At 46.4% G+C, this 144179-nt stretch overlaps 3 protein-coding genes across 4 annotated transcripts; 2 read left to right on the forward strand and 1 right to left on the reverse strand.

The window, feature by feature from the left end:
• Positions 1 to 13156: 13156 nt before the first annotated feature.
• PAQR8 (progestin and adipoQ receptor family member 8) lies at positions 13157 to 81781 on the forward strand. Of its 2 annotated transcripts, none has more exons than XM_044302957.1 (2): positions 13157 to 13264; positions 75592 to 81781. In XM_044302957.1, the coding sequence occupies exon 2, from the start codon at positions 75639 to 75641 to the stop codon at positions 76701 to 76703; it is 1065 nt and encodes a 354-aa protein (XP_044158892.1). In that variant the 5' UTR covers positions 13157 to 13264; positions 75592 to 75638; the 3' UTR covers positions 76704 to 81781. The 2 variants fall into 2 exon arrangements, with proteins under 2 accessions (XP_044158892.1, XP_044158893.1); XM_044302958.1 differs by lacking the exon at positions 13157 to 13264 and adding an exon at positions 71537 to 71576.
• An 11531-nt stretch (positions 81782 to 93312) lies between these two features.
• EFHC1 (EF-hand domain containing 1) lies at positions 93313 to 106348 on the forward strand. Its single transcript, XM_044302944.1, has 10 exons — positions 93313 to 93431; positions 97885 to 98106; positions 98243 to 98530; positions 98743 to 98892; positions 100676 to 100868; positions 100955 to 101175; positions 102409 to 102549; positions 102659 to 102872; positions 103509 to 103650; positions 106203 to 106348. Exons 1-10 carry the CDS (start codon positions 93369 to 93371, stop codon positions 106261 to 106263), a joined length of 1695 nt encoding a protein of 564 aa, XP_044158879.1. The 5' UTR covers positions 93313 to 93368; the 3' UTR covers positions 106264 to 106348.
• A 7417-nt stretch (positions 106349 to 113765) lies between these two features.
• TRAM2 (translocation associated membrane protein 2) lies at positions 113766 to 139675 on the reverse strand. The gene is made up of 11 exons (XM_044302955.1): positions 139418 to 139675; positions 125060 to 125123; positions 123748 to 123857; positions 122820 to 122936; positions 121592 to 121650; positions 120524 to 120608; positions 117674 to 117744; positions 117202 to 117306; positions 116941 to 117084; positions 116615 to 116784; positions 113766 to 115627 (listed from the first exon to the last, which is right to left on the reverse strand). Exons 1-11 carry the CDS (start codon positions 139532 to 139534, stop codon positions 115554 to 115556), a joined length of 1116 nt encoding a protein of 371 aa, XP_044158890.1. The 5' UTR covers positions 139535 to 139675; the 3' UTR covers positions 113766 to 115553.
• Positions 139676 to 144179: the final 4504 nt, after the last annotated feature.

A 144179-nucleotide genomic window follows, 5' to 3' on the forward strand; every position in this document is an offset into this window, starting at 1 on the left:
GTGGGCAGCGGGAAGTGGCGGGGCTTTGCGAGGCCTGTTGGATTTGTTATAACTTTCCCCAGAAAGTGGCAGAAGTTATAGCTGGCATAGACTTCCGTTTCTGGAGCACGGCCGGGCAGAGATGTGCCTAATTTCACGCCAGTGCAGGGAGAGCAAGATTGGCGTATGAGTAAATGCCCCTCAATTACTTCAAAGGGTCCAGGGTCCGCATTATGTGGCCAAGTATAGGACATGTTTTGCAGAATGGACATACGGACACGGAAAGTACATGGATCATCCATATGTAGATCTCAATTATGATCATCTTCCAGTTCAGAATGCACTTGGATTGGGATGAAATGTAGAGAATGACAAGTTCTTCTTTGAAGTATCTATTGAAGAGAAAGTTGCAACTAGATGCACCATTCTTTCCGCAGTGGCTTCTATATACGATCCATTGGGATTCTTGGCCATCCTCAGAGCAAAATAAATACTACAAGAATTATGCAGACAGAAGCTAGGATGGGAAGAGCCCATACCTGAAAATTTGAGGCCATTGTGGGAGAGTTGGATTAAGAGACTTGCAAAACTTGAGAGAAGTTCAGATACCCAGATGTTTTGTACCTCATGATTTCGGAAAGTACAAGAGAATAGAACTTAATAATTTTTCAGATGCCAGTAGTTATGGTTAGGGTCAGTGCTCCTACATCAGAGTGATAGGAGAAAAAAAGATACACTGTGCCCTGGTTATGAGGAAGGCCAGGTTTGCACCTACCAGTATTCAGACAAGAATGGATTGTTTTGGCCCATTCATCACCAAACAGAACCGCAAGGAGTACAAAAGATATGGACTAATATTTACATGTCTGAGCTCCAGAGCAATTCACCTAGAAATGTTAGAGAATATGTCAACTGACGCATTCATCAACGCCTTGAGATGTTTCATAACCATTAGAGGTACTGTCAGAGAGCTTAGATCTGACCAAGGATCTAATTTTGTCAGAGCGAAGAATGAATTGAAGAAAGCTCTAAAAGATAAAGATAAAGAAAAAGTAACCGAGTATTTGTTAGAGAAACAGTGTGATTTTCATATGAATGCTCCACATGCAAGCCATACAGGAGGAGTTTGGGAAAGACAAATCAGAACTGTAAGAAATGTGTTAAGTTCAGTGTTAAAAAAGAACACCGGAAGAATAGATGATGCTTCACTTAAGACCCTATTCTATGAAGTAATGTCTATTGTTAATAGTCGTCCACTTACAGCTGATAACATCAATGATCCAACAAGTTTGGACCCTTTAACTCCCAACCATCTACTTTACCTTAAAGGGACACTGACAGGCCCAATAAGCATATTTAGCTATATATATGACTGCACAGGTCTTCTAAAGTGTATTAAAATCATATAAGTATGCCCCCTGTCCACCTTATAAATAAAGTAAAGTGATGTTTTATAACCTGGTAGAATCGTCTTCTTTCTGCCCAAGGGGCGGCGTTTCAGCTTCTCTTGCGCCCAGCCAGCCGCCCCCAACCGCCGATTTGAAGCGCCGCCCAGCTCATCAATATTCACTTCGCTGGGCAGCTTCTGCTGTCCCCGCTCTGAAGCGCTGCTCTGAAAAGTGCCCGGCGCAGGAGCAGAACGCAGAGGCTGAAGTAGCCTCTAAGAAGCAGAGGAGGAGACGCAGGCGCGATGTGATCCCGGCCAGCGAGGGTGCCGGGCGCATGCGCTGAAGATGAAATGGAGTCCGATACCCATAGCTTTGTACTGGGCATGCGCCAGATCTTGTAAACTCGGGGACAGCAGAAGCCGCCTAGCGAAGTGAATATTGATGAGTTGGGCGGCGCTTCAAAACGGCGGTTGGGGGCGGCTGGCTGGGCGCAAGTGGAGCTGAAACGCTGCCCCTTGGGCAGAAAGAAGACAATTCTACCAGGTTATAAAACATCAGTTTACTGTATTTATAAGGTGGACACTTGATAAGACCTGTACAGTCATCTATATACCTAAATATGCTTATTGGGCCTGTCAGTGTCCCTTTAAGTCTGATTACATACAGTCACCACCTGGCAAGTTTACCAAAGAGGATTTATATGCCAAAAGGAGATGGCGAAGAGTTCAATATCTATCAGAACAGTTTTGGAATACATGGAGAAAAGAGTACTTAGCCAATCTTATGCTAAGAAGTAAATGGCAAACACCCAAAAGAAATGTCCAAGTTGGTGACATAGTGTTAGTGAAGATTTACCTAGAAGTCAATGGAAATGGGACAAAGTTCTAGAAGTTCAAAAGGATGAAGACAAACTAGTAAGAAGAGTGTTGCTACAAATAATTAAAACTTGACAAAAAAGGAAAACGTCTCACTACTCCACTCAAGTTGGAACGTCCTATACAGAAGTTAGTTGTTCTACTTGAGAGTGATAAAAGACACTTGGAAGTTGAGTACCTGATGGAAAATTCCTCAAATTCATGTTCAAGTCCTATGACTAAGAACATAGAATTATAGGTAATTTTGGTGGGAGTGTAGCTGGCCAGCTAAGACCTGTCCTAGGTTGCTAATATAGCTTGTGTGTTTATACAGCTAGACCTGCCAATAACCTTAATACAGGTCTTATGTTTGTGTGTTAAAGACAAAAGCAGAGTTATTTACTGTGACTTCATGTTTAGATGTCATAAAACTGTTATATATATATACAGGGCTTTTTTTCTGGCGGAACGCACCGGAACGGCATTCCGCCACCTTTTGACATCGCAGCCTGCCATGCTCCAGCATCGCAGGCTGCGATATATCAGCGGGGAGGGACTGGGAGGAGGAGCTGGGGGCCGGTGCGTTCACTGTGCTCCGGCCCCGCCTCTCCAGTACAGTTATAAAATGTGTAATTAAATTAATAATGATTCATGCTGCCCCCTCTGTAGTATAACATTGAATATATTGTACTCACAGGGCTACTGTTATCGTAATGCAGGCCGGCCGGGCAGACGAGCGGCAGCGTCACTGACTGACGTCACGTGCCTGCGCCGCCTACTTTATGAATGAAGCAGGCGGCGCAGGCACGTGATGTCAGTCAGTGACGCTGCCGCTCGTCTGCCCGGCCGGCCTGCATTACGATAACAGTAGCCCTGTGAGTACAATATATTCAATGTTATACTACAGAGGGGGCAGCATGAATCATTATTAATTGAATTACAATGGGGGGGGTCTGTGGATGACACTGTTATGGGGTGGGGGTCTGTGGATGGCACTGTTATGGGGTGGGGGGTCTGTGGATGACACTGTTATGGGGTGGGGGGGGTCTGTGGCTGACACTGTTATGGGGTGGGGGGGTCTGTGGATGGCACTGTTATGGGGTGGGGGGGTCTGTGGATGGCACTGTTATGGGGTGGGGGGGTCTGTGGATGGCACTGTTATTAGGTGGGGGGGTCTGTGGATGGCACTGTTATGGGGTGGGGGGGGTCTGTGGATGGCACTGTTATGGGGTGGGGGGTCTGTGGATGGCACTGTTATGGGGTGGGGGGGTCTGTGGATGGCACTGTTATGGGGTGGGGGGGGTCTGTGGATGGCACTGTTATGGGGTGGGGGGTCTGTGGATGGCACTGTTATAGGATGGGGGGGGTCTGTGGATGGCACTGTTATGGGGTGGGGGGGGTCTGTGGATGGCACTGTTATGGGGTGGGGGGGTCTGTGGATGGCATTGTTATAGGATGGGGGGTCTGTAGATGGCACTGTTATAGGATGGGGGATCTGTGGATGCCATCCACAGATCCCCTATAACAGTGCCATCCACAGATCCTCCACCCCATAACAGTGCCATCCCCAGATCCCCCATTAACAGTGCCATCCCCAGATCCCCCATTAACAGTGCCATCCCCATCTGGGGGGTTTCTTTGCTGGGCTGGACTTTTATAGCCCCCCCAAATTTTACTTGCATCCCTGTTCTCTAAAGGGGCGGTTTTATGGGGCGGTCCTAGGGGTGGGTAGGGGGGCGGTCCTAGGGGTGGGTAGGGGCATGGCCAGCGGAGGGGGGTGAGTTCCACCACCTTTTCTCTGAGAAAAAAAGCCCTTGACAAAGGCTCCATGGAGAGGGCTGAAATGCTGCATCGCGTTTAAGTGTGAATAAACGTCACTGAACTTTCACAAGACCGGAGTGCTGCCATTTTTTTGATATTTTTATATATATATATATATAGTGTTCACAGAAGCAGAAAAGATAATATGCCTTTAAGATTCATTATATGGAACAGCAGAAACAACAGAAAGCATAGAGTTAAACTGTTGTTGCTGGGCAGGAGTCTAGACCCATCACAGCCAGCCTAACGCACAGCAGGAGTCTTGTCCAATCACAGCCAGTCTCACACACAGCCTGTGTGGGAAATTCCCCTAGCAGGAGCTGCTAGAATCATTACACCAGAGGAGAGAAGCTGGAACAGACATTCACTCCACTAAGAGCTGTGTTTTATGAAAGCAGAGAGGCCAAAATAGGTATTTAAAACAGTTATATAATGTTCCTAGTGTTAATATAGAGAGTAGAACTGTATACTGAACCAGTTATATGTGTGTTTACTTACAGTTCCACCAATTGCAAACTACAAAGTTCACAATCCAAACAAATTGCATACAAATGCGAACTGCTCATACCAGATCATAAGACATTGTATAGAGCAAACTGCAAACCAAGTAGAAGCAAGTGAACTATTGGTTAGACCTCAGATATACCTCTCAGAGAGATCATAAAGTGCTTAAATAACTTAAAGTGAGAGTACAGATACTGAAGAGAGAACTATATCCAACATTTTATGTTGAATAACAAGATTGAACAGTTGAACCACCATCTTATGCATACCGCCATTTTATGATACTTTATTCAACACGTGTTTTGTACATGGACTATCTGCTGCGGAGGGGGCAGTGGTATATGAAGAAAAGTTGAAATTAATAAAGAGGTTATTTCAAGCATTTGGTGTGCTCTTTGAACCTATCGCTTCTATAGAACGGCGCTAGAGGAATTACAGATTAATAGACAGTCTGGTTAGACTAAAAGTCAGAGATATTACAATTCTTCTAATGCCACAGCACAAAAGGCACTTGATAGTGCTGTGCCTGCCACAGAGCAGACGGAGCAGAAACGTGCTCTTTTGCGTTTCCAGAATACATAAAAAAAATGGCTTCCCCTATTTCTCAACTTTTATTTCGAAGAAACATTTGCATAGTAACTCTATGGAGAGTGATAAATAAAGAGGAAGCCCCGGGGTGGGACGTAAACCACACTGTCCAAAGGAAACCTGGACTTAAAGGATAAAAAATAGCCTTCATTTAATAACATCTGTATTTCCAAAAGGGTTGTCCCAAGATTAGGAAATGTGATAAGTATCTGAAAGCTGAAGGTTCCCAACGATCATATGAATGGGTGGTCCATTCTCCCCTGTTTGCACAGAAAGTGTGTCACTCCATTCAAAACCTATGGGACTGTAGAATATGGCCAAGCAATGCACTTGGCTACCTCCATCAATCCCATAGCTATTGAATGCAGCGGCGCATGGGACCTCCTCTAAGTGATAGGTTTTGATCTTCGGAAAACCTCTTTAAACATACAACTATAATTAAAAGAAGGGCCCCTCATTTGTATGGAGTAGCAGTAGCGCATGAACGTTAACGCTCCATTCAGTAGCTATGTGACTGATGGAGAAAGTCAACTACATTGTTCCGCTATACTTTGAAAGGCGCGGGAGCGCATTGAAACAAGGGAAAAAAGGAACCCCCTCTCTTGTGATTGGTGGGGGTTCCAGTGGTGGGACCCCCAGTGATCAGACACTAATCACCTATCCTGTGGATAGACCAGGACATTCTCATACTAGCACTATAAAATAGGATTGGTTCTCTGTTACGGACAATGGTTGTGGAACCACTGTGCCAACTAACCGGTTTGATTTTAGGGCTAGTCCTGAGGGCATTATCCTGGCAGTCCCGTGGTTTTAACCCTTTACCCCTATACAGGGACCTGGTCTTTGCTGCAGGGGAGTCTCTGGGCCACTACCTCACAGAGGTCAGAGACTCGAAGGCAAAGCACACAGACAGAACCAGGTTGAGGTCAGGCAGGCCGAATCCATGTGGATCCAAGACAAAACATAGACAGAACCAGACTGAAATCAGGCAGACAGAGTACATGCAAAGTCCACAGAACAGACTCAGGGTAATGGCAGACAGAACTAGGTCAGAATTCAGACAACAGGCAGAAGAAGGAGCACAGGTAAGTAAACAGACCAGTCTATCCAAAAGCAATGCTTAGCCTTTTAAACAGGCCTCAAAGCAGACTTGGCTAATAGCTAAATCAGCATCTCATCTGCAAGTAGCTCTTTCCAGGTAACTACCATTTATTAGAGCAGAGAAACTTGGCTTAGCCAGCCGAAGGGCCTTTGTCGGGTTCTGGGGGTACTCTTTCTATTATGGAGCAAGCCTAGTATGTGTGAGGAATTTTGTAGGCCAGGCAACACTGCCCCGGGTTTCTGGAAAAACATATATTGAAATTAGAATATCTTACTTCTGCTGGCATCAGAGAGGCTTAGCTTTCCTTTATTTCTTTGGAACATAAGCTAATTTGCATGCAGTGGTTTTTGTCCAGCATATTTATCTCCACCAGACCCCAATATATTCAAAGGGGCAGGTGGGCATTGCTAGATCCAGAAAGCTCTGGCAGACTGTTCTCTGTCGGAACTATACCATGAGTGTGAAAGAGAGGGGAAAAAAAGCTAATTTTCTCCAGATGCCAGTAGAGGATGCCAACTAGTTTGCATCTATTTTTTTTCCAGGAAACCCAGAGTAGTATTACTTGGCCTACAATACTCCCCATTCATACTAGGTTCTCTCCATAATGAGAATGAGTACCTCCCCAAGATCCTGACAAAGGCCTCTCAGCTAGTTAAACCAAATGTCTCTGCTCTGATAAAGAGTAATCATTGGGAAAGAGCTATTTGAAGATGAGATGCTGACTTAGCTATTAGCCAAGTTATACTTTAAAGTCTGTTTAAAAAGCGAACCAGTGACACAGTTGTTCCTCTCTTATTTCAAGACATTTGCTTATCTCTAATTGTCACCTTATACAGGTAAGGAGTTGCTTATTGTGTGCATTGCATCTGGTTGTGATGTGTTACAGTTGTAAATTTACTTATTGTGTTACACTGTATGGAAGTGGTGTAATACAAATGTGGACTTTTCATTTTATAATTTTGTATCCGACAGCGATGAGTTACAGTATAAAACTTGTATATACAGCTCCACTGTGTCTAGCAGTGTTATTTAGCAGTGCTGTGATGCTGTGGGGAGGTTGTATATTATGTTACACTGTATCTGGTAGTGTTATTACAGTTCAGTAGTATTACAGTATATTGTATTATACTGTATCTGGTTGTGATGTATTACAGTCGCAGATTTATGTATTGTGTTACACTGTATATGGTTGTGGTGTGATATACTATAGTAGTTGGGTACAGTGGATGTAGCAGTGTTATGATGTAGTGAGAAAATTGTGGATTGTGTTAAACTGTATCTGGCAGTGATGAGATGCAATTACGGTGTTATACATTATGTTACATTGTATCTAGCAATGTTATGTTACAGTATGGTAGTTGTATATTGTGTTACACTGTGGTGATGTGATACACAGTGTTCGGCTGGATGTAGCAGTGTAGTAATGCAGTGAGGAGGTTGTGGATAGTGTTGCACTGGATCTGCTGGTGATGTGATACACTATAGTAGTTGTGTACAGTGTTCGGCTGGATGTAGCAGTGTAGTGATGCGGTGAGGAAGTTGTGGATAGTGTTGCACTAGATCTGCTGGTGATGTGATACACTATAGTAGTTGTGTACAGTGCTCGGCTGGATGTAGCAGTGTAGTGATGCGGTGAGGAGGTTGTGGATAGTGTTGCACTAGATCTGCTGGTGATGTGATACACTATAGTAGTTGTGTACAGTGCTCGGCTGGATGTAGCAGTGTAGTGATGCGGTGAGGAGGTTGTGGATAGTGTTGCACTAGATCTGCTGGTGATGTGATACACTATAGTAGTTGTGTACAGTGCTCGGCTGGATGTAGCAGTGTAGTGATGCGGTGAGGAGGTTGTGGATAGTGTTGTACTGGATATGCTGGTGATGTGATACACTATAGTAGTTGTGTACAGTGCTCGGCTGGATGTAGCAGTGTAGTGATGCGGTGAGGAGGTTGTGGATAGTGTTGCACTGGATCTGCTGGTGATGTGATACACTATAGTAGTTGTGTACAGTGTTCGGCTGGATGTAGCAGTGTTGTGATGCGGTGAGGAGGTTGTGGATAGTGTTGCACTAGATCTGCTGGTGATGTGATACACTATAGTAGTTGTGTACAGTGCTCGGCTGGATGTAGCAGTGTAGTGATGCGGTGAGGAGGTTGTGGATAGTGTTGCACTAGATCTGCTGGTGATGTGATACACTATAGTAGTTGTGTACAGTGCTCGGCTGGATGTAGCAGTGTAGTGATGCGGTGAGGAGGTTGTGGATAGTGTTGCACTGGATCTGCTGGTGATGTGATACACTATAGTAGTTGTGTACAGTGCTCGGCTGGATGTAGCAGTGTAGTGATGCGGTGAGGAAGTTGTGGATAGTGTTGCACTAGATCTGCTGGTGATGTGATACACTATAGTAGTTGTGTACAGTGCTCGGCTGGATGTAGCAGTGTAGTGATGCGGTGAGGAAGTTGTGGATAGTGTTGCACTAGATCTGCTGGTGATGTGATACACTATAGTAGTTGTGTACAGTGCTCGGCTGGATGTAGCAGTGTAGTGATGCGGTGAGGAAGTTGTGGATAGTGTTGCACTAGATCTGCTGGTGATGTGATACACTATAGTAGTTGTGTACAGTGCTCGGCTGGATGTAGCAGTGTAGTGATGCAGTGAGGAAGTTGTGGATAGTGTTGCACTAGATCTGCTGGTGATGTGATACACTATAGTAGTTGTGTACAGTGCTCGGCTGGATGTAGCAGTGTAGTGATGCGGTGAGGAGGTTGTGGATAGTGTCGCACTAGATCTGCTGGTGATGTGATACACTATAGTAGTTGTGTACAGTGCTCGGCTGGATGTAGCAGTGTAGTGATGCGGTGAGGAAGTTGTGGATAGTGTTGCACTAGATCTGCTGGTGATGTGATACACTATAGTAGTTGTGTACAGTGCTCGGCTGGATGTAGCAGTGTAGTGATGCGGTGAGGAAGTTGTGGATAGTGTTGCACTAGATCTGCTGGTGATGTGATACACTATAGTAGTTGTGTACAGTGCTCGGCTGGATGTAGCAGTGTAGTGATGCGGTGAGGAAGTTGTGGATAGTGTTGCACTAGATCTGCTGGTGATGTGATACACTATAGTAGTTGTGTACAGTGCTCGGCTGGATGTAGCAGTGTAGTGATGCGGTGAGGAAGGTTGTGGATAGTGTTGCACTAGATCTGCTGGTGATGTGATACACTATAGTAGTTGTGTACAGTGCTCGGCTGGATGTAGCAGTGTAGTGATGCGGTGAGGAAGTTGTGGATAGTGTTGCACTAGATCTGCTGGTGATGTGATACACTATAGTAGTTGTGTACAGTGCTCGGCTGGATGTAGCAGTGTAGTGATGCGGTGAGGAAGTTGTGGATAGTGTTGCACTAGATCTGCTGGTGATGTGATACACTATAGTAGTTGTGTACAGTGCTCGGCTGGATGTAGCAGTGTAGTGATGCGGTGAGGAAGTTGTGGATAGTGTTGCACTGGATCTGCTGGTGATGTGATACACTATAGTAGTTGTGTACAGTGCTCGGCTGGATGTAGCAGTGTAGTGATGCGGTGAGGAAGTTGTGGATAGTGTTGCACTGGATCTGCTGGTGATGTGATACACTATAGTAGTTGTGTACAGTGCTCGGCTGGATGTAGCAGTGTAGTGATGCGGTGAGGAAGTTGTGGATAGTGTTGCACTAGATCTGCTGGTGATGTGATACACTATAGTAGTTGTGTACAGTGCTCGGCTGGATGTAGCAGTGTAGTGATGCGGTGAGGAAGTTGTGGATAGTGTTGCACTAGATCTGCTGGTGATGTGATACACTATAGTAGTTGTGTACAGTGCTCGGCTGGATGTAGCAGTGTAGTGATGCGGTGAGGAAGTTGTGGATAGTGTTGCACTAGATCTGCTGGTGATGTGATACACTATAGTAGTTGTGTACAGTGCTCGGCTGGATGTAGCAGTGTAGTGATGCGGTGAGGAAGTTGTGGATAGTGTTGCACTAGATCTGCTGGTGATGTGATACACTATAGTAGTTGTGTACAGTGCTCGGCTGGATGTAGCAGTGTAGTGATGCGGTGAGGAAGTTGTGGATAGTGTTGCACTAGATCTGCTGGTGATGTGATACACTATAGTAGTTGTGTACAGTGCTCGGCTGGATGTAGCAGTGTAGTGATGCGGTGAGGAAGTTGTGGATAGTGTTGCACTAGATCTGCTGGTGATGTGATACACTATAGTAGTTGTGTACAGTGCTCGGCTGGATGTAGCAGTGTAGTGATGCGGTGAGGAAGTTGTGGATAGTGTTGCACTAGATCTGCTGGTGATGTGATACACTATAGTAGTTGTGTACAGTGCTCGGCTGGATGTAGCAGTGTAGTGATGCGGTGAGGAAGTTGTGGATAGTGTTGCACTAGATCTGCTGGTGATGTGATACACTATAGTAGTTGTGTACAGTGCTCGGCTGGATGTAGCAGTGTAGTGATGCGGTGAGGAAGTTGTGGATAGTGTTGCACTAGATCTGCTGGTGATGTGATACACTATAGTAGTTGTGTACAGTGCTCGGCTGGATGTAGCAGTGTAGTGATGCGGTGAGGAAGTTGTGGATAGTGTTGCACTAGATCTGCTGGTGATGTGATACACTATAGTAGTTGTGTACAGTGCTCGGCTGGATGTAGCAGTGTAGTGATGCGGTGAGGAAGTTGTGGATAGTGTTGCACTAGATCTGCTGGTGATGTGATACACTATAGTAGTTGTGTACAGTGCTCGGCTGGATGTAGCAGTGTAGTGATGCGGTGAGGAAGTTGTGGATAGTGTTGCACTGGATATGCTGGTGATGTGATACACTATAGTAGTTGTGTACAGTGCTCGGCTGGATGTAGCAGTGTAGTGATGCGGTGAGGAAGTTGTGTATAGTGTTGCACTAGATCTGCTGGTGATGTGATACACTATAGTAGTTGTGTACAGTGCTCGGCTGGATGTAGCAGTGTAGTGATGCGGTGGGGAAGTTGTGGATAGTGTTGCACTGGATCTGCTGGTGATGTGATACACTATAGTAGTTGTGTACAGTGCTCGGCTGGATGTAGCAGTGTAGTGATGCGGTGAGGAAGTTGTGGATAGTGTTGTACTGGATCTGCTGGTGATGTGATACACTAAAGTAGTTGTGTACAGTGCTCGGCTGGATGTAGCAGTGTTGTAATGCAGTGAGGAAGTTGTAATAGTGTTGCACTGGATATGCTGGTGATGTGATACACTATAGTAGTTGTGTACAGTGCTCGGCTGAATGTAGCAGTGTAGTGATGCAGTGAGGAAGTTGTGGATAGTGTTGCACTGGATATGCTGGTGATGTGATACACTATAGTAGTTGTGTACAGTGCTCGGCTGGATGTAGCAGTGTAGTGATGCGGTGAGGAGGTTGTGGATAGTGTTGTGCTGGATCTGCTGGTGATGTGATACACTATAGTAGTTGTGTACAGTGCTCGGCTGGATGTAGCAGTGTAGTGATGCAGTGAGGAGGTTGTGGATAGTGTTGCACTGGATATGCTGGTGATGTGATACACTATAGTAGTTGTGTACAGTGCTCGGCTGGATGTAGCAGTGTAGTGATGCGGTGAGGAGGTTGTGGATAGTGTTGCACTGGATATGCTGGTGATGTGATACACTATAGTAGTTGTGTACAGTGCTCGGCTGGATGTAGCAGTGTAGTGATGCGGTGAGGAAGTTGTGGATAGTGTTGCACTAGATCTGCTGGTGATGTGATACACTATAGTAGTTGTGTACAGTGCTCAGCTGGATGTAGCAGTGTAGTGATGCAGTGAGGAAGTTGTGGATAGTGTTGCACTGGATCTGCTGGTGATGTGATACACTATAGTAGTTGTGTACAGTGCTCGGCTGGATGTAGCAGTGTAGTGATGCAGTGAGGAAGTTGTGGATAGTGTTGCACTGGATCTGCTGGTGATGTGATACACTATAGTAGTTGTGTACAGTGCTTCGGCTGGATGTAGCAGTGTAGTGATGCGGTGAGGAAGTTGTGGATAGTGTTGCACTAGATCTGCTGGTGATGTGATACACTATAGTAGTTGTGTACAGTGCTCGGCTGGATGTAGCAGTGTAGTGATGCGGTGAGGAGGTTGTGGATAGTGTCGCACTGGATCTGCTGGTGATGTGATACACTATAGTAGTTGTGTACAGTGCTCGGCTGGATGTAGCAGTGTTGTGATGCAGTGAGGAAGTTGTGGATAGTGTTGCACTAGATCTGCTGGTGATGTGATACACTATAGTAGTTGTGTACAGTGCTCGGCTGGATGTAGCAGTGTAGTGATGCGGTGAGGAAGTTGTGGATAGTGTTGCACTAGATCTGCTGGTGATGTGATACACTATAGTAGTTGTGTACAGTGCTCGGCTGGATGTAGCAGTGTAGTGATGCGGTGAGGAAGTTGTGGATAGTGTTGCACTAGATCTGCTGGTGATGTGATACACTATAGTAGTCGTGTACAGTGCTCGGCTGGATGTAGCAGTGTAGTGATGCGGTGAGGAAGTTGTGGATAGTGTCGCACTAGATCTGCTGGTGATGTGATACACTATAGTAGTTGTGTACAGTGCTCGGCTGGATGTAGCAGTGTAGTGATGCGGTGAGGAAGTTGTGGATAGTGTTGCACTGGATCTGCTGGTGATGTGATACACTATAGTAGTTGTGTACAGTGCTCGGCTGGATGTAGCAGTGTAGTGATGCGGTGAGGAAGTTGTGGATAGTGTTGCACTAGATCTGCTGGTGATGTGATACACTATAGTAGTTGTGTACAGTGCTCGGCTGGATGTAGCAGTGTTGTGATGCGGAGAGGAAGTTGTGGATAGTGTTGCACTAGATCTGCTGGTGATGTGATCCTCCTCCCGCCTCCTCTTCTGTCTCACTTCTCATAAACACACCCTGTTTGTGATCTGCTTCTGGCTGAACATTCAGCCTCGCCGCTTTATCCAGTCTGACGGCCCCAGGAGGCTCAGCCCGAACTCTGGCGGTACTGCGGGAAGGTATTGTACCCCTGTCCACACTCTCTCGGTGTCACCCCGGCTGCTTATTGTTATTGTCTTCCATTTCCTTGATACTCGCGTTACATCAGACCAAGACAGCATCTCTGCTCCAAGACACTTGTTGTGCTCATGTCACTCACTCCTGCATCGTATGCAGTGCCTGGTCACTGCTGCTGCAGAACATCTTGGTTTAGTCATTAATTTGATGATCAGCTGATGTAGTTAAGGCAGGAAATTGTATAGCTCAAGATGTTCTGGGGCAGCAGTGGTCCAGCTCTTGTAATGGGAGGTTTAATCATGCTTTTACATCGATTTCTATATTGTTTTGAGAATTCCATCCAAAAAGGAAAGTTTAGTTTTCTAAGAAATCTGTATAGCTGTCCTCTACCCAGAAACAGGGTGTGATTGGGGAGACGGGGGTCCACTTTGGTGGTTTTCATGTCGCCTGCCCATTCATTAAGAGGGTGGGAAATAAGTTGTCAAAGTCCTCGCTACTGTGTTTCCTGCACAGTCTGGTCAGATTTCTAGGCAGTCAGGAAACCTAAAGATTATCTTGTCTGCATTTAATTTCGTGGGAGCTATTGTTTCCTGTTATCATCCACTTCAGTGCAGGAATGAGTCCAGAAAACTCCCTGCCCCCACCATCACTGCTTTATCTCAGATGGCTGCGATGCCGGGACCCTCCACAGAAATGTATATAGTGTACAGAGGTGTGAGAGATAACACCGTATGTGGTGTACTGCCCTCCCTGTGAGATATAAGTGCTCCAGGGTTAACCTGTTGCAGGCCTGTCTTGCCTTACCTCTGGGATTCCACTCCTTGCATTATTTTCCTATAGATGGAGAGGGAATGATGTTAGACTAGAATATGGGCATTAGTCCATGAAGGGGTAGTCCCTGAGTATTAAAAACTCCATTGTATAACCCTGACCTGAAGCATTTTATATCCTTATGAGAAATGTCAATAAACCTTCACCTTTGGGGAATATATACTGTATACATACACACCACACTTGTGATGCACTGACAATTCTGCTGCTCAGTCACTGTGTACATACATTACATTACTTATCCTGTACTGATCCTGGGTTACATCCTGCATTATACTCCAGAGCTGCACTCACTATTCTGCTGGTGCAGTCACTGTGTACATACATTACATTACTTATCCTGTACTGATCCTGAGTTACATCCTGTATTATACTCCAGAGCTGCACTCACTATTCTGCTGGTGCAGTCACTGTGTACATGCATTACATTACTTATCCTGTACTGATCCTGAGTTACATCCTGTATTATACTCCAGAGCTGCACTCACTATTCTGCTGGTGCAGTCACTGTGTACAGCATTACATTACTTATCCTGTACTGATCCTGAGTTACATCCTGTATTATACTCCAGAGCTGCACTCACTATTCTGCTGGTGGCAGTCACTGTGTACATACATTACTTATCCTGTACTGAGCCTGAGTTACATCCTGTATTATACTCCAGAGCTGCACTCACTATTCTGCTGGTGCAGTCACTGTGTACATACATTACATTACTTATCCTGTACTGATCCTGAGTTACATCCTGTATTATACTCCAGAGCTGCACTCACTATTCTGCTGGTGCAGTCACTGTGTACATACATTACATTACTTATCCTGTACTGATCCTGAGTTACATCCTGTATTATACTCCAGAGCTGCACTCACTATTCTGCTGGTGGAGTCACTGTGTACATACATTACATTACTTATCCTGTACTGATCCTGAGTTACATCCTGTATTATACTCCAGAGCTGCACTCACTATTCTGCTGGTGCAGTCACTGTGTACATGCATTACATTACTTATCCTGTACTGATCCTGAGTTACATCCTGTATTATACTCCAGAGCTGCACTCACTATTCTGCTGGTGCAGTCACTGTGTACATACATTACTTATCCTGTACTGATCCTGAGTTACATCCTGTATTATACTCCAGAGCTGCACTCACTATTCTGCTGGTGCAGTCACTGTGTACATACATTACTTATCCTGTACTGATCCTGAGTTACATCCTGTATTATACTCCAGAGCTGCACTCACTATTCTGCTGGTGCAGTCACTGTGTACATACATTACTTATCCTGTACTGATCCTGAGTTACATCCTGTATTATACTCCAGAGCTGCACTCACTATTCTGCTGGTGCAGTCACTGTGTACATACATTACTTATCCTGTACTGATCCTGAGTTACATCCTGTATTATACTCCAGAGCTGCACTCACTATTCTGCTGGTGGCAGTCACTGTGTACATACATTACTTATCCTGTACTGATCCTGAGTTACATCCTGTATTATACTCCAGAGCTGTACTCACTATTCTGCTGGTGCAGTCACTGTGTACATACATTACATTACTTATTCTGTACTGATCCTGAGTTACATCCTGTATTATACTCCAGAGCTGCACTCACTATTCTGCTGGTGCAGTCACTGTGTACATACATTACTTATCCTGCACTGATCCTGAGTTACATCCTGTATTATACTCCAGAGCTGCACTCACTATTCTGCTGGTGCAGTCACTGTGTACATGCATTACATTACTATCCTGTACTGATCCTGAGTTACATCCTGTATTATACTCCAGAGCTGCACTCACTATTCTGCTGGTGCAGTCACTGTGTACATGCATTACATTACTATCCTGTACTGATCCTGAGTTACATCCTGTATTATACTCCAGAGCTGCACTCACTATTCTGCTGGTGCAGTCACTGTGTACATGCATTACATTACTTATCCTGTACTGATCCTGAGTTATATCCTGTATTATAAGTCCAGAGCTGCACTCACTATTCTGCTGGTGGTGGAGTCACTGTGTAAATACATTACTTATCCTGTACTGAGCCTGAGTTACATCCTGTATTATACTCCAGAGCTGTACTCACTATTCTGCTGGTGCAGTCACTGTGTACATACATTACTTATTCTGTACTGATCCTGAGTTACATCCTGTATTATACTCCAGAGCTGCACTCACTATTCTGCTGGTGCAGTCACTGTGTACATACATTACTTATCCTGCTACTGATCCTGAGTTACATCCTGTATTATACTCCAGAGCTGCACTCACTATTCTGCTGGTGCAGTCACTGTGTACATGCATTACATTACTATCCTGTACTGATCCTGAGTTACATCCTGTATTATACTCCAGAGCTGCACTCACTATTCTGCTGGTGCAGTCACTGTGTACATGCATTACATTACTTATCCTGTACTGATCCTGAGTTACATCCTGTATTATACTCCAGAGCTGCACTCACTATTCTGCTGGTGCAGTCACTGTGTACATGCATTACATTACTTATACTGTACTGATCCTGAGTTACATCCTGTATTATACTCCGGAGCTGCACTCACTATTCTGCTGGTGCAGTCACTGTGTATATACATTACATTACTTATCCTGTACTGATCCTGAGTTACATCCTGTATTATACTCCAGAGCTGCACTCACTATTCTGCTGGTGCAGTCACTATGTACATGCATTACATTACTTATCCTGTACTGATCCTGAGTTACATCCTGTATGATACTCCAGAGCTGCACTCACTATTCTGCTGGTGGTGGAGTCACTGTGTAAATACATTACTTATCCTGTACTGAGCCTGAGTTACATCCTGTATTATACTCCAGAGCTGTACTCACTATTCTGCTGGTGCAGTCACTGTGTACATACATTACATTACTTATCCTGTACTGATCCTGAGTTACATCCTGTATTATACTCCAGAGCTGCACTCACTATTCTGCTGGTGCAGTCACTGTGTACATACATTACATTACTTATCCTGTACTGATCCTGAGTTACATCCTGTATTATACTCCAGAGCTGCACTCACTATTCTGCTGGTGCAGTCACTGTGTACATACATTACTTATCCTGTACTGATCCTGAGTTACATCCTGTATTATACTCCAGAGCTGCACTCACTGTTCTGCTGGTGCAGTCACTGTGTACATACATTACATTACTTATCCTGTACTGATCCTGAGTTACATCCTGTATTATACTCCAGAGCTGCACTCACTATTCTGCTGGTGCAGTCACTGTGTACATACATTACTTATCCTGTACTGATCCTGAGTTACATCCTGTATTATACTCCAGAGCTGCACTCACTGTTCTGCTGGTGCAGTCACTGTGTACATACATTACATTACTTATCCTGTACTGATCCTGAGTTACATCCTGTATTATACTCCAGAGCTGCACTCACTATTCTGCTGGTGAAGTCACTGTGTACATACATTACATTACTTATCCTGTACTGATCCTGAGTTACATCCTGTATTATACTGCAGAGCTGCACTCACTATTCTGCTGGTGCAGTCACTGTGTACATACATTACATTACTTATCCTGTACTGATCCTGAGTTACATCCTGTATTATACTCCAGAGCTGCACTCACTATTCTGCTGGTGCAGTCACTGTGTACATACATTACTTATCCTGAGTTACCATTTTTTAAAGGAATAGCAGGAAGTCTTTGATACCAGACACTAGAAGTACAGTACATGGGGGTGTGGACCGGGGGGTATGTTCAGTGTTTGATGGAGGTGACATGACTGAGAACCCACGTCTGTCACCTAATATGTTTTAGAAAATTTCTGTTAGACTAATATTATATATACGGTACACTACATTCTGTATTTTCAAATTTAAAATTACTTTTAATATTTTTTAGAGGCTCCACCCCCATCCATCCTCCTAAAACATACAATTTAACAGCTTTCTGTAGATATCTACAGCTGATGGGTCTATTATGTGAATATTGAGCAAAGCTCCACCCCATAGACTAAGAGATAGGCACACCCCTTGGACTCATTCAGAGATAGACACGCCTCCTTGACTCATTCAGAGATAAACATACTCCATAGACTCATTCAGAGATAGACACACCCCTTAGACTCATTCAGAGATAGACACACCTCCTTGACTCATTCAGAGATAGACACATCCCTTAGACTGATTCAGAGATAGACACACCCCTTAGACTCATTCAGAGATAGACACACCCCTTAGACTCATTCAGAGATAGACACACCCCTTAGACTCATTCAGAGATAGACACACCCCTTAGACTCATTCAGAGATAGACACACCCCTTAGACTCATTCAGAGATTGACCCACCCCTTCGGCTCATTCAGAGATACCCATCTTAGACGTTATTTAAAGGGGTATCCAAACCATTGACATTTATGGCAAAGTATTTACAGGATGCATCAAAAAATTTGATTATTGTTGGCCTCACCTGTGCAGTCCCCATCCTAAGTATGGGGAGGACGCCTTAAGTGGCTGAAAAGGATAGGAGAAGGAAAGATCAGCCATGGCTTAGCCCATAAGAGTCAATAGTCCCACCTATTAGACATAAATGATGCATCCTATGGATATGACAGAAATTCCAGTGCTGGGAATGCCCCTTTAAAGGGTTTATAAAATCTATTTTCATATATCCTGCTAGGGAATTTGAAGTTCAGGATTCAGGATCTTCATCCCTTGGCCAAACTGGTTGCTCTGGAGGACCTGTCCTGTCCTACAGTACATAGACAACCCATTGATATGAATGGACGTGGTGTAATTCTTATTTTTCCCTCTGGAGGTGCTGCAGAGAAATTGAACACTTACTGCAAGGTTCACCTACAAATTACAGCTGTCTGCTGGAGAACACCTTGTGATCTGCTAAATGTCACAGGTCCCTTCTAACACATAAGGACTGTCCAAAGCAGAGAACTCTGCTTATATGTAGTGGTGAATTTGAGGTTTATTTAGTACCCAGTCAGTCTGGGCACACTTGCCCGCAGATTTTATGAAAGACTATCTTGCAAAGTTGACTGCAAAAGAGGTAGAATTCATGATAATTTGTGCCAAATGTCCTCATTCCCAGGAGGAACAGGGGCAGGACATCGAATGTAGAGTACCCCTTTAAACCAATATAAATATTATGTGAGAAATTTGAAAGATATATACAGTGAAATTACCGTTTCGGTCACATACAAAATTTCCCTGATCCATCTATTGGTCTTGTTGGACAATGAAAGGTTCAGGGTACCACTGGGAAAAGATCTTGCACTGCAGCAGGATGAGCGTGTCCCATCAGTCGGCGGCCTCATCAGGAAAGTTAAACGTTAACAAGGAACACATTTGTTGATGGCTCTGGGTAGAAAGCAATTCTAGGAACTGTTATTGAGCATAATCAGCTGCAGAACAAGTAATGTAGGAAACAGCAATTAAAGGAGCAGTAAACAAAAACATCCTAAAATGCTAGGCTTGGAAGTGACCAGCAAGACAAAATTAGATACATGGAAACATTTTGAATCTTTGCAGCCTATCAAAAGTTTTTAGCTTTCCTGCAGAGCAGAAAAATCCTTGCTTTTGGCAGCCTATAGGGGGCGGAAAGGCGCCTGCAGAAGTTCCCACATAGCAGGGGTACTCAACTAGTCTACTTATCTGAGTCTGTGTTCAGATGAAGGTCCTAGATGACCACCAACAGTAAACATGTCTTCTGTGCATAGAAAAACCAGACCAGATCCCAAAATGAATTTAGACCCCAGAAAGATCAGCTAAACTTATTCAGAGTTCAGACCACAGACCAGACCCTCAAAATTCATTCAGACCCCAGAACAGACATATACAATTAATGAGACCTCAGACCAGACTGCTAAAATTTATCAGACCTCAGACCAGAACCTTAAATTAATTCAGACCCCAACACGCACCCCTAAGATTAATTAAGACCCCCTAAACAAACCAGGTCCAAGTCAGCCCCTAAAATGAATTCATACCCCAGACCAGCCCCCAAAAATGAATTCAGACCCTAAACCAGTATCTAGGTTAAATCAGACTCCAGACCAGCCCGCAAAAATTTATTCAGACCGTAGACCATTACGTAAGGCAATTCAGACCCCAGACCTGTCATGGTCTTACCTTCTTACTGTTCTCCTTCGTTTGACATGTGCTGGCGGCCATCTTGGTTTCTGGGTTTCTTGTAGCCTCCCACCCTGCGGCTTCTCCTTCCCACTGGGAGGAGCTGGATGCCTAGCTCATATATATAGGAGGTCTGTGGCTTCAGTTCCTTGCTTGGTCCTCCTGTGTTCACATGCTTCTAAGACTGCTGCTGCTTCTGGTTCCTGATCCTGGCCTCGTCTGACTACCCCGTTGGTTCCTGATCCTGGCTTCGTCTGACTACCCTGCTGGTTCCTGATCCAGGCTTCGTCTGACTACCCTTCTAGTTCCTGACCCCTGTCTACGCAAGACCCTGCTTCGGTTTAGCCATCCGTTTGGACTTTTGCTTACAGCTTGATTTTCAATAAAGCCTTCTTATTTCCACTTATCTCTTGTTGTACGTCTGGTTCATGGTTCCATGACATTAGGACCAAGCCATGAATTTTGACGGTACAGGGCCATCCTCGCTACCTACGCTGGTTGCCAGACTTGATCAGCAGGATCACCTGTTGGGTCGGTTCGCTGTGGCGTTGCAAACCCTGCTTGAACGCACGGCTCATTTCGCTTCCGTTGCCGATGGGTCGGTTGTCGCTCCTGGGCCCGCTCCTACTGCCGCTCCGGTTGTTGCGCCAGAGTCTACCCCGACACCTGTTGCTGCGCCTGCGGTGTCTCGGGGTATGACCGGTTCTGCCCCCCTTCCACAGCGCTTTGGGGGAGAGCCAACTCAGTGCCGAGGTTTCCTTAACCAGGTGGGCATTTATTTCGAGTTGCTGCCACATGCCTTTCCTACTGAGAGATCAAAGGTGGGCTTCTTGATCTCGCTGCTCTCGGACAAGGCCTTGGCCTGGGCCAGCCCTTTATGGGAGAACAACAATCCGGTGGTTGCCGAGTTTTCCGGTTTTGTTGCTTCTCTTCGGAAGGTATTCGATGTGCCGGCTCGTGCTGCCTCTGCTGCGAAGCTCCTTATGTCCATCAGACAGGGTTCACGATCCGTAGCTGAATACGCCATTGAGTTTCGTACCCTGGCAGCAGAGGTGGGCTGGAATAATGAGGCTCTGGTCGCTGCTTTCTCTCATGGTCTCTCGGATGCCTTGAAGGATGAGGTTGCAGCTAAGGACCTACCAGTGGAGCTCGAGTCTCTTATTTCTTTCCTGATTTTGATTGACACCAGACTCAGGGAGAGGACCTTCCTTTAAGGAGAGCCTGCGGAGGTCTTCTAACAGATTGGCGCCTACGTTTGCTGTCCCACCCGTGCCTCCCTCTCCTCCCACGCCTCCTGGGGATGACTTGTCTGGGGGTGAACCCATGCAGCTGGGGTTTGCTCGCCTGTCCGAGGGGGAGAGGGTACTCCGGAGACGCGAGGGCCGATGCATGTACTGTGGTCTCGGTGGGCATTTTCGGTTGGCATGTCCGAACCGTCCGGGAAACGCTCGCACCTGAGATCCTGTCGGGGGCAGATCTTGGGTGGAGTCTCCTCGTCCCCGGTTTCCCGTGTTGACAAACCACTGATCACTGTTGTCCTCTCCTGGGTCGGGGGCTCGGTGACGACCCAGGCGTTGGTGGACTCTGGTGCTGGTGGTTTGTTCATTGATAGTGTGTTCGCTGCCGCCAATTCCATTCCTCTGCAGCCTCGAGGTTCCCCACTGGCTCTTGAGGCGATAGACGGCAGACCCCTTCTGCCGCCACACGTGACTCATGAGACCCTTCCAGTGGGGATAGCCATTGGTGCCGTTCACAGAGAGTCGGTCTGTCTCCAGGTGATTTCGTCTCCACACTACTCGGTGGTCTTGGGGTACCCCTGGCTCCAGAAGCATAATCCGACTTTCGATTGGAGATCGGCCGAGATCCTCTCGTGGTCACCGCAGTGTGGGGCTAGTTGCATCCATGGGCCTGTCAAGTTGCTGTGTACTTCCTCGGACTCTCTGTTGCCTCCTGAATACGAAGAGTACCGGGATGTATTCGATAAGGTGCGCGCGGTTGCCCTACCTCCGCACCGCCCATACGATTGTGCCATAGAGTTACAATCTGGTGCCGTTCCTCCTCGTGGCAAAGTCTATCCACTGTCGGTAGCGGAGAATGAGGCCATGGAGGAGTACGTGAGGGAGGCGCTTTCACGCGGACACATTCGCAAATCCTCGTCCCCGGCAGGGGCTGGATTTTTCTTTGTGAAAAAGAAGGGCGGTGAGTTGAGGCCTTGCATCGATTACAGGGGTCTCAATCGCATCACGATCAAGAACGCTTACCCGATACCCTTGATTTCCGAGCTGTTCGATCGCCTCAAAGGGGCCACGGTCTTTACCAAACTCGACCTGAGGGCGGCATATAACCTGGTAAGGATCAAGGCGGGCGATGAGTGGAAGACCGCGTTTAACACCAGGACCGGTCATTATGAATCCTTGGTTATGCCCTTTGGGTTGTGCAATGCGCCCGCAGTCTTCCAGGAATTCATCAACGATGTTTTCCGTGACCTGTTGCAGCAGTGTGTGGTGGTCTATTTGGATGACATCTTGGTATATTCTGAATCCATGGAGGCCCACATTATGGATGTCAGACGAGTGTTGCAACGGTTACGAGAGAACAGGCTGTTCGGTAAGCTTGAGAAATGCGAATTTCACCGATCCCAGGTAACCTTCTTAGGTTACATCATTTCCGCTGAGGGGTTCTCCATGGATCCTGAGAAGGTTTCGGCTGTCTTACAGTGGCCCCAGCCCAGTGGTCTCCGTGCCCTGCAGCGCTTTTTGGGCTTCGCCAATTATTATCGGAAGTTCATCAGGGACTTTTCTATGCTAGCCAAGCCTCTCACGGATCTGACCAGGAAGGGCAGTAATTTCCAGGTCTGGCCGCTCGAGGCCATCCGAGCTTTTGAGGCTCTAAAGTCCGCCTTTGTGTCGGCTCCGATTCTGTCGCATCCCAACCCTGGGTTGCCCTTTGTCCTCGAGGTGGACGCGTCTGAGACGGGAGTAGGCGCCCTTCTGTCTCAGCGTAGAACACCAGAGGGTCCTCTGCTTCCTTGTGGGTTTTACTCCCGGAAACTGTCTTCCGCGGAGTGCAACTATCAGATTGGTGACAGGGAGTTATTGGCCATCGTGCAGGCCCTTAAAGAATGGAGGCACTTGCTCGAGGGTTCGGTGGTTCCGGTTCTCATCCTGACGGACCACAAGAATCTGACCTACCTTTCTGAGGCCAAGAGATTGACACCACGTCAGGCCAGATGGGCTCTGTTCTTGTCACGTTTTAATTACGTGGTCTCCTACCTACCCGGTTCCAAGAACATCAGAGCGGATGCCTTATCACGGCAGTACTCCGAGCTGTCCGGGGAGGAGTCGATTCCGACTTCGGTCATACCTCCGAATCAGATCCTGGCCGCCATTCGCACCAGCCTGACCTCTCCCCTGGGTGAGCAGATTTTGGCGGCTCAATCTGGTGCTCCCTCTGGGAGACCCAACGGCAGGTGTTTTGTGCCTGAGGAGTTGCGCACTCGGTTGTTGCGAACCTACCATAACTCCAAGGCCGCGGGGCATCCTGGTAAGAATCAGCTGTCCTGGGCTGTTTCACGTCTGTTCTGGTGGCCTTCTCTACGTTCCGACATCGCCGCATATGTAGCGGCATGCTCCGTTTGTGCCCAGAGTAAGTCCCCTCGGCACCTTCCGTTGGGCCTTTTGCAACCCATAGCCACCGGGGAGCGCCCATGGTCACACCTGGGGATGGATTTCATTGTGGACCTCCCTGCATCCCGAGGCCATACGGTCATTCTCATGATTGTGGATCGGTTTTCCAAAATGTGCCACTGTGTTCCTCTCAAGAAGTTACCCTCTGCACAAGAGTTGGCCACGATTTTCGCCAGGGAGGTCTTCCGGTTGCACGGTTTGCCCAAGGAGATTGTGTCGGATCGGGGGAGTCAGTTTGTGTCCAGGTTCTGGCGCGCCTTTTGCTCCCAGTTGGGGATTCATCTCTCTTTCTCCTCGGCCTACCACCCTCAGTCCAATGGGGCCGCAGAACGATCCAATCAGGCCTTGGAGCAATTCCTTCGTTGCTATGTCTCCGATCACCAAGACAATTGGGTTGACCTCCTGCCTTGGGCTGAGTTTGCCAGGAACACGGCGGTGAACTCTTCCTCTGGGACGTCTCCCTTCATGGCCAATTATGGGTTCCAACCTGCCGTGTTACCGGAGGTATTCTCTCCCCAGGATATTCCGGCTGTGGAGGATCACCTTTCCGTCCTACGTGCTTCTTGGGTACAGATCCAGAGGTCCCTTGAGGTCTCTGCGCAGCGCCAGAGACTCCAGGCTGATCGCAGACGAGCGCCCGCTCCTTCCTACCAGGTCGGAGACCGTGTATGGTTGTCCACCCGCAACCTCAACCTTCGAGTGCCCACTCCCAAGCTGGCGCCTCGCTTTGTTGGTCCCTTCCGAGTGCTTCGCAGGGTAAACCCGGTAGCCTATGCCCTTGCGCTTCCTCCTGGCATGCGGATCTCCAACGTGTTTCATGTCTCCCTGTTGAAGCCATTGGTGTGTAATCGTTTCACTTCCTCGGTTCCTCGGCCCCGTCCGGTCCAAGTGGGCAATCGTGAGGAATATGAGGTGAGCAATATCCTGGACTCACGCCTGGTCCGCGGTCGGTTGCAGTTTTTGGTCCATTGGCGTGGTTATGGTCCAGAGGAGCGTTCCTGGGTTCCCTCCGCAGATGTCCATGCTCCTGCTTTGCTCCGAGCCTTCCACGCACGCTTCCCTCAGAAACCGTTCCTTACTCCGCGGAGGAGGGGCCCTTGAGGGGGAGGTACTGTCATGGTCTTACCTTCTTACTGTTCTCCTTCGTTTGACATGTGCTGGCGGCCATCTTGGTTTCTGGGTTTCTTGTAGCCTCCCACCCTGCGGCTTCTCCTTCCCACTGGGAGGAGCTGGATGCCTAGCTCATATATATAGGAGGTCTGTGGCTTCAGTTCCTTGCTTGGTCCTCCTGTGTTCACATGCTTCTAAGACTGCTGCTGCTTCTGGTTCCTGATCCTGGCCTCGTCTGACTACCCCGTTGGTTCCTGATCCTGGCTTCGTCTGACTACCCTGCTGGTTCCTGATCCAGGCTTCGTCTGACTACCCTTCTAGTTCCTGACCCCTGTCTACGCAAGACCCTGCTTCGGTTTAGCCATCCGTTTGGACTTTTGCTTACAGCTTGATTTTCAATAAAGCCTTCTATTTCCACTTATCTCTTGTTGTACGTCTGGTTCATGGTTCCATGACAAGACCAGACCCTAAAATGAATTAAGACAACAGATCAGGCAAAAATATATAAAGACATATGCTTGCTGGTACTTGGTCCACTTCCAGGCTTAGGTCTGCTGGTTCCAAGAAGCTGGTGTCCCTGGTTCAGATTTGGAGGAACGTAGCAACAGAAAGACAAGTTTCTACATGCAGCTGATTGGTCATATACTGTATAACTCAGCAGCTGATTGGTTCTTTATATGATGCTGGGACTTCATGCTCTGAATGAGGTAGAGAGAGCTGCATTATTCAGTTGTTGTATACAGAGGACACAGTGGTAAAATAAAGAGTAATCTGTGACTGCACTGGTCACCCACCCTAAGGGTAGGTTCACATCAGCATTCAGAAATCCATCAGGCTATTCCAACAGAGGAGCAGCCTGCCCGTGTTCACTGTATCCGACGTAGCCAGATAATTCCATGAACCGATACATCCCCATTGACTATAATGGGATCCCAATGCTTTTTGACTTTTGGCTGGTAAAAAAGTCATGCGTGTAGGATTCTGTCTGGCCAAAAACAGGCCGCATTGGTGACGGAAATCATCCGATCTCGTTATTGTTAATCGGGATCCGGAGGTTCACGGCATTATCCACCTATGCCGGATATGTTTTCTGAACACAGGTGTGAACCTAGCCTAAGGCTGGGTTCAGACCTGAGCGTTTTACAGCGCGTTCCTACGCGCTGTAAAACGCTCAACAGGCAAGAACCAATGATTCCCTATGGGAATGGTTCTCACCTGAGCGTTTTACAGCGCGTACGATCGCGCTGTAAAACGCCCGACGCCCCAAGAAGTACATGAGCTTCTTTTGGGCGTCTTGTCGCGCGTTCCCGTACATAGACTTCCGGGAACGCGCGACAATGGGCGTTCGCTTGTCTCTGTATGCGCGATTGCTTACGCCGGTACAATCGCGCATACAGAGCGCGACATCCCGAACGCTCAGGTCTGAACCCAGGGTAAGACATATAATGGCAGGCTATGCTTCTGGTATGAGGCCCTTGTAGAGAGGGATCCCAGCCTGGATTGGCCACATCCTATTTACTATTGGGTGGCAAATGTCTGTTTAGGACTCCCCTCCCCAGAGGAACTGCATTTTTAGCAAACATGGAGATGGGAGGTTGGCCCAAGGATCACAGAAAGAGTATGGAGGGAGCAACAGACACCACCATAATGGGTGGGCCCTTCACAGTGGGGCTCCTCTCTTTTTTAGGCAATCTTCTTTTTTGTGTTTGTCTCACAACTCCTTAACCGGCGTATTGTCGAGTCGCTTACCTCTTAAACTCCACTCCCCCTCCCAATAATGACAGACTCAGCAAGTGGATTATATGGCCACAGCAGCCTTTTATTCATAACATAAATACAAATAAATATCATAAATACATAACTTAACCCTTGGCCTTCCCACCTGAAGGCCCCGCCCTAAAACCTTACCAAGAACCCATGAATGCCAACACGGGGAGGGTCCTTGAAGCCCCATAAATGACGGATAACTGGCCTCACCCTCAGTTAAATTACCTCTAGCCGATAAACGCCAGCTCAGAGGCAGGAACCGGTAACCAAGGGCAACCAACTTGGGTGGCTACCCGCCATATCACACCTTAAACCAGTACCTGGGGAGTCCAGAGCCTCCTTTGGCTCCCTCCCCACCACGCCAGAGCCACCATAACCACCAACTCCAAGGACCTCCCACCGCCCCAGGCCGCTACGACAAAGCTTACCCTCCAATCACTGCCGGACCATCCGTAATCCACTCGCAACCCCCCGGCCTAACCCCAACACTAAGCGACACTCGAGGACCCCAACCTAACCCAGGCAAACAGCAGCCAAAATAACAACAAAAAAGGGGTGGGTGGGAGGGGGCTGCTGCCACACTGCCGTCCTCACAAAATGGCCCCTTTTCCCGCCCCTGCTAACCCTTTTAACCCCTTAGCCACACCTCCATCCCTTACGTCACTATCCTTCCTCCTTAACCCTTTTGTAACCCTGAATCCTCTCCCTCCAAGCCCCAGTCATGCCAGGCCTCCATCCAGCCTTGCAGCCCTGATTCCAGCCTGCACTTTATGCAGCAAATGTTCTAGAAATAGTCCCTGATTTTCCTCTTGTAAATTTCTATCCAACTTTTTTCTTCTCGTCTGCAAGGATACGTAATAGGTGCCTGGTGACAAACACTAATGGCTGTCATTACTGCGCCCAGAGGGACTGTCACCTATTACACTAGTGTCTAATTCTACACTGGAATTCGGTTACAGCCTCCCCTTGTACCTTACTCCATCTCATCAGCTGTGTGTCAGTCTTAACTGCAGTTCTGGCATTCTGTTTATGAACAAGGGTAAAAAAAAACTTTATTAAATTTTGGACCAGCGCAGAAGTTATTTTATTTTTAATTAAAACTTGATGCACCTCAGTGAGCAATGTTGCATCCATAACCACAGTCTGTAAGGACCCCACAACAGTGCCGTATGAGAATGTCAGATGTAAGTAGATTCCCTGTTGTGTAAATAAATTATATTGTGTGACATTCATATCGGACACCCGGAGTGAGATCATTCTGTCATTCCCCAACTGTTACTTTATGTGACGATAATGGAAAAAAAAAGCCTAAATAACACCACCTAACTGCTTACATAATAGTGCCAAACAGCACCTAAATAACAACACCAAACTACCTACATAATAGTGCCATACAGCACCTAAATAACACCAAACTGCCAACATAATAGTGCCATACAGCACCTAAATAACACCAAACTGCCTACATAATAGTGCCATACAGTATCTAAATAACACCAAACTGCCTACATAATAGTGCCATACAGCACCTAAATAACACCAAACTACCTACATAATAGTGCCATACAGTATCTAAATAACACCACCTAACTGCCTACATAATAGTGCCATACAGCACCTAAATAACACCACCTAACTGCCTACATAATAGTGCCATACAGCACCTAAATAACAACACCAAACTACCTACATAATAGTGCCATACAGCACCTAAATAACACCACCTAACTGCTTACATAATAGTGCCATACAGCACCTAAATAACACCAAACTACCTACATAATAGTGCCATACAGCACCTAAATAACACCACCTAACTGCCTACATAATAGTGCCATACAGCACCTAAATAACAACACCAAACTACCTACATAATAGTGCCATACAGCACCTAAATAACACCACCTAACTGCTTACATAATAGTGCCATACAGCACCTAAATAACACCAAACTACCTACATAATGGTGCCATACAGTGCCTAAATAACACCAAACTACCTACATAATAGTGCCATACAGCACCTAAATAACACCACCTAACTACCTACATAATAGTGCCATACAGCACCTAAATAACAACACCAAACTACCTACATAATAGTGCCATACAGCACCTAAATAACACCACCTAACTGCTTACATAATAGTGCCATACAGCACCTAAATAACACCAAACTACCTACATAATGGTGCCATACAGTGCCTAAATAACACCAAACTACCTACATAATAGTGCCATACAGCACCTAAATAACACCAAACTGCCAACATAATAGTGCCATACAGCACCTAAATAACACCAAACTGCCAACATAATAGTGCCATACAGCACCTAAATAACACCAAACTACCTACATAATAGTGCCATACAGTATCTAAATAACAACACCAAACTACCTACATAATAGTGCCATACAGCACCTAAATAACAACACCAAACTACCTACATAATAGTGCCATACAGCACCTAAATAACACCAAACTACCTACATAATAGTGCCATACAGCACCTAAATAACACCACCTAACTGCCTACATAATAGTGCTATAAAGTACCTAAATAACACCACCTAACTGCCTACATAATAGTGCCATACAGCACCTAAATAACACCACCTAACTGCCTACATAATAGTGCCATACAGCACCTAAATAACACCACCTAACTGCTTACATAATAGTGCCATACAGCACCTAAATAACAACACCAAACTACCTACATAATAGTGCCATACAGCACCTAAATAACACCAAACTACCTACATAATGGTGCCATACAGTGCCTAAATAACACCAAACTGCCTACATAATAGTGCCATACAGTGCCTAAATAACACCACCTAACTGCCTACATAATAGTGCCATACAGTATCTAAATATCACAACCGAACAGCCAACAGTGCCATAGTGTTTCAAATAAAGGTACTATACAGTACTCAATATAATAGCGCCATGCAAATAACTGTCGTACTCTGACCATATAATAGTACTACATGGAGAAAAGTAACAACACCATATATTGCTATAGAGTGCCTACAGAACAATGTCCATGTTTGGCAAGGGCCTCGCTCAGGAGGACAGAACACATACATACAGTCATGTGAAAAAATTAGGACACCCTTTGAAAGCATGTGGTTTTTTGTAACATTTTTAATAAAAGGTTATTTCATCTCCGTTTCAACAATACAGAGAGATTAAAGTAATCCAACTAAACAAAGAAAACTGAAGAAAAGTCTTTTCAAGATCTTCTGTAAATGTCATTCTACAAAAATGCCTATTCTAACTGAGGAAAAAGATAGGACACCCTTGCCCCTAATAGCGAGTGTTACCTCCTTTGGCTGAAATAACTGCAGTGAGACGGTTCTTGTAGCCATCTACCAGTCTTCGACATCGGTCTGAGGAAATTTTACCCTACTCCTCAATGCAGAACTTTTTCAGCTGTGAGATGTTTGAGGGGTTTCTTGCACGTACAGCCCTTTTCAAGTCACCCCACAGCATCTCAATGGGATTCAAATCTGGACTTTGACTTGGCCATTCCAGGACTCTCCATTTCTTCTTTTTCAGCCAATCTTTGGTTGATTTACTAGTATGTTTTGGGTCATTGTCATGTTGCATGGTCCAGTTCCGCTTCAGCTTTAATTTTCTAACTGATGGTCTCACATGTTCTTCAAGCACCTTCTGATACACAGTAGAATTCATCGTGGATTCTATGATGGTGAGCTGACCAGGTCCTGCTGCAGCAAAGCAGCCCCAAACCATGACACTTCCACCTCCATGCTTCACAGTTGGTATGAGGTTCTTTTCTTGGAATGCTGTGTTTGGTTTACGCCAAACATGTCCTCTGCTGTTGTGTCCAAATAATTCAATTTTGGACTCATCTGTCCAAAGAACATTATTCCAGAAGTCCTGGTCTTTGTCAACTTTATCTCTGGCAAATGTCAGTCTGGCCTCGATGTTTCTCTTGGAAAGCAAAGGTTTCCTCCTTGCACACCTCCCATGCAAGTTAAACTTGTACAGTCTCTTTCTGATTGTAGAGGCATGTACTTCTACATCAACAGTAGCCAGAGCCTGCTGTAGTTCTCGAGATGACACTTTAGGGTTTTTGGAGACCTCTTTTAGCATCTTGCGGTCTGCTCTTGGGGTGAACTTGCTGGGGCGACCAGTCCTGGGCATGTTGGCAGTTGTTTTGAAAGCCCTCCACTTGTAGACTATCTTCCGGACAGTGGAATGGCTGATTTCAAAATCTTTTGAGATCTTTTTAAATCCCTTCCCAGACTCATAGGCTGCTACAATCTTTTTTCTGAAGTCCTCTGACAGCTCTTTTGCTCTCACCATGGTGCTCACTCTCACTTCAACAGTCAGGAGCACACCAAACTAAATGTCTGAGGTTTAAATAGGGCAAGCCTCATTCAACATGCAGAGTAACGATCTACTAATTATGTGCACCTGGTGTGATATACCTGTGTGAGATCTGAGCCAATTTAAGAGGGAATACATGTGAGGGTGTCCTATCTTTTTCCTCAGTTAGAATAGGCATTTTTGTAGAATGACATTTACAGAAGATCTTGAAAAGACTTTTCTTCAGTTTTCTTTGTTTAGTTGGATTACTTTAATCTCTCTGTATTGTTGAAACGGAGATGAAATAACCTTTTATTAAAAATGTTACAAAAAACCACATGCTTTCAAAGGGTGTCCTAATTTTTTCACATGACTGTACATTAAAGGGATTGTCCATTGATTAAAATGGGAATTGTGTACTGCTTCATTTCACCTATGGGGGCACTGCAGTGAAAATTAACATTTGGAGTTGGGTTCCTCCACTGCTTACAGCTGATTGATATGGTTCCAAGAAATGGACAACCTGAAATGTACTTTTATTAGGGGGACTTCTAACAAGTTGCCAGACAACCGCTTTATTGGAGCAATTACAAGTGGTCATCTGGTTGTCAGGGCATTGATGATCGCCAGTAAAAAGCAATGGGCAGCCAGTCATATCTGTGGACAACTAACCTCCATACCTGCATGCTACCTGTATGCAGTGCTACCTCCCAACTTTTGAAAAGAAGAAAGAGGCACACCATGTGCAACTTTTTTCTGCACTAGGCCGCGCCTCTAACTCCGCCCAAAACATAACTAAACACCTAATCTCAGCCAGTCCCCTAAATGCCCCCACATAGTAATTATTCCTCCTTTATGCCACCGCATAGTATTTATGCCCACATTGTGCCCCCTTCACAGATTATGCCCAGATATGTGCCCCTCACAGTAGTTATGACAGATATGTGCCCCCTCATAGAATTATGCCCAGCATTGTGCCCCCTCATAGAATTATGCCCAGCTTGTGCCCCTTCACAGAATTATGCCCAGCTCTGCCCCCTTCACAGGAAGGTAAAAATACTCACCTTGTTCCCAGCAGCAGCAGGAAACATCGGCTGCTCTGGTCTGTGGAGGAGCCGAGACTGACTGCCGCACAGACCTGCAGTGTGGAGAGCCGGCAGGGGGAAGGAATGATGGAGCAGGGAGCCGACGGCTCTCTGCTTCATCATTACAGGCAACTGACTGGAAGCAGAGACAGCTGACAGAAAGCGGGACATAGCTCCCCCGTACCGGGACAGCGGGACAGCCTCGCCGGAGCCAGTTATTATGTGTGTATATGAGGACATTTGGTGATGCATTTGGCATTCATGACAACAATGCCCCTGTGAGAAATGTATGGTTGTCAGAGGTGTCAGACATGGTGCACTGGGCTCCTCACACAATGCAAGTCGGAGAGCTTCCCCATAAACAGTACTAGTCGGACAGTGCCACACACATTGTCCACCAGGAAAGTGCCCCCCACACACACACAGTGCCACCCAGAGTGCCCCATAAACAATACTCAAAATCACAGATGGTGTTAAGCTAGTAGGCAGAAAAGGCGCACCATAGGGTAGTACCGTACAAACAGGTGAATATTAGATTCCAAAATGAAGGCTCACCTCGAATAGTTGTGCTAACCTTAGGCACAAATCTAGTGAAGGCTCATCAAGATGTGAGATGGAATCCCAGATGGTGGTTGGTCTGCCGCCACGGATGAAGGTCTTCTTATCAGGGATGCCTGGATTCCCCAAGAAGGTTACAGATTGCCAAAGCCGAGGATTATACCACGGCGCAAGGAACCAACCAAAGATCCAGTGCAATCTAGCTTGAAATATTTACTTAGCGGATACACAACGCATTTCGGGGATTAGCTCCCCTTCATCAGGTGAAACTGCATATACAGGTGTATATGCAGTTTCACCTGATGAAGGGGAGTTAATCCCCAAAACGCGTTGTGTATCCGCTAAGTAAATATGTCAGGCTACATTGCACTGGATCTTTGGTTGGTTCCCTGCGCTGTGGGATAATCCTGTGCCTTGGCGATCCATAAACAATACTAGCCAGACAGTGCACCCATAAACAGTGCCATACATGGTGTCTGCTAGAAAGTGCCCCCATACACATTGCCACCCAGGGTGCCCCATAGACAATACTAGCCAGACAGTGCACCCATAAACAGTGCCATACATGGTGTCTGCCAGAAAGTGCCCCCATACACAGTGCCACCCAGGGTGCCCCATAAACAATACTAGCCAGACAGTGCACCCATAAACAGTGCCATACATGGTGTCTGCTAGAAAGTGCCCCCATACACATTGCCACCCAGGGTGCCCCATAAACAATACTAGCCAGACAGTGCACCCATAAACAATGCCATACATGGTGTCTGCCAGAACGTGCCCCCATACACAGTGCCCCCCAGGGTGCCCCATAAACAATACTAGCCAGACAGTGTACCCATAAACAGTGCCATACACGGTGTCTGCCAGAACGTGCCCCTATACACAGTGCCACCCAGGGTGCCCCATAAACAATACTAGCCAGACAGTGTACCCATAAACAGTGCCATACACGGTGTCTGCCAGAACGTGCCCCCATAAACAATACTAGCCAGACAGTGCACCCATAAACAGTGCCATACATGGTGTCTGCCAGAAAGTGCCCCATACACAGTGCCACCCAGGGTGCCCCATAAACAATACTAGCCAGACAGTGCACCCATAAACAGTGCCATACATGGTGTCTGCCAGAAAGTGCACCCATACACAGTGCCCCCCAGAGTGCAACATAAACAATACTAGCCAGACAGTGCACCCATAAACAGTGCCATACATGGTGTCTGCCAGAAAGTGCCCCATACACATTGCCACCCAGGGTGCCCCATAAACAATACTAGCCAGACAGTGCACCCATAAACAGTGCCATACATGGTGTCTGCCAGAAAGTGCACCCATACACAGTGCCACCCAGGGTGCCCCATAAACAATACTAGCCAGACAGTGCACCCATAAACAGTGCCATACATGGTGTCTGCCAGAAAGTGCCCCATACACAGTGCCACCCAGGGTGCCCCATAAACAATACTAGCCAGACAGTGCACCCATAAACAGTGCCATACATGGTGTCTGCCAGAAAGTGCCCCCATACACATTGCCACCCAGGGTGCCCCATAAACAATACTAGCCAGACAGTGCACCCATAAACAGTGCCATACATGGTGTCTGCCAGAAAGTGCCCCCATACACATTGCCACCCAGGGTGCCCCATAAACAATACTAGCCAGACAGTGCACCCATAAACAGTGCCATACATGGTGTCTGCCAGAAAGTGCCCCCAAACACAGTGCCACCCAGGGTGCCCCATAAACAATACTAGCCAGACAGTGCACCCATAAACAGTGCCATACATGGTGTCTGCCAGAAAGTGCCCCCATACACATTGCCACCCAGGGTGCCCCATAAACAATACTAGCCAGACAGTGCACCCATAAACAGTGCCATACATGGTGTCTGCCAGAAAGTGCCCCCAAACACAGTGGAAGGGATTTTACGTCTGCTCCTAAATGGAGCAGGAGAACGGAAAGGCTGAACGGTGATGTGAACGAAGCCTTAATTCTACAGGCCGCACACTTGTATCAACTGCCCTTGGAGTGTTTCATTACACTCCGCGCGCTACAGCTCAATTAGGGACACTGTGGCTGACAGCTGTATCAACTCTACCGCTGTATATGCCTTGTCTGCACCATACACATCAAGTCAGGCATGCCTCTTCACCCTATACTGCTGGTGGTGACCAAACACACACATCTAACATGCTGCCCCTCAGCTAATCCTACCGCTACAATTGTGCTCCTAACTGTTCACTGTCTAAAAAACTGAAGCGCACCACTATAACACCCCTCCCGACATGTTTCGCCACAAAGCGGCTTCGTCAGGGGAAATGGGGTTCCCCTGTGGCTAGTACCCCACTTCCCCTGACGAAGCCACTTTGTGGCGAAACATGTCGGGAGGGGTGTTATAGTGGTGCGCTTCAGTTTTTTAGACAGACAGATAGACTGCTGAGCTGTTCTGACGACCTCCACTGCAAATAAAGATACAAACCTATATCTCTGCAAACACCCAATTCAGGCTTAGTGCATTAGAGGTATTTAATATACCCTTACAGGTGACAAACTAACCCCACACACCATCTAACCTGTCTAATATATATAAATAGAGCACCTGTTGGTGTCTTTCTATATCAGTTGTCAAAGGTGACATTAATCCCCCAGTTGCCGCTAGCAGCTACTAGGTCATCAGACACTAGACCTCACCGTTCTCTGATCATTTTAATATATTTTTCCTTCCTCACACTTTGGTTTTAATAATGAATAAATAAAGATATATTTTTATCACAACACTTATTAGGTAGAGACCCCTAAAGGGATTTTTTTTGGTCTATTGACCGTTTAGTGTATTGATTTAATATCCCGAGGGTCCCTATGAGGGCTTTTGTCCAGAGACCCATAAACAGTGCCATACATGGTGTCTGCCAGAAAGTGCACCCATAGACAGTGCCACCCAGGGTGCCCCATAAACAATACTAGCCAGACAGTGCACCCATAAACAGTGCCATACATGGTGTCTGCCAGAAAGTGCCCCCATACACAGTGCCCCCCAGAGTGCCCCATAAACAATACTAGCCAGACAGTGCACCCATAAACAGTGCCATACATGGTGTCTGCCAGAAAGTGCACCCATACACAGTGCCCCCCAGAGTGCCCCATAAACAATACTAGCCAGACAGTGCACCCATAAACAGTGCCATACATGGTGTCTGCCAGAAAGTGCACCCATACACAGTGCCCCCCAGAGTGCCCCATAAACAATACTAGCCAGACAGTGCACCCATACACAGTGCCCCCCAGAGTGCCCCATAAACAATACTAGCCAGACAGTGCACCTATAAACAGTGACAACACAGAGTTTCCATGAGAAAGCCCCCCCCCCCCACACACACACACATTGCCTGCTAGTGAATGTAGTCTATCGAGAAGGGGCGGAGTTGTGACAACTCGTCAGTCTTTTCTGAATCAGTATGTAAGTGTCATTCCCAAATTCCAACCTCACTGGAATAAAGACCAGAATGTAATAACAACGATGGAGCAATTCTGTATTTTGGGGGTAGTTATGTCCAAGGCCACAGACAATGGCCGACCCACCCTCATCTCTAGAGTAATCCAACCTTGACAGGAAAACAAATGTAATTATGGAGCTAATGAGTCCCAGAAGAATAGACGAGGAATGAGTCTACGGAATATTGACTTTGCGGTAACAATGTATCAGGTCAGACAAGGTAACACCCTGGTGTCACCTCATTACGCTTCATGTACGCCCTGGGGTTCCTCACCTGTTGTCAGGAGTAATGAGGAACAACAATTCATTCATCTTCATCGTCAAGTTAAGAGTACTCGGCAATGTGAAGGCGTTCAGGTTGCCTAGCTACCTGCAATCTTAGAGCCTGGGTGACCACCATTTAATTACACAAAGTTGTGAGACTTGTTATCAGTTTTACGTAGACGCTCACTCGATTCTGCCCAGACTTGTTCCTGTCCTTGTTCCTGTCAACAGTTAGTATAATGTATACAGAGAGGGAAGAATGGAGACATAGGTCCACGTTTACTATTATAGCTGCACCTGAATTCTGGCGTAATTTGCACCAAAATGTGACAAATTTTGGTATAATTTGTTGAATTTTATAACACTTTGTTGGGACCCCTCTCCAATGACAAGAGAATTGGTAATACCCGGTTGTCAATTTATTCTTACATTTCCAAGAAGAACAACAGAGGAATGACACATTTCAGATTTATGAAAAAAGTCACCCCCACCTTGTTATATCACGTTTATCTACATTCACAGCTTTTCAGACAACAGAAGATGAATTGGCTAAAAGTGACATCACTATGAGGTCATGGTGACATCACTAGTCCTACACCATGGAGTCCCTATCATTTCTTGAGCTACCGAAGAAGACCCATGACACACATACGGCAGATCAGGGGTATAATTAGGCTCTACAATGTCTGTTTTGGGATGTTAGGGATTAGGGCCTTTCCATAATGGGTTCTGAAGATTCCTTGACTGGGTCCAAGGTCTTACTGGACTACCTTGAGTCCAACAGAGGAGATGAGACATGAGATGCAACCTCTGTTGGGCTTCTGGTCCCTGTTGTCTCTGGAGCCCATTTCCATCCATATCAGGACCTGGGCCCACCAAAGGATTCTTCTGTCCTCTGGTGGACCTGTCCAGCCCTGAAGAAAAATTAGCCTTCTGTCCAGAGCCATAGCTGTATGCGGGATTGCTGAGAAGCTCATTTTTTTATCTCTTACTCAGCGCATTGGATACAATACCCCATTGTGTCCCATTGTAAATGTGAGATGACATCATCGTGGTGCCAGAATACATTTAGAGTTGGTTGTTTTCTCCGTGGAGCACATAGCAAAGCAGGAACATGTTACCTACAAAACAAAGATACGCTTTCATGAGATGATAAGATGATAATTTTGTCAAATAGAATCAGGCTACGCTTGCGCAGCTATCTCAAATCACGGGTATGGCACTTCTTAGGTTATTTTTGGAAGTCTCATAGTGGTGAATACTGTTGGGCGCGAATATTCGAATCGCGAATTTTAATCATGAATATCGCCACTTTGAGAATTTGCGAATATTTTGAATATAGTGCCATATATTCGTATTCTTCTTGAATGTTCTAGATTTCTTTTTCATCAGTAACCCCCCTTCTTTCTTGTGGGCCAATGAGAAGGCTGCAATGTCTTTGTCTGAGCTTAGCAACATCCCTAGCAACCAATAGGAAAGTTGCCTACCCCTTACTATATGAGAACCCCCCCCAGCAGCCATTTTCTGTAGTTTTATGGAGTTCTGAGAGAGAGCAGTGACGTTGCTGTGCTCTGTGCTTTGCTGTGTCATTACATTAGATAGTTAGTTAGTTAGCTTATATATAATACAGATAGTTAGTGGGAGATAGTCTGTGTAGGTTATATCCTGATATAGTGGAGCTGCTAGGTTCCAGTGCAGGGTGTTAGGTAGTGTGATAGGAATTACTGTTTCTCTGCTGTCCATACACACATGCTACAGACATAGTGCTGTGATGTCACAACAATACTTAGTGCACCAATCAGTAATATCTACTCAGACCTTATAAAATGTGAAGTTGCACGTATTGCGCCAAAATATGTGCATCATTAATTGCTGATGAGCACAATCGCGAATATATTGGAGCACTCTATCTGCATATAAAGCTATTGTAATGTTCTGCCCTGCCAACCATTCTCTCCAGTCTCAGGAAACTTCTAGCAGCTTGGAAAATGTAGGTGTGTATTGCGCACGCACATTACGCGCATATTACATTGCCGATTTTTGCAATCAAGTAAATAATCACGAATTCGCGAATATTTGCAAAATATTGCGAATTTAATATTGCCCCTGCCGCCAATCACTAGTGATGAATGGAGAAAGCCGTGCATGTGCAGGCTGCTCTCCATTCACTGCTGTGCTGTAGGGTCCCCTTTCTTGAGATAGGGGCGGGTCTCACAGGTGGAACACTCACCTTATTAGACATTTATGGCAGCTCCTGTGGAGATGCCATAAATGTTCAGATTGGACAACCCCTATATGTTATAATTCAGATCAGACCCTAAAGTTTTTCCAGATCCTGGAAAAATTTGATTCCATAATTCACTCCCCAATATTCAGATCCCAAAATTAAGACTCCAGATCCTAGAAAAAATAGATTCCAAAATTTTGTTCTCAATATTTAGATCCCCAAATGAAGACTCCAGACAACACTTCATTATTCAGACCACAGACCAAACAAAATTAATCAGAATCTGTAATTCAGTGCCCAGATTTGACCCATTATTGGTCCACCCCCACCCCCTTCCTTCAGCTCCTCTTCCGCTACGGTTGACCCCAGATGTTTATATTGTGTGCAGCGGCGCCTGATGCCGAAGATGAACCGGGAGTAAGGAGAGGTGGCGAACATTGCCTGTTAATTATTGGATTCATCCAATAGATAACAGCTGATTTTAAAACTATATACATATCTGCTGATGTGGCCCCAACACCCCTCTACATGCGCTCCTGTGTTTGCAGAGGGGCACCCAGGACAAATATCTGCCCTAAGAAAATTTGGAGAATCCTGGTAAATAATGTTCTGCTGGCAACTATACTAAAGTGTCAGTCAGGTGCCACTGGGGCAAATGCTGCACTATATAGAAAGGATATAATTGGTATATAACACGCCTGCTTCAATCAGTTTTTTTGGGGGGCAACTGGTAAATCACACCAGTAGTAATTATTTGTTCCAATAACGCTTGTCCCTCTGTGTAGCTGCAGTATCGCAGCAGAACCGCACACAACTGCCACACAATACAAATGCACTATAATATAGTTTCTATGTTATAAAATATATTATAAGTATATCGCACCCCTCAGTATATCACACATATCGATAGAACCTATACCAGTCCTTAAAAGGACTTTTGTGGCCCTATTAGCTAGTGTTTGGTGTCCCTAACAGTCTGTCCCTGCTCCACACAGCAACCTCTCCCTACACTGGCAAAACACTGAATGTACAATGTATTTATAAGGTAGGGGGTGTGTCCATGTGCTGAAATGTCTCCATTGGCTGTCCTGTCCCACCTGATGGATGTGTCATGGGTCAAAGCTCTTCACAATCGTAAAAGAATATAGCGCCGGTGGACATCGCCATATGTTCGCCCATCCGGCGAACCGCGAACGAGCAAAGTTCGCCGCAAAACGACCGCAAGGCCATCTCTAGTGAGGAGGGCTCAGGTGGCCCTATGGGCATTAGGCCACTGGGAGACTTCCCTGTAGGGTCTATAGCCTGTCCACCCCTGAGGGCATTACACTTGTAGCCGCACTGACAGGAATAATCGGCCGGAGCAGCCCTGCTCCTGGACATCTGCAGTCTGTTATGGTAACCGCTGGCAGTTTGTGATTTATCGTGTACGGGGCAGAATGCGAGTCCGGTTTGTTTAGGCTCAGGGTAAACAGTTTATGTGTGAGCAGCTATGAGAGCGCTGTCCTCAGGAGGAAGATGCTGTAATAACACAGGTTGCTCAATGACCCCCCCAAGGAAGCTACAGACGGTGTCAGCTTAACCCATTGCTTCCTTCCTGACTGTAATAGCAGATGTGGCATAAAGCTTCTGAACGTCGGTGCAAAACCTGCTCAGGGGCCCCTCACTCATCACGTGACATGTCCAGCACTGCTGTCTCCCTATGCGGCAAGGCCCCCCCCCCCCTCAGGTAACAGGACTGAGTGTGAATGAGCGGGGGTAATTAAATGCTGATCTGGGGTCTGAATGAATTTAAAGGAAATGTGTTACCAAAAATGTCATCCGCCAGTTAAAACCAGATAGCTACATCTCCTTTTTTTTCTAATCTCTTTTAATATTCTGGTTGCAGATTTTTTTTTTTTATTCTACTTCCTGGACATGATTATGGGGGCGGCCATCTTGCCTGAGCTGTTCTTAACAGCATTCACAAAACATTATGAAAATCGCTTTACGGCAGCCCCATGGTCCATAGACACAATGGCCAGGAGGGGACCTCAATGACATCTGTGGGAGAGTTTTCTAGACGCGCTCCGTGACCTGTGCAGAGGTCATTGTACTTGGAAAGGATAGATAAGATGTGACAATCAGCTATTGTGAAAGGTGGATCCTGTCTTATCTATACACAGAGGTGATATCGTTACAGGCAGGATTAGAATGACAGATAAGCAGATAACTGCAATAAAGTGATCTGTACAGACCAAGAAGTGGTGCCTATTATTAGGCTAAGTGGACAGTGCGAAAACTGCAGGAATTTATGTTTAAATATAGATATTGACATGGAAAATTAAAAATAACATCACAAAAAATTCTTACAAAATTTGATCTGGGACCTGAATTAATATAGAGGTCTGTGGCCTGAATTACTGAATTAAGGCTTCCTTCACACGAGTGTATTGAACTCCAACTCCAGAATACGCACGGATTCCGGATGATGTGCCATCTGTATTGTCATCAGTATTGCGTCAGTAGTTCATCCGGATTCCATGCTTATTCATTTCCTCCTGCGTTTTCGATGCACTCCCACTGCCTGGACCAGTCAATCATAGCACGGAGGGCGCAGGCAGTTGCCCTCACAGCTGGGTTAATTTAGGGGTCTGATCTCGGGTCTGAATTAGGCCTCTTGCACACGAATGTATTTTCTTTCCGTGTCCATCCCTTTATTTTTTTGGAGACCATACGCGGAACCCTTTAGTTCCATGGGTCCGCAAAAAAAAGCGGAAGTTACTCGGTGTGCATTCTGTTTCCGTATGTCCGTATTTCCGTTCTGCAAAAAAATAGAACATGTCCTATTATTGTCCTCATCACGGACAAGGATAGTACAGTTCTATGAAGGGCCAGCTGTTCCGTTCCGCAAAATACGGAATGCACACGGATGTCATCCAAATTTTTGCGGATCCATTTTTTGCAGACCGCAAAATACATACGGTCGTGTGCATGAGCCCTAATGTAAGGGTCTGACTTAGGGTTTGATGTCTCCTATGCTTCAATCCTGCATTTTCTGCGGCTGACGTGTGTGGAGGGCACCATTGTCCCAGCAGCACAATCTCATCATGCTCGGCCCAAAAGTGACCTGTAGCGGTTTCTTTCACATATCTGTTCCTGAAAAGATGAATGATAATTAAAAGGGTTTGCCTAGATCAGCTCTATGATCAGGCACCAGCGCTCCTGTGAGCACCGCAGCCTTCTCTCAGCTCGCCAAGCGCAGCGCCATACCTTGTATAGTGGCCGTGCTTGGTATTGCACTCAGAGACATTCATTTCTATGGGGCTGAGCTGGGCCTAGGCCACATGACAGATGAATGTGACATCACTGGCCTAGGAAAAGCTGAGAGAAGGCCATGGCACTCACAGGAGCGCCGCTGCCTTCTCAAAACAGCTGATCGGCGGGGGTCCCAGGTGTCGGACCCCCACTGATCAGATACTGATGACAATTCTTAGGATAGGTCATCAGTATAAAAATCTTGGAAACCTCTGTAATATAATCACTATAAGAACTCATTTACAGCTCGTTACCCAGCTTTCCTGGATTCCTGAATGGCGGTTATCCAGTGGTTAATATCACTACATAATTAGGTATTCCAGACTCTACGAAATCTGACTGACAACCAATAGAAACTTAAAGGGGTATTCCGCTTTAAGTTTCCACAGGATAGGGAATAACTATGAGATTGGTGGGGGCTCCTGCCCCGTTTTCGTGATTGGCGGGGCTCTCAGCGGTAAGACCCCCACCTATTTGATAGGATAGGGGGTTATAACCAGAATATCCCCTAACTAAGCCAATATACCATTTGGTGCTGCCTAGTACAGGACCGGTGTATAAAATAATCTGTACCTAGGAGAATTTGACAATCAGGGGCCCGAAAAAGCTGAATAATGAAACTTGTGGGATCTGTTATCAGAACCACAAATTATCTGTATCTGTCTTACATCTGTTCCTGAGAAAACTGGGTGACAACCAATATGGCCTTTATGCCATCTCCCACGGAGGGGGTTGTCAGGTTGCCTAGACTCCTGAATGGCTATGCATTGACACTTTTCTTCCTCCCATATAACCTTACATTCTGGACTCCAGAAAAGCTGGACGACAACAAATAGAGTCACCGGAAGTTGTCATCCAGCTTTCCTTGCATTACTGAGTGGCTTAAAGCACAAGATCTGCACATCAGATGTTAATCTTCTGGTTTTGGGAAAATGAAGGTCTCTGGAAAGGGAAGGGTTAATTATCAGTGGTGACAGGTGACTGGAATCCATTGTGATTGACATAAGAGGAGAACCTGCTCATTCAGTCTAGTGAGGGCAGAGACAATGGTCGCCAGGCAACCGTCTCCGCTAGTGATACAGAAACTGCCTTGGAGGAATTCCTGTGTGGGCCCGGCAGTCACATTGCTGCTTCATCAGTTCCTGGTGACATGAGGACTGGCATTGCTCGAGTTTTCAAGAAGTTTCTCCCTGATTTACAGGTTCTGGGACCTGGGCCCCACCTATGTGCTATTTATAAGAGTGACCGTTTGGCCCCTCAGGTACTAGGACCCGGTGTCCTCTATAGCTGCACCTCTGCGGACCTCAGGTACTAGGACCTAGTGTCCCCTATAGCTACACCTCTGTACACCTCAGGTACTAGGACCCGGTGTCCTCTAAAGCTACACCTCTGCAGACCTCAGGTACTAGGACCCGGTGTCCCCTATAGCTACACCTCTGCAGACCTCAGGTACTAGGACCCGGTGTCCTCTAAAGCTACACCTCTGCAGACCTCAGGTACTAGGACCCGGTGTCCCCTATAGCTACACCTCTGCAGACCTCAGGTACTAGGACCCAGTGTCCCCTATAGCTACACCTCTGCAGACCTCAGGTACTAGGACCTAGTGTCCCCTATAGCTACAATTCTGCAGACCTCAGGTACTAGGACCCCATGTCCCCTATAGCTACACCTCTGCAGACCTCAGGTACTAGGACCCGGTGTCCCCTATAGCTACACCTCTGCAGACCTCAGGTACTAGGACCCAGTGTCCCCTAAAGCTACACTTCTGCAGACCTCAGGTACTAGGACCCAGTTGTCCCCTATAGCTACACCTCTGCAGACCTCAGTTACTAGAACCCAGTGTCCCCTATAGCTACACCTCTGCAGACCTCAGGTACTAGAGCCCAGTGTCCCCTATAGCTACACCTCTGCAGACCTCAGGTACTAGGACCCAGTGTCCCCTATAGCTACACCTCTGCAGACCTCAGGTACTAGGACATAGTGTCCCCTATAGCTACACCTCTGCAGACCTCAGTTACTAGAACCCAGTGTCCCCTATAGCTACACCTCTGCAGACCTCAGGTACTAGAGCCCAGTGTCCCCTATAGCTACACCTCTGCACACCTCAGGTACTAGGACCCAGTGTCTCCTATAGATACACCTCTGCAGACCTCAGGTACTAGGACCCGGTGTCTCATATAGCTACACCTCTGCAGACCTCAGGTACTAGAACCCAGTGTCCCCTATAGCTACACCTCTGCAGACCTCAGGTACTAGGACCCAGTGTCTCCTATAGATACACCTCTGCAGACCTCAGGTACTAGGACCCGGTGTCTCCTATAGCTACACCTCTGCAGACCTCAGGTACTAGGACCCAGTGTCCCCTATAGCTACACCTCTGCAGACCTCAGGTACTAGGACCCAGTGTCTCCTATAGATACACCTCTGCAGACCTCAGGTACTAGGACCCGGTGTCTCCTATAGCTACACCTCTGCAGACCTCAGGTACTAGGACCCAGTGTCCCCTATAGCTACACCTCTGCAGACCTCAGTTACTAGAACCCAGTGTCCCCTATAGCTACACCTCTGCTGACCTCAGGTACTAGAGCCCAGTGTCCCCTATAGCTACACCTCTGCTGACCTCAGGTACTAGAACCCAGTTTCCCCTATAGCTACACCTCTGCAGACCTCAGGTACTAGGACCCGGTGTCCCCTATAGCTACACCTCTGCAAACCTCAGGTACTAGGACCCAGTGTCCCCTATAGCTACACCTCTGCAGGCCTCAGGTACTAGGACCCAGTATCCCCTATAGCTACACCTCTGCAGACCTCAGGTACTAGAACCCATTGTCCCCTATAGCTACACCTCTGCAGACCTCAGGTACTAGGACCTGGTGTCCCCTATAGCTACACCTCTGCAGACCTCAGGTACTTGAACCCAGTGTCCCCTATAGCTACACCTCTGCAGGCCTCAGGTACTAGGACCCAGTGTCCCCTATAGCTACACCTCTGCAGACCTCAGGTACTAGGACCCAGTGTCCCCTATAGCTACACCTCTGCAGACCTCAGGTACTAGAACCCAGTGTCCCCTATAGCTACACCTCTGCAGACCTCAGGTACTAGGACCCAGTGTCCCCTATAGCTACACCTCTGCAGACCTCAGGTACTAGGACCCGCTGTCCTCTATAGCTACACCTCTGCAGACCTCAGGTAATAGGACCCAGTGTTCACTAAAGCTTTACCTCTGTACACCTGAGGTATAGGACTGAGTATCCCCTATAGCTACACCTCTGCAGACCTCATGTACTAGGACCTGGTGTCCCCTATAGCTTCAACTCTGTACACTTCAGGTACTAGGACCCGGTGTCTCCTATAGCTACAACTTTGCAGACCTCAGGTACTAGGACCCAGTGTCTCCTATAGCTACACCTCAGGTACTAGGACCCAGTGTCTCCTATAGCTATACCTCTTCAGACCTCAGGTACTAGGACCCAGTGTCCCCTATAGCTATACCTCTTCAGACCTCAGGTACTAGGACCCAGTGTCCCCTATAGCTACACCTCTGCAGACCTCAGGTACTAGGACCCGGTGTCCCCTATAGCTACACCTCTGCAGACTTCAAGTACTAGGACCCGGTGTCCCCTATAGCTACACCTCTGCAGACCTCAGGTACTAGGACCGAGTGTCCTCTATAGCTACACCTCTGTACACCTAAGGTACTAGGACCCTGTGTCCCCTATAGCTACACCTCTGCAGACCTCAGGTACTATGACCCTGTGTCTCCTATAGCTACACCTCTGCAGACCTCAGGTACTAGGACCCGGTGTCCCCTATAGCTACACCTCTGCAGACCTCAGGTACTAGGACCGAGTGTCCTCTATAGCTACACCTCTGTACACCTAAGGTACTAGGACCCTGTGTCCCCTATAGCTACACCTCTGCAGGCCTCAGGTACTAGGACCCAGTGTCCCCTATAGCTACACCTCTGCACACCTCAGGTACTAGGACCGAGTGTCCCCTATAGCTACACCTCTGTACAACTCAGGTACTAGGACCCGGTGTCCTCTATAGCTACACCTCTGCGGACCTCAGGTACTAGGACCTAGTGTCCCCTATAGCTACACCTCTGTACACCTCAGGTACTAGGACCCGGTGTCCTCTAAAGCTACACCTCTGCAGACCTCAGGTACTAGGACCCAGTGTTCCCTATAGCTTTACCTCTGTACACCTCAGGTATAGGACTAAGTGTCCCCTAGAGCTACACCTCTGTACACCTCAGGTATAGGACCGAGTGTCCCCCTATAGCTACACCTCTGTACACCTCAGGTACTAGGACCCGGTGTCTCCTATAGCTACACCTCAGGTACTAGGACCCAGTGTCTCCTATAGATACACCTCTGCAGACCTAAAGTACTAGGACCTGGTGTTCCCTATAGCTATACCTCTTCAGACCTCAGGTACTAGAACCAGTGTCCCCTATAGCTACACCTCTGCAGACCTCAGGTACTAGGACTCAGTGTCCCCTAAAGCTACACCTCTGCAGACCTCAGGTACTAGGACCCAGTGTCTCCTATAGCTACACCTCTGCAGACCTCAGGTACTAGGACCTAGTGTCTCCTATAGCAACACCTCTGCAGACCTCAGGGACTAGGACCTAGTGTCTCCTATAGCCACACCTCTGCAGACCTCAGGGACTAGGACCTAGTGTCCCCTATAGCTATACCTCTGCAGACCTCAGGTACTAGGACCCAGTGTCCCCTATAGCTACACCTCTGCACAAGATATCTAGTGAGCTCCACCGGTTCCGCTCGGCACAGAATTATACTGTGGAGCAGCTTGGGCAGTGGGCGCCGGCGGTGGTGTGGAGTGGGCCCGGCATGCATGCTGGTAACTGCTTTCCGTGGATATAATGGAGGCCATTTTGGCACCAGAAATTCAGGCAGTCCCAGCATGCATGTGGAACCTGCACTTCCTGAATTATATGGTAGCCGTCATGGCACACAGGTAAAATTTAGTGTTAGGAACCCGTCTAACTAGAGATCGCCTTGACGTGTGGCAGCCGGGCTCAAATAATTTTGTACAAAATGATTTGCTAAGCATCTATTAGTATAGCATTTGTAATTATGATGCAATTTTGTACTTTATTTGGTTTGCAGTGAGCTGTGGCATTGCATGTTTTGTTTTACATTATTAATGAGGGTACTCTGGGGCAGAATTATTGAGCACCCCTTCTGATGGCACTATTTCTATGCAGTCATCCTAGCACAGAAACCTTTGGGGGCACTATAGGAGATAATTATTACTATTGGGGGCACTTTGGAGAAGACTCATTAATTAGGGTGGCACTTCTGGGGGGGGCACTACTACTATGGAGTCACCCTGGCACAGTAACTTTTAGGGGCACTATAGGCGAGCATTATTAATGTTGAGGGAATTCTGAATACTACAGTTACTTTTGGGTAGAATTTTTACTGTTGGGGCATGATATTTTGCACAATTATTTTGCGTGTACTATGTGGGCACTATTAGTATTGAGGACACTTGGCCCAAGTTTTTTTGGATGCACTGCTTGGGCGCTGCTACTTATTTTTTGGTCACAGTGGGTATTATTACTGTCGGTGACTTAATTGGAATTACTATTTTGGGGGACACTAAACATGTGGCACAATTACTGTGAGGGGGATTATTTGTTGGGCACGATTTTTTAAGGGCACAGTGTGAGGCACTAATTACTATAAGGGGCGCTATCTGTGTCTCGCTCTGGAGGACCTGTCCAGCCCTTCATCGCACGTACAACCCACTGATTTGAATGGACATTGTGCAATACTTCCTTTCTCCTGTGGGTGCGCTGTGGGGAAACTGAACACTTACTACAAGGTTTATTCCCAGATTGCAGCTGATACATTGTGATCTGCTTATTGTCAAGGGACCCTTTCAACAAATGAGAATTGTCCAAAGAGGTATCTAGGGGATTCCCACCTGCCATGGTAAGGCATATGTTGTATGGCGTTGCACCAGTGGACAGGAGATAGATATTTTGGGCTGTTTTTCCAGTGGTTTTATAATAATTGCACTTGTGGTTTCTAATATACAAGCAGTTCTAGGAAATGGTCCTAAACCTCACTGCGGTCCTGTAATAAATACTGAAAGTATCACTGTGCTTGTGGTTCTCACTGTGGTAGCGGACTGACTACAAAAACACCAGAAAAAGCTGCAAGATGAAATAATAAAATAAAAGCTACAATTCAGTTTTTACTATAAATCTTAATATTAAAGTTTTTTTTTGAGACTATAGGACTGATGACCTATCCTGATCGGTGGGGCTCCGACACCCGGGACCCCTGCCATTCAGCTGTAGGAAATGGCACCGGCGCTCACAGTAGCACTGCGGCCTTCTCACAGCTGTTCCTAGGCCATGTGATAACACGTTCATTGGTCATGTGGCCAAGGCGCAATACCAAGTACAGCCGCTATACAATGTACGGCGCTGTGCTTGGAGAGCAGAGAGAAGGCCGCGGCGCTGGTGCCTTCTGAGATCGTCGGGGTCCCACCATGTGTCGGACCCCTACCAATTGGAGTTATTTTAACAAATAAAAGCATTGTTATTTGTGCCCCATGATGTATGGCGCATATATTTACACTGTATGACTATACACAGTTTGGGGAGGGTACCACACAGGGTCCCATACAACACAAGACTGGCCCTGATTGCCAGCTGAAATGCCCCTGAGGATCTCGTCCATATTGCATCACCCAGTCTAAGGATAGCTTATAGTAAAGTGAAGGGCACTGTCCGCTCCATCACTGCTCTGCTCTATCACTGCTCTGCTGTATCACTGCTCTGCTGTATCACTGCTCTGCTGTATCACTGCTCTGCTCTATCACTGCTCTGCTCTATCACTGCTCTGTTCTATCACTGCTCTGCTGTATCACTGCTCTGCGGTATCACTGCTCTGCTGTATCACTGCTCTGCGGTATCACTGCTCTGCTCTATCACTGCTCTGTTCTATCACTGCTCTGCGGTATCACTGCTCTGCTGTATCACTGCTCTGCGGTATCACTGCTCTGCTCTATCACTGCTCTGTTCTATCACTGCTCTGCTGTATCACTGCTCTGCTCCATCACTGCTCTGTTCTATCACTGCTCTGTTCTATCACTGCTCTGCTCCATCACTGCTCTGCTCTATCACTGCTCTGCTCTATCACTGCTCTGTTCTATCACTGCTCTGCTGTATCACTGCTCTGTTCTATCACTGCTCTGCTCTGTCACTGCTCTGCTCCATCACTGCTCTGCTCTATCACTGCTCTGCTCTATCACTGCTCTGCTGTATCACTGCTCTGCTCTATCACTGCTCTGCTCTATCACTGCTCTGTTCTATCACTGCTCTGCTGTATCACTGCTCTGCTGTATCACTGCTCTGCGGTATCACTGCTCTGCTGTATCACTGCTCTGCGGTATCACTGCTCTGCTCTATCACTGCTCTGTTCTATCACTGCTCTGCTGTATCACTGCTCTGCTGTATCACTGCTCTGCTGTATCACTGCTCTGCGGTATCTCTGCTCTGCGGTATCACTGCTCTGTTCTATCACTGCTCTGTTCTATCACTGCTCTGTTCTATCACTGCTCTGCTCTATCTCTGCTCTGCTGTATCACTGCTCTGTTCTATCACTGCTCTGTTCTATCACTGCTCTGTTCTATCACTGCTCTGCTGTATCACTGCTCTGCTGTATCACTGCTCTGCGGTATCACTGCTCTGCGGTATCTCTGCTCTGCTGTATCACTGCTCTGCTCTATCACTGCTCTGCTCTATCACTGCTCTGCTGTATCACTGCTCTGCTCTATCACTGCTCTGCTGTATCACTGCTCTGCTCTATCACTGCTCTGCTCTATCACTGCTCTGTTCTATCACTGCTCTGCTGTATCACTGCTCTGCTGTATCACTGCTCTGCGGTATCACTGCTCTGCGGTATCTCTGCTCTGCTGTATCACTGCTCTGCTCTATCACTGCTCTGCTCTATCACTGCTCTGCTGTATCACTGCTCTGCTCTATCACTGCTCTGCTGTATCACTGCTCTGCTCTATCACTGCTCTGCTCTATCACTGCTCTGTTCTATCACTGCTCTGTTCTATCACTGCTCTGTTCTATCACTGCTCTGCTGTATCACTGCTCTGCTGTATCACTGCTCTGCGGTATCACTGCTCTGCGGTATCTCTGCTCTGCTGTATCACTGCTCTGCTCTATCACTGCTCTGCTCTATCACTGCTCTGCTGTATCACTGCTCTGCTCTATCACTGCTCTGCTGTATCACTGCTCTGCTCTATCACTGCTCTGCTCTATCACTGCTCTGTTCTATCACTGCTCTGCTGTATCACTGCTCTGCTGTATCACTGCTCTGCGGTATCACTGCTCTGCTGTATCACTGCTCTGCGGTATCACTGCTCTGCTCTATTACTGCTCTGTTCTATCACTGCTCTGCTGTATCACTGCTCTGCTGTATCACTGCTCTGCTGTATCACTGCTCTGCGGTATCTCTGCTCTGCGGTATCACTGCTCTGTTCTATCACTGCTCTGTTCTATCACTGCTCTGTTCTATCACTGCTCTGCTCTATCTCTGCTCTGCTGTATCACTGCTCTGTTCTATCACTGCTCTGTTCTATCACTGCTCTGCTGTATCACTGCTCTGCTGTATCACTGCTCTGCTGTATCACTGCTCTGCTGTATCACTGCTCTGCTCCATCACTGCTCTGTTCTATCACTGCTCTGTTCTATCACTGCTCTGCTCCATCACTGCTCTGCTCTATCACGGCTCTGTTCTATCACTGCTCTGCTCTATCACTGCTCTGCTCTATCACTGCTCTGTTCTATCACTGCTCTGCTCTTTCACTGCTCTGCTCCATCACTGCTCTGCTCTATCACTGCTCTGTTCTATCACTGCTCTGCTCTGTCACTGCTCTGCTCCATCACTGCTTTACTCTATCTCTGCTCTGTCTCTGCTGTGCTCTATCACTGCTCTGCTGTATCTCTGCTACGCTCTATCTCTGCTATGCTCTATCACTGCTCTGCTCTATCTCTGCAATGCTCTATCACTGCTCTATTACTGCTATGCTCTATCACTGCTATGCTCTATCTCTGCTCTATCTCTGCTCTGCATTATCTCTGCTATGCTCTATCACTGCTCTGCTCTATCTCTGCTCTATCTCTGCTCTGCATTATCTCTGCTCTGCTCTATCACTGCTCTGCTCTATCACTGCTATGCTCTATCACTGCTCTGCTCTATCTCTGCTATGCTCTATCTCTGCTCTGCTCTATCACTGCTCTGCTCCATCACTGCTATGCTCTATTACTGCTCTGCTCTATCTCTGCTCTGCTCTATCTCTGCTCTGCTCTATCTCTGCTCTGCTCTATCACTGCTCTGCTCTATCACGGCTCTGCTCTATCTCTGCTCTGCTCTATCTCTGCTCTGCCCTATCTCTGCTCTGCCCTATCTCTGCTCTGCCCTATCTCTGCTATGCTCTATCACTGCTCTGCTCTATCTCTGCAATGCTCTATCACTGCTCTATTACTGCTATGCTCTATCACTGCTATGCTCTATCTCTGCTCTATCTCTGCTCTGCATTATCTCTGCTATGCTCTATCACTGCTCTGCTCTAGCTCTGCTCTATCTCTGCTATGCTCTATCACTGCTGTGCTCTATCACTGCTGTGCTCTATCACTGCTATGCTCTATCACTGCTCTGCTCTATCTCTGCTCTGCTCTATCTCTGCTCTGCTCTATCACTGCTCTGCTCCATCACTGCTATGCTCTATTACTGCTCTGCTCTATCTATCTGCTCTGCTCTATCTCTGCTCTGCTCTATCTCTGCTCTGCTCTATCACTGCTCTGCTCTATCACGGCTCTGCTCTATCTCTGCTCTGCTCTATCTCTGCTCTGCCCTATCTCTGCTCTGCCCTATCTCTGCTCTGCCCTATCTCTGCTATGCTCTATCACTGCTCTGCTCTATCTCTGCAATGCTCTATCACTGCTCTATTACTGCTATGCTCTATCACTGCTATGCTCTATCTCTGCTCTATCTCTGCTCTGCATTATCTCTGCTATGCTCTATCACTGCTCTGCTCTAGCTCTGCTCTATCTCTGCTATGCTCTATCACTGCTGTGCTCTAGCTCTGCTATGCTCTATCTCTGCAATGCTCTATCACTGCTCTGCTCTATCTCTGCTATGCTCTATCACTGCTCTGCTCTATCTCTGCTATGCTCTATCACTGCTATGCTCTATTACTGCTCTGCTCTATCTCTGCTCTATCACTGCTGTGCTCTATCACTGCTGTGCTCTATCACTGCTCTGCTCTAGCTCTGCTATGCTCTATCACTGCTATGCTCTATCACTGCTCTGCTCTATCTCTGCTGTGCTCTATCACTGCTCTGCTCTATCTCTGCTATGCTCTATCTCTGCTATGCTCTATCTCTGCTCTGCTCTATCACTGCTCTGCTCTATCACTGCTATGCTCTATTACTGCTCTGCTCTATCTCTGCTCTATCTCTGCTCTGCTCTATCTCTGCTCTATCTCTGCTCTGCTCTATCACTGCTCTGCTCTATCACTGCTCTGCTCTATCTCTGCTCTGCTCTATCACTGCTCTGCCCTATCTCTGCTCTGCTCTATCTCTGCTCTGCCCTATCTCTGCTATGCTCTATCACTGCTCTGCTCTATCTCTGCAATGCTCTATCACTGCTCTATTACTGCTATGCTCTATCACTGCTATGCTCTATCTCTGCTATGCTCTATCACTGCTCTATCTCTGCTCTGCATTATCTCTGCTATGCTCTATCACTGCTCTGCTCTAGCTCTGCTCTATCTCTGCTATGCTCTATCACTGCTGTGCTCTAGCTCTGCTATGCTCTATCTCTGCAATGCTCTATCACTGCTCTGCTCTATCTCTGCTATGCTCTATCACTGCTATGCTCTATCACTGCTATGCTCTATCTCTGCTCTGCTCTATCACTGCTGTGCTCTATCACTGCTCTGCTCTAGCTCTGCTATGCTCTATCACTGCTATGCTCTATCACTGCTCTGCTCTATCTCTGCTATGCTCTATCACTGCTATGCTCTATCACTGCTATGCTCTATCACTGCTCTGCTCTATCACTGCTCTGCTCTATCACTGCTCTGCTCTATCTCTGCTATGCTCTATCACTGCTATGCTCTATCACTGCTATGCTCGATCACTGCTATGCTCTATCACTGCTATGCTCTATCACTGCTCTGCTCTATCACTGCTATGCTCTATCACTGCTATGCTCTATCACTGCTCTGCTCTATCTCTGCTCTGCTCTATCTCTGCTATGCTCTATCACTGCTCTGCTCTATCTCTGCTCTGCTCTATCACTGCTGCATTCCCTCACTCTTATCACCTCGTAATATAAACCCGCCACACCTTGTAACGGCTTGGCGTGGCGGTATAACTCCTCTGGGGTGCACCGTAATCTTATGTGCAGTGCACACCTTAAAACCTTCTGACCTTCTGTAAATAAAGCCTCATCACTGTGGAATGAAATATTCCACTACTCCACCAGTTTTCATTTCTGAACATTTTCAATATCTCTGCTTGCTGGAACTGAAGACCTGTACAAACCTAGTACCTCTAAGAGCTTCTACAGTTGTATCCAGTCCAGGAAATATTCTCTGAGCTGAGCCGTCTGGATACAACTGTAACAAACCCTCAGCTGTCAGAATTAATAGGTGTCCGCAGCAAGCGGAGTTCCTGAGAACGATGAGATATATTGAAACACAAAAATAAAAAATTACTTGGTGTTTGTGGTCCATAGCAGACAGAGGAGTGGGGGAGGGCTGCTGCTGTAGCCAGTTGCCTTACAGACAGACCGAGCTTTGTGAGGCCGACTCCTGGGACATATAGATAAGGGCTCATGCACACGGCCATTACCCCGCCGTGGCCGTACTGCGTCCCGTATACGGCGTGTCCGCAATACACATGTGCACCCCGCATCATGGATTCACTTGAATGAGTCTGCAAACCCGGAGATGCGTACACGATAGTGCATACACGGTGCGGAACATCGCATGCGGATCGGGGACCCCATTCAAGTGAATGGGTCCACGATCCGCATACGGCTGCCCCACGGTCGGTGCCTGTGCATTGCAGACCGCAATTTGCGGTCGGCAGCACGGGCACAGAGCCCTTACGTTTGTGGGCATGAGCCCTAATTCTGTTTCTCAAAATTGTGCCGCCATCTAATCTACTTGTGGCTGCAGGGGAGTTCATGTTCAGTGTCACCTATGGGTCCCCCGGGTGTCTGGGCCTGGTCGCCCCCTTATAATTGCTGCCCCTTCACTTGCGTCTAGGCTTCTCCAGTCCTGCAGCAGATACATGGCGGTATAACATCAGAGCACTTCTTGTTTCCTCCCGGTGACATGTTTAAGGCCTCATGCACACGACCGTATTGCTTTTTCAGTGTTTTGCGGTATCACTGCTCTGCTGTATCACTGCTCTGCGGTATCACTGCTCTGCTCTATCACTGCTCTGTTCTATCACTGCTCTGCGGTATCACTGCTCTGCTGTATCACTGCTCTGCGGTATCACTGCTCTGCTCTATCACTGCTCTGTTCTATCACTGCTCTGCTGTATCACTGCTCTGCTCCATCACTGCTCTGTTCTATCACTGCTCTGTTCTATCACTGCTCTGCTCCATCACTGCTCTGCTCTATCACTGCTCTGCTCTATCACTGCTCTGTTCTATCACTGCTCTGCTGTATCACTGCTCTGTTCTATCACTGCTCTGCTCTGTCACTGCTCTGCTCCATCACTGCTCTGCTCTATCACTGCTCTGCTGTATCACTGCTCTGCTCTATCACTGCTCTGCTCTATCACTGCTCTGTTCTATCACTGCTCTGCTGTATCACTGCTCTGCTGTATCACTGCTCTGCGGTATCACTGCTCTGCTGTATCACTGCTCTGCGGTATCACTGCTCTGCTCTATCACTGCTCTGTTCTATCACTGCTCTGCTGTATCACTGCTCTGCTGTATCACTGCTCTGCTGTATCACTGCTCTGCGGTATCTCTGCTCTGCGGTATCACTGCTCTGTTCTATCACTGCTCTGTTCTATCACTGCTCTGTTCTATCACTGCTCTGCTCTATCTCTGCTCTGCTGTATCACTGCTCTGTTCTATCACTGCTCTGTTCTATCACTGCTCTGTTCTATCACTGCTCTGCTGTATCACTGCTCTGCTGTATCACTGCTCTGCGGTATCACTGCTCTGCGGTATCTCTGCTCTGCTGTATCACTGCTCTGCTCTATCACTGCTCTGCTCTATCACTGCTCTGCTGTATCACTGCTCTGCTCTATCACTGCTCTGCTGTATCACTGCTCTGCTCTATCACTGCTCTGCTCTATCACTGCTCTGTTCTATCACTGCTCTGCTGTATCACTGCTCTGCTGTATCACTGCTCTGCGGTATCACTGCTCTGCTGTATCACTGCTCTGCGGTATCACTGCTCTGCTCTATTACTGCTCTGTTCTATCACTGCTCTGCTGTATCACTGCTCTGCTGTATCACTGCTCTGCTGTATCACTGCTCTGCGGTATCTCTGCTCTGCGGTATCACTGCTCTGTTCTATCACTGCTCTGTTCTATCACTGCTCTGTTCTATCACTGCTCTGCTCTATCTCTGCTCTGCTGTATCACTGCTCTGTTCTATCACTGCTCTGTTCTATCACTGCTCTGCTGTATCACTGCTCTGCTGTATCACTGCTCTGCTGTATCACTGCTCTGCTCCATCACTGCTCTGTTCTATCACTGCTCTGTTCTATCACTGCTCTGCTCCATCACTGCTCTGCTCTATCACGGCTCTGTTCTATCACTGCTCTGCTCTATCACTGCTCTGCTCTATCACTGCTCTGTTCTATCACTGCTCTGCTCTGTCACTGCTCTGCTCCATCACTGCTCTGCTCTATCACTGCTCTGTTCTATCACTGCTCTGCTCTGTCACTGCTCTGCTCCATCACTGCTTTACTCTATCTCTGCTCTGTCTCTGCTGTGCTCTATCACTGCTCTGCTGTATCTCTGCTACGCTCTATCTCTGCTATGCTCTATCACTGCTCTGCTCTATCTCTGCAATGCTCTATCACTGCTCTATTACTGCTATGCTCTATCACTGCTATGCTCTATCTCTGCTCTATCTCTGCTCTGCATTATCTCTGCTATGCTCTATCACTGCTCTGCTCTATCTCTGCTCTATCTCTGCTCTGCATTATCTCTGCTCTGCTCTATCACTGCTCTGCTCTATCACTGCTATGCTCTATCACTGCTCTGCTCTATCTCTGCTATGCTCTATCTCTGCTCTGCTCTATCACTGCTCTGCTCCATCACTGCTATGCTCTATTACTGCTCTGCTCTATCTCTGCTCTGCTCTATCTCTGCTCTGCTCTATCTCTGCTCTGCTCTATCTCTGCTCTGCTCTATCACTGCTCTGCTCTATCACGGCTCTGCTCTATCTCTGCTCTGCTCTATCTCTGCTCTGCCCTATCTCTGCTCTGCCCTATCTCTGCTCTGCCCTATCTCTGCTATGCTCTATCACTGCTCTGCTCTATCTCTGCAATGCTCTATCACTGCTCTATTACTGCTATGCTCTATCACTGCTATGCTCTATCTCTGCTCTATCTCTGCTCTGCATTATCTCTGCTATGCTCTATCACTGCTCTGCTCTAGCTCTGCTCTATCTCTGCTATGCTCTATCACTGCTGTGCTCTATCACTGCTGTGCTCTATCACTGCTATGCTCTATCACTGCTCTGCTCTATCTCTGCTCTGCTCTATCTCTGCTCTGCTCTATCACTGCTCTGCTCCATCACTGCTATGCTCTATTACTGCTCTGCTCTATCTCTGCTCTGCTCTATCTCTGCTCTGCTCTATCTCTGCTCTGCTCTATCACTGCTCTGCTCTATCTCTGCTCTGCTCTATCTCTGCTCTGCCCTATCTCTGCTCTGCCCTATCTCTGCTATGCTCTATCACTGCTCTGCTCTATCTCTGCAATGCTCTATCACTGCTCTATTACTGCTATGCTCTATCACTGCTATGCTCTATCTCTGCTCTATCTCTGCTCTGCATTATCTCTGCTATGCTCTATCACTGCTCTGCTCTAGCTCTGCTCTATCTCTGCTATGCTCTATCACTGCTGTGCTCTAGCTCTGCTATGCTCTATCTCTGCAATGCTCTATCACTGCTCTGCTCTATCTCTGCTATGCTCTATCACTGCTCTGCTCTATCTCTGCTATGCTCTATCACTGCTATGCTCTATTACTGCTCTGCTCTATCTCTGCTCTATCACTGCTGTGCTCTATCACTGCTGTGCTCTATCACTGCTCTGCTCTAGCTCTGCTATGCTCTATCACTGCTATGCTCTATCACTGCTCTGCTCTATCTCTGCTGTGCTCTATCACTGCTCTGCTCTATCTCTGCTATGCTCTATCTCTGCTATGCTCTATCTCTGCTCTGCTCTATCACTGCTCTGCTCTATCACTGCTATGCTCTATTACTGCTCTGCTCTATCTCTGCTCTATCTCTGCTCTGCTCTATCTCTGCTCTATCTCTGCTCTGCTCTATCACTGCTCTGCTCTATCACTGCTCTGCTCTATCTCTGCTCTGCTCTATCACTGCTCTGCCCTATCTCTGCTCTGCTCTATCTCTGCTCTGCCCTATCTCTGCTATGCTCTATCACTGCTCTGCTCTATCTCTGCAATGCTCTATCACTGCTCTATTACTGCTATGCTCTATCACTGCTATGCTCTATCTCTGCTATGCTCTATCACTGCTCTATTTCTGCTCTGCATTATCTCTGCTATGCTCTATCACTGCTCTGCTCTAGCTCTGCTCTATCTCTGCTATGCTCTATCACTGCTGTGCTCTAGCTCTGCTATGCTCTATCTCTGCAATGCTCTATCACTGCTCTGCTCTATCTCTGCTATGCTCTATCACTGCTATGCTCTATCACTGCTATGCTCTATCTCTGCTCTGCTCTATCACTGCTGTGCTCTATCACTGCTCTGCTCTAGCTCTGCTATGCTCTATCACTGCTATGCTCTATCACTGCTCTGCTCTATCTCTGCTATGCTCTATCACTGCTATGCTCTATCACTGCTATGCTCTATCACTGCTATGCTCTATCACTGCTTTGCTCTATCACTGCTCTGCTCTATCTCTGCTATGCTCTATCACTGCTATGCTCTATCACTGCTATGCTCGATCACTGCTATGCTCTATCACTGCTATGCTCTATCACTGCTCTGCTCTATCACTGCTATGCTCTATCACTGCTATGCTCTATCACTGCTCTGCTCTATCTCTGCTCTGCTCTATCTCTGCTATGCTCTATCACTGCTCTGCTCTATCTCTGCTATGCTCTATCACTGCTGCATTCCCTCACTCTTATCACCTCGTAATATAAACCCGCCACACCTTGTAACGGCTTGGCGTGGCGGTATAACTCCTCTGGGGTGCACCGTAATCTTATGTGCAGTGCACACCTTAAAACCTTCTGACCTTCTGTAAATAAAGCCTCATCACTGTGGAATGAAATATTCCACTACTCCACCAGTTTTCATTTCTGAACATTTTCAATATCTCTGCTTGCTGGAACTGAAGACCTGTACAAACCTAGTACCTCTAAGAGCTTCTACAGTTGTATCCAGTCCAGGAAATATTCTCTGAGCTGAGCCGTCTGGATACACATTGTGGCAAATATTCATGCCAGAAGTCTAGGCTGGATACAACTGTAACAAACCCTCAGCTGTCAGAATTAATAGGTGTCCGCAGCAAGCGGAGTTCCTGAGAACGATGAGATATATTGAAACACAAAAATAAAAAATTACTTGGTGTTTGTGGTCCATAGCAGACAGAGGAGTGGGGGAGGGCTGCTGCTGTAGCCAGTTGCCTTACAGACAGACCGAGCTTTGTGAGGCCGACTCCTGGGACATATAGATAAGGGCTCATGCACACGGCCATTACCCCGCCGTGGCCGTACTGCGTCCCGTATACGGCGTGTCCGCAATACACATGTGCACCCCGCATCATGGATTCACTTGAATGAGTCTGCAAACCCGGAGATGCGTACACGATAGTGCATACACGGTGCGGAACATCGCATGCGGATCGGGGACCCCATTCAAGTGAATGGGTCCACGATCCGCATACGGCTGCCCCACGGTCGGTGCCTGTGCATTGCAGACCGCAATTTGCGGTCGGCAGCACGGGCACAGAGCCCTTACGTTTGTGGGCATGAGCCCTAATTCTGTTTCTCAAAATTGTGCCGCCATCTAATCTACTTGTGGCTGCAGGGGAGTTCATGTTCAGTGTCACCTATGGGTCCCCCGGGTGTCTGGGCCTGGTCGCCCCCTTATAATTGCTGCCCCTTCACTTGCGTCTAGGCTTCTCCAGTCCTGCAGCAGATACATGGCGGTATAACATCAGAGCACTTCTTGTTTCCTCCCGGTGACATGTTTAAGGCCTCATGCACACGACCGTATTGCTTTTTCAGTGTTTTGCGGTATCACTGCTCTGCTGTATCACTGCTCTGCGGTATCACTGCTCTGCTCTATCACTGCTCTGTTCTATCACTGCTCTGCGGTATCACTGCTCTGCTGTATCACTGCTCTGCGGTATCACTGCTCTGCTCTATCACTGCTCTGTTCTATCACTGCTCTGCTGTATCACTGCTCTGCTCCATCACTGCTCTGTTCTATCACTGCTCTGTTCTATCACTGCTCTGCTCCATCACTGCTCTGCTCTATCACTGCTCTGCTCTATCACTGCTCTGTTCTATCACTGCTCTGCTGTATCACTGCTCTGTTCTATCACTGCTCTGCTCTGTCACTGCTCTGCTCCATCACTGCTCTGCTCTATCACTGCTCTGCTCTATCACTGCTCTGCTGTATCACTGCTCTGCTCTATCACTGCTCTGCTCTATCACTGCTCTGTTCTATCACTGCTCTGCTGTATCACTGCTCTGCTGTATCACTGCTCTGCGGTATCACTGCTCTGCTGTATCACTGCTCTGCGGTATCACTGCTCTGCTCTATCACTGCTCTGTTCTATCACTGCTCTGCTGTATCACTGCTCTGCTGTATCACTGCTCTGCTGTATCACTGCTCTGCGGTATCTCTGCTCTGCGGTATCACTGCTCTGTTCTATCACTGCTCTGTTCTATCACTGCTCTGTTCTATCACTGCTCTGCTCTATCTCTGCTCTGCTGTATCACTGCTCTGTTCTATCACTGCTCTGTTCTATCACTGCTCTGTTCTATCACTGCTCTGCTGTATCACTGCTCTGCTGTATCACTGCTCTGCGGTATCACTGCTCTGCGGTATCTCTGCTCTGCTGTATCACTGCTCTGCTCTATCACTGCTCTGCTCTATCACTGCTCTGCTGTATCACTGCTCTGCTCTATCACTGCTCTGCTGTATCACTGCTCTGCTCTATCACTGCTCTGCTCTATCACTGCTCTGTTCTATCACTGCTCTGCTGTATCACTGCTCTGCTGTATCACTGCTCTGCGGTATCACTGCTCTGCTGTATCACTGCTCTGCGGTATCACTGCTCTGCTCTATTACTGCTCTGTTCTATCACTGCTCTGCTGTATCACTGCTCTGCTGTATCACTGCTCTGCTGTATCACTGCTCTGCGGTATCTCTGCTCTGCGGTATCACTGCTCTGTTCTATCACTGCTCTGTTCTATCACTGCTCTGTTCTATCACTGCTCTGCTCTATCTCTGCTCTGCTGTATCACTGCTCTGTTCTATCACTGCTCTGTTCTATCACTGCTCTGCTGTATCACTGCTCTGCTGTATCACTGCTCTGCTGTATCACTGCTCTGCTCCATCACTGCTCTGTTCTATCACTGCTCTGTTCTATCACTGCTCTGCTCCATCACTGCTCTGCTCTATCACGGCTCTGTTCTATCACTGCTCTGCTCTATCACGGCTCTGTTCTATCACTGCTCTGCTCTATCACTGCTCTGCTCTATCACTGCTCTGTTCTATCACTGCTCTGCTCTGTCACTGCTCTGCTCCATCACTGCTCTGCTCTATCACTGCTCTGTTCTATCACTGCTCTGCTCTGTCACTGCTCTGCTCCATCACTGCTTTACTCTATCTCTGCTCTGTCTCTGCTGTGCTCTATCACTGCTCTGCTGTATCTCTGCTACGCTCTATCTCTGCTATGCTCTATCACTGCTCTGCTCTATCTCTGCAATGCTCTATCACTGCTCTATTACTGCTATGCTCTATCACTGCTATGCTCTATCTCTGCTCTATCTCTGCTCTGCTCTATCACTGCTCTGCTCTATCTCTGCTCTATCTCTGCTCTGCATTATCTCTGCTCTGCTCTATCACTGCTCTGCTCTATCACTGCTATGCTCTATCACTGCTCTGCTCTATCTCTGCTATGCTCTATCTCTGCTCTGCTCTATCACTGCTCTGCTCCATCACTGCTATGCTCTATTACTGCTCTGCTCTATCTCTGCTCTGCTCTATCTCTGCTCTGCTCTATCTCTGCTCTGCTCTATCTCTGCTCTGCTCTATCTCTGCTCTGCTCTATCTCTGCTCTGCTCTATCACTGCTCTGCTCTATCTCTGCTCTGCTCTATCTCTGCTCTGCCCTATCTCTGCTCTGCCCTATCTCTGCTCTGCCCTATCTCTGCTATGCTCTATCACTGCTCTGCTCTATCTCTGCAATGCTCTATCACTGCTCTATTACTGCTATGCTCTATCACTGCTATGCTCTATCTCTGCTCTATCTCTGCTCTGCATTATCTCTGCTATGCTCTATCACTGCTCTGCTCTAGCTCTGCTCTATCTCTGCTATGCTCTATCACTGCTGTGCTCTATCACTGCTGTGCTCTATCACTGCTATGCTCTATCACTGCTCTGCTCTATCTCTGCTCTGCTCTATCTCTGCTCTGCTCTATCACTGCTCTGCTCCATCACTGCTATGCTCTATAACTGCTCTGCTCTATCTCTGCTCTGCTCTATCTCTGCTCTGCTCTATCTCTGCTCTGCTCTATCACTGCTCTGCTCTATCACGGCTCTGCTCTATCTCTGCTCTATCTCTGCTCTGCCCTATCTCTGCTCTGCCCTATCTCTGCTATGCTCTATCACTGCTCTGCTCTATCTCTGCAATGCTCTATCACTGCTCTATTACTGCTATGCTCTATCACTGCTATGCTCTATCTCTGCTCTATCTCTGCTCTGCATTATCTCTGCTATGCTCTATCACTGCTCTGCTCTAGCTCTGCTCTATCTCTGCTATGCTCTATCACTGCTGTGCTCTAGCTCTGCTATGCTCTATCTCTGCAATGCTCTATCACTGCTCTGCTCTATCTCTGCTATGCTCTATCACTGCTCTGCTCTATCTCTGCTATGCTCTATCACTGCTATGCTCTATTACTGCTCTGCTCTATCTCTGCTCTATCACTGCTGTGCTCTATCACTGCTGTGCTCTATCACTGCTCTGCTCTAGCTCTGCTATGCTCTATCACTGCTATGCTCTATCACTGCTCTGCTCTATCTCTGCTGTGCTCTATCACTGCTCTGCTCTATCTCTGCTATGCTCTATCTCTGCTATGCTCTATCTCTGCTCTGCTCTATCACTGCTCTGCTCTATCACTGCTATGCTCTATTACTGCTCTGCTCTATCTCTGCTCTATCTCTGCTCTGCTCTATCTCTGCTCTATCTCTGCTCTGCTCTATCACTGCTCTGCTCTATCACTGCTCTGCTCTATCTCTGCTCTGCTCTATCACTGCTCTGCCCTATCTCTGCTCTGCTCTATCTCTGCTCTGCCCTATCTCTGCTATGCTCTATCACTGCTCTGCTCTATCTCTGCAATGCTCTATCACTGCTCTATTACTGCTATGCTCTATCACTGCTATGCTCTATCTCTGCTATGCTCTATCACTGCTCTATCTCTGCTCTGCATTATCTCTGCTATGCTCTATCACTGCTCTGCTCTAGCTCTGCTTTATCTCTGCTATGCTCTATCACTGCTGTGCTCTAGCTCTGCTATGCTCTATCTCTGCAATGCTCTATCACTGCTCTGCTCTATCTCTGCTATGCTCTATCACTGCTATGCTCTATCACTGCTATGCTCTATCTCTGCTCTGCTCTATCACTGCTGTGCTCTATCACTGCTCTGCTCTAGCTCTGCTATGCTCTATCACTGCTATGCTCTATCACTGCTCTGCTCTATCTCTGCTATGCTCTATCACTGCTATGCTCTATCACTGCTATGCTCTATCACTGCTATGCTCTATCACTGCTCTGCTCTATCACTGCTATGCTCTATCACTGCTATGCTCTATCACTGCTATGCTCTATCACTGCTATGCTCTATCACTGCTATGCTCTATCACTGCTCTGCTCTATCTCTGCTATGCTCTATCACTGCTATGCTCTATCACTGCTTTGCTCTATCACTGCTCTGCTCTATCTCTGCTATGCTCTATCACTGCTATGCTCTATCACTGCTATGCTCGATCACTGCTATGCTCTATCACTGCTATGCTCTATCACTGCTCTGCTCTATCACTGCTATGCTCTATCACTGCTATGCTCTATCACTGCTCTGCTCTATCTCTGCTCTGCTCTATCTCTGCTATGCTCTATCACTGCTCTGCTCTATCTCTGCTATGCTCTATCACTGCTGCATTCCCTCACTCTTATCACCTCGTAATATAAACCCGCCACACCTTGTAACGGCTTGGCGTGGCGGTATAACTCCTCCGGGGTGCACCGTAATCTTATGTGCAGTGCACACCTTAAAACCTTCTGACCTTCTGTAAATAAAGCCTCATTACTGTGGAATGAAATATTCCACTACTCCACCAGTTTTCATTTCTGAACATTTTCAATATCTCTGCTTGCTGGAACTGAAGACCTGTACAAACCTAGTACCTCTAAGAGCTTCTACAGTTGTATCCAGTCCAGGAAATATTCTCTGAGCTGAGCCGTCTGGATACACATTGTGGCAAATAATCATGCCAGAAGTCTAGGCTGGATACAACTGTAACAAACCCTCAGCTGTCAGAATTAATAGGTGTCCGCAGCAAGCGGAGTTCCTGAGAACGATGAGATATATTGAAACACAAAAAGAAAAATTACTTGGTGTTTGTGGTCCATAGCAGACAGAGGAGTGGGGAGGGCTGCTGCTGTAGCCAGTTGCCTTACAGACAGACCGAGCTTTGTGAGGCCGACTCCTGGGACATATAGATAAGGGCTCATGCACACGGCCATTACCCCGCCGTGGCCGTACTGCGTCCCGTATACGGCGTGTCCGCAATACACGTGTGCACCCCGCATCATGGATTCACTTGAATGAGTCTGCAAACCCGGAGATGCGTACACGATAGTGCATACACGGTGCGGAACATCGCATGCGGATCGGGGACCCCATTCAAGTGAATGGGTCCACGATCCGCATACGGCTGCCCCACGGTCGGTGCCTGTGCATTGCAGACCGCAATTTGCGGTCGGCAGCACGGGCACAGAGCCCTTACGTTTGTGGGCATGAGCCCTAATTCTGTTTCTCAAAATTGTGCCGCCATCTAATCTACTTGTGGCTGCAGGGGAGTTCATGTTCAGTGTCACCTATGGGTCCCCCGGGTGTCTGGGCCTGGTCGCCCCCTTATAATTGCTGCCCCTTCACTTGCGTCTAGGCTTCTCCAGTCCTGCAGCAGATACATGGCGGTATAACATCAGAGCACTTCTTGTTTCCTCCCGGTGACATGTTTAAGGCCTCATGCACACGACCGTATTGCTTTTTCAGTGTTTTGTGGTCCGTTTTTCACGGATCCGTTGTTCCGTTTTTTGTTTCCATTCCGTTTTTTGTTTCCATTCCGTTTTTCTGTATGGCATCTACAGTAATTACATAGATAAAATCGGGCTGGGCATAAAATTTATTAATAGATGGTTCCGCAAAAACGGAACGGATACGGTAGACAAACGGAGTACATTCTGTATGTGTTCTGTTTTTTTTTTTGCGGACCCATTGACTTGAATGGAGCCACGGAACATGATTTGCGGGCAATAAGGCCTCATGCACACGAACGTGGTTTTTTTTACGTTTAGGTTCCGTTTTTTTGCGTTCTGTATTCGGATCGAATACAGAACCATTAATTTTAATGGGTCCGCAAAAAAAAAAACGGAACACATTTGGAATGTACTCCGTATGCATTCCGTATTTCTGTTTTTCCGTATAACGGACAAGGATAGTACTGTTCTATTTGCAGAAAAAAAACGGTCGTGTGCAGGAGGCCTAATTAAGTGACTGCCATGCCATTGCTGGGTCATAGGAGCAGGCAGCGTTGGGTTATATGAGACCTCAGCATGGGCGCCGCTGCCTGCAGGTGAGCAGACCAAGGGACTATAATATCCCATAGTGAGATGGCGGCTTGTATCCTCCGCACATCTGCGAGGCCGGGGGTGGACCATATTGCACAAAAACTATGACCAGGTGCAATTCTTCATTTCATATTTGCCTACTCTTCTGAATTGTCTGGGGTCTCTCGAAATATTGGAGATCTCCTGGCATTCCTAGAAGAGCAGAGGTTTCCTGCCATCCACCACTAGAGGGCGCTTGCTGCATATGTATTGCACCCATTGACTTCAATAGGAGCTATATTAATCCATATGCAGTGAGCTCCCCCTAGTGGTGGCTGTGGGAAGCCAGAATGTAATCACCTAACCCTGCCTGCTTGTCCCTTTTCCATGGCCCTTGGACCAATTTGTTGCCCGCTTAAACAATGCACTGCCCTGGGTTGTTTTACCCTCACAGCAAAATGGGTGGGACCAACCAGGATTGGCCCCATCTCTTCCAAGGGCCCCACTGCAATTGCATGGTGTGTATGCCCTTGCCTCTATTTACATTTCTACTATGCTGTTCATAGCAGTGTCCTGCCCTCCATAGTGAGGTTGCCTGGTTGGGGGGGAAGGGGGGTCACAACATGTGACAGCGCTATGGACAACAGGTCATCAAGTAGGAACCAAGCTACAGATGGCAGACTGATGACACGGTATAGAAGGGGTTAACAGACTAATTCCTGTAACTGTGCAGCTGCGACGCTCTCTCTCCCCCGTGCTTTACACTGCATCTCTGCTTGTCCTGATCTCTTGCTCTCATAGGCACAAGCCCAGCAGAGTGACCACTGCTGGAGAAATGTGGTATTACATGAGATCTATTCAAATGAATGGGCAACAGAATGGGCGCAGGTCCAGACCTAGAGGGTAGACACAACCAGCGGTTCACCCTCTAAGACACCCATAAGCCCTAATGGGGATCCTAGACAGAGGGAGACAACCCTATTAATGGGCATGATTTGTAATGTAATTGTATATAATGCAGCCAAATATGGTGACGCTTCCCCTTTAATGACATGGTTACTCTGTAGCAGCGGAGTGCTTTCTCCACTCTTGGCTCTTTATAGCATTCACTTCCTCTATTGTGAAGCCCTTTCCAGGAATGTGCTGGTCACACCCGGCTCGCTCCGCTTACGTAACGCCAGCTGTTACAGGAGGATTCCTCCAGCGCCCGTGTCTCCAGGAACAGCAGAGTTTAGGCCTCTTCCCCACAAACGTAAGGGCTCCGTTCCCGTGACCGCATACGGCGGTGCCGCGATACACGGGGCACCGGCCGTGTGCATTCCACATCATGGATGCGTACCCATTCACTTGAATGGGTCCGCAAATCCGGCGGAACGGAAGCACGGAACAGAACCCCACAAAAGCACTACGGAGTGCTTCCATGGTGTTCCGTTTCGTGCTTCTGTTGCGCCAAAAAATAGAACTCGTTCCATCTTTTTGCAGAACGGACGGATCACAGACCCCATTCAAGTGAATGGGTCCGCGATCCGCATGTGGCTGCTCCACGGTCGGTGCCCGTGCTTACGTTCGTGGGCAAGAGCCTAATTCTTGTTTCTGGGAAAGCGGGGTGAGACTCAGTATGGCGGCCAGTACATTTCCCACCGGTGTTGTCCCGACGCCACAATCTCATGCTGTTGTGTCAAGTGCCTGGCAAAGCTGGGTTTCAACCAGTCCTGGGTCTATCAGAGATCCTTTAGGGCAGGGATCAGCAACCTGCGGCGCTCCAGCTGTTGTGAAACTACAATTCCCAGCATGCTCCATTCATTTCTATGACTGCTCTTATGGATGCACGCTGGGAGTTTCACAGCTGTAATGCCGGCGGTCGCCGACCCCTGATTTAGGGCTTATCTCCCAGCGTTTTCACTCTGCTGAAAGGCAGATCTCCCGTATGGCTGCAGATCTAGGGCGATCAGGAACCTGGGAAAGCTGGATGGAAACCCGATAAAGTCGTCATTACAGATCCTGCCTGCAGCTTTCCCATCTGCCTTGTTTTGTGTAGCTATGTCTTCAGTTTATGCCTCACTACATGATCAGGCTGCTTGGCCAATCAGGAGCCTGGGAAAGTTTGGTGTCCGCCCCTGCGGATCCTCCAGCGAATGGCATACAAGTTTGCCAATAGTTCTATCGTGGTGCATCCCCGGCTGCTAAAAGGTGCAGCACTGCTCAAGGAGTGGGCACTCGCTTCCTGGCACAGTCGCTTTATGTGAATTTTAGGTCTCTCAACCCCCTTTTTGTGACTTTTGAATGCCCATGCAACATTTTTGGCCTATCGTGGGTGTGGCGGCCAGGGCCAGGACATCAGCCCCAACAAATTTAACAACATTTACGCCTGGCGAAATACAACTCCAGCTAGGGTCTAGTTTCCCTGTCAGGAGCACACCTCGTCATAAATTAGACTCGTCGTCCTCCAGCAAAGACAGCGCAAAAAGAAAAGTAAAACACCCGTCTTAGTAAATGACCCCCATTGAGTCCAGTTTCAGGATTCTCACTTGTTGCTATTTCTGAATCCTCAGGATGCTCACTCCACCCATTCTCCACTGTGTTTATGACTACCACTCCTGTGTGACCTACATGAACCTGCCTGATAGCAGGAAGACACTGATTTCTTAAAGGGACATGCAAGCTAAAGTGTATCTGCTCTGCACTGGCTGCGCAGCTGAAAAAACTATTATTATTCCCTGGTATCAGCCATGTAAGCATAGCGGGCAGAGGGGCAGATCAAATTCAAGCTTGGGCCAGACTACCATAGTTTTGTACGGGGAAATGGAAGGGGAAATGAAGCAGTGAAAAAGTGGGTGGAGTACCAGTATTCTGGACAGATAAATGTAAGCGGGGGTGGAACTGTGAAAAGTGGGAGGGGTGGCAGTATAATGGACAGATAAATGTAAGCGGGGTGGAACTGTGAAAATTGGGTAGAGTGACATAATAATAGACAGATAAATGTAGGCGGGAGTGGAACTGTGAAAAGTGGGAGGGGTGGCAGTATAATGGACAGATAAATGTAAGCGGGGGTGGAACTGTGGAAAGTGGGTGGAGTGGCAGTATAATGGACAGATAAATGTAAGCGGGGGTGGAACTGTGGAAAGTGGGTTGAGTGGCAGTATAATAGACAGATAAATGTAAGCGGGGGTGGAACTGTGAAAAGTGGGAGGGGTGGCAGTATAATGGACAGATAAATGTAAGCGGGGTGGAACTGTGAAAAGTGGGTAGAGTGACATAATAATAGACAGATAAATGTAAGCGGGGGTGGAACTGTAAAAAAGTGGGAGGGGCGGCAGTATAATAGACAGATAAATGTAAGCGGGGGTGGAACTGTGAAAAGTGGGAGGGGTGGCAGTATAATAGACAGATAAATGTAAGCGGGGGTGGAACTGTGAAAAGTGGGTGGAGTGGCAGTATAATGGACAGATAAATGTAAGCGGGGGTGGAACTGTGGAAAGTGGGTTGAGTGGCAGTATAATAGACAGATAAATGTAAGCGGGGGTGGAACTGTGAAAAAGTGGGAGGGGTGGCAGTATAATGGACAGATAAATGTAAGCGGGGGTGGAACTGTGAAAAGTGGGTGGAGTGGCAATATAATGGACAGATAAATGTAAGCGGAGGTAAAACTGAAAAAGTGGGAGTAGTGGTAGTATAATGGACAGATAAATGTAAGTGGGGGTGGAACTGTGGAAAGTGGAAGGAGTGACAGTATTCTGGAGAGATAAATGTAGGCAGGGGTGGAACTGTGAAAAAGTGGGAGGGGTGGCAGTATAATGGACAGATAAATGTAAGCAGGGGTGGAACTGTGAAAAAGTGGGTGGAGTTACAGTACTCTGGATAAATATAAGCGGGGGTGGAACTGTGAAAAGAGGGTGGAGTGACAGTATTGTCAGGTATATAAATTTATGCAGGGGTGGAGCAAAACTGGGTTTTGTTACATTAGTTTGGACTGATAATCATAAGCAGAGGTGGAACTGGAAAAAAGCGGGTGGATTTACATTGTTTTTAGAGAGATGATTGTAAGCAGGGGAGAAACAGAAAAGAAAGGGGTTAGAATAACATTGTTTTAAATGGATAAATGTCCCCAGGAGTGTAAATGTGAAAAAAGTGGGTGAAGTGACATCATTTTTGGACAGATGAGTGTAAGAGGGGTAAAGGAGCGAAACAAGTGAGTTCCATCATTTCTGATAAAGTTAAGCAGGAGTGGAACTGTTAAAAAAGTAGATGGCAGTACATCATTTCTGGACTGTTAAATGTAAGCGGGGGTGGAGCTGTAAGAAATGTGGGCGGAGTTACTTTCTGTGGACCGTTTATACCAAGCAGGAGTGAAGCAGTAAATTAGCAGTGAACCGCATTACTCCGCTCCTCTGCTCCTCTGCCCCTCTCCGCACCGAAGCCCTTATTTGTATATGGACTTAAACTCTGTTTTCTCGGGAATGGCGCAACTGATTTTCACCATCTAGGTTTTGTTTTAGTCAGCGGAATCAACCCTAACAAGGCAGTAGATCTGATCTGACAGGGTTGATCCTGCTGTCAGGTCCTCTTTAAATATATTCACTCATTTGTGGATTATATCTGTTCCTTGGAAAGCTGGGTTGTCACACGAATGTGTGCTCCCCGTCGCCGTGCTGCGGGCCGCAATGCACGAATGCATGAACACTCACCGTGGGGCAGCCGCAGCGGATCGCAGACCCATTCACTCAAGGCTTATTGCGCTCCGTGGCCGTATTGCGGACCTGCAACACACAGGCGTGGTTCCGTGTGCATTCCGCATCACGGATGCGGACCCATTTACTTCAATGGGTCCACAAATCCGGAGATGCGGAATGTTGCGGAACGGAATCACGAAACGGAAGCACTATGGAGTGCTTCCGTGGGGTTTCGTCCCGTACTTCTGTTCCGCAAATATATAGAATATGTCCTATCTTTTTGCGGAACGGGCAGATCTCGGACCCATTAAAGTAAATGGGTCCACGATCCGCTGCGGCTGCCCCACAGTGGGTGCAAGTGCATTGCACAGCACGGCCACGGGGCGCACATGTTCATGTGCAAAAGGCCTTAATTGGTTTTGCGATCCGACCGTTCCCCAAATGATAGGACATGTTCTATCTTTTTGCGGAACGGAAGTACGGGACGAAACCCCACGGAAGCACTCCATAGTGTTCCGTTCCGTGCTTCCGTTCCGCACCATTCTGCATCTCCGGATTTGCGGACCCATTGAAGTGAATGGGTCTTTATCCGTGATGCGGAATGCACACGGAACGGCGCCCGTGTATTACGGATCCGCAAATGTGGTCCGCAATATGGACACGGAGCGCACACGTTTGTGTGCAATAGGCCTAAGACTTATCTGTTAATCTGTTATCAGTCATTGCTTTATGGCGCTGTAAAATTTAATTACTGGACACAACAGATTTTTCTGACATCACATCACCAGAAGCGGTTTTGTAATGCCGCCATACACGGGACTGTCCGTGATCTGACCGCAACCCCCGTCTCTAATAGTAGGAACCTTTTAAAACATGGACAGGATGGGTCCACCACAGCGGGGAGTGCTAGTCGCTCGCAGAAAAAAATTTATGGACCCCCCCCCCCCTCCATTAATCTAGATTGCAGTGGCGAACCATTCTGCAGCCTCTAGATGGCGGTATATACTGAAGGGGAGGGGGGGGGGGTCAATGTAAATGGATTGTAAATGGAAAGAAAATCACTAGTGAGCCCCCATATGGAAATATTCTCAACATGCACTGACCTCCTTCTGAGTTTGTGGTGATGAGCTGCAGTGTAAAGCATGGGGAGAACTACAACCTGAGCATCAGACTTACTTAGGCTCCAAAGCACACTGCAAGGTTTGTTACATGATCAGGACAGGGTTTCGGGCTCTGGATCCAAACTAAATACTTTCGTTCACTGACAGCAAGCAGAGATCTTGAAGGAAGTGGATGCCCTGGAAGGTTCCAGTTCAGTGACAGATTCACGTGTTGTGACACCCACACCCGGGACCTGCCTGGTTACAGGTGGGTGTAGCTGCCGCAGCAGGCACGGCCCTTCCTGATATATAGGTATTGTCTACCAGTATATAGCAGAGCTCACTGAGGGAGGACGAGCAGGGAGACCTTTCCGAGAAGGGCATAAGGTAACACAATCCATATACAGATATATACATACAGATGTAGCAGAGCTAAGTTTGTCATTAGACTCTTTAGCCACTAAGATAATGCTGTAAGTTTACCTGCAGTCCTATGTAGGACATTGTGATATCACCATGACAAACTCAGCTCAGCTATACCACTATGTTAATATAAAGGAAAGACAAGGAAGGAAACCTTTCTACGAAGTGTAAAATGACAGCACAAATTATACAGATGTAGCAGAGCTCAATTTGTCATTGAAAACGTTAGCACCAGTGCCTAATGATCATTCTCTGGAGTTTAGATGAGGAGGGAGACCTTTCAGTGAAGGGTAAGGTAATGAAATCTGTATACTGTATATGAATATATATATACAGATGTAGCAGAGCTCAGTTTGTCACTCACTGACTTGCAGCCCTGTGTAAAACTATAGATAGTACGTTAAGATGTCACCATGACAAACTCAGCTTTGCCATGTCTCTATATTAATATAAAGGAATGACAAGGAGGGGAATCAGTAGACAAGATGTAGCAGAGCTCTGTTCATTCCTCATGATCGCTCTCTTAGCAGGTATACCTGCAGTCCTATGTAAAAACTACACAACACCTTACTATAGTACCATGACGAATGTAAAAGGAAAACATGATTTATACAAATTTATAGACAAATGTAGCAGAGCTCAGCTTGTCATTTAACTATAGTGCGGTAGGTTTACACCGCAGTCCTATGTAAAACCATGGATATCACCATGACACCTGAAAATTCATAGGAAACATGAGGAAGCCGCTCCTAGAAGAGTAAGACGACATCATTATCAATATAGACATACAGATGTAGCAGAGCTCAGCTTGTCATTTAACTATAGTGCAGTAGGTTTACCAGCAGTCCTATGTAAAACCATAGATATCACCATGACACCTGAAAATTCATAGGAAACATGAGGAAGCCGCTCCTAGAAGAGTAAGACGACATCATTATCAATATAGACATACAGATGTAGCAGAGCTCACCTTGTCATTTAACTATAGTGCGGTAGGTTTACACCGCAGTCCTATGTAAAACCATGGATATCACCATGACACCTGAAAATTCATAGGAAACATGAGGAAGCCGCTCCTAGAAGAGTAAGACGACATCATTATCAATATAGACATACAGATGTAGCAGAGCTCAGCTTGTCATTTAACTATAGTGCGGTAGGTTTAGTCTTGAAACATACTTGAAACATAGTCTTGAAACATACGTAAATGTTGGCGAAAAACCACTCCAGTTGGGGTCAGGTTTAGTTTTCCGCTAGCGCACGGGCTGCTGAAGGTGCGTCAGATTTCTGACGAGGGGCACGCCCCCGCCAGCAAAGCCAGTGCAAAAAAAGGGAAACAAAGAGTGGCGTAAAAAGCCGGTCTTTGTAAATGACTTCCTTTGTATTTCCTCCTCTAGGCCGGGGGAGTTGTGGCCCTTAGGGTGTGGCCCTCAGGGGGCTTCTGACAGACCAGATCACCAGGATTTACCTGTTCAGCTCCTCCCTACACCAGTTGACTAGGTTGGACTGCCATTCATGTCCATACCCGCTCGTGCTACCATGGCACCCGTCCTGCCGAGGGCTGTAGTTTTAGACACGAGCCACATTGATTAAAAACTGTACGGCTCTGCTATGTGATCAGCGTATAGCGGCTTTATGTTTGCAATGTATGGCGGTGATATTTGGGGCGTCGCAGTACGGCACAGTATGTCGTTTTTTTCCCCAACATGTACGCTTGTTTCTAGATATACATGTAAGTCCCGACACGCCCCCATGACACGTCCACCCAAATGTCGAAACTTTTCAACACCGCGCGTGCGACTTTATATTGTCGCACAGCCAGTCAAGACAGCTAAAATAGCCGCAAGTCCCTTGATAAATAACCCCGACATTCTGGGGAGAACTGGAGTCGAGAAACGCTGGATTAGGGCTCATGCACACGGCCCACAAAAACGGATCCGCAAAAAATACGCGTGCATTTCGTATTTTACAGAATGGAACAGCTGGCCCCTAATAGAATGCGGACAATAATGGGACATGTTCTATTTTTTTGCTAAACGGAACGCACACGGAGTAACTACCATTTTTTTTGCGGACCTATTGAAATGAATGGTTCCGCATATGGTCTGCAAAAAAAAACAAAAAAAAACGGAACAGACACAAAAAGAAAATACGTTTGTGTGAATGAGCCCTTAAAGTATAACTCTGTATGGCGGCATTATATAGGCATAGTATAGTTAGGTCATTGTATGGTGCTAATGTTAAGCCACTTTATGATGAAAGGCGTGATACCGTACGATACTGTTATTAGATTACGGCACTATGCGATTTTTGTGAATTGTATGGCCATTGGAGGGCACTATATAACGGTATGGCGGTGGCAGTGTATGGCACTATTGCGTATTGTCAGTTATTTGAACATTTTGAAGCACCGGTATTAGAGCATTGTTTTACAGTTTGGTCTATTGTATGGGCACTATATGGCACTATTATTTGACAGTGTTATCAGAACACAGTATGACTATATATACTATTACTACACCTCTGTGATTACTGTATGGTGGTATTATCTAGGCATCGTATGACTGTGTGTATATCTTGGGCACTATTATTTGTACACTGCATAATGGCATTGCTGTGGCGGTGTATCACACTGTTATTAGATTACTCTATGGTGGTATTATCTGGGAGCTATATTATTTTGGACACTGTATGACGCTATTATTAGAACACTATATGATGACATTGCTGTGGCTTGAGTATTGTATGACTCTAGCTAAAGTATTATCTGGCGGTACTATATTAGCACTATGTAGCTTATCGTATGGGCATTGTATGGCATTATTTGGGTACTCTATTAAATTGTTGCGGCATTGTATAGTGTTGTTATAGTTTTGTACTTTTGTGTATTGTAGACGCACTATATGGCGCTATAGTAGGAGATTATATTAAGGACATTATTAAAGCATCGTATGCTCTCTTATATGGCGCTATTATTAGGACACTACATAACGAAATTAGAGCATTGTTATGGCAGTGTTATTTAGACATCATCCAGTTTGGTCTATTATATGGGCTCTGTATGGCACTATTATTAGGAGACAATATAAGGACATTAGGGTATTGTATGGCAGTATTATTTAGACATCATACAGTTTAGTCTATTATATGTACAATGTATGGCACCATTATTAGGACACTACACAACGACATTATTAGAGCATTGTATAGCAGCATTACTTCTACATCGTACAGTTTGGTCCATTGTATTGGATGGCACGATTATTAGGGCACTGTATAGCGGTATTTGGCCAATGCAATCTTAGGCACACGAACGTTGTTTGTTTCCGTGTCCGTTCCGTTCTGTGTCCATTTATTTCAATGGGTCCGCAAAAAAACGTTCCGTAGCCCCGCAAAAAAAAAATAGAACATGTCCTATTACAATGGATCCGCAAAAAAAAAAACGGATGGCATACAGATTTGCGGATTTGCAATTTGCGGACCACAAAACACATACGGTCGTGTGCATGTAGCCGTATGTGCACGTTATGTATGTCGTTTTTTTAAATACTCTATATATACTTACCTCCATAAAAATGGGGAGGGTTGCCCACGTAATGTTTTGTCTGAGGGCCTCGGCAGAGAAGGACATAGCTATAGGGAGTGCAGAGATGGCAGTCACACCCGACCCTGGTGCTACCAGTGATATAAATGGCACATGGCAGGTGAGGGCATGTTACAGGCCACAATGATACGTAAAAGGGATTGTAGTATGCTGTTATTGCCATGTATTAGTATCATGGTTTTCCAACCTCACATCAAGCTAAAAGCCTTCACTCTTTGAGAATCTCGATAAATTATAAAGAAGCGGAAAGATTCATCTGGTTTTGAAGTAATGGAAGATATGATTAGATAAGATGGTCATCAAACATTTGTCTCTGTTAGTCCTTGTTTTAGATGTTTTTTATGAGTTGACTTATGTTTTTTCCCTTCACTTTAGGTCGAAATCAGATTACATCGACGTTCATCAACTTCAGTTCTCCAACAATGACTACAGCCATTCTGGAATGTATAAGCACATTGTCTATCAGTGGTCAACAGCTACGCCGCTTCCCCAAGCTCCTAGAGAGTGGCCTTCTCAAGAAGATGCCTTCTACAGTCAAGGATTCGGATGTTCCCAAGCTCTTCAGAGAACCCTACATTCAATCTGGATACCGACCGACAGACCAAGACTGGAAGTATTACTTTCTTAGCCTTTTCCAAAAGCACAATGAATCGGTGAATGTCTGGACTCACCTTCTGGTGGCCTTGGCTGTCCTCTTGAGATTTCGAGCCTTTGTGGACAATGAAGACTTCTCCTGGAATACATTATCCATCCCTCTAGTCTTATATGTGTTGGCCTCGTTGACCTATCTCACATGCAGTATGCTTGCACACTTGCTCCAGTCCAAATCCGAGCTGGCACATTACACTTTCTACTTCATGGACTACGTTGGGGTTAGCACTTACCAGTACGGAAGTGCTTTGGCCCATTACTACTATAGTTCCCACCAAGCTTGGTATGACATACTCTGGCCTTACTTCTTGCCGGGGGCTGCTATACTGGGATGGTTGTCCTGTGTGGGATGCTGCTATGCCAAATATCGCTACAGGAGGCCGTATCCAGTTGAGAGAAAAGTCTGCCAGGTTGTCCCTTCTGGGTTGGCCTATATCTTAGATATTAGCCCGGTGGTCCATCGAATTATAGTTTGTTCTATGGAGGACTGCTCAGACAGGGCGATTTGGTTTCATTCTCTACAGATCATCTTCTTTGTTATTAGCTCCTACTTTTTCTCTTGTCCTGTCCCGGAAAAATTCTTCCCTGGTGGATGTGATATCATCGGCCATGGCCACCAAATTTTTCACTTACTTTTAGGATTATGCACTCTGTGCCAACTGGAAGCCGTGCTACTAGACTACCAGGCCAGACATGAACATTTCACCACACGGTACAGTCCAACCTTAACCCTATACTCTTGCCTTTCGTTCTTCTTGCACATTATCTGCACAGCCCTTACGGCCTTCTACCTACGGCAGAAAATTAAGGAAAAACTAACCAAGAAAGACTTTTAAGGAACACAAGGAACGTCTCAGACTTCACATCTCATCCAGATCATGTTATTTAATAACATAGGACCTACTCATTTATTTACCACTAAAACAGAGGTTTGGATGTAAAACTGAATGTTGGTCATTTTTTTTTTGCCTTTTACAATTTTCTTTCCAACATGGTCTCTGTCCAAGGCAGCCATTAGCACTTGTTGTGCGAAAGGAAAACTTCTGAATATTGCACTAATTTTTCTTCCTTTGGTGAAAAGTCCCATTTAAAATTGTCTTAGAAAATTAATCCAATTTTTTAGTCCAATAGAGAAGGTAATCATCAGTAGAACTTTCCCTTTAATTAGATGTTTCAGTTTTTTTTTTTTAACTTGAAACATTTCTGAACCCTTTAATAGGAAATCCAGTTAAGAGTTTGATGCTTCTGTTAAGCAGTTCTCAGGCGTGGAAAATTCACGTTGAAGGGCTTCTCTTGATGGTTAAATGCCGGTGGGGACAAACATAGAAGATGTAGGACCCCACAAGAAGGACCAAACTTGATGGTGCCAGTTTTTGTAGGACAGAAGGACCTGATTTCTCCCCCTTTCTATGACCCTTGGACCAAATCCCAAATATTGTTGCTAACAAAGAAGAAGCACTCTGGTTTTTTATTTTATTTGCCTATATAGTGCAGGTTAGGCCATTATTAAAAAATAAGATAGAGGATCTTTTGTATGCCTTGTATAATCTTGCTTTATTCTAACCCTAACCCATCATGCATGACTTTGCAGAGACAGAGGGGTTGGAGTCTCATCACACTGCACTGCTCTATGTAAGGGCAGCCATGACAGATCAGTGACATAGAAAGGTTGTCCCCTCACACTGCAGGGTCATGTTCTCCTATGGGCCTGTCTGTCCTGTCTGCCCTGTCATGTCTCTCTCTCCTTTGTCAGCTCTTACATGCAGGAGACATTAAGACCAGTGTGAAGCTACATCCCATAGAACTACACTGGAGAGTCAGCACACACAGATAGTACAGGCAGGTACTGCAAGTCAGTATACATTCACCTACTATATATCTGCACTTCTGGACCTTTAGATAGTGTAGACATTACATCTTCAATAGAATACAAGGATATACAGAGGAACACGGAGGTAGGGGAGGGGCCTGAGTGCTGCCAGGAGGGATTTGATAGGTGATGATGTCATTCTGTAGTTCACAGGAAGTCAGCCACAGGGAGAGACCAAGTTCCTGTTTACACATTTAAGCAAGCAGTCAGACTTGATATTACATGACCAGGTTCCCATAATGAAAGAGTCCAAGTATATGAATGCCACTGAGGGTGTAATAAACTACACAGCTAAAAAAAACTGGTGGCAAGTTAGTAATATATGTAAAATAGAAAAAAGACCCAGAGTGCTTCTTTAAGTTCTTCAGTAGAGGTAGAGAGGGAAGGGGTTGGGCAAACCAAGACTAGGCCCTTTCTTTCCGAGGGCTCCATAGCAGCAACATGGAATGTATGACCTTGACTGTGGGCAATTATTTGCAATGGTTTCTAAGCTTCAAGCAACACTTGATCTCCTACCCAGTCCTCAGTAGGTCTTGGCCAATAGATGACAAATTAGGTATGACAAGGGGACTAGATATGGCATGGGACATTACCTAAACTATTGTAACTGAGAGACTTGTTACAATAGTTTAGGTAATGTTTCACAATGGCACTTCATACATGATCGAAACTTGAACTTATCTTGTGTTGAACTGAAGGACTTTGGGCTCCTCATTCTACTATCAGCTTTATATAGCGTTGACTTTTCCTGCATCACCTGGGTCTTTGGTGGGCCATTCCAACCCTGGACCTATCCTTTCGTAGTATTGATAGCTTCCATGTGTTGACCTTTTTCTGCATAGCTGGGTCTTGGGTGGGCCAGTCCAACCCTGGACCTATCCTTTTGTAGTGTTGATAGCTTCCATGTGTTGTTCTAACACTGTCCGTCAACATCATGGAGAAGACCTTGTTCAGATTTCTCTTGGCCTTAGTTCACTCTATTTGGTCAGTTATTTCCATCTGTTATTGTAAGCCAAAACTAAAGCGTGAACATGGCCTTAAGCTGGTCATGTGTCTTAACATGGAATGTTCCTTGACCTCAGCCTTCACCTTCCAAGGTGAAAAATCATAGAGTTCAGTTATTGTCTCCAAGACCAAACAGTTCTCACCCATCGGAGGAATCGGTTGAGGAGGAAGGAAAGAATCTTTACAATTTTGGTAATTAGGGTCTTCTAAATCTCCTTCATTTAATTTTGAGTCCAAGACTTACGTTATTATAACTTATTATACTCACGGACAGTCTTAACATTTAATGAGCAGGTGCTGGCGATTGTAGCCTTTTATATACTGTATAAGTTTATGTCTAATCTTTAATAATGCGATATGTAAAATAATATAAAAACGGTATAAAAGATTGCGCTGAAGGCTGGCCGAGGTGTTTAGTTTGCACTGGAAAATAATCACTAGATGCAATGAAGCAGGCCTTTGCATGATGTCCACGTGTTCTCCGAGTGGACGTATAATGCACATGAGACTCTTGGACCACTGGCATCCTCACGTAATGCCAGCGGCCACTTATGCCATATTAGCCTATATAGAATAAGCAACAATAGATATGCAACTGACCACTGTGACTAAGTAATTAAAGGAACTGTCCACAGCTTGAGGAACCCACTTAAAATTTTGAGAGTAAGTACTACCAGTCTTATTCCTTTCTAGTAATACGTATCATATTGACCAAGAGGTTGGCCATGTTGATTTATGGTGCTGTTGTTCTGGGTTCAAATCCAACCAGGGCAGCATATGTACATTCAAAAGAAGAATTCCTGCGCTTACTCTCTGACTGCACCTAAGTACCAATGACTAGAAGCAGGGTTCTACCAAGTCTGCTGTCCTCTAAGTTATAAGTAGTATCTCTATGCGACACCTTCTCGCCTACCTGTACTTCTAGAGGAGAGTCCGCGATGTTGATGTGCAGTGGTGAATACTTGATAGTTGTCTCTATCCTTCAGTCCGGTGGAAACAGTCAGACTGTGTAGTTGGAAAACGTTCCCCGGCCGGCAGCATGTTTCCTATCCAAAAAAGCTTGCTCTCCAAATCGGAGCGCCTGTGACGTCACGGTAGCAGGAGCTGTTGTGCACCAAAAATCTGGCGCCTTTCGAAAGGATCGCCTTTCTTCCTCGGGGAGCATCCAGGGCCCTAGATCAGCAACATGTGCAGGCTTCTTGGTACCCATAGTCTTTCGGGCTCCATAGTGGGGAAATTACATTGTTAGCTCCTCGGGGGTGGAGCCTAATCTGAATAAATATATAAGCTCTGATTTATCATACCTTCACTCCTGGCATTAAAAAGTAGCAATAATAGGGATTTTGCGACTTGCGCAAAATTTAAGCGTTTGCACTAAATTTTGTGATTTTTCTTTGCACTCTCTTGCACAAAAAGTTGTGACTTTTTGCATTTTTACACCACTCACTCCAGTTTTGTGATGTGGGTGTGGTTAGCTATGTTAATGAGTTTTACTCCAGATTTATCATCAAGACTTTTTTTTAAAGTTACAATCTCACTCCAGGAGGAAGGTGGAATCGGAGAACTGAAGGAGCTTCTCTAGACAAAAGTGTAAGGGCTAAGGAGAAGAAAAATGTATCAAGTAACCTGAGACATTTGATAAATGTGGCAACGCAGACTCAAGCAAAACGGACTTGATAAATTCCCCCCATTGTCTTTACAATATATATCAGTGTTATATACCGTAAATACACTTGTACCCATAATGAAGGAATAAAGCTACTCGTTAATCTAATATTCAGGGTCACTGACGGCCCTACAAGAACGTGGCAGAACGGTCCCAGTACAATTATAAATTGTTTGCTATTTTATTTTATTTTTATTTTTTATATATACATAGATTTTTCAATGGTCAAGCTGCTGACATGGTGGAGTTCCTTACATCCACCGTGTGTAGGTTTTTACTATGTATGATGAAAATACGTTTTAATACCTGGTACTGTACTAGAGTGTAAATACCTAGGGCCTCATTTATTGAAAGGATCTGAAATTAAAGGGGTATTCTAATTGTAGGATATGGATGACCCATCGTCAGGATAGGCCATCGATATCTGATCAGTGAGTGCTGTGGCCTCCTCACAGTATACCAAGCACAGCGCCATACATTTTATAGTGGCTGTGCTTGGTATTGCAGCCTAGGCCCATTTACTTGAAGGGGTTATCCAAGCTCTATAATGTCCCCCCTAATGCCCGGGCCCCTCCTCGTACTGGTCATACTTACCCCGCTCACTGGCACCCACGTTGCACTGCTGCCTCTGCATCTCCCTGTGGCGTGGATCAAAACATCCGGCGACCCGGGGGCGAGGCAGCCAATAGCAGGCCACGAAGGGAACGAGCCTTCCTAGCAAGGGAGGCTTATTCTTGTTGCAGCCTGCTATTGGTGCAAAATTACCCCCCCCCCCCCCCCCCCCATTGCCAGAAGTTTTGATCGGCGTGATGGGAAGATGCAGCGGCGGACGGGCGACATCAGAAGCGGCGTGGAGTAAGTATGACCAGTATGAGGGGCACAGGCATCAGGGGGGACATTATGGAGGTTGGATAACCCCTTTAACGGGACTGAGCTGTGCCTAGGCCGTGTGACCAATATTCCTGATGTCACTGGGGTAGCGTTCACCGTGTAACTATTTCTCATTGATGGTCAAAACCCAGAAATCCATCTTAAAGGGATTGTCCACAACCACTGCCCTGTGAGCAGGTCTCCAGGCAATTAGCATATGGAAATGGAGAAACCCTTTAAACGATGTAGAAGCCTACCCACCATCTCAGATTTTGACTAATTCTACTAGAATTTATTCAGGGTTTTTTTGTTTTGTTTATGTTATCGGTAATACTTTTTAAAATAATTTATATATTTTTTTCAATTATTTGTTGATCCCAATATAAAATCTTGACAAATCTCCACAGTTGTGTCTTGTACTCATTCATTTGCCTAAGTTTTTTTTTAACTTGGTGTAACTTGTACGTGGTGACCAAATACAATAAAATACTTTTTACACTCCCGGTATTTTTGATAATTACTTCAAGGGTACTTCTTTCCAAAAATGAAGATTTGCCTGTGCCTCCGAATCCTTACCATTATTTGAAAACCAAAAAGAAGGACATGTTAACCACCTCCCGACCGCCTAATGCAGGGATGCGTCCTGCGAACGGCCGGTTATTCCTCCTGGACGCATCTACACGTCATCTCGCGAGAGCCGAGATTTTGCGTGAACGCGCGTGCGTTCACAGCGACGCGCAGCTGAGAAGTTGATCTACAGCCTGCCAGCAGCGATCATTCGCTGGCAGGCTGTAGATGCGATTTTTTTAACCCCAAAAAGGTATATTAGACGCTGTTTTGTTAACAGCGTCTAATATACCTGCTACCTGGTGGTCCCTTTTGCTTGGATCGACCACCAGAGGACACAGGCAGCTCTGTAAGTAGCACCAATCACCACACTACACTACACCCCCCCCCGTCACTTATTAACCCCTGATCACCCCCCTGTCATTGATCACCCCCTGTAAGGCTCCATTCAGACATCCGTATGTGTTTTGCGGATCCACGGATCCGCGGATCTGCAAAACATGGACACCAGCAATGTGCTTTGCCACGGACACCGGCAATGTTAAGACTGTAAAAATACACCCCAAAACAAATTGCCCTCCTTCTCCTGAGTACGGCGATACCACATGTGTGACACTTTTTTGCAGCCTAGGTGCACAAAGGGGCCCAAATTCCAATGAGTACCTTTTAGGAGGGCATTTTTAGACATTTGGATTCCAGACTTTTTCTCACGCTTTAGGGCCCCTAAAATGCCAGGGCAGTATGAATACCCCCACATGTGACCCCATTTAGGAAAGAAGACTCCCCAAGGTATTCAGTGAGGGGCATCGCGAGTTCATGTAAAATTTTATTTTTTGTCACAAGTTAGTGGAATATGAGACTTTGTAAGATAAAAAAAAAAATCATTTTCCGCTAACTTGTGCCAAAAAAAAAAACTTCTATGAACTCGCCATGCCCGTCACAGAATACCTTGGGGTGTCTTCTTTCCAAAATGGGGTTACTTGTGGGGTATTTATACTGCCCTGGCATTTTAGGGGCCCTAAAGCGTGAGAAGTAGCTTGGAATCCAAATGCGTAAAAATGTCCTGTGAAATCCTAAAGGTACTCATTGGAATTTGGGCCCCTTTACGCACCTAGGCTGCAAAAAAGTGTCACACATGTGGTATCGCCGTACTCAGAAGAAGTAGGGCAATGTGTTTTGGGGTGTATTTTTACATACCGTATTTTTCGCCGTATAAGACGCACTTTTTTCCCCCCAAAAGTGGGGGGAAAATAGCACTGCGTCTTATATGGCGAATGTAGCTTATTTTGCCCAGTTTTCAATGATACACCCGCCGCGATGCCGTGCGGCGGGTGTATCAGCTGTGAGGGAGGAGGGGCTGGGGGCGGCATCTGCATTTATAATGACAGCGGGGCCCGTGCAGTGACTGTATTCTACTACACGGGCCCCGCTTACTGTATAATCATATCCCTAATAATTAATCGTTGTATGCATGTAAAAGCATAATGAGCGTTAATGAGCGCTGTGTATTACTTACAATTAGAAGCGCTCGCCGTTCGGAGCAGAGAGGAGGGAGGAGGCAGGCCGGGAGGACGGGCGCTGGCAGTGTGAGTCATACGTCACGCGCCTGCGCCGCCCACTTTATGAATGAAGCAGGCGGCGTGGGCGCATGACGTATGACTCACACTGCCAGCGCCCGTCCTCCCGGCCTGCCTCCTCCCTCCTCTCTGCTCCGAACGGCGAGCGCTTCTAATTGTAAGTAATACACAGCGCTCATTAACGCTCATTATGCTTTTACATGCATACAACGATTAACTATTAGGGATATGATTATACAGTAAGCGGGGCCCGTGTAGTAGAATACAGTCCACCCCCATTATAAAAGCAGATGCGACCCCCACACTTATGGAGGGGATCTGTGGATGACACATAGCATAAGATGCTATATATGTGTCATCCACAGATCCCCCCCATAACTGTCATACACAGATCCTCATCCTCATAACAGTGCCATCCAGAGAGGATCCCCCATAAGTGTCACCCACAGATCCCCCATAACAGTGCGTCACCCACAGATCCCCCATAACAGTGCGTCATCCACAGATCCCCATAACAGTGCGTCACTCACAGATCCCCCATAACAGTGCGTCACCCACAGATCCCCCATAACAGTGCGTCACCCACAGATCCCCCATAACAGTGCGTCATCCACAGATCCCCATAACAGTCCGTCACTCACAGATCCCCCATAACAGTGCGTCACCCACAGATCCCCCATAACAGTGCGTCATCCACAGATCCCCATAACAGTGCGTCACTCACAGATCCCCCATAACAGTGCGTCATCCACAGATCCCCCATAACAGTGCGTCACTCACAGATCCCCCATAACAGTGTGTCATCCACAGATCCCCCATAACAGTGCGTCACCCACAGACCACAATTAGTTAAAAAACCACCAAAAGCACACCTTTTGGTTCAAAATATTTTTTTTCTTATTTTCCTCCCCAAAAACCTAGGTGCGTCTTATGGGCCGGTGCGTCTTATAGGGCGAAAAATACGGTATACCCATACTGTGTGTGAGAAATATCTCTGTAAATGACAACTTTTTAAAAAAAATTATAGGGCAATGTGTTTTGGGGTGTATTTTTACATATACCCATGCTGGGTGAGAGAAATATCTCTGTAAAATGACGACTTTGTATAAAAAAAAAAAAGTGGAAAAGTTGTCTTTTACAGAGATATTTCTCTCACCCAGCATGGGTATATGTAAAAAAAAAAAAAAAACACATTGCCCTACTTCTCCTGAGTACGGCGATACCACATGTGTGACACTTTTTTGCAGCCTAGGTGCGCAAAGGGGCCCAAATTCCAATGAGTACCTTTACGATTTCACAGAGCATTTTTTGCGCATTAGGATTCCAAACTACTTCTCACGCTTTAGGTCCCCTAAAATGCCAGGGCAGTATAAATACCCCACAAGTAACCCCATTTTTGAAAGAAGATACCCCAAGGTATTTCGTGAGGGGCATGGCGAGTTCATGTAAAACTTGTGACAAAAATATAAAAAATAAAAACTTCCATGAACTCACTATGCCCATCAGCGAATACCTTAGGGTGTCTACTTTCCGAAATGGGGTCATTTGTGGGGTGTTTCTACTGTCTGGGCATTGTAGAACCTCAGGAAACATGACAGGTGCTCAGAAAGTCAAAGTGCGTAAATTAATTTTTTTGCACCATAGTTTGTAAACGCTATAACTTTTACCCAAACCAATAAATATAAACTTATTGCATTTTTTTTTATCAAAGACATGTAGAACAATAAATTTAGAGAAAAATTTATATAGAAATGTAGTTATTTGAAAAGTTTTACAACAGAAAGTGAAAAATGTCATTTTTTTGCAAAAACTTTGGTCAATTTTGATTAATATAAAAAAAAGTTAAAATATCAGCAGCAATGAAATACCACCAAATGAAAGCTCTATTAGTGAGAAGAAAAGGAGGTAAAATTCATTTGGGTGGTAAGTTGTATGACAGAGAAAATAAACCGTGAAAGTAGTGTAGTGCAGAATTGTAAAAAGTGGTCTGGTCATTAATGGGGTTTAAGCTAGGGGAGCTGAGTTGGTTAAGCCTCACCCAGGAACACCCACAAGACCCACAGGAACGCCCCTATTTTGAGAACATTGGTATAAGATCCACCCATTTAGGGTGCGGTGTACAGGACAGACAAGTAAAAATTGGGACTGAGTGGAGGACCTTATGGGTGACCACCTACTGGAGTGGACTGACCATTTGGGCAAATGGCCACTGTCTAGGGTTCTTGGCATTAGGGTGGCCCACAGCCCTTCACCTAGAAATGGATCCATCCATAGTCAGTGGGGGTGTCCGCTCCATATATATGAGTACAGCCGTATTGTCAACCATATCGGGTCTCCTGGGTCGTATTTCTCTGCCACCTAACCAGAGGGGGACCAAGGTTCATCTCCATTCTGCATCCACCCTTATAAAGATGTATGGTTCAGTATTTAAGATAGGGCAATGCAGGTGGTAGTGGTCCACAAGGAAGTAAAGGTGTCACGGTGGGGAGTGGGGAAAACCCCCACCGTACGATGAATAGGGAATAAGGAAAGAAACTAGGCCTGAACACAAGGATAAGGGAGCAGGTCACCTCCTATAGTGTCCCTAATCCTCTCCCTAACTCCTCGCCGTATGAGCGGACCTGGATGGTAGGACGGCTCATACCCTGGATACCTGAGGCCCTGAGTCGCCCTGAGAATCCCTCACAAAGGAGCTAAGGAGAGGCTGGACACCACGACTGGAACCCGTGCATACGTACAGGAGCCCACACACCAAACCAGGCACCGTACAAACAACACATACAGGAAACCAGCTCACCAGTAACTGCCTGGACCCTCATGCAGCAAGATGCACGGTGTCCCCGGGCAGCGCAGCACACAGACTATTGGTTCACCCTTCCGGGAAACCAGCCCCCTTCCGGAGGAAGACAACAAACGGGAAATGTCAAGCAACCATGCTGGAAGATATAACCAAACGTACCAGACATGGTACACCAAGCTAGACATAACACACCAAATAATAACCCCACACCAAACATACAACACATGTAAGGGAGGGAAGACATCGCTGGAGACCTCGATGTCCCACTAGGAGGCCCTGAATCTGGGAGATGAAACATGAAGACCAGTAGCATAACTCCAGCACATACCATTGCTGGAGTACCACTGACTGGCCTCTAGCCACAGGCAACAGCAAGCGTGGCAAAAGTGTCACAGAGCACACCAAAGGCCGTGACAAAAGAGGCCCACAGATCAAAATGGGAACCACATTATGGTGTCGGGTTTTGCTACTCATGTTTGCTAAGAATCTAGTTCCTCTGGAGAAGGGAGTCCTGCACAGAGTCTTATACACCAGTGGCACAGATGTGTAAGGTCACCTATTGGGAAGGCCAACCACTAAACCAACCACTTAATTCCGCCAATAAATAAAGGCCAACCACTAAATACCGCCATTATATGTTACACTGATCACTACAGTAATAACCACCTTCTAGCCTACCTACCTATAATTGCTCCTCAGGCCTCCCTCTCACTACACAACAAAATTTTGGCTGCCAGAGATTTTGAGATAATTTGTCCAGAAAAAAGAAAATTTCTCATTGGCATCGCACCAGTAAGACGTCATGGCCAATATTCCCAGCATGCCCCGAAATCTGCATCAAATTGATCACAGGATTTGGAAAAATAAAATAACATTTATCAGAACAGGAAGTATTGTACCAGTCCTACAGAACATGGGAGAGAACATCACTGCAAAGGCGGCTGGAGGGATGATCCCCACGTCCTTCATATGACTACAGCAGGTCACTGATGTCATAGCGGGCGGGGTAAGCCGGTTATTACTGCACAGTATGTGAGCGAGTCCGTGTGATGTCAGAGGGCGGCCAAGACAGAGGACAGGGGACAATATCCTGCATCAGCCTTCAGTGTAAAGGCGCCACCATGTGGCCGGCACCTGAACAGTTTTAAAATGTATCTCTATGAAACAAAAGTATTGCATATTATTACTACTGATATTATTTACATAATAAATGGCATATTTTGTATGATGTTATTTTTATATTATATCATTTATTTTTTCTTTTAGTTCCAAAGTGATGAAGGCATTTTATACACAATGATCCTAACTGCAGGAATTATTATTATCAAAGGGGTTGTATCAAGACCAACCCTTATTACCTAACCACAGGAATTCATTGCTGCTCCATTCAAACAGGGGACACTGGACCCCCATCTTTGTCACACTAACCCTTTCCCGACATGGTGGATGTCGGGCGCCAGATCAGGAGACACAGCAGACACCCAGTGGCAGAGTCCATGGTCACAGACAACTCCAAACATAGACTTGCGATCAAGGCATCTGACCAGTCACTTACTGGGAGCACTGCGATCCCAGTAACCAAACAGCTCCCGCGCGTCAAGGACGTTGGAGCCATCCGGTTGCTATGGCTGCCTCAGGCCCTCTGAAGACTCCCAGGCCCAGGGCCGGCTTCCGGTTCATGTGGGCCCTTGGGCGATAAAGTCTCTGCGTCAAGACATAGGAACACTGTGGGCATGGTGATGGTGACACACACAGGGACACACAGCTAGGCCTCACCACACTCCAGCCAGGCTCCTCTCCGTACAGGAACACACAGGGTCACTAGTGAGGAGACAGGAGGAGGGGGAGCAGAGAACTGTGAGACTGGACAGACCCATGATTGGGGGAGGGGGGAATCACTTACTTGAAGACTGACAGGCCGGGCTCCTTAGCTCTCCAGCGGCCCTGTCATGTTTCCATGAGTCCTTGCGCAGCGCACCATGCTCTCCTTACTACAGCGGTCAGCCATTCTGGGGGCCCTGCTTCTTCCAGCTCCCGCCGGCTTCCTCTGCGGCAGGGCCTGCCACTCCGACCAGTGTACTCGCGAACGCGCACATGCACGCGGCGCAGTGACGCTCCGCACTCTGCAGACCTGGAGATCTTTTATGACGGAGGCAGCACTGCGCAGCGCCAGTGTCACGGTCACGTACACGCACACACAGGGGGGAGGATAGTGACCACTGCGCTCCACCCTCACTCCTGGCCCTGCCTACTTGCCTCGCAAGTCCTAATGACAGGGGACAACTGGACGGCAGTCCCTAACTTAGAATATGTGCTGGGAGGACAGGCAAGACAAACAACGGATAGTGAACGGACTGAGTCAATACCAAGAGGGCGACGAAGTACAAATGGAGAAGGCAGAGAATAGTCAGGAAAAGCCGGGGTCAAATACCAGGAGAGGAATGAAGTACTACAGGAACAAACAATAACAGGTCAGGTCACAAGCCGAAGGTCAAGCCAAGAGGTCACGTCAGGAACTAAGGAGCAGGCAGTAGCGGGTCAAAAACAGGCACAGGTCAAATCCAGATAACGCTGAGAACAAGGTAACAAATAGCCTGTGACTAGCAGGTTGCCTGTTATATACTGTAGAGCAGAGGTCATGTGACGTGGCCGGCGTCACATGACCTCCCACCCTTGTCAGTAGCCGAGCGCCAAGTGGCCAGCTCGGCGCTCAGCCCCTTAAGCATAGCTATGGGAACGGGGGACGTCGGCTGTACAGAGAGGAAGCGTTACCCTGTTACCCCGGCAACTAAGACGCCGAGCGGCTCCCCGCTCGACGATGCAACAGAACACGTTCCTATCAAGCCTTTGGCAGGGCTTGATAGGAACTTAGTGAATCTCCCATAGGCTGCAATGGTAAATCATATAAACAACTAGATGATCGTATGTTAAAGTCCCCTAGGGGGACTAAAAATAATTGTGAAAAAAAAAGAATTATATATATATATATATATATATCTATATTTAAATCACCCCCTTTCCCCATTTTACCAATAAAAATAAACACTAAAAATGTTTATATCTTTAGCCTGGTCGCGTACCAAAACACCCCAACTATTAAAATATAAATGTATTTATTTCATACACTGAATGACGTAGCAGAAAAAAAATCAAAATGGATGAACTGCTATTTTTTTATCACTTCGCCATCCCCCCAAAAAAGTCATATAGACCCCAAAATGGTAACAAGGAAAAATATAGCTAACCCCAGAAAAAATTCCTCACACAGCTCTGTAGATGTAAAAAAGTTATGGGGGTCAGATTATCGCAATGTAAAAAAGAAAAAGAAAAATATAGATCTTTTTTTCTATGTTGATTATTTTTTAAATATAAAAAAACAAGAAAAAAAACATTAGGGTCCATTCACATGTCTGCAAAATGCGTCCGCATCCGTTCCGCAATTTTGCGGAACAGGTGCAGACCCATTCATTTTCAATGGGGCCGGAATGTGCTGCATCCGCATTTGCGAATCCGCACTTCCACATCCGTGTTTCCGTTTCCGCAAAAAAAAAGAACATGTCCTATTCATGTCCGCAATTGCAGACAAGATTAGGCATTTTTTATAGTGCCGGTGTAGCGTTACATTACCCTACTTCGTGAGGTTTCCCTACCTCCTGACTTCCCGTCGCACTGCTAATGACGTGAAGAGGCATTCCTGAGTTTTGACGATCTGCGCATGCGCAAACCGACAGTTTATTGAAAATCTCAGGATAGTTTAGCTTCACATCGGGACACTGCGCATGCGCCGGCCGTAGTTAGCTGCACTTGCGCACTGGGCTGTAATATTTCCCTACTGATGCTCTCCTGCGCACGCGCAGTGTCCCGGTGTAAAGCTGAACTCTGCTGAGATTTTCCATAAACTGTCGGTTTGCGCATGCGCAAATCGTCAAAACTCAGGAACGCCTCCTCACGTCATTAGCAGTGCGACGGGAAGTCAGGAGGTAGGGAAACCTCACGAAGTAGGGTAATGTAACGCTACACCGGCGATGTGCGGTCTGCAAATTGCGGAATGCACATTGCCGGTGTACGTGTTTTGCGGATCTGCAAAACACTTACGGACGTGTGAATGGACCCTAAATGTGATATCGCTGTAATCGGGCTGACCTGGAGAATGAAGGTAATAGGTCAGCTTAGGAAACACCTTAAAAACAAAAGGCATATAACTGTGGCAGATTTACGTGTTTTTTTATTCTAATTCCACCCAATTTGGATTTTTTTCCCCAGCTTTACACTACATCATATGCAGTATTAAATAGTGCCATTAGAAGGGACAATTTGTCTCACAAAAAAACAATGGAAAGAAAAATAAAAAAGTTATGGTTCTTGGAATGCTGAGAGTAAAAAATTAAACAAAAAAAGGAAAATGTCAGGAAGGGGTTAATTACCTACATACAAATAGGTGATAAGCGTTAATCTTGGTAAAACCCCTTTAATACTAATAAAAGTGTTATTATCTTATTTTTTATCATTTTTAGACAAGATTTTTTTTTTTATAACTGTGATAAGAAAATGTTATTACATCCCTCAAAAATAATTCTCACCCCCTCTATAATGATCTGCATATTACAATGCAAGGTTAGACCTATCATTCTTCTGACTGCATGTGACCACCACTAGAGGGAGCTAGTGCTGAGCTCCATAGGTACTGCAGGGAGCTCCCCCTAGTGGCAGTTACCAGTGTGGTCATCACCTCCCAGCGGTTATCACTCTGCTGGGTGTCCTACAGTCTAATGGCCTAGGTATACTGCAGGGGAAATATCACTGTATACTAGATGGATTTGTCATTCAGGCCTCTGGGAAAGCAGGGTGTCTGGAATGGGAAGCTCTGTTGTACAGCAGGGGGCACATCACTGCTTACCCAGACAGATTTGCCATTCGGGCCTCTGGGAAAGCTGGGTCTCCTGAAAAATAAAAAAAAATTCTGCCCAGTTAAAGAGTAGTCCTGCATGACTGCATAGGTTGTCTTTCAGGCCTCTGGGAAAGCTGGGTGTCTGGAATGATAGGTCTGTCTAGTTATGCAGTGGGAGATGTAAAAGAGCCCAAATAGACATTAGGCCATTAGGCACATGGTCGTGTGCATGTAGCCTTATACAGGGTTCCCTTCAGGTCTCTAGGAAAGCTGGGTATCCTGAATGGCAATTCTATCTAAGTATACAGCGTACATCTGCCATTCAGGGCTCTGGGAAAGCTGGGTCTCCTGAATGCTAATACTAACTGCCTAGCTATACAGCCTGAGATGTGTCTCTGCACAACTAGACATTTTGCCTTTCAGGACTCTGGGAAAGCTGTGTGTTTTGAATGATAAGTTTGCCTAGTTATACAGGGTGCCCTTCAGGTCTCTAGGAAAGCTGGGTGTCTTGAATAGCAATTCTACCTAGTTATATAGAAAGGAGTACATAACTAGACATTTTGTCATTCAGGCCTCCAGGAAAGTTGGGTGTCCTGAAGGACATTTCTACCAGGTTCTACAGCAGGGGGTGGTATGATCACCTAATTAGACAGAATTGCCATTCAGGGCTCTGGGAAAGCTGGGTCTCCTGAATGCTAATACTAACTGCCTAGCTATACAGCCTGAGATGTGTCTCTGCATAACTAGACATTTTGCCTTTCAGGACTCCGGGAAAGCTGAGTGTTTAGAATAGTAACTGCCTTGTTATACAGGGTGCCCTTCAGGTCTCTAGGAAAGCTGGGTGTCCTGAAGGACATTTCCAATTAGGCCTCCTGCACACAACCGTTAAGGCCTCATGCACAAGACCGTGCCGTTCCGCAAACTGCGGATCTGCAAAAAACGAAAGCCGCCCGTGTGCCTTCCGCAATTTACGGAACGGAACGGGCGGCCCATTGTAGAACAGCCTATTCTTGAGCCGCAAAAACGGCGGCTCGAATGCGGACCAAAACAACGGTTGTGTGCATAAGGCCTCACTGGCCGTTTTTTGTGTTCCGTATACATTCATTTCAATGGTTACGCAAATAAATGAAATGTACTCCGTATGCATTCCGTTTCCATATTTCAGTTCCGTTGAAAGATAGAACATGTCCTATTATTGCCCGCAAATCACGTTCCGTGGCTCCATTCAAGTCAATGGGTCCGCAAAAAAAAAAACGGAACACATACGGAAATGCATCCGTATGTCTTCTGTATCTGTTCCGTTTTTGCGGAACCATCTGTTGAAAATTTTATGCCCAGCCCAATTTGTTCTATGTAATTACTGTATAATGCATATGCCATACAGAAAAACGGAACGGAAAAACGGAACGGAAACAGAAACACAACAGAAACAAAAAACGGAACAACGAATCCGTGAAAAACGGACCGCAAAACACTGAAAAAGCCATACGGTCGTGTGCAGGAGGCCTTTAGGCTACTTTCACACTTGCGGCAGTGTGATCCGGCGAGCAGTTCCGTCGTCGGAACTGCCCGCCGGATTCGCTGATTTGGATGTAATGCAGGAGGCCTTATAGAAAATGCCTAATCTTGTCCGCAATTGCGGACAAGAATAGGACATGTTCTATTTTTTTGCGGAATCTGAAGCATGGATGTGCAAATGCGGATTTGCAAATTACAATAGATCCGCAAAACAAAACGATCCGCAAAAAAAAAAAGGATGCCAAACGGAACGTCATCCTCTTTTTTGCGTATGCGCAATTTGTGGACCGCAAAACACATATGGTCGTGTGCATGTAGCCTTATACAGGGTGCCCTTCAGGTCTCTAGGAAAGCTGGGTAACCTGAAGGACATTTCTGGGAAAGCTGGGTGCCTTGAATGGTTATTCTGCCCAGTTAGATTCACTACTACATTAATAGACATTTAGCCGCTCAGGTCCCTGGGAAAGCTGGGTCTCCTGAATAAATGGGCCGATTGTTTTGTCATTCAGGACTCTGGGAAAGCTGGGTGACCACTAAGTGGCCCCACGTAATCATGTTGTGTATACAGGAGACCAGGAAGCTGAGAGTCAGGTGACCAGCAGCAGGGGGTGTGGCCACACAGTGTTTACCATTACTATGGAGACCAGAGTCAGGCCTGACCGTTGCCTGGAGACAGAACAAGCTGCAGGGAGACGGCCGGGCCCATAGAGCGAGAGAGGAGACATCCAGGGACAGACATCATGTCCTCTCATCCTGTGCACGGGCTGCCATTCCTGCCCGGGAACACCTACCGGGACCCGACCGTAAGTGGCGCTGAGATGTGATGCTGGGCATTATATAAAAGTGATGCCTAATGGTCACTCTGTGCATGTATGCTGTCTGTCGCTCATCACACGACCATATCCGTCTTTGCGGTCCACAAATCGCAGATCCGCAAAACATAGATAATGAGCAAGCCTGCCGCCATTTTTTTTTACTCCTGCAGAAATGTCCTGTCCTAGTCTGAAAAACGGACAAGAGTAAGACTCCTATCTTTACAGATGCGAACAGCACACAGTGTGCTATTCGCATCTTTTGCGTGCCCATAGAGATGAATAGGTCCGCATCCGATCCGCAAAAAATGTGAATAGGATGAGGACCGAAAATACAGTCGTGTGAATGAGCCCAGGGTGCAATACGGATGGCGTCCATCTGATGCGTCCGTTTTTTTACAGACTCATTGTAGCAATACCTAATCTTGTCTGCAACATGTTATACTATACCTGTGTGTACCATATATAATACTATACCCTCTGTACCATATATAATACTATACCCTGTGTGTACCATATATAATACTATACCCTGTGTGTACCATGTATAATGCTATACCCTGTGTGTACCATGTATAATACTATACCCGGTGTGTACCATGTATAATGCTATACCCTGTGTGTACCATGTATAATACTATACCCGGTGTGTACCATGTATAATACTATACCCTGTGTGTACCATGTATAATACTATACCCTGTGTGTACCATGTATAATACTATACCCTCTGTACCATATATAATACTATACCCTGTGTGTACCATGTATAATACTATACCCGGTGTGTACCATGTATAATACTATACCCTGTGTGTACCATGTATAATACTATACCCTGTGTGTACCATGTATAATGCTATACCCGGTGTGTACCATGTATAATACTATACCCGGTGTGTACCATGTATAATGCTATACCCTGTGTGTACCATGTATAATACTATACCCGGTGTGTACCATGTATAATACTATACCCTGTGTGTACCATGTATAATGCTATACCCGGTGTGTACCATGTATAATGCTATACCCTGTGTGTACCATGTATAATGCTATACCCTGTGTGTACCATATATAATACTATACCCGGTGTGTACCATGTATAATACTATACCCTGTGTGTACCATGTATAATGCTATACCCGGTGTGTACCATGTATAATGCTATACCCTGTGTGTACCATGTATAATGCTATACCCGGTGTGTACCATGTATAATGCTATACCCTGTGTGTACCATGTATAATGCTATACCCTGTGTGTACCATGTATAATGCTATACCCGGTGTGTACCATGTATAATACTATACCCGGTGTATACCATGTATAATACTATACCCTGTGTGTACCATGTATAATACTATACCCGGTGTGTACCATGTATAATACTATACCCTGTGTGTACCATGTATAATACTATACCCTGTGTGTACCATGTATAATGCTATACCCGGTGTGTACCATGTATAATGCTATACCCGGTGTGTACCATGTATAATACTATACCCGGTGTGTACCATGTATAATACTATACCCTGTGTGTACCATGTATAATGCTATACCCGGTGTGTACCATGTATAATACTATACCCTCTGTACCATGTATAATACTATACCCTGTGTGTACCATGTATAATGCTATACCCTATGTGTTCCTATATATAATACTATACCCTGTGTGTACCATGTATAATGCTATACCCTGTGTGTACCATATATAATACTATACCCAGTGTGTACCATATATAATACTATACCCTCTGTACCATATATAATACTATACCCTGTGTGTACCATATATAATACTATACCCTGTGTGTACCATGTATAATACTATACCCTGTGTGTACCATGTATAATACTATACCCGGTGTGTACCATGTATAATACTATACCCTGTGTGTACCATGTATAATACTATACCCTGTGTGTACCATGTATAATGCTATACCCGGTGTGTACCATGTATAATACTATACCCGGTGTGTACCATGTATAATGCTATACCCTGTGTGTACCATGTATAATACTATACCCGGTGTGTACCATGTATAATACTATACCCTGTGTGTACCATGTATAATGCTATACCCGGTGTGTACCATGTATAATGCTATACCCTGTGTGTACCATGTATAATGCTATACCCTGTGTGTACCATGTATAATGCTATACCCGGTGTGTACCATGTATAATACTATACCCGGTGTATACCATGTATAATACTATACCCTGTGTGTACCATGTATAATACTATACCCGGTGTGTACCATGTATAATACTATACCCTGTGTGTACCATGTATAATACTATACCCTGTGTGTACCATGTATAATGCTATACCCGGTGTGTACCATGTATAATGCTATACCCGGTGTGTACCATGTATAATACTATACCCGGTGTGTACCATGTATAATACTATACCCTGTGTGTACCATGTATAATGCTATACCCGGTGTGTACCATGTATAATACTATACCCTCTGTACCATGTATAATACTATACCCTGTGTGTACCATGTATAATGCTATACCCTATGTGTTCCTATATATAATACTATACCCTGTGTGTACCATGTATAATGCTATACCCTGTGTGTACCATATATAATACTATACCCAGTGTGTACCATATATAATACTATACCCTCTGTACCATATATAATACTATACCCTGTGTGTACCATATATAATACTATACCCTGTGTGTACCATGTATAATACTATACCCTGTGTGTACCATGTATAATACTATACCCGGTGTGTACCATGTATAATACTATACCCTGTGTGTACCATGTATAATACTATACCCTGTGTGTACCATGTATAATGCTATACCCGGTGTGTACCATGTATAATACTATACCCGGTGTGTACCATGTATAATGCTATACCCTGTGTGTACCATATATAATACTATACCCAGTGTGTACCATATATAATACTATACCCTCTGTACCATATATAATACTATACCCTGTGTGTACCATATATAATACTATACCCTGTGTGTACCATGTATAATACTATACCCTGTGTGTACCATGTATAATACTATACCCGGTGTGTACCATGTATAATACTATACCCTGTGTGTACCATGTATAATACTATACCCTGTGTGTACCATGTATAATGCTATACCCGGTGTGTACCATGTATAATACTATACCCGGTGTGTACCATGTATAATGCTATACCCTGTGTGTACCATGTATAATACTATACCCGGTGTGTACCATGTATAATACTATACCCTGTGTGTACCATGTATAATGCTATACCCGGTGTGTACCATGTATAATGCTATACCCTGTGTGTACCATGTATAATGCTATACCCTGTGTGTACCATGTATAATACTATACCCGGTGTGTACCATGTATAATGCTATACCCTGTGTGTACCATGTATAATACTATACCCGGTGTGTACCATGTATAATACTATACCCTGTGTGTACCATGTATAATGCTATACCCTGTGTGTACCATGTATAATACTATACCCGGTGTGTACCATGTATAATGCTATACCCTGTGTGTACCATGTATAATACTATACCCTGTGTGTACCATGTATAATACTATACCCTGTGTGTACAATGTATAATACTATACCCTGTGTGTACCATGTATAATGCTATACCCGGTGTGTACCATGTATAATGCTATACCCTGTGTGTACCATGTATAATGCTATACCCGGTGTGTACCATGTATAATGCTATACCCGGTGTGTACCATGTATAATGCTATACCCGGTGTGTACCATGTATAATGCTATACCCTGTGTGTACCATGTATAATGCTATACCCGGTGTGTACCATGTATAATACTATACCCGGTGTGTACCATGTATAATACTATACCCTGTGTGTACCATGTATAATACTATACCCGGTGTGTACCATGTATAATACTATACCCTGTGTGTACCATGTATAATACTATACCCTGTGTGTACCATGTATAATGCTATACCCGGTGTGTACCATGTATAATACTATACCCGGTGTGTACCATGTATAATACTATACCCTGTGTGTACCATGTATAATGCTATACCCGGTGTGTACCATGTATAATACTATACCCTCTGTACCATGTATAATACTATACCCTGTGTGTACCATGTATAATACTATACCCTGTGTGTACCATGTATAATGCTATACCCGGTGTGTACCATGTATAATACTATACCCTCTGTACCATGTATAATACTATACCCTGTGTGTACCATGTATAATGCTATACCCTATGTGTTCCTATATATAATACTATACCCTGTGTGTACCATGTATAATGCTATACCCTGTGTGTACCATATATAATACTATACCCAGTGTGTACCATATATAATACTATACCCGGTGTGTACCAAATATAATACTATACCCGGTGTGTACCATGTATTACATTTATTTTCCAGAAATCTGTTTTCCATCGCTCCCAGACCCTGACCTATCGTAATGGGTACAGCCGCCCGGTGCTTCCCACAGTAGGGATCGGTGGGGATCCCATTACAGTGAACCAGCTGTCACAAGCCGAGCTCGATGAACTCTCCAACAAAAGACCTACTCTGACCTATGGGCAAGTGAAGCAGGCGCCGCCGTCCAGCTTCATCCCGGTGTACGTGGCTTTTGACAAAAAGGTAAATCAAGATGTAATAGATGGAGGTCAGTACCGGATACCCGGGGGGCGCTCCTTCCTCTACGAGTCCCGTAGTCATTTCTATAGTGAAAAACTCCTCCAGAATAATAAGAATCCTCTGCTCTCTCCGTCTCTAGGTGTTAAGATTTGAAGCCTACTTTAAAGAAGCTGTTCCCATCTCCCAAGACGAGCACTACAGGGTACGGAGAGTGAGTGTGTATTACTACCTGGAGGACGACACTATATCTGTGGTGGAGCCCCCGGTGGAGAACTCCGGCATACCTCAGGGCACATTTATAAAGCGACAGAGACACCCTAAAAATGACAATGGGGATCATTACCACTGGAAGGATCTCAACGTGGGCGTTAACATCACCCTCTACGGCCGGACGTTCCGCATTGTCAGCTGCGACAAATTCACACAGGTAACGAGCGATTGATGGTAACAATGTCGCAGTAGTACGCTCCCATTTATCCCAGTGGGAGGCGCCTGCAACTTTTTCATCTTTCGACACCAAAAAAAAAAAGTTGCACTGAAATTGACGGGAAATTGCACTTCATCACCAAGACAAGAACGTCCTGCTCCGCGGTAATGTACGCCGCACACATTTCATTCATTTGATATCCTCTTACACAGGACTTCCTAGAAAGCGAGGGCATCGAACTGAACCTGCCAGAGGAGATCCCTTCTGATCCTTACACTGAGTTCCGGAGAGAGCCGGACCGCACCTACAAAACACCCCCCGACTTCGATAAACTCAAGCAATTCCTAATCATGGACCGCAAGGTAAGAATCCTTGTAAATACAGAAAAATTCCTTTAATCCGGAATCATTGGCACCTGATATAATTGCGCGTCATAACATTCTGCCTACCTGAAGCCACCACTAGGGGGAGCTTAGGAGCTTACGGAAGTCAGGTTTAGGCTTTATGCACATGACCGTATGCATTTTGTGGTCCGTAAAAGATGGACGTCATCCATATTTTGCAGATCCCCGTTTTGCGGACGGTAAAATACATACGGTCATGTGCATGAGGCCTTAAAGGGAGTCTGTCACCAGCGACCGCCCGATCACACTGTTAGCACAGACACAAAGCTGTGTGTTTTTCTTTTGTTGGTCCGAGGCTCTGTTCCCAAATTATGATACTTTTTCTTAATATGCAAATTAGGCCTTTGGTGCAATGAGGGCGTCATCGTTGCTCTTACTGCACCCAAGCACCACTCATTTCTGTGACCAGGGCCAGGAAGTGGCCAGGAAGCGGCAAAGCAGTGAAGCAGGGTCTGACCAGAGAAAGTAGAGCAGCTTGGGCGCAACAAGTGCAATGGCGACACCCTCATTGCATCAAAGGCCTAATTTGCATATTAAGAAAAATTATAGCTCAGGAACGGAGCCTTGGATTAATAAAAGAAAAACGGCGTGTCTAGTCACACAGTTGCATAGGGAGGTCACTGGTGACAGGTTCCCTTTAGGCCCCTTTTCACACAAGCGAGTATTCCACACGGGTGCAATGCGTGATGCAAACGCACCAAATCCGGACCCATTCATTTCAATGGGGCGCTGGTTTTCACGCATCACTTGTGCGTTGCGTGAAAATCACAGCACGTTCTATATTCTGCGATTTTCACGCAACGCTGGCCCCCATAGAGGTGAATGGAGTTGCGTTATGCAATGCGTTTGCGGATGCAATGCGTTTTTTACGGATGGTTGTTAAGAGATGTTGTTTGTATACATTGTTTTTTTAGCACGCGTGTGAAAAACGCATCAAAACGCATTGCACCCGCGCGATAAAAACTGAACAACTGAACGCGATTGCAGGCAAAGTCAGTCAGTTTTTCACTGAACGCATTCGCAACGCACCTAATCCAGACGCGCTCGTCTGCAAGGGGCCTCAATGTCCTGATGCAGTGCAGTGTATGGTACGGGGATGTGTGGGCGCAGGAGCTGTGTGCCCGGACCATCTGCAGTGGGGGTCCACTGCATATTACTGCTGCCTCCGATAACACTGATACTGGTCGTTTAACCCCTTAGATACTGCAGTCAGCATCTTCGTGTTCAGACAGAGACATGATTGTGGGGCGCTGAAAGAAGGCCCCCAAAACTGCATCTAAATGTGTCTATTAGGGTCCATTCACACGTCTGTTACCCAGCTGTTCTGTACATTGGGGAACCACAATTTGCGGTCCCCAATGCACAGGCACCCTCCGCGCAGCTTCCGCAGACGGATCCAGAACCAGCCAACTTGAATGGGTCCGTGATCCATCTGCTCCGCAAAAAAAAAACAGTCCTCATATGACTAAATCCATGGAAAAACGTATGGCTCTTAGAAAGCATTGATGTAAAAACAAAAAAATAGCTGCGTCCTTCAAGAAGGTCCACTGAGCACAATACTACATATTCCATGAGCTCCCCCTAGTGGTGGCTGCTGGAAGTTGGAGCTTTGTGTCAGAAAAATGGCGTTCCAAGCTCTGTAGAAATGATGTAGCTCACGAAGGGTTGTCTAGACTGGATGCGATTGTTACAAACCTTCAGCCGTGAGAATATGTATTCACCTCAAGCTCTGCTTTCCCAGGTCCTGCGTTTTTTCTCGCTCTGGGATGACTCGGGCAGTATGTTTGGAGAGACACGACCGGTCATTGTACACTATTACCTCGTGGATGACACCGTCGAGGTCCGGGAGGTCCACGAGAGAAATGACGGAAGGGATCCTTTCCCCGTATTAATGAAACGCCAGCGTTTACCGAAATCTGTGAAGGATCTAAGAGGTGAGCCATGATCCCACACACAGGGGGAATCACTCGAAAACCTTCCATATCGAGATCCCTCGTCACATTTCATCTTTTTCTCACAGACACCTTTCCCAAATGTGTGCTGGAAATCTCAGACCAGGAGGTGACGGAGTGGTATTCGCCGCAGGACTTCATGGTGGGCCATCATGTCACCATTCTGGGGCGTAAGTTCTTCCTGTACGACTGTGACGCCTACACCCGGGACTTCTATCAGGAGAACCTGGGAGTCCAAGACATGACCCCCGCAGACGTCAAGAAGCCGAAGGAGGAAGAAGTGAAACAGGTAGACGTAGAGCGAGGCCTTCCTTTACCACGTAGCTGGCCTGACCCTGTATCTACATACCCTTGGCTCGTCAGTATCTACATACCTTTGGCTCGTCGGCATCTACATACCCTTGGCTCGTCGGTATCTACATACCCTTGGCTCGTTGGTATCTACATACCCTTGGCTCGTCGTTATCTACATACCCTTGGCTCGTCGTTATCTACATACCCTTGGCTCGTTGGTATCTACATACCCTTGGCTCGTTGGTGCCCCCTTGGCTCGTTGGTATCTACATACCCTTGGCTTGTCGGTGCCCCCTTTGGCATAAAGAAAAAGAAGTGCCATATAGACAACTATATGATAGGGTATGGGGGATGGCCACAAATGTGTCAACTTTTAGGAAGGAATATCAGAGGATCCTGAAAAGTGATGTACAGAGAGGTGCAGTGTCATACACCGCCCCCCATCCATAGAGAACACCCCCTGATTTATGGAATCTGAAAATACTAATACCTATGCTTTATTCAACATACCCCTTAAACTACTACAGACCACAGACAGGACCCCCTACGTAAATTCAGACCCCAGATTAGACCGGTGATATAAACGTAGACCCCCTGATTAGACTTCAGATCAGCCCCCCAAAAAAAAAATATATATATACCCCAGACCAGAACCTAAAATATAAACCCCCAGATCAGACTCCAAAATAAATATCGACCCCATATCAGACTTCCAAATTAGACCCCCAAATAAATACAGACCCCAGATTAAACCCCGAAATATAGAGGTTGGAGTAGACCTCCAAAATAAGTATAGACCCCAGACAGTACCCCGTAAAGAAACACAGACCCCCTTAATAAAGACCTGACGTCAGAGGCCAGAGCCCTCCTTCCTTCCCAGGTACTACCATGATCAGCAGCAGGGGGGCACCCAGCCTTTCCTCCAGGGCTACTGTTAAAGACATACTTGGAAAACATGCCATACAGCGCTACAGAACATACAGGGTAATACACCGCCCAATACTATACTGCGGAAACAGATAGTCCCCCTTCCGCTGCCCGCCTCTTGCCCCTTCCTGGTGCTGCCTGAGGCAATGGCCTCACCTCGCCTCATTGGTGGTGCACCCCGGATCAGCAGAAAATAGTCATGGCTGCCGAGGGCCAAAAACAAACAAAAGGGTTAACACTTCGATAGGACGACACAACACTAGAGCGGCTCTCTGAGGCGTCCTGTGTCTCTCTCCTCCAGGAGATCCCTCCATACAATGGCTACGGTCTACTAGAGGACTCTCTTCAGAACTGTCTCACCCTGGTGCCCAAACCGCCCAAGAAAGATGTGATTAAGATGCTGGAGAACGACCACATGGTCCTGAGATACGCAGCCGCCCTGGTAAGCTCCTCCGCCCTACACTTTCTATGGCATTCGAATCCCGTGTGTGGACCCTCTGGTGGGTCACCCAGTCTACCTATCTAATGGTTCCCAGTTTGTTCCTCCCTAGGACTCCATGAACCCTGAGGACAAGGGCCGACGTTTCATCCTGTCTTACTACCTGTCCGATGACACCGTCAGCATTTTCGAGCCCCAAGTCCGTAACTCAGGAATCATCGGAGGGAAATTCTTGGAGAAGAGCAGAGTTCCCAAACCGGGCTCCTCTATAGACAGTCCCGTCTACTACGGCCCAGCGGACTTCACCGTCGGCGCTGTTGTTGAAGGTGAGACGGTCATACCTGTTGCCGTCACTAGGGGGCAATCTTTCTATGGTGTACATTAGGCAAAGAGGTGTCTCCTAAGGAAAGAGAACCATCTTGCTAGCGCACAAGGCCATCAGTATGAAAAAGCCCGGAGAACCCTCGTGCTTCGCGGAAGCTAACCGACTTAACTTGAAATAGTGCAAAAAACAAAAAAAAAGTAATTCTTACCTGATCCATTTGCTCGCGACCATCTTGATTGAAGAACTCCTCCAAAATCCCGCTCAGCGACATATGACATCTTCTCGGGCCGCGCAGAATTTCGAGCCAGAACTTCAATTGCGCCAGGCATCCCGTGAGCAAATGGATCGGGTAAGTATTATTATTATTTTTTTTGCTTTATTTTACACTTTGTAATTTATATCAGATTCCGCGATCATGTATGAACGCGGCATCTGAGGGGTAGAGTAACGGGAAGCGCCGCAATCGCCGCACCCACAAAGAAATGCACTTTGTCTCGAAGTGGATCTTTTTCTGAAAATTCAGCGAAGCAGCCGAATCAAATTTTACTAAAACTTTGCTCATCGCTAATGTACATTGACATCAATGGGAGTTCCCCCCCTAGTGGCAGCGACAAGTTTAACAGCCCCATTTCTCTAGTTTTCAGGCACCGGTTCATCATCACGGATGCGGACCAATATGTTTTAAACTACATGAAGACGCACAAGCATCAGTTTCCCTGCAACGTGCTGAAATCATTGGAGAAACACTTCCTGCCACAAGAGGGAGACAGAGAGCTGGGGTAAGAGGACCACTTAAAGGCAGCAACTTGTCCAGGATTAGAAAACCATAGCTGCCTACTTCCAAAAACAGCGCTACACCGGCCCTGTGGTTGTATGTGGTATGGCAGCTCAGCTCCGTTCACCGGACAGACATAACCCATGTGCAGGTGGAGGAAAGCAGCCATGTTTTTTTGAATACTGGACTACCCCAGGGTTCTGTATTTAAAGGGGTTATGTGGGAAATTGATACTGATGGTCTAGCTTCAGGATAGGTCATCAATATCAGATGATCAGGGGTTTGACTCCCGCCGATCAGCTTTTTAAAGAGGCTGTAGTTCTCCTTGAGCCTGAGATATCCCCGTACATCGGTCACGTGACCTAGACGCAGCTCAGGCCCATTGAAGTGCATGGGGCTGAGCTGCAATACCAAGTGCAACCACTATACAATGTACGGCGCTGTGCTTGGTAAGCTGCAAGGAGTGAATGCAGCGGCCTCTTCAAACAGCTCATCGGCGGGGTTACCTGGAATGCCCCCCCCCCCCAATTGATCTGATATTGATTACCTATCCTGAGGACAAGCCATCTATATCAAATTCCTGGATAACCCCTTTCATTGCTTGGGTGCTCCCCCTAGTGGTTGTATGTATAACTACAGAAGCTAGCGCTCGTGAGCACAGACATAGTATTACATGGGGACAAGTCGGAAAAAGAAATAAAACAAAGTGTGCTTCAGTATCTCTGCTTGCTGTCAGTATATGGGAAAAGTCTTGGTTTGGATCCAGAGGCTGAGAACAGACCTAATATTGCTACAATGGTTTGTGAGCTAAACACATGAAGATTGTCTGGAGTGGATGCAATTGTAGCAAACCCTCAGCTGTTAGAGGAATTGGAACAGGATGGATTTTTATTTTATGAAAACAAAAATGTTCCCGTGCAAAGCAAGCAGAGATATTGAAAATGAATATTAGAAAGTTATGTAATAAAGTGTTGTACGCAGGCGGTAAGGATCTAGTCGTGGCATTTACCAGGAGTCGGTGCCCTCCCCCGCCAGTATTCCGCTGCGTTCCCAGCAGTGAGCGCGGAGGATTTGGCAGACGTGGATTGGAAATGCAATCATTCCTGGACCCTGAATCACAGAATCCAAACCTCGGCCCTGACTGACTCCACCATCGCCCCGGGAGAGCTCTCCCAATAAAACAGCTGCACACTGCAACTTCACTGCTGGATTTCAGAAAGAACTAATAGAGTTAGTCGAAAGGCAGCACAGAGTATTTCAGGAGAGGGGTGTACTGATCATTATAAGGGGACAATGACCTGTCCTCTCATGTGATGATGTTAGATGTCACATGGGCAGTGTCTGAGGTGAGGACAGAGATCATGGAGACAAGTAATAACTGGAAAGAACGGGGTCACAGCAGCACAGAGTATTTCAGGAGAGGGGTGTACTGATCATTATAAGGGGACAATGACCTGTCCTCTCATGTGATGATGTTAGATGTCACAGGGGCAGCGTCTGAGGGGAGGACAGAGATCATGGAGACAAGTAATAACTGGAAAGAACGGGGTCACCGCAGCACAGAGTATTTCAGGAGAGGGGTGTACTGATCATTATAAGGGGACAATGACCTGTCCTCTCATGTGATGATGTTAGATGTCACAGGGGCAGCGTCTGAGGGGAGGACAGAGATGGAGACAAGTAATAACTGGAAAAAACGGGGTCACAGCAGCACAGAGTATTTTAGGAGAGGGGTGTGCCGATCTTGTGGGGGGCAGTCCTCTCATGTGATGTTAGGGGCCACATGTGACAGGGGCAGCAACATGATGTGAGGTGGGAATAGAGACAAGCAGAATGTCACAGACTGATAGTGGTAGGGACAGGGTCCACAGCAGCACAGAGTATTTCAGGAGATAAGTGTGCTGATCATTATAGGGAGGCAATGACCTGTCCTCTCATGTGATGATGTTAGATGTTACAGGGGCAGCGTCTGAGGTCAGGACAGAGATGAAGACAAGCAATAACTGGAAAGAGCGGGGTCACGGCAGCACAGAGTATTTCAGGAGAGGGGTGTGTCGATCTTGGGGGGGGGCAGTGACCTGAGTCCTCTCATGTGATGTTAGGGGCCGCATGTGAAAGGGGCAACAACATGATGTGAGGTGGGAATGGAGACAAGCAGGAGGTCACAGACTGATGGTGTAAGAGGCAGAGCCTACAGCAGCACAGAGTATTTCAGGAGAGGGTATGATAATCATTATAGGGGGGAAGTGACCTATGCTCTCATGTGATGATGTTAGATGACGCAGTGTCTGAGGTAAGGACATATGATAATTGAAAAGAGCAGGGTCACAACAACACAGAGTATTTCAGGAACAGTGTGCTGATCTTGTGGGGGAAGGCAGTGACCTGTCCTCTCATGTGAGGAAGGGAATAATGTGAGGAGGGGAATAAGTGTGAGGAGCGGAGTGCCCAGCAGCACAGAGTATTTCAGGAGGGGAGGGTGCAGATCTCGCAGGAGGATTAGACCCAGCGAATATTCTGACTGGATGTTTTCGTAACTTCCTTTTGTGTTCACAGGGAAACTAATGTTCAGGCGATGACCAATGGATCAGCAGGAAGGTACGACCCGGTCATGTAACCCAGGAGGACCCGAGAAACCTCCCCGGCTGTGGAGGGACCAGCGGTTATTTATTTTACTCTTTCGCTATAAACGGTGCAAATAAAATATGCACAATGATCGGTTCTCGTGTAATTTCCTCCTCCTTGTTTTCCTCCGCTGAAGGCGTACGGCCGTTCCAGCAAATAAAAGTTTGAAAGGCGAAATTTTGGCGGCTCGGGTGCGGACCCATTCACCCCGCCAAAAAAATATAACATGTCCTATTCTTGTCTGTTTTGTGGACAAGAATAGGCATTTCTACAATGGGCCGCCCGTTCCACAAATTGCAGAAGGCACACGGGCATCTTCAGTGTTTTGCGGATCTGCAATTTGCGGACCGCGTATAAACGGAACGGTCAGGTGCATGAGGCCTAAAAGGGAATAAAAGAAACATGAAAAAGTGGAGCTGCTATAGTCAGTGCTTGCCTTAAACGTGTCACATGAGCCCCCAGCCTGCCTCAGCTATGGAAAGATTCATACCTACCTGCTACACGCAGCTCCGGTCCTGCCTATTGTGTCCATCTTCCGGTCCACGCCTTGTTTACTTCTTCTCCGGCAAGGGCATGATTATCTGCTCCGCTGCAGCCAATGACTAGTGTCCAAAAGAAACACATTAATGCTGAAGCCAGTTATTGGCTGCAGAGGAGCAGATGACCATGCCTGTGCAGGGGACGAATTAAACAAGCCAAAGGCCGGAGGATGGACACACAGGAGCTGACACACAGGACCAGGGCAGGGGGTAGCTGAGTATGATTCTCTCCATAGCAAATGCAGGCTACGGGCTTCTGTGAAAAGTTACCTAATCTCCTTTAATACTGTCTTCCTGTTCTGTCTAGTAGTTCTGAGATGACTGCAGGCATGGCCACTAGTGACCTTCTTCCTCTAGTCTTTAGAGGAGGAACTTACTCCTGAGCATGTGCTGCACAGTTTCAGGCATTGTAACTAAAAGCATTGGAGAAGCAAGAAGATGCAGAGTATAACCCTGGGTTCACACCTAAGCGTTCCTCAAAAGCGCGTTTTACGCGCGTTTTTGTCGCGCGTTTTTATGCGCGTTTTTTTGTAATAGTAAACGCGCGTTTGACGCGCGTTTGTGTCATTGACTGCAGTGTCCTATGGCCACAAACGCGCGTCAAAACGCCCCAAAGAAGCTCAAGTACTTGTTTGAGCGTCGGGCGTTTTACAGCGCGTTCGTACGCGCTGTAAAACGCCCAGGTGTGAACCCTTCCCATAGGGAAGCATTGGTTTTCATGTCTTAAGCGTTTTACAGCGCGTTTGAACGCGCTGTAAAACGCTCAGGTGTGAACCCAGGGTAAGGGACAGAGGTGAAGACAGAAGAGGTGAGAACTGATTATCTATCACCACTAGAACACCCTACGTATCAATGGATTACGTATAAGGACAGGGTAGAACACAGGAGTGGTGAGAACTGATTATCTATCATCACTAGAATATCCTGCTTATCACTGTATATAGCATACGGACAGGAGAGAACACAGGAGAGATGAGAACTGATTATCTATCGCCATTACAACACTTTACTTATCACTGAATATAGTATAGATGAGAACTGATTATCACCACTAGAACACCCTGCTTATCACTGTATATAGTATACGGACAGGAGAGAACACAGGGGAGATGAGAACTGATTATCTATCGCCACTACAACACTTTGCTTATCAATGTATATAGTATACAGACAGGAGAGAACACAGGAGATATGAGAACTGATTATAACCACTAGAACACCCTGCTTATCACTGTATTAAGTATAAGGACAGGGTAGAACACAGGAGCAGTGAGAACTGATCTATCATCACTAGAACATCCTGCTTATCACTGTATATAGTATACGGACAGGAGAGAACACAGGAGAGATGAGAACTGATTATCATCCCTAGAACATCCTGCTTATCACTGCATACAGTATATGGACAGGAGAGAACACAGGAGAGGTGAGAACTGATTATCGCCACTAGAACACTTTGCTTATCACTGTATTAGGTATAAGGGACAGGGGGAAACACAGGAGCGGTAAGAACTGATTATCACCACTAGAACACCCTACTTATCACTGTATTAAGTATAAGGACAGGGTAGAATACAGAAGAGGTGAGAACTGGTTATCCATCACCACTAGAACACCCTGCTTATCACTGTATTAAGTATAAGGACAAGGTAGAACACAGGAGAGGTGAGAACTAATTATCACCACTAGAACACCCTGCTTATCACTGTATTAAAGGGGTTGGCCACTTTGTTAGCACGTATTACAACTGTAAAGAAAGTAGGTAGATATTACACTTACTAATATATCTTCTAAGCAGATCTGCCTGGTTTTCCTGCTATTGGCAGCCACGCCCCCTCCTGCCCTGCTCTCTCACCACGCCCCCTCCTGCCCTGCTCCCACCACGCCCCCTCCCGTCCTGCTCCCACCACGCCCCCTCCCGTCCTGCTCTCTTACCACGCCCCCTCCCGTCCTGCTCCCTCACCACGCCCCCTCCCGTCCTGCTCCCTCACCACGCCCCCTCCCGTCCTGCTCTCTCACCACGCCCCCTCCCGTCCTGCTCTCTCACCACGCCCCCTCCCGTCCTGCTCTCTCACCACGCCCCCTCCCGCCCTGCTCTCACCACGCCCCCTCCTGCCCTGCTTGTATCAGATGTGCTTTCCTTCTGTGACTGACACTCCGGGCTGTGCAGGGCTGGAGGGGCTCAGAAGGAAGATTCAAGCAGATATAAAGAAACTTTTGCAGGAGAAAGGGAGACTGAGAGGAGAAGCTGTGATGGCTGATGGAAGCCGACTGTCTGTAGACTCCATCTCTGTCTCCTGTACCGAGAGGCTACTGCTGTATGTGAGGATGTAGCAGAGCCAGGAAGGTGCTGTGGACCACAAACTGTGAGCAGTCCCAGTGTCTGTCCTGTTTATGGCCCCTCTGCTCTGTGTTCTTATCACAGACATGTTTATTACAGCCAGACCAACAGTTTAACTCCTTCTGAGCTGTCAATATGGCTGAGGTCAGTGATCTGTGTGGGACGGGCAGTGACCTCTCTTTACAGCTGGGACTGGGGTGTTCTTCCTATTACTATGTCTACATGCACACGGCCGTTATGCGTTTTGCGGTCCGCAAATTGCGGATCCGCAAATAAATCCGGTTGACATCCATATGGCATCCGTTTTTTGTTTTTTTTTGCGGATCCATTGTAACAATGCCTAAAACGGACAAGAATAAAGACCTGTTATATTTTTTTTGCAGGGCTACGGAAATCAATGGGTTTGCATCCTATCCGCATAAAAAAAAAAAATGGAACAGACACGGAAACAAAACACAGCCTGTCTGAGGAGCTCCTCCAGGGAAGTGTGCCATGGTGAACAGGTTAGAAAAGTGATATGTAGCCAGTACATGTCACATGATATAAATACTTCATGGTTTGGCTATTGTCTGGGGCACTTTGGATTTTTGCTACTTAGGGTGGCCAACCACTTTAAGTATAAGGATAGGGTAGAACACAGGAGAGGTGAGAACTGATTATCTATCACCACTAGAACACTTTGCTCATCACTGGATATAGTATACGGACAGGTAAGAACATAGGAGAGGTGAGAACTGATTATCACCACTACAACACTTTGCTTATCACTGATTATAGTATGAGAACAGGAGAGAATACAGGAGCAGTGAGAACTGATTATCTATCACGACTAGAACACCCTGCTTATCACTGTATTAAATATAAGGACAAGTAGAACACAGGATAGGTGAGAACTGATTATCTATCATCACTAGAACACTTTGCTTATCACTGTATATAATAGTATACAGACAGGGAAGAACATAGGAGAGATGAGAACTGATTATCTACCCTGCTTATCACTGTTTACAAGGTCCTTAGATTGATATAATCATAAATTTATGTTCTATTTCTAAAAATAAATTACACAATATTAACAAATATTTTTTTAAGCTGGAGTTTCAGTCCATTTCTACGAACTCCGACTCCGCAGCAAATGCACTGGAGAGGGAACATACATTAACAGGTTAATGGGACTGTGCCATTAGAATGAACTTATAAGGGAGAGGTACAAAAGTTGCAACTCGAAGCTTGTATCAGCCCTCTCCCACCTATCATGTGCAATTCATAATATTGGTGGCGTCTTATGTGGTAGAGGATCCAGATGTTACCTCTGCATCTACTACAGCTCAACCTCTGGGCGGGCAGGAAGGGGTTAAATAAATAAAAGTGAAAAATAAAGCTGAATATAAAATATGATATATAAAATTGCAAAAATAGGGCGAAACAGAGAGGAAAAAAATAAAAAAACACGACATTGCGCCATTTTTGCTTCTACACCTTTTATTTTTTGGAAAATGACAGTCAGTTTACAAAATTTAACAGTCGTTTGTATAAAAGGTTTCCCTTCCCCTCCCAACAACAACAAGTAACATTATAAAAAGGAGAGCGATAAAGGCACTTAGAGGACAAGATGGAGGCCAAATGATGAAAAGGCGCAGATTCCCTTGAGGTTGTTTGGTCCATTGTAGAATTACAGTCAGCTCGTTGTGCATTGATTGTAGACACATAAATGAGTACGAGACGAGGAAGACGCCAATGAAGGACATCGGCTACACCAACAACTTGAACGGAGAAAAAAAACAAAACACTGCCACTGTGCCTTCCTGCAACCTTTACCAGACTGTGCGCAACAACGATACCATTAAAGTGCTTCCAACTGGATTCAATACACTGAACACTGCCTAGAGCGCTCTCCAACCTGCGACTTTCCAGCTGTCCCAAAGCTAAGCAGTCAGAGTATGTCGGAGGTTGTAGTTTTGCAACAGCTGGGGATGTATGACCAAGAGCTATTGTCAGACTAGTCTTCCATACCAGCAATTTTTTACCCTTAGAATGTTGCCCATTATTATTTTCAAAAATTTGGTTTCAATGCTACGATGGTCAAGAAAATTTAAGGGCGCCTGTCGATTTAAATTTTATATCATTACAATGTGCATACGACGTTCAGCACAAAACTGCCCCTTTTGGGAGCCTGCGCCACCTTTCATTAGATGGTTTTCCAGACCACGCCAAGAAGAGAAATGTCCATCCTTGGCGTGGTTTCCATGCTCATAAAGCTGGAATCTGCATCAGGAGTCCGATTGTGAATGGGGGCTAAAGTCACAGGTGGATCGGTCGCATTCAAATTTCAGAACTACAGCATCTGCAGTTTAAACTCTTGCCTTAAAGAGATTGTCCAAAAATAAGAAACATGGCCGCTTTCATCCAGAAACTCACCAATTCATGGCTTGGGTATGGCATTTCAGTTCAGTGCCACCGAGGTGAATACTGCAATACCACACGCAGCCTGTCGGCAGGAGTGGTGCTGTTTGAGAAAGAAAGTAGCCATATATTTTTAAATCGTCGACATCCCCTTTTAATATGTTATTAATAAGTCAGTATTACGATAAAAAACACTGGAAAGTAGAAATTTATCTAAAAAATATCGTCAGGAGAGGGTATAGTATCACGTCAGAAGACAATTTAAAAGCTCAGGCCATTATTAATGTCCAGAATGAGGGGCTCTGGGACTTCACAGAGCACCCAAATTTGCCTTTTGTCCCTATTCAGATTTTAGTTACATACGGCCGATTTTACATGGATGGAATATGGCCACAGGACCTCATGGTCCTACTGAACCAAACTTGATCATCATAGGTCTGACATTTAAGGAGTGTGGATTTAGATATTTGGTGGAGATATAGACTCACAGGCTCCACCTGTTCTTAGAAAATAATTTTGGATGGATTTCCCCTTTAATTATGTGCAAGTGACCCTTCTCAACCACCGTAGACATCCCACATCTTTCCAGGTACTCCTTAGAGTTCAACAAGATGCTCGCTTCAGTTTTGAGTTTCACGAGACACATTTTCTTTGCATTATTCATTATCTGGGTGACAACCAAGATGGCTACCACAGTGCCCTGGACTGCCCATAATAGCTCTGCTACATCAAAAAATAAAAATAAAAATCACCAGATGCGACATTTTGATCTTCATGTATCTTCTATAGACTGAGGTGGTTGTCCAGGATAAGTAACACATGGCTGCTTTCTACCAAAAACAGCGCCACCTCTGTGCACAGGCTGTCAGTGGTATTACTCCATTGCATGACGCAATACTCGACACAACCCCTGAGTAAGTGTTGCGCCGTTTCTGGAAGAAAGCGGCCATATTTCTCTCATACTGGACAATACAGAACATTATAATCTGAGGCGGGAGTAATGGCTGCCATATTGGTTTGTCACCCAGCTTTCCCAGATATGCCTTGACAAGAGAAGAATTTAATTTCCGAGATTGGGGCAGTCCGTTTTGACATTGTGTGTCCAATAAATGGTGCCAAGGGGCCCCGTGTGTCATATTTCCCCTCTTGTAGACAAGCTTCCCTTAAAGGGATAAAAGCCCTTTAATAAATTCTTCTGACGGGCACTTTTCACATTGCCTTACGCTATTTCACCAGCGCAGAGGGCACAATCTGCCTCAGTAATTTTACGTGAATCCTTATGGAGAGGATTTACTGTAATTGCAACCTCCCACCACTAGTGGCAGTAGAGCACATACAATATTAGCACCTGGCTGCTCGATCACATGATCCAAATCCCTTCTAAATACAGTAATTAGAAATGTTCAATGTCAAAAACTGCTTCTGTGCCTAGTGACCTCCGTGAGGAGAACAGACCATGAGTATACACTATAGACATCGACCAATCAGATTGGGCTTTCCAAAAAAGTCATTAGGGCAGAAATATCAAACAAACTTTTTGTTGCCCATAGCAACAACCAATCAAATGAAAGCTGCACTGTGATTGGTTGCTATGGGCAATAAAGACCGATTTGTGTCAGACTGTTCTGATAAATGAGGCCCACTCCCCACCTAGTCTGATTGAGTCGGATTGTCAATCTGGTTGGTCAGACATTGATTCAGGCCAGGGATGCTCAACCAGTGGACCCTCCAGCTGTTGCAAAACTACAAATCCCTGCATCCCCTAATAGCTGTAGGCTGCCCAAGCATGCTGGGAGTTTTGCAACAGCTGGAGGGCTGCAAGTTGAGCATTCCTGATCTAGGCTCTGCTGTAGGATGAGCTCTCGATATAAAGCTGAAAATGTATGTAAAGCAAAGTGTTTGGAGCTACATCACATTTTATGCTCCAGTCACATCCAAAGCTACAGACCAAAAGGACCAAACATCTCCCTGCTGCTCCAGAGAATGGTGCGCTAGGGATTCCTGAGGGATTTGCTGTATTTATACTGGGCCCAGTCTCAGGGTCCATTCACACGTCCGTATGTGTTTTGCGGATCCGCAAAACACGGACACCGGCAATGTGCGTTCCGCATTTTGCAGGACCGCACATTGCCAGCACTCTCATAGAAAATGCCTTTTTTTTTTGTCCGCAATTGCGGACAAGAATAGGACATGTTCTATTTTTTTGCGGAACGGAAGTGCAGATGCGGACAGCACATTCCGGCCCTATTAAAAGTGAATGGGTCCGCACACCTGTTTTCGCAAAATTGCAGAACGGATGCAGACCCATTTTGCCGAACGTGTGAATGGACCCTCCAAGTCCCCCAAACACTCACTTCTGGGTGTGGTTTGCATAAGCCCCACCCCAGTTTGGGGGAACTGTCCCAGCAAAATCAGGACTGTTTGCAAGTATAGGTATCCCCATGTCATAAAGTAACGGCATACCGCTAGGACTAGTGAGGGCTAAACTCGAGGACCCCCACGATCCTGACAATGAAGGGGCCGCAGTGCTACTGTAGAGCGACACCCTCTTATTCCTGTACAACAATGCTCCCGCCCACCCGCAGCATGTCTCCACTAACTTGAATGGGCCCACACTGCAGTACCCTGAACAGCAAGTGGCTGGGGGCCCCATAGCGTAGGGAAAAAACTGTGAAGGTGACGTAGTGCTGGGGCCACTTCATACTGAGAATGGGTGGAGGTCCAACAGCTTTGGAGGTGACTGGAGTATAATTTGTAAATGAAGATCACTGTAAGGAAAGTATTTGTAAAGTTACTCAAGATTACACACAGATTTAACCTCAACATTCATTTTCAAATAAGTCATTGAGGACCAGTTTGCAAAAACAGCACCACTCTTATCCATGGTTGGGTTTGGTATTGCAGCTTAGACCCATGAAAATAAATAGGGCACTTTTCTCTAACCCGGACAATCCCCACTGACTTTCCTTCAATAATTTCAACTAAATGCCTATAATCCATTGGGCGTCAACCACCACACAAGCCATATTCAACTTAGACCTCAAGACACAAAGAAACAAGATATAGGAACTTTCATGTCCAAAATATCAAGCCTGGTTAACCCAGAGGAACCATAGAGGAGATATCTGCTCGGTGACCTTTGGTGCATATGGTTGACTAGGTCAAGTGAGGTTTATCGTGTTGAAAGTTTTATCCAGTTGCTCAAGGCAAAAAGTTGACCAAGCTCCTGAAAACATTATGAGGTACTTGTAGCTCTCCAGTTCACACAAGGAACTTCCAGACGGTCAAGGACACGTGGCTTGAACTTGAAGGAGCTTAATCTTTATGCCAACACATCCAACTCATTTGCAAACAGAAGAAGACCCTACGATCCTAGAGGAGATCAAAACCCCAATTTGTTGACTTATCGGCAGTAAAAACACATGGATTGGGTTTCGAAAAAAGAATCACAAAAAACCCATTCAAGGACAAAAATTATTTGGCTGACTGGCTATGGTTTAGCTGTGGAGACGAAGAATGGCAAAGACATTGAAGGAACCAACAAGCAGTCTAACAAGGTGAGACAAACAACATCCAAGCAGTGGTGCCTACATGTTGTAGAATACAATGACAGCACTGAATGGGCCATGAATGGAGGTAGAGCCCTAACAAATGATTGATGGTGTAGCCGGCATTGCAAAAAGTTCACTGTGCAAGGGTTAGAAAAAAATATATATAATGAAATACTGTGATCCACTCTGAAGGAGGGAATGTAAGCTTTCCGAGGCCATGTACCAAGTACGGGTGGAAGGCAAGTTCGGCACTTGGCAATTTTTTTTGTTAAATACCATAACAAAAAGTTTCTAATGAGGATTCTTAGAAGGCACTTTTTTCTGTTCTGGCCCAAAGAGGCACAAAAGAAGACAGTGTTTGAGGCACAGTTCTAGTCCCGTTCCTCTGTGTGCCCGGGATTCTCTGTCACATGAGGGTTTGGCTTGGTTTTTGATGTTGTGCTTTTTATTATGGAGACTTGATTTTTTTCGGTCGGGGTGTGGATCCATTCTCAGCTTTTATCAATCCGTTTTCGTGATAACCTGCGGGAACAAGGAAAAAAAATGCAGTGTTAAAAAAAAAGTTCTAATGGTAACCAAATTTGGCCAAGGATGTGGCCTTTTAAAGGCAGCAATATCATTGCCGTAAGAAGTCTCTAGGCTACAAGATTGGATGTTCAATCTTTGTGCCCTTCCTTAGATCTCAGGCACTCGACTTATCTAGAAAATGGTTGCTCAACCCAGAAGCCCCTTACAAAATGACCCATAAGTGATGTGCTGCTTGGGGACACGTGTGCGTTGAGGCCAGATATTGGCTGCAGCAGTGCACACAACTCCATCTGTGTGAAAGCAGACAGACTTAGGACCAGAAGTTCAGTGAAGACAACCTAGGAACAAGGAAACCTGGTGGCTTGGAGCAGATGAGTATAGATGTCTCCATGGGTACAGCTTGCTGGTGGCAAATGAAAAACAAAAACATGGACAACCCCATTAAGGTAGCCATTTTTGGCTGCTATGACTAAGAAACTATTACCACCCCTTCAACAATTTACTTCACTCAACTCTTGAAGCTACCATCATTGTTTTTGAGAAATATCTGAGAATTTCCATTGCAAGTTATACATTTTGTCACTGACTGGCTGATTAATGGGGCTTCTACAGCTGAGACCACCCAATCATCTGTTATCACCAAAAGGAGTAGCTCAAGAAGTGCAGGGTTGGAAATCAATGAGCAGCATCGGCATAATGTTTGGGTTCCAAGAAGTTCTCCAGAAAAGGAATCTTATGGAATCCCCCTCCATAAAATCTTTTAGGGCATGTACCTAAAGTAGGCAGATTCCTTCACCTGCGCAACTCAAACCTTGAGGTCTAGGACCTGCTTTATACCTGTCAAGAAGATCATGGGACAGAATGTCTCATGTGGACCACCAAAGATTGCGTGGTCACCAATGATGATAGGACATTGAGGCCTAGATACACATTTGGACAACTTCTGCTTGTGGTACTTTCCTCTTAGACGCCAACTCTTACCTGTATCCCTTTTAAGAACCTTGACCTGTTGCTTGGCCATCACAGCTACAGGAATCCTCTTTTTAGCAGCTTGTTCTTTACAGCACTCGCGCCAACGACGCAGCTGGAAGTGTATGAACCGCCACATCATCCAGGTCTGCGACACACACATCATGAGCAACACAATCATCCTGGAGAAGACAGATTTCCCAGATCTTAGAATACTACACCAGAGAACCAATTAGAAGACCATGCTCATGAAAAAATAAAATAAAAATCACAGCCCCACCCCTATTCTTCACATCACAGCACAGTAATAGAACAGTGACCTCGGCAACCCAACTTACCTGAACAGTAATGTATTGAAGTTGCCTTTGTCTGGGTTAAAGGTGTGTATCTCTGCCCTAGCCAGACCAAACCCGATCGTCAGGACCGAAAGGGTGAGAGTAAACAGCCGGGTGACCACAAACACCACTGCCCAGGCGTTAAAACTGTGGGGAAAACATAGACAAGAGACGGCATTTCTCAGACTCGTTTATTGAAATATAGTTGACCGTCTCCACCCAACCGGGAGGGTCATGCAGGGCTCCTCGACCCACAATACTTACAGCTTTTGATTGTTTTCATCAGTGAAGTAGAAAAGCCTCGCAATATGGAAGAGGAACTCCGCCACTGACTGTAGTAACAGCAATATCAACCCTAAACGGGTTAAACTGTGGAGAGATGGGGGCAAAATGAACTTCATGCCTATGTTTTGGGATTTTTGGTCTGAGGAAGGAAACAGCAACCAAGATTTTAGGCTAAGGTTCATTCACACGACTATGTATTTTGCGGTCCGCAGAAAATACGGATGATGTTTGTGTGATGTCCATGTTTTATCAGCTCATTTGGTGCCCACAAGAACTCTAACTTTATCCCCCCACCCGCCATCCATGACACCTGGATCTTCTCTCTAAAAGTAAGCATGTGGTCATAGTTGCAGTGCCCAAAGAGCCTTTACCACCCAAGGCCCTTGACGTATTATTCTGAGAAGGCGCAGGGAAGGGGTTAGGACGACGTAGTGAATGCAGAACGACTTACTTGAGTAAATATGCTCCTCCTATATGAAGTACATAAAGTACAATGTACTGAAGCTGCCGAGGGATTTCCTCCTGAGAAAGGAATTGAAATACAAAAAGTTTCACTGCTAGAGCTGAAGGCAGGTTATACAATCATATTAATGAGATATCCAGGTCCAAAAGGTTCTTCCCCCTTCAGAGCTCACAATCTATTTTCTGGACCACGAGCGCACAGACCCAGAATTGCCGATATCAGCCGTCCTGCTTGTATAAACCATCCAACTACAGGAACAATGGTAGCAGCGGGAGAGGAGTGTGATGACCTTGAGGGACGCAGTGACCTGTCCATTCAAGTGAGGAAATCACTCCAAGTGGCAATGTCAGGTCTGCATTATATTACAGGGAATTGGACCTGGAACCTCCATCGTCACCACATACTAAAAAAATCCTCACTTGTTTAGTAAAATAAAGAAAACATCATTATGCACTATGCAGGCTCCGTGTGGCGGTTTTATTATCATGTAGGCTCTGTGTGGCGTTTTTTTTTTAAATGTGGCGCTATGTAGGCTTTGTATGGTGGTTTTATTTAATGTAGCACTATGTAGGCTTAGGGTAGCAGTGTTATTTTTATGATGTACCATAGCGGTTTTATTTAAACGTTTCACTATGTATGCTCAGGGTAGCAGTTTTATTTAATGGTGCACTCTGTATGCTCTGTGCAGCAGTATTATTTCAACTCAATCTGGGCTGTTACAAGTTCACCGTATGGTACTATTACGTAAGCACGGTATGGTTCTTTTATTTATGCATTGAATGGTACTATTTGGCCACTTCTGTGACAATTTTACCCACTACCCCACCCTGCAGGATGGAGCATGTCACCCACAACAGAGATGGGGGGGGGGGGGCACATACTTCTTATTATGTAGTGGAAGGAGCAGGAACATTTCATGGGAGCATTGTGTGGATTCACTCAGATGAAGAGAGGACAGGGCAGTGTGCGTCACGAGTAGTGATGAGCGAACTTGTGTTTTAAGTTCGGCGTCTAAAGTTCGGGTTCGCGGAGAATCCCGATATGGATTCCGAATTCCGTTGTGGTCCGTGGTAGCGGAATCAATAATCGGCCATTATTGATTCCGCTACCACGGACCACAACGGTATTCGGAATCCAGATCGGGATTCTCCGCTAACCGGAAGCCGAACTTTAGACGCCGAACTTAAAACAGAAGTTCGCTCATCACTAGTCACAAGGTGTCCACAGCAGCACAGAGTGTTTTAAGAGAGAAAATCTTATGGGGGCAGTGATCTACCCGGTGGTCCAGTCATGCATTTCTTTGAGGACATGGTTACAATATACACTTTCCCCAGTTAGTCTGAAAATTCAGATGATTTGGACATAAAAAAATTAAATAAAAAAATTCAACTTTTGCTAAAAAAAATAAATAAAAATCTTTGGCTTTAAGACTGAAGTGGCTACGTGTGATCCAAGGACGGCCTGTCTGTCAGCCAGTGACATGTGTATTACCCACGATGGCGGCATGTATAGCAGAGCCGACAAAGCGGTGAAGTCCACATCCTGCTCCAGTTACACGCAGTATAATTATGCATCCAGCGCTCACCACAAGCGGCGGGGACCATCATTACTCCACCGAGCGGATCCGTGCACATGGCTTATATAAAAGAGACGTGTCCTTATGTCAAGTTCATAGGAGCAGCGGGGACATCACAAACCTCCCTGAAAATGGTGAGAATTCCCACAAGAAGCAGCCGAAGGGGCAACGGCGCCATCTTCCCACTTCAGTCCATACAGGGACATAACAGAAGCAAATAGCCATGTGATCCGGATCCGAAACACGTGGCGAGATCTTTGCACCATTCAAATATCACCACTTTCTCCTCCATGCTGTGCCACGTCGGCCTAACCTGCAACTTTGGCGCCAACGAGGGTCATGATGGATAATGGAGAAAGCTTGAACATTGCAGCCTCAAGACAATAGGAAATAAGAGATGCTGAATATCACGACGGCGTTAGTTGTATGACATGCCGCAACCAAGTATCACATGACCGATGACATCATCGAGCGACAGAATGTGAAAAACTCGACCTAAAGGGTTTGTTAAAAAACATGGCCGCTTTCTTCCAGAAACAGACCCCAGGTTGTGTCCAGTATGGCAGCTCAGCTCTCTTGAAGTGAATGGGGCTGAGATGTAATACCAGACACAACCTGTGGACAGGAGTGGCGCTCTTTATAATAGGAAGCAGCCATGTTCTTCTCATCCTGGACGACCCTTTTAATAATCTTGTAGTTTGGCCAGCCATATACATTTGAGTTGTTGCTTAGCAACAAAGAACATGGCGTGCAAGTGACAACATCAGACCGCCATGCTTTCTCGATAAAGGATCTAGTGCTGGGCTTAATTTTGTTTCTGGTGTCATTGTGCAGGGGTCAATCCAAAAACAAAATGGTCTCCGTTGCCAATAACAACCAATCATAGAACAGCTTTTATTTCTTATAGTGCTCCAGAAAAATGAAAGCTGCGCTGTGATTGGTTGCTATGGGCAACAAATAGAGTCTTTGATTAGAGGTTTATCATAAATCTTCCTCACCGTGTTATACCTAGAGCAGGGTGTGAGGGGGCGGAGCCTGACACAGGATCCTCTGATTTTGGTGAAAGGGTGTAGCATGACACAGGGATCCTATCTGATGTTGGTGAGAGGGACAGATTCCCTAAGCGGTTCTCTGAACCCCCCGTGTCATGCTCCTCCCCCTCAAGCCCTGCACTAGGCATAACACACAGTTCCTTTAAGAACATCTGCTCTTTTATTGCACAAAGAACAAACTAGAAAAAGGACAAAAATGGCGCCGCATACCTTCTTTACTTTTTGGAAATATAGTTCTGGCAGGGCGTGCAGCCAATACGCCAGCTGGCACAGGTAGAAAAACTTCACTTGAAACCTTGAAGGAAAAAAATAAAATTGAAATGTAAAATAAAATAGAAATAAACTACAAATTAAAGGGGTTATTCGAGGAGAGACCCACACCGGTGACAAAACTTACCTGGTCCCCACCGCAGTGACCAGCTCCGTCACCTAAGGGGAACAGGCCCCCAGTTCAGCCTGTGATTGGCTGCAGAGGTCACGTGACACCCCCCCCCACCCCCCCACGACCGGAGAGAAAGTGCCTGTCCGAGAGCCACACAGACCGAATCCAGCAGTGGGGACCACGTGAGCATCCCCTTTAAATTTTCAGAGCCTATCCCGACAAATCTGCATTAAAAATGGGTAGGGATTATGTAAACCACACCCTTATGTGGTTGTTACTGGTGGGAATGAGCGTGCCCAGGGGGGTGGGCTTAAAGGGGTTTCCACATCTCAGACACTGGTGGCATGTCGCTAGCATATGCCACCAAGTCATTAGGTGCGGGTTTCGCCTCTGAGAACCGCACTTATCTCCTGATCGGGCCCGTGCAGTGTGCGCTCTATTAATTTCTATGGGAGTTCGGAAAATGGCTATTTTCAGAAGTTCCATAGAAATGAATGGAGAGCGCGCTGAGCGAGCACGGCCACCGCTCTATTCACCTCTATGGGACTGCTGGAAATAGGAGAGCCAAGAGCCAAGCTATTTTGGGAACTCCCATAGAAATTAATTGAGACCCGCACCTATTTGACAGTAGTGCCATTTCCTGGCAATATGCCGCCAATGTCTGAAGTTTGACAACCCCTTTAAAGTTTTCAGTAAGTACGTTATCCTTAAGTTTTTGGAGTGTGGAATAAAACCCGGAGAATCTGAAGGAACACCGCACAGCCGCCCAGAGAGGTACATGCAGATGGTGCCCATGGTCAGAATGGCGGCTCCTCCGTGAGGTCTTATAATACAACTTCTAAGGAAAAGCCAATACTATACATACTCTGAGGTCACCGGCTGACAGAAGTACTTACGGTAAGTACACATGAGGGTAGCTTTCCCATAGGGTCTTTGGATTGGATAAATAACCTTCCTAGAGAGGAAGAGACATGCGTTATATCAGGGGTTAAATATGATCCGCTCATGGATAATCTACACCTAATGCAGAGCTAATACTTGTTTTTTATACTCCAAACACATCCAGAACTGCATTCTGATTTCTGCTCATGTCCCTGTCGGCTCTCAGACGGTAATACATGTTGACTGACTCCAAACTCTTGGGCACCAAAGCAGAATGTGTAACGGGGCCCCTCCAACTATCAATCATAGTATATATTATAACCCTGGGTCCTCAGGGGTGGGGCCTGCGCTTGGCATCTTGTGCCGCCATGCATTGTGGGAGATGTAGTGTTCAGGCAGAAAAAATATTTTAGCTAAGGTCAATGCACGGGGTATTATAAGGGCTCAGCTCCATTTGTCAGCTAGATGCATTCTGTATGCAGCTCTGGATGTGCAAGAAGCATAGGTTATAAAGCAACACTGCATTCAGATGAATTCCATAACCTCAATCACAGGACACGCCTGTCTTTACACTGGTGTCATATAGCACCAACCAGAATTTAAAGAGCTCATGTCAGCAGGATCAACTCTATTAAATTAGGCATATGGCCATGTAGGGTTCATCCTGCTGATTAAAATGATACCCGTCTTGTGAAAATCGGTTGTGGCGTTCCTGAGAAAACAATATTTGTATTCTTTATGCAGATGCAGGCTTCAGGGTACTGAGGGGGTGTGGCCTGCCCCGGGTGAACAGACCCCGCCCCTTGGTGTACTGATGCCTTAATTTGTGTAAAGGATAAATGTATTTTTTTTTCAGGAACGCCACAACCGATTTTCAGAAGACAAGTACTGTTTTAATCAGCACGATCAACACCATCAGGTAGTATGCCTGGTTTAATAGAGTTGATCCTGCTGACAAGTGCATTTTAAACCTCCTGGGCCCTAACAGCAATTGTCTAACAGGCGCCCCCTTCAACGGTGTATCATGTATAGCACTAGTACACTCACATAGAGTAGAGAGATCATTTGGGCCCTTCTCAGGAACCAGAAAATGGGCACAGCAGCCTCTCGATCTTCTATGATTGTACCCTGGTGCCAGCTTGGATTACCATCTTCTCTATTATTAGAATTAGGGGTTCACATGATCACCCCATTAATGTACAACAGACCCCAATATCCTGACATCATTATAGCGCTACTCACCGTGGCTGCGACATACAGACTCCAAAACATGGAGGCCAAATGGAACGCCGCCAGCTGCCCGGATTCATTGAATCGGCTTTGTTTTACCTTCGACAGATGAAGGCGTCTGTTTATTTTCTGTGGGGGCCCATTAGAAAAAATTAAAATTATTTTCTTAAATTTACAGAATAAATGTAAACTTCCAGTTACGTTTGAGGACAAATGGAGATTTATGGGGTCATTTATCAAAACGGTGTAAAGTAGAACGGACTTAGTTGCCCATAGCAACCAATCAGATTCCTCCTTTCATTTTGAACAGTTCCTTTGGAAAATGAAAGGTGGAATATGATTGGTTGCCACTGGGCAACTAAGTCAGTTCTACTTTACATCAGCTTGCTCAATGACCCTATTAGAGCCCAAGTTTCCCCATCCTAACCTTCTTGTGTACCATACCTCCCAACCATCCTGAGTCCAGAGGGACAGTCCTAGATTGTGGGATCTGTCCCTAGGACCCAGGTAAAGTTGGATACAATGGTGATGCTGAGGGCGGGATTGTCTGTCCTTACGTTCTTTCAAAGCTGGGAGGTATGTGACCTACCTAGCGTGAGGGATGTAATACAATTCTGTGTAGCTCAAGACAGTGCAGTCTATTGTAGAGCAGACACAACGTCCTGTGACCACTTCAGTATATGTAGCTACATGCATTCAAAGGGTGGTCACCCAGACAGGAAGCGTTGGTTGCTAGGTAACCTGAAGTATCACAACTTCCTGGAGATATCTCAAAGCAAGGACATGAACAAACAGAAATAATAACAATCTACAAAAAGTTGTACTAATTTTTCTATATGTATTAGGAGGACGTTTGGCTAATAATAATTATAATTTACATATAACCCCCAATTTCCAATCTCCCACGTTACTGGTTTGGAGGTATGGATCATCTACTTACATCTAGGATGTATTCCTGGACGATGGCGTGCAGAATGATTGCAATGATAACGTAGAACAATATGGTGACCAGATCTTTCGCACCATAGTGATAGTAGAAGATCTCGCCATCTGGAACGTAAAGAGACATCAATGTGGCTGGAGTTACCAGCGTTATTCTCCATATATTGTACGAGGAAACAGGTGGCTGAATCCGAATTTACATAAAGTCCACCATAACGGGAGGGGGCGAGGAGTGACGAGACTGAAAGACTATAGAAGACAAATATAGGAAGGTGTTTGACTAGAGGGAGACATCAGATGTGTGAACTCCATGCTTAACTACCTTCCAGGAATGTCCAGGACTCCCCAGAAAGTGAAGACCTCTGACCAACAAACTGGTGATGGAATCTCCTGCCATGAAAGTGAGGAGCACTATGTAAAAGAGGTGGGGGGGTGGGTGCTCTCTGATGGATGCCACCATGTAAGGGGGCATTTCGGCACTTTTGGTAGTCTCTGCCTATGTTACGGCGGTGTGACCAATATTTGAGGGTGGAGATTATGTGTACATTTCCTCGTATTGATCTAGAAGAAACCAATAAACCGCTCAAGGTATGAGCCAAACTATACAGGCCCTGTTTTGGCACAAGCAACTGTTGTTGTGTCACCTCAGTAGCACCTTCTTGTCTTTCGAGAGGACTGCACATGGGACAGTTTTTTACTAGACTTTTCCTGATGTCCCCTTTGTACCCTTACAAACCCAAGACACCCTTTCTATAACGTGGTATCCAGAATTGAGCTGCATACTCTAGAAGAGGCCGAGTCAAAGCTTTGAAAAGCGAGTCCATTCTCTTAAAACACAATACCCTGCTGGTCTTAGATGCTGCTGACTGACATTGAGCTGCTATTTAGCATATGATTCACATGTACAACCAGGTCCTTCTCTCTAAGGGACTCTCCCAGTGTTTCTCGTCCTTAGCCTCTGCCAAAATAAAGAGTGACCCATCTGCAGACATCTGTTTTGGGGCTCTTGCCTCTTGTCAAGACAGAGCAGGGTGTTGGTTCGCTGAATGGGCCTCTTGGCCTGTGTCTAACGGGCCGATGCAGTAGTTCCATAGGTAGGATCACACTGCCACCATGGCATGACATACTTGTACTCATCCTATAGCACACCCTTCTATAGGGTATGGCTCGCTAAATAAAGTACCCAGCAAGTAGGTAGAGTAAAGTGTAACACCGCCATTGAAATGCCTCCAAAGGATCGGTAGAAGAACACTTACATCCATTGCCCTCCCCATTACACCACCAACCTGCGGAGGGATAGGGAAACTTACCGAGAGACTGGAGGCTGCTGTTATACTGAGGTAAGATGAAGATGAAGGCAGTTTTAGCAGTGACCTGTAATGAAGACAGAAACGTGATCACAACTGAAATCAAACCGATTTATTCTTGGAAAATAAAACTAATAGAAGGGCTATGTACACCTTTGGGGCAATTTTATGATTTCACTGTAATTATTTTGGGCTAAAAATAATATTTTTTTATACTAAAAAAATGTTCAACCATTTCTGAGATACAAGGGTTAAAAAATTAAATAAAATTAAAATAATCAGTCTCTTTACTCTGAATCATGTCATCTGACCGCTCATATGCATCTCATCTCCTGACCTCCTGAACATTACTTATAGCTCAATTGTTATCAAACTAATAAGAATATGGGTTAAGTGGTCGGAAGATCAGAGATAAAAGCTACACACGAACCGTCAGATGAAAGAATGCAAAGAAGACAGACTGATTTTTAACCCTTATATACCGGAAATAGATGAATTTATTTTTATTAAACTTTATTTATCCATTTTCAAATACATCATAAAAGAGACAAAAACATCCCATCAATACAGTCCTATTTAACCCAACTTCACCCCCCGACTAACGGCTGAAGATTTAAAAAAAGACAAACTGAAAAAATTAATTTTTAACCCAAAATTATTAAAATGCAAAGCCTTTAATTTTTAACAAAAAAAAAAAAAAAAAGTCACCTAAAATAATAATAATCATAGGTTAAAAACATACAAAAGGCCACAGTTTGGTCCCAACCATCTGATGACTAGCCCGTCAGTGAAGAGTTAAATCCAGCATTCATTGCATTTAGTTAATTTCTAAGACGTAATTATGTTTATATGGGTGTGCCAGAGATTAGACGGGTAATTATCACCTTCATCAGGTCACATTTCTGACTGGAGCCTCAAGGTATTTGCACAGAGTTCTTCAAATATTTATTTTCCAAAATTTTCGAGGTGACATATTTTTGTTGGGCCAATTGAGACACCATGATGGCGACATAGGATTTACTCCATGTAGCGGCCCCATACCATACTGCCCATGTGCCCCATTAGACATCATGGAGGTGGCTCCTGTTCATTACCACCTTCTAGGAGCCGGCCTCCACTTCACAGGTCTTGAGGTTTGTGGCCATATGGTTATTTTTGCCAGATTATAGGGATTTCCAAACCAAACAATTTTTACCGTACTGTGATAGACAGACCTATATTTCCAATATCTAAAAAGGAGAGCCTAATGAAGGTGGCCCCTTTTCACTACAGTTACAGGTCTTTCTTCTCTAATCCTCTGTCGGTGATTATAAATTGCGCACCCTCGGAAGGGGGTGGGAGGAGCGGGAAGGGTACCACGGACCAGTAATGGACCCTATTAATATTATATTTATTAAGGGCCCTGTAAATTCTAGGAAAAATGGTGTATTAAATGGTAGAGCGAAGCTCCGGAATATTGGTACATAACCAAAATTTTAGAAACCAGTGCCAGGCAGCTGCTGCCAAAGCAAATAAAATCATGGGATGCAGCAAAGGCAGTTCCCATGTAGATGATGAGGGCAGTTTCAGAAGCAGCAACCGAGTGGCAGTCTTTCTTGATGCTGCAATCCTCTGATGCCTTTAAGGGGGTTCTCAGGTCCTAAAACATTGATGACCTACCCATATATTATTGTGTACATAGGAGGTAGTATTATAGTAGGGCTGAAACGATTATTCGAATAACTCGATTAAATCGAGTCAAAAAATTCATCGAAGCAGTTTCCCTGCATCGAGTAATCGTTACATCACATGATCACGGAGCGGGAGTGAAATTAAGCATCTCACTCACCGCTTCCGTGTCCTCCGGAGGCCAGAGAGGCAGGACTGAGCCGGCACAGCGGAGGGAGTCTCTCCCTCCCCACTGTGCGCGGCTGCCGCTGAAGACCAATGAGGACAGAGTAGGAGGAGGAGGAGGGGAGGGACTGTGGCCACTGCGCCACCAATGAATGTGCCGGCCATATCCCACAGGGTCCCCCTCCTCCCCCCCATCATTGGTGGCAGTGTCAGTTCCGATCGGAGCCCCAGCAGTGTAATGCTGGGGCTTCGATCGGTTACCATGGCAGCCAGGACGCTACTGAAGTCCTGGCTGCCATGGTATGTTAGTGAGCAGCGCATTATACTCACGTGCGCTGTGGCGCCGGTCGCTCCTTCTTCTGTCTGTGCGGCGGATTGCTAATGCTTACAGCATTAGCAATGCGCCGCACAGACCTATGAGAAGGAGCGACCGGCGGCCACAGCGCACATGAGTATAATGCGCTGCTCTCTGCTCACTAACATACCATGGCAGCCAGGACTTCAGTAGCATGACTCCTGGCTGCCATGGTAACCAATCGAAGCCCCAGCATTACACTGCTGGGGCTCCGATCGGAACTGACACTGCCACCAATGATGGGGGGGGGAGGAGGGGGACCCTGTGGCCACTGCCAACAATGATTAATACTGGGGAGGGGGGGGGGGGGGGGTTTGCGTTACCAGAGGGGGCAGATCAGAGGCTGGGGGGGAGGCATATCAGAGGCTGGGGGGAGGCAGATGGAAAGAGAGTGGTTAATGGAGGCTGCAGGCACCACCTTGGCATGTATAAAGTTATTGGTTTAGAGAGGGGTTAATGAAGGCACCTCCAAGGTGCTTTCATTAACCTCTTCAAACCAATAACTTTATACATGCCTAATGCCAAGGTGCTTCCATTAACCCCTCCAAACCCAATGGGCATGTATAAAGGTATTGGTTTGGAGGGGTTAATGGAAGCACCTTGGCATTAGGCATGTATAAAGTTATTAACCCCTTCAAACCAATAACTTTATACATACCTAATTACGTACGTTATTTTAAGTAGCTTTTTCTTATTAGATTACTCGATTACAAAAATATTCGTTTACTGCAGCCCTATATTATAGTAGTTATATCTTTGTAGTACACGGGGAACAGTATTATAGTAACTATATCCTTGTACATAGGAGCAGTATTATAGTAGTTATATTCTTGTACATAGGAGCAGTATTATAGGAGTTATATTCTTGTACATAGGAGCAGTATTATAGTAGTTATATTCTTGTACATAGGAGCAGTATTATAGTAGTTATATTCTTGTACATAGGAGCAGTATTATAGTAGTTATACTCTTGTACATAGGAGCAGTATTATAGTAGTTATATTCTTGTACATAGGAGCAGTATTATAGTAGTTATATTCTTGTACATAGGAGCAGTATTATAGTAGTTATATTCTTGTACATAGGAGCAGTATTATAGTAGTTATATTCTTGTACATAGGAGCAGTATTATAGTAGTTATATTCTTGTACATAGGAGCAGTATTATAGGAGTTATATTCTTGTACATAGGAGCAGTATTATAGGAGTTATATTCTTGTACATAGGAGCAGTATTATAGGAGTTATATTCTTGTACATAGGAGCAGTATTATAGGAGTTATATTCTTGTACATAGGAGCAGTACTGATGTCATACTTTCTGCCTTCTGTAGCTCTTTATAAGGAGCGTTACACATTTTCACTATTTTTAGTCACATCCAAATTAAGTTCTTGTAAATTCTTATACCAATTTTATGAAAACGAATAAGAACCCCCTTCCCACCCCAGTCAACGGAACGTACTGGTTGGATCCTATCTCGCCCGACACATGGCAGAGTTGTACATTTACTGTATTTTCTTGAATGTATGCTTTATAAAGTTGCTTAGTAACACACAATGTCGGAGACAACCCTGGGTGAATCTTCCCACAAGATCATTTTACTTGGAGGGTTCAGAACACATTGTCTAGGCACTGCTGCCCGGCCAGTCTAAGAAACTGGATTTAACCCTTCCAGTGTCTACAACAGGGATGGGCAAATCATAGCACCCATTTAGTCAATGCAGCAAAAATGTTGCTATTCGAGTCAATTTGGGCAGGGAGGGGGGGGGGATGGTCTCTAGTAAAAAATAAATAAAAAAAAATGAAAAAAAAAAAAATATTCATGACTATGAAAATTGTAGATTCACACTGAAGGCATCAAAACTATGAATTAACACATGTGGAATTATATACATAACAAAAAGGTGTGAAACAACTGAAAATATGTCATATTCTAGGTTCTTCAAAGTAGCCACCTTTTGCTTTGATTACTGCTTTGCACACTCTTGGCATTCTCTTGATAAGCTTCAAGAGGTAGTCACCTGAAATGGTTTTCACTTCACAGGTGTGCCCTGTCAGGTTTAATAAGTGGGATTTCTTGCCTTATAAATGGGGTTGGGACCATCAGTTGCGTTGTGGAGAAGTCAGGTGGATACACAGCTGATAGACTGTTAGAATTTGTATTATGGCAAGAAAAAAGCAGCTAAGTAAAGAAATGAAGGTCAGTCAGTCCGAAAAATTGGGAAAACTTTGAAAGTGTCCCCAAGTGCAGTCACAAAAACCATCAAGCGCTACAAAGAAACTGGCTCACATGCGGACCGCCCCAGGAAAGGAAGACCAAGAGTCACCTCTGCTGCGGAGGATAAGTTCATCCGAGACACCAGCCTCAGAAATCGCAGGTTAACAGCAGCTCAGATTAGAGACCAGGTCAATGCCACACAGAGTTCTAGCAGCAGACACATCTCTAGAACAACTGTTAAGAGGAGATTGTGTGAATCAGGCCTTCATGGTAGAATATCTGCTAGGAAACCACTGCTAAGGACAGGCAACAAGCAGAAGAGACTTGTTTGGGCTAAAGAACACAAGGAATGGACATTAGACCAGTGGAAATCTGTGCTTTGGTCTGAGGAGTCCAAATTTGAGATCTTTAGTTCCAACCACCGTGTCTTTGTGCGACGCAGAAAAGGTGAATGGATGGACTCTACATGCCTGGTTCCCACCGTGAAGCATGGAGGAGGAGGTGTGATGGTGCTTTGCTGGTGACACTGTTGGGGATTTATTCAAAATTGAAGGCATACTGAGCCAGCATGGCTACCACAGCATCTTGCAGCGGCATGCTATTCCATCCGGTTTGCGTTTAGTTGGACCATCATTTATTTTTTCAACAGGACAATGACCCCAAACACACCTCCAGGCTGTGTAAGGGCTATTTGACCATGAAGGAGAGTGATGGGGTGCTGCGCCAGATGACCTGGCCTCCACAGTCACCGGACCTGAACCCAATCGAGATGGTTTGGGGTGAGCTGGACCGCAGAGTGAAGGCAAAAGGGCCAACAAGTGCTAAGCATCTCTGGAAACTCCTTCAAGACTGTTGGAAGACCATGTCAGGTGACTACCTCTTGAAGCTCATCAAGAGAATGCCAAGAGTGTGCAAAGCAGTAATCAAAGCAAAAGGTGGCTACTTTGAAGAACCTAGAATATGACATTTTCAGTTGTTTCACACTTTTTTGTTATGTATATAATTCCACATGTGTTAATTCATAGTTTTGATGCCTTCAGTGTGAATCTACAATTTTCATAGTCATGAAAAAAAAAAAGAAAATTCTTTTAATGAGAAGGTGTGTCCAAACTTTTGGTCTGTACTGTATATATTTTTTTCAAATGTGGCCCTGCCGATCAGCTGTTTGACACAGCAGCGACGCTCACGTTGCTATCTATTCAAAATTAACCGCGCATCGTGTCGCTTGTAGCAGCAACGCAGTGTAGTAAAAATTGTTTGTCCCATTTTAATGGATAATTACAGTGCACCGCCGCTGCAAAGGAGAGGACGCGCTGTGACTGCGCCAAAGAGCCCTCGCTGATCTATCCTGAGGATAGGTCATCAATATTGTAGGGCTGTGCAAACCGAGCCATTTCCCTTTTTTTTTTTTTACTCCCCGACTTCTTAGAGCCATAACTTTTTTATTTTTCCATTTCCATAGCTGTTTGAGGGCTTGTTTTTTGTGGACAAGTTGCACTTTTTAATGGCATCATTTACGGTTGCATACAATGTAGTAGGAAGCAGGGGGAGGGGGGAGAATTCTAAAATGAGGTGGTATAAAAAAATAAATAAATAAATAAAACCCTGACCACTGAAACCCCCACCGATACGATGCTTCCTGTATGAATGGAAAGGTGGTCGAGCATGTGCAGTACCACTCCATTCATTTCAATAGGCTGCTGGAGATAGGCGAACGCTGTACTTAGCTGTCATAGCGATGAAGACCCCCACCAATAAGGCTCCATTCACACATCCGCAATTCCATTCCGCATTTTTGCGCAACGGAATTGCGGACCCATACATTTCTATGGGCCCACACAATGTGCGTCCCCGATGCGCAATTGCGGACCCGCACTTCCGGGTCCGCAATTCCAATCCTGAAAAAAAAAAATGTATATGTCCTATTCTTATAGGCATATTCTCTTAGTGCCGGCAATGTGTGGAACGCACACTGCCGCTGTCCATGTTTTGCGGAACCGCAAAACACACACGGATGTGTGAATGGGCCCCAAAACACTCACCCTGTATTCTGAGGAAAGAAGGTAACTCTAAATCTTGGGGCAATCCCTCTATGGGCTCATGCACACAACCGTATGTATTTAGCAGTGCTGTCCGTGTGCATTCTGTATTTTGCGGAAGAGAACAGCCGGCCTCTAATACAACGGTACTATGCTTGTCCGCAATGCAGACAATAATAGGGCATGTTCTATTTTTTTGTGTGGAACGGAAATAAGGACATATGGAAACGGAACGCACAGAGAGCAACTTCCTTTTTTTTGCGGACCCATTGAGAACGATCACCAGTGACGTGCGCTTTTCAGTTCATGTTTCGGTTATGTCCTGGGGAGGATATACCGTAAGTTTTTCACTTCTAGAGTCGTAGAGAGCAGAAGGCCGGACGGTATTGAGTAAAGACATTTTTCTTTTCTGCACTCCTCCCCCCTCCTCATCTTTGACTTATCCATTCAGTTTTTAAAACGTGGCATCCAGGAGGGGCGGGCGGGCAGGGGGGGGGGGAATGAAGAATCCCACCATTTACCACCATGAATAGTGAAGCAGGTTCCCCCCCCCATGAGCCAGGTGTACAAAAGCCGGGTTGTTCCAGACACTGCATTCACTCAGGCCCCAAACCCCTGAACTGCAGGCAAAAAAAATCTCGCCCTCCTCTCAGAGAGAGACACATTCCAGTCATATTTTGGCAGAGGCGAGAGGCGCACACAGAGCCGGCATTAACTTCCTGCAGGGAGAGGAGGAAACTGAGAGGACAGCTTTATTCCTTCTTCTCCAGCAGGATGAGAAGCTGGACGACAGGACAATTATATATATGTGCATCAACATACGGAATAGAACAGTGGGCGCTCCTAAAAAAGGAATTTACTATCCAAAATCAGCCCTAAAGCTAAAGCTGCACACAATAATAATAATAAAAAAAAGGCAATTCTAAAAAAAATGTATAATAAATATAATTTTAAATATATATTATTTTTGGCGTATCCAGCATATCCGGCTTCCTTGCGGTCTTACATTTAGACCATTTTCTACACCTAAAACAGGCGCAGAAAATGGTAAATGAGACGGGCCTCCCAGTCCTTCCCATTCCCTGCCACATCTACCTCCTTTTTTTTTTTTTTTTAGACCTGATGTGAACAGGGAAAAGTCACAGGACCGCAATCTGCGCCAGAAATAAACCTAATACAGGTGTATTTCTGTTTAATAAATGACCCCCATAGTGCCCAAAACTATTTCTCATACCCCTTGAACTTTTCCACATTTTCACGTTACAACCACAAACTTCAGTGTATGTTATTGGGATTTTATGTGCCCGATAAACACAAAGTAGCGAGTATGTGTGACGCGAGAAGAAAATGATACATGGTTTTCAAAAAAAAATTATAAATAAAACTGGGGCGTGCATTTGTATTCAGCCCCCTGTACTCTGATACCCCCTAAACAAAATCCAGTGTGACCAATTGCCTTCAGAAGTCACCTCATTAGTAAATAGAGTCCACCTGTGGGTAATTTCTTCTCAGTATAAGGCCTCATGCACACGACCGTATGTGTCTTGTGGTCCGCAAAAAAAATAAAAAAAATAAGATGACATCTGTATGTCATCCATTTTTTTTTTTTTGCGGATCTATTGTAACAATGCCTAAAACGGACAAGAATAGGACAGGTTATATTTTTTTTTTTTGCAAGGCTACGGAACAGACATACTGATGCGGACAGCACACCGTTTTTTGCGGACCCATTGAAATGAATGGGTCCGCATCCTATCTGCAAAAAAAAACAAAAAAAACAAAAACGGAATGGACATGGAAACAAACAACGTTCGTGTGCATGTAGCCTAAGGGTTCATGCACACAGCTGTTGTGCGGCCGTTCCGTGCATTGGGGATCGCAGATCCGTGATCCGTTTGCACCGCAAACAAATAGAACATGTTCTATTTGTCAGCGGTGCAGAGGCACAGACAAAAACACCACAAAAGCATTCCGTAGTGCTTCCGTGGGGTCCCGTGGCTCCGTTTAGCACCGCAGCTCTAGATTGCGGACAACGGCCGTGTGCATGAGGCCTAACTACAGCTGTTCTGTGAAGGCCTCACAGAGCAGTATCATGAAAACAGAGGAACACACCAGACAGGTCAGGGATAAAGTTGTGGAGAAGTTTAAAACAGAGTTAGGTTATAAAAAAAAATAAAAAAAAAAATATCCAATATCCCTAGCTCTGAACATCTCACGGAGCACTGTTCAATCCATCATCCAAAAACCTACCAAGACATGACCATGCACCTAAACTGACAGCCCCGGCAAGGAGAGCACTAATTAGAGAAGCAGCCCATGGTCTCTCTGGAGGAGCTGCTGAGATCCACAGCTCAGGTGGAGAAATCTGTCCACAGGACAACTATTAAGTCATGTACGCCACAAATCTGGCCTGGAGGAAAACTTGGTAGAGGCTGCAAAAGACTTCAGACTGGGGCAGAGGTTCACCTTCCAGCAGGACAACAACCCTAAACATCCAACCAGAGCTATAATGGAATGGTTTAGAGCAAAGCATCTTCATGTGCTAGGATGGCCCAGTCACAGGCCAGACCTAAATCCCATTGAGAATCTGTGGCAAGACGTGGGAATTGCTGTTCACAGACGCTCCCCATCCAATCTGACTGAGCGCGAGCTATTTTACAAAGGAGAATGGCCAAAGATTTCAGCCTGTAGATGTGCAAAGCTGGAGGAGACATCCCCAAAAGACTTGCAGTGAAAGGTGGTCCTACAAAGTACTAAGAGGGGCTGAATACAAATGCCCGCAGCACTCTCCAGATTATTACCACGTCACACATACTTGTTACATCGGTCTATCACAGCGATGGGGAACCCTTTACAGAGCGAGTGCCCAAACTGCAACCCAAAACCCACTTACCGGTATTTATCGCAAAGTGCCAACACGGCTATAATAACCTGCCTACAGTCAGTGCACTGCCGGTGCCGCTCACAGCGCGCCCTGCGCCAATGAATGGCAGGAATAGTCTAAGGCCTCTTTCACACGAGCAAGTTTTCCGCACGAGTGCAATGCGCAACGTGAACGCATAGCACCCGCACTGAATCCGGACCCATTCATTTCACGCATCAGTTCTGCGTTGCGTGAAAAACGCAGCATGTTCTATATTCTGCGTTTTTCCACGCAACGCTGGCCCCATAGAAGTGAACGGGGCTTCCGTGAAAAACAGAGAGGGCTCCGAGTGCCACAGGTTCACCACCACTGCTCCATCACAGTGGTCCCTTGGAACCGAACCAGAGTTCGGGAAATGTTTTTTTTACAGTAGAAATTAATTTATGAAGTTATTATGCAAAGGAGAACAATGGATTGGCCCCACCCACAGCGCACTTAACTGCTCATTTGCATATAGATCAATAGTGCTTTTTCTCCAGAAGGAAGCAACGGATCACTAAGTGAAAGGTATCATTACATTCGGCTGAGCTATCTCTACAAGTCTAGGCCTTAACGTTTATTTTTATTTTTTTTGCAATAACTTTTTTTTTTTTTATTCTAAAATTTTTATCTATATCAGCAGAATCTAAAACCAAACCAGGACTCGATACCAGTGAAGTCTGTCGCAACACGCCAACTGCGAAACTGCAGTGTGTGAGGGCTGGAGATAAGTCACACACGTGGAATATCTATTTCTACCGATGACTACAATACGCGCGCAGCGTAACGCGCGGCGCAGGTTACATCACTGCCAACGGTCACTACTTCCCAGCATCCATCCCCAGTGACCTCCACATCATCTGCTTCTACAGAAGCCACAGTCCATTACCAGGCCAGAGGCCGGCGCAAGTCCAGGAAGTCATTACCCCCTGCAAATGATTACCTTCAACCAGGTAGTGCTGCTTTATTTGTGTCGTCTACTCTATTCACATCCAAAGCTGCCAAGTGCAGCGCATTGTGGGAGCGGAGTTTATAGTGACACATTCACTGCAAGTCTTGTGCACTACGCTGGTCCAAGCCGCTGAGCCATAGTCATGGACATACAGAGGGGGCGACGGGGCAGCCCCCCCCCCCCCAATACATACAGAGGGGGCGACGGGGCAGCCCCCCCCCCCCAATACATACAGAGGGGGCGACGGGGCAGCCCCCCCCCCCCAATACATACAGAGGGGGCGACGGGGCAGCCCCCCCCCCCCAATACATACAGAGGGGGCGACAGGGCAGCCCCCCCCCTCCCAATACATACAGAGGGGGCGACAGGGCAGCCATCTCATCTCCTCTCCCAGTACATTCATTACCGAAAGCAGCGGCCGTGGCGACATTTTCTGGGACCCAAGAAGTTCATTCTAAAAAGGTTCACTAGTTAGATATTATTTTTCCTCTGAAAAACTCTGTGCTGCTGTGATGCAGCATTTACAGCACAGCAATGAACAGCCCTGGTCTCAAGATGCCGTATAAGAATTTATTAAGGCCTCATGCACATGACCCATTCACTTCAATGGGGCCGCAAAAGATGCGCACAGCACTCCGTGTGCTGTCCGCATCCGTTTCTCCGTTCCGTAGCCCCGCAAAAAAAAATAAAAAAAAATATATATATATATAGCATGTCCTATTCTTTTCTGTTTTGCGGACAAGAATAGGCATTTCTACAATGGCCCGCCCGTTCCGTTCAGCAAATTGCGGAAGGCACACGGGCGGCTTCCTTGTTTTGCGGAACCGCAGTTTGCGGACCGCAAAAAAACTGATCTGTCGTGTGCATGAGGCCTAAAGCTAGGGTTATGTGACCCTTCAGCCTCATGTGAATACGGATGTCAGACGCAGCTGCAATACCAGACAGGAGTGGTGCTGTTTCTGGGGTGAGAGGGGCGCAGAGCAGCGGACACGTGCCTCCCCCCCACACCTCTTTGGCAGCGGATACAATGTTATGCGGCATGGAGTTTCCCTTTAAGTGGTATGCCGTGTCTAGCCCTCAGTGGAGCAGAGCAGCACACAGACCCTTGAAACCAGGCGCTTCCCATCTGAAACGCAGCTGTGCCGCCATACTGATGCAAGCTTCATAGTGAAACTTGTGGGTGCCGCACAGGAGCAGCTGCTTTCCCTCAGTCCGCGCCATACGCGTCCTGTGACAACCAGATTTGGCCTTAGCACTAAAAGTTAGGACTCAGGCAACAACTAGGCCTCAATTTGGCCCAGAACACACTATATGGCGCTACACTCCTCTACTATGTGCCCGATGATTGCGTATAGACAAAAAGGTCCAACCTTTATATATATAGAATAAATCCTTCGAAAAGGGACCTCGGCTGAGGACATATAAAACGTAACCCTCACAGAAATGCCCTGAACAATTGGTTGGGATAGGGGCTGTAGCATAAATACAGACCACCCGACCCAATAGGGACGACCCCGTCTGGAACCTGTCCCTTATAGGGGCCTAGTCCCTCACTCATGTCCCAACATGACACGTTTCGTCCCTCCCAGGGGATAAGTACACGCCTGGAGGGAGAACGGTTTTGAAGATCAGAGACGTCCAGTTGAACCGACCCTTCCTGATGAAGCCGGCCTACAAAGATGACAGAGGTCGAGGCATGCAGATGTGTCACCCGAACCCCGCGCCTCACCGCCAAATATGAAGGAGGGGGAGCACCCAGATCACGTCCTCACTGAAACGCCTTAGCACTGAATTTAGGACCCACACGAGAAGGCTCCCAAATACATGCATGAGGCCTTAAAGGGGTTGTCTCATCATGGACAATGGGGGCATATCGCTAGGATATGCCCCCGTTGTCTTATAGGTGCGGGTCTGTATATCGAGAACGGAGCCCTGAAAGTGAAGGAGGGCGCACTGCGCACGGCAGCCCTCCATTCGTTTTCTGTGGGGCCTAGTTCCGTCGGCCTCATAGAAATGAATGGGAGCGGGGGCCGCGCATGCGCGGTATGCTCCCATTCACTACTATGGGGAGCCGACTTGGTGGTGGCGGACCGGAGTCCTCCAGCCACCACCTTGCTGGGCTCCGTTCTCGATATAGGTGCACCTATAAGACAATGGGGGCATAGCCTAGCGATATGCCCCATTGTCCATGATGAGGCAACCCCTTCTAACAAGCAGGGAATGGCCGAAGCGGAGAACCCCTTTAATGGGAGGTTGAGTTAGAAAATGGCCAAAAACATATCAACAGTGCAACATACAGTGTGAACAGAGACCAACGGCAGAGCAGCAAAAAGTGCATTTCAGTTCTATACCATTTTCAAGATCTCTGCTTGCTGTCTGAAATTCTTCTGTAGAACCAGAGGCTGGAAACCCATCCTGGCTGTACCCAGCTAACACAAGGACACAACTAGTAAAGGTGTCTATATAGCGCCATACACTGCACAGCCTCTAGACCAGGGGTCAGCAACCTCCGCCACGGCAGCTGTCGTAAAACTACAACTCCCAGCATTCACTTTCTCAGAACTCCCATAGAAGTGAATGAAGCATGCTGAGAGTTGCAGTTTCACAACAGCTGGTATGGAGGAGGCGCCGCTCTAGAATGTAAGTAAGAAGGTTTCCATTTACTGCCTGCAAGCAGAGATCTTGAAAATTAGAGAGAAAAAAAAACATAACCTAACCTGTGACACTGCGTACCCAACACAGGACTGTCACCAAGTGCCGGCATCTGGGACCGTATCTCATTCTACAGAATGGAGCTGAGCCGCAATACCTGACGCCGCCAAAGCCGCACGGGTGGCGCTGTATCAGTAACCACAGCCTCAACGTGTTTTGCGCTCACATCGTCAGCAATTCCTAATACAGGAATCCTCGCGGTACAGAGCGCGGCCGAGATTTATCAAAAGTGGCGCAAAGGAAAGCTGGCTCAGATGGCCCAAAAATAAATGCCCCCCCCCCCCCCAGCCAGCCAGTCAGCCAGTACAGCCGTCAATGGGGCGTTAGGATGCTTATAAAGGGTTAAACGTAGACGATTCTCAGTCTGGATATTGGGTGTTAAAGGGGCACACACGCCAAGATGGTCTCGGATCGGTTAAGGGGCCCTGGTATAGATTTCAGGCCCGGGAATCTGGATACGTTATCAGCAGCATAATACGCCAGTCCTGCAGCCGCCCGCCGCCCGTACCTAACGTCCACGGACGGTTCGAGATGACAAAATCATTGCTGCCTTCTATTGGAAACAGCACCGCCTCTGGACATAGGTCACGTCTGGTACTGCAGCTCCATCCAATATTAGGCTGAACATACACAATTTAAAGGGGTTGTCAGAAATTAAATGGGGGACTTTTTTCTCTCAGGTTACAGCGCCGCTCTTGTTCATTGGCCATTTCTGGTATTGCGGCTACAATCCCAGAAACGGGCGCTGGGACCTAGGAAAAAAAAAAACTAATACAACCCCAGCAGTGCCCCAGCCATACACAATCAGCTGTGACAGGACATGCTGGGAGGTGTAGTCCCACAGAGCTTGTGTGACATCACGCCGCCGGGGTCTAATCTGGGGTTGTCTGGGGACACAAAGTGAAGAGCAGGGGCACAGAGTGTCCGAAATGTTCTGCCCAGCAGCGAGGGGGTTAAATCCTCCTGCACAGCATGCAAATAAAGGGAGTTAACCCTATCACTGCTGCAAATCATTCCCATTCTATCCAATGTTCCTATTCTGATCACGCCCCGCCACAAGGTGGCGCCATGCAGTCAGAAGATAAAGAGGGAGGCAATACACTGAGGGGAGAGGGACACATCAGCAAGCTGCCCCTGAAGGGTTAACAGGCTTCTTAAAGGGCCAGGCAGTCACCCGGATCTGATCGGTTCCCATATTCTATGCAGGTCTACAGAGAGGAAGCACACCCCGCCGCCAGGGGGAGCCAGTGAGCCCCCGCCGGACACATCAGCAATGCAGAGTCCCCGGAGCCTGACCCGAAGTAACAGCCGAGCTGTGCAGCACCCCACAGGAGGCACCGGGAGCCTCCTACCTCAAACATGAGCCCGATGAGGACGCAGAGGACGAAGAAGAAGCCGATGTCCGCATGGTTGTGGATGACAAACTCCTGGCTGAAGATGGGGTAACTTTTCCTCCTTCTGAAAGCCATAACGTCCCAGGAATCTGCGTCCCCCCCTCCCGGCTCCGCTCTCCACCCTTCCTCCTGTCTCCCCCTCACTGAGGAGGAGGAGGATACGATGTAACGAGCAGCAGACGGGGCACTCCCCTCCTCCCCCTCCTGCGGCCGCCCCGCCTTAACCCTTCCTGCCCCGGCCTCTCCTGACACGTCACGTGACCGCCGCAGGAGTCCGAAAGTGTCACCGAGGGGAACTGGAAGGATATCAGATATAGAGATAGAGATAGATAGATAGATAGATAATAGACAAAATGAATTCTGTAAAAATAAAATACTAGAGAGCCCCTGGTATGATGTGTTTCTGTGTCTATTAGATCTGTTCCAAAGGTGGTGCCCCAGAGGCCGGTCTATTCCCTCCGTTATTACGGTTACGGGGAAATCGCTAGTAGCCCTATATATATACCCCAGCAGTTACAGTGACCTCCACAGTGCCCCCCCCCCTTACAAGTGACCTCCACAGTGCCCCCCCCCCCTTACAAGTGACCTCCACAGTGCCCTGCCCCCTTACAAGTGACCTCCACAGTGCCCCGCCCCCTTACAAGTGACCTCCACAGTGCCCCGCTCCCTTACAAGTGACCTCCACAGTGCCCTGCTCCCTTACAAGTGACCTCCACAGTGCCCCCCCCTTACAAGTGACCTCCACAGTGCCCTGCCCCCTTACAAGTGACCTCCAGTGCCCTGCCCCCTTACAAGTGACCTCCACAGTGCCCTGCTCCCTTACAAGTGACCTCCACAGTGCCCCGCCCCCTTACAAGTGACCTCCACAGTGCCCTGCTCCCTTACAAGTGACCTCCACAGTGCCCCGCCCCCTTACAAGTGACCTCCACAGTGCCCTGTCCCCTTACAAGTGACCTCCACAGTGCCCTGCCCCCTTACAAGTGACCTCCACAGTGCCCTGCCCCCTTACAAGTGACCTCCACAGTGCCCTGCCCCCTTACAAGTGACCTCCACAGTGCCCCGCTCCCTTACAAGTGACCTCCACAGTGCCCTGCCCCCTTACAAGTGACCTCCACAGTGCCCCGCTCCCTTACAAGTGACCTCCACAGTGCCCTGCTCCCTTACAAGTGACCTCCACAGTGCCCTGCCCCCTTACAAGTGACCTCCACAGTGCCCCGCCCCCTTACAAGTGACCTCCACAGTGCCCCGCCCCCTTACAAGTGACCTCCACAGTGCCCCGCCCCCTTACAAGTGACCTCCACAGTGCCCCGCCCCCTTACAAGTGACCTCCACAGTGCCCCGCCCCCTTACAAGTGACCTCCACAGTGCCCTGCTCCCTTACAAGTGACCTCCACAGTGCCCCCCCCTTACAAGTGACCTCCACAGTGCCCCGCCCCCTTACAAGTGACCTCCACAGTGCCCCGCCCCCTTACAAGTGACCTCCACAGTGCCCTGCTCCCTTACAAGTGACCTCCACAGTGCCCTGCCCCCTTACAAGTGACCTCCACAGTGCCCTGCCCCCTTACAAGTGACCTCCACAGTGCCCGCCCCCTTACAAGTGACCTCCACAGTGCCCTGCTCCCTTACAAGTGACCTCCACAGTGCCCCGCCCCCTTACAAGTGACCTCCACAGTGCCCTGCCCCCTTACAAGTGACCTCCACAGTGCCCCGCCCCCTTACAAGTGACCTCCACAGTGCCCCCGCCCCCTTACAAGTGACCTCCACAGTGCCCCGCTCCCTTACAAGTGACCTCCACAGTGCCCCGCCCCCTTACAAGTGACCTCCACTGTGCCCCGCCCCCTTACAAGTGACCTCCACAGTGCCCCGCTCCCTTACAAGTGACCTCCACAGTGCCCCCCCCCCCTTACAAGTGACCTCCACAGTGCCCCCCCCTTACAAGTGACCTCCACAGTGCCCCCCCCTTACAAGTGACCTCCACAGTGCCCCCCCCCTTACAAGTGACCTCCACAGTGCCCTGCTCCCTTACAAGTGACCTCCACAGTGCCCTGCTCCCTTACAAGTGACCTCCACAGTGCCCTGCCCCCTTACAAGTGACCTCCACAGTGCCCTGCCCCCTTACAAGTGACCTCCACAGTGCCCCGCCCCCTTACAAGTGACCTCCACAGTGCCCCGCCTCCTTAACAGTGACCTCCACAGTGCCCTGTTCCCTTACAAGTGACCTCCACAGTGCCCGCCCCCTTACAAGTGACCTCCACAGTGCCCTGTTCCCTTACAAGTGACCTCCACAGTGCCCCGCCCCCTTACAAGTGACCTCCACAGTGCCCTGCTCCCTTACAAGTGACCTCCACAGTGCCCTGCTCCCTTACAAGTGACCTCCACAGTGCCCTGCTCCCTTACAAGTGACCTCCACAGTGCCCTGTCCCCTTACAAGTGACCTCCACAGTGCCCTGCCCCCTTAACAGTGACCTCCACAGTGCCCTGCTCCCTTACAAGTGACCTCCACAGTGCCCTGCTCCCTTACAAGTGACCTCCACAGTGCCCTGTCCCCTTACAAGTGACCTCCACAGTGCCCTGCCCCCTTAACAGTGACCTCCACAGTGCCCTGCTCCCTTACAAGTGACCTCCACAGTGCCCCGCCCCCTTACAAGTGACCTCCACAGTGCCCTGCCCCCTTACAAGTGACCTCCACAGTGCCCCGCCCCCTTACAAGTGACCTCCACAGTGCCCTGTTCCCTTACAAGTGACCTCCACAGTGCCTGCCCCCTTAACAGTGAAGAAAAATGGCTGAGTTGTTATGGAAACCTGGTGTAAAACTGTGTGTATGTGGAGACTAAGGGCCTGTGAGCTTCTATTGGCTAATAATTGTCATGTGACTGTGTGTATGTCAGATAGGATATGAGTGAAGGAGCTGTAAGCTTCTATTGGCCAATACAGGTCATGTGACGGTGCCATATCAAGAACGATGCGTCCTAGAGAGCCGAGACCTTTACGAAAACCTTCCCGGACACCCGATGTACGTATGCGCCAAATCTGGTTTTCAACTGTTCAGGCATATGCATGTCTATAGCGGACAGACAGACATTGTATTATTATATACGTATCAACAAAATACAACTAAAATCTAAATTCACCCAAAAAAAAAATATCACAAAATTAAACCTCAACTGAAATGCTACAAATGTTCATTATCACAAAAATATTCTGGGCCATAAAATGGTATTCTGTATGAGAAAATAAAATTCTCTGCCACAGAATAATATTCCATGTAAAAAAAAATGGTGTCAAAAAATAATTCTGTGGTCACAACGGGTTTCTGCCACACAGAACGGTAAACATGTCACGAAATAGATCACTGAGCGAACCAGTCGAGATTCGTTTTGGGTCCGGTTCGCTGTTTTTTTTAAAAAAAGTACGGTTTGGACCCGAATTGGTTCGGGCCAAACCAAAGTTGCTACAATTGCCCCCTCTAGCCTCCTAGGAGTAATAATTTTTTGGAAAAATGTATTACCTCTTTTTGTTTATAGTAACTGATGTCTGAGTGACTCCGACATTCAGCGTGTTTAATATCACCCTGCACCGGCACAGGTCTCGTGCTTTTTCATATTTCAGAGCTTCCAAAAATTGTCCCTTATCGGAGTTATGGGATATAAAAAAAAAAAAAAAAAAAACTTGATGGTAGGCAGACAGACAGACAGCGAGAGTGGCAAAATGGCCACCGGCAGCAAGGAGAGGTCTATTCATCGCATTCAGCCTGCCTGGACTGTGAGACAATTTCTGTATTAATACCGTAATCACATACATATACCGCCTCATAAAAATACACACACACCGTGTGTCAACCATGTGGAAAGTGAGTACACGGAAACTACCCCTCAGGCATTAGTGGCAGGATGCAGGCCCCAGCATTGCCTGCACTGTGAGACAATAGCGGTATTGACACAGTAATCACATACGGTACATTTTTTTATCTGTAAGCAAGAACATGCAGAATTTTTAAATTTCAACCGTGTGGAAACTGAATACACAAAAATGGATGATTGAGGCATGAGTGGCATGATGCAGGCCGCAGTAGCAGAGCCGTGCAGAACGTGATGGTAGGCAGGCAGACAGCAACAGTGGCAAGTGTGAAAATCCTCCAGAATCAAGGATTTGTTCATTTTGACAAAAATAATATTTTGGATATTAGTGGAGGACAACTTGGTGTCACCACGCCCACCAGGACGACACTGGAGGCTGGACAAGTAAGAATAGAGAGTTTGCTGTGCCAGTTGAGGCCACCGTTCCAGTCTGCCTGACCAGCAATCCATGGGTCAGGTAACTGGGTATTGGACAGAGACTGGCCATAGTTTAGGTAGGCCTGAACCTGGGCGTTGAGACGGGAGCTGTTGGCTTGCTGACTGGCCTCTGCCTGGTGCAGCATGTGGATAAACTGCTCCATCGTGTTGAGGAGGACAAACTTTGTGGCCTCTTCAAAGGGCTTCAGCACCCGACAGGCGTCTCGGATGATCTGCCACATTCTCCTTGCTGCTGAGGCTGTCTGGTGCATGGCAAAATCCTTCATGGCTTTCCGCCGCTCGTACGGACACTCGAGCATGTGCAATGTTGAAATCCAGCGGTTGGCACATCGCGGATTAAGCGGTGTAGTGGCAGGCCGTTCTGTCGCTGCAGTTCCAGGAGAGTTCCTCGCCACCTAAGATAGGCTGAAGTGCTTTGACAGTCT

This window comes from Bufo gargarizans, chromosome 8, assembly GCF_014858855.1.
Source record: "Bufo gargarizans isolate SCDJY-AF-19 chromosome 8, ASM1485885v1, whole genome shotgun sequence".
Taxonomy (NCBI): Eukaryota; Metazoa; Chordata; class Amphibia; order Anura; family Bufonidae; genus Bufo; species Bufo gargarizans.

Excerpts from the sequence above, each read along its gene's own strand:
- PAQR8 (XM_044302957.1), top strand. The coding sequence starts at position 75,639 with ATGACTACAGCCATTCTGGAATGTATAAGCACATTGTCTATCAGTGGT.
- EFHC1 (XM_044302944.1), top strand. The coding sequence starts at position 93,369 with ATGTCCTCTCATCCTGTGCACGGGCTGCCATTCCTGCCCGGGAACACC. Across the intron at positions 100,869-100,954 it reads ATCTGTGAAGGATCTAAGAG|ACACCTTTCCCAAATGTGTG; the intron begins GTGAGCCATGAT and ends TTTTTCTCACAG. Across the intron at positions 102,550-102,658 it reads TGAGATACGCAGCCGCCCTG|GACTCCATGAACCCTGAGGA; the intron begins GTAAGCTCCTCC and ends GTTCCTCCCTAG.
- TRAM2 (XM_044302955.1), bottom strand. The coding sequence starts at position 139,534 with ATGGCTTTCAGAAGGAGGAAAAGTTACCCCATCTTCAGCCAGGAGTTT. Across the intron at positions 121,651-122,819 it reads GTCTGTATGTCGCAGCCACG|GAAGGTTATTTATCCAATCC; the intron begins GTGAGTAGCGCT and ends CTTCCTCTCTAG. Across the intron at positions 117,307-117,673 it reads GGAGGAGCATATTTACTCAA|TTTAACCCGTTTAGGGTTGA; the intron begins GTAAGTCGTTCT and ends ATCTCTCCACAG.